This window comes from Venturia canescens, chromosome 1 (assembly GCF_019457755.1).
Source record: "Venturia canescens isolate UGA chromosome 1, ASM1945775v1, whole genome shotgun sequence".
Classification (NCBI taxonomy): Eukaryota; Metazoa; Arthropoda; class Insecta; order Hymenoptera; family Ichneumonidae; genus Venturia; species Venturia canescens.
This window is the reverse complement of record NC_057421.1, coordinates 5308041-5422182: the sequence shown is the minus strand read 5'-3', so window position 1 is coordinate 5422182 and position 114142 is coordinate 5308041. Positions and strand designations below refer to the sequence as shown.

Genomic DNA, 114142 nt, shown 5'->3' with positions numbered 1-114142 from the left:
CTCCCCCTGGAATTTCGATAGAATTTTGACGTTGATGAAATTTCAGGGAAAGAGTGTTTCAGCAAAAACTGTTTTGATGACTTTTCATGCTCGTTTACTCAAATTTCGTTTTTTTTCCAGTGAGCACGAACGTGCTTTTAGCGAAGGTTCGTTTGAAAAGTTGCGTGCCTTTTTTTGACAGCTGACTGTGCTTCCATGGTCAACACCGTGTGGCACCCTTTTTCCATCAGCCTCGAGTCTTTTCCTTGATCCAAAGCACAGCATGCATCCGCACGTGTCACGAGTTTGGATACGAAGGAAAGGGATCCAATCGTGTTTCTTTCGGAGGATCTATCACTGGGGAAAATTCATCCTGGCAATAAATTCGCTTTGGAGCGTCCAGAGTATGTTAACGTCATGGTAGAGAAAGCCGAAAAATAAATGGAAAAAACAAGTGACAAAAATATGGAGTGAGAGTATTTTTATCCACGAATTCAGCCCTTCAATGAATAATCGCGGATTAAGACGGTTCGTTTAATTTTTCTACGAGCCTCAGATATTCGAGGGGTGAACAAAAGCCAAGAAAATTTCGAACCAGAGAAATGAAATCCGAGCGAATCATTTCATCCAAAGTTGAGAGGAGTGAATTAAAAAAGAAGAACAATGCGAAGAATAATGAAAATAAAACTGGTAGAGAAATCAAAATTGAAAAAAAAACGAGAAAAAAGCGATTTTGAAACAGGCTAGACTAGCAAACACGAAAATAAAAAAGACCAGGAAGAGGCGAACGATAAAAAAAAAACAGAGAAAAAGATAGAAAGATAAAAATAAAGATAAAATGAAAGAGAGACGATGATAGAAGCATGAAAATAAAAAAGATAAAGAAAAGAAGAAGCATAAAAGAGGAGGTGAGTAGATGAAACGAGGATGACCGAGAATTCGGGGGTTTCGTCGATGCCGTGCTTTCTCAACTCAGACGAATAGCGGTGATTTTACGAGGTATGAGGGCAAAAAATTTACTCGAGGATTTCGAGGTGAAAAGAGTGATCTTCCTGTGCCGGAGCTGTCAAGAGCGAAAAGGGCGTACGTGAGGCTATCGTGTGCATAAAGCCCCGCGACTCTGTGCCATTTGTTTATTAACGTCTACATATAAATACATAATGTGTATCTCGTACGAATAAGGACACGGAGTAAGGTAAACGCGTACGAGTACAGACGTCGTAACAGGTACGTGCCCCGAATTCCCCCTTTGACCTCATCTCTGGCTTCCTCCTCCATTCTCGGTTGCCGAAATATCGGGAGAATACGACACGGCACGGGGACGACTCGTGTATTCTCACGTGCGTAACCTTTTTAACTTTTGCAACTCCGATTTTTCACTGGTTTTTGTCGAAGGAAAAATTGCGCATAGAAAAAAGTACAGGAAAATAAAAAATTTCGGAATGGAAAAAGTAAAATGGGAAGGGAGAAAAAAGGAGGGAATATGTCCGCCATAGAAAGGAAACAGAGAAAGGACCATTCCTGCAGCAAGGTGACGAGGATTCTGTTGGATCTGCTTTTATCGTGAAACAGTTGGATTGTCTTTGTCGCGTTCAACACACATTGCATGTTTCAAGGTATGCAATCTACTTGAATGCAAAGCAATGTACACAAAACAACATGCAAACCTCAACACACATGTGATAGCTTATGGGAAACATGGAATTGACCAAATAGACAGAGAAGGAGAAAGAGAGAGTAAGAGAGAGAGAGAGAAAGTTATTCGGTAAGCGTAGCACTGACGTGGGCACAGGTCGAGAAGTGTGACAAGAGCCGAAACAGGCTTTCGAGTGGTTATTATACACGTGGCTTAGCACTTACGATTCGGACATATATTCCGACCCCAATAACTTGTATAGCCATCACCCACTTCGCCTAGCCAAAATCCCCTGCCGTTGATATAATGTCGAAATAACAGGACACGAACCGTACGGCATCCGACCAATATGGAAACCCTGATGAATATCAATCTCGCTTCAATTTTCAAATTCAATTTTCAAGAGAACATTTTTTTTTCAAGTTTGAGATTTTGAAGCATGATCTCAGCCGAATAACCAAATTTCGCAGATTTTCAATGAAAAACATGGTTTCATTTTGGGAGGGGGAGGGGGAGGGGGGGGGGGGGTCCGCTTTGCCCGGCTGTTCCACTTTGCTCTACTCTCTCCTATTCAAGAAAAAAGTGCATTTTGTGTTCGCACAACGTTTCATGAATTTTTTAGAATTCTTTTAGAATGATTTTCCTCAAAATAGGAAAAAACATAGAAAAGTCGTTTGAGGTACCGCTAAATATATTTTTTTTTAATCTCAAATTTTGGGAAAGTCACTTTTTTACATGTACTAACAGCCCTCATCGGCCCACGAAAAAAAACGATCGATTTTCTTTTAAGCACCCTAATGAACATATGTACTAATGAATTTTTTCAATAAACACAGTTTTTCAATAAACATTTATTTTCTTGTCGAAAAAAAATCAAGAAAATGACGTTTTTTCGCACGCTGCAAGTGGACAAAGCTTTTGTATATAATTTATATAAGAGCTTTTGAGATTGAGGAGCAGAAGAAAATAAAATCGCAAAAACGTCCAAATCGTTCAATATAATTCTAGATCATGACAAAAAACCAATTTTTTTGATATCTCGTTTTTCTACTTCATTTCCTTTTTTCGCACTTTTTACGATATTTGTAAAAATGCATTTTTCGGAGTGCACAGAAATCTTTGGACGTGTGCTATCACGTACTTGCGATCTATGCATCATCCACTCTACGCCAGATACGACAGTGCCCCACCGCGAGCGCTTGCATTCCCTCTGCTCACGTCAATTTCACGTATTCAAAACGCGTACAGAATATTCCTGCGCAAGACATGCTACGGTTTATTCGAGAGCCCAGAGCCATTCTCTTCTGCAAAAACTGGCCGATTTGATTTTCGATGTGTTTGTTTATCTTTAACAAATGGAACGTCGCTCCGGTGATGTTGCAGTCGCTTTTTTTTCACTGCCAGGGCTTCCCGAGAGTTTCGATCCGCTTTCCAACGTTTTTCCTTTCGGAGCCTGCCTTTTTGATTTTTCTAACTTGCATGGAAATTTGAAAAATTCAACTCACACGATGATGGCGAAATTCCGATATTGGAGCCCACCGAATTAAGTAGGAAAGATAAATGATTAAAAAAAAGATTTGAGAAAGAAAATTCCACGTCGCATAGTGGACAACCGAGGAAAGAATATCACTGCCTCCCCTCGGCCCCTCTGGCTACTTTTTTTCTTCGTTTTGTTAGCGAGATGAGACAAGAGTTTTCTCATTTTTCGGACTGTTCTTGTTTCGAAAGGCGTGAAAGTGGAAAACACGTATACGCTGAGGCTCAATCTCGAAACTCAGGACAACGAAAGCTCACCCCATTCCTCGATAACAGTAGCGCAGAGAAAGTGGTAACATGCGGAGTGGAAGCATAAGAAAGTTTTGGCCGGAGCCATGTGTTGGACAAACACCAACAACATTCCTTATTTCTTTCCGCTTTTTTTCCCTCGCATCCCTTTTTTTTTTTATTTTTCCACACGTTTCCCCGGTATAGTTGCTACGTTTGGACTTCTCAGACGAGCCTGCAGTGATCCAATTACTTCAATGCCTGCGTTTTTGTTCTCAACACAACGCCTCATTTCTATCGTATTAAGAGCGAGTAAAGAAACGCCTCGTCCACGCGAGAATCTCCCGTCAAAATTGTGTTAGAGCTTTCTCTATTCTTCCACAAGACACAAAAGATGCGATAGAAAAATTAATAAAAAGAACAGTGGACGGATAAGTTCGACTTGACTTTTTTCTGGAACCCATTTTCTTTGGACAATGTTCCAAAGTCGTAGAAGTTGTAACGTGTGTGATCTTTGTGTAGCACGTTCCTGAAAATAATAATTTCCTAAGACCAGTTTACGCCCCTCAATGATTTTTTTTCGAAATTCATTGTCTCATTCAATTTTGATAAATATTGGAAGTTTACAAACAGTTGGAAAATCAATAGTCGCATTATCGCGGTTACAAAAACTTCAATTATAATAAATGACAGTTAATGTAATTTACAATTATTTATATCTATAATCATTTCTAATTATATTTAAATATAATTTAAATAATTAAATATAATTATATTTCAATATTTATATTCATTTGTAATTATAATAATCACAACTATAATAAACGACAAATAAATGACATTTCTCTAAAGAATGCCTTATTAGAATGAATTAAAATTTTCTATGATTTTAGACAAGCCCTTGAAAAAGAGCTATAGCGTTGTATCGGTTTGCACGAGTTCGAAGGCTGCCACATTTTCATTCGAAGTATTCGTAGTTCAGTTTTATTGGTAATAAATCGACACGAATTTCTTCTTCTCTTGGACCTCCCTGAAGGATCGGATTTTCAATCATCCCCTGGAAATAGTTAAATAAAACATCGGTAACGTCACTGTATCGGGTTAATTTATCTTCGGAAAGGAAGATATAAGCAACGAAAACGGAGTTTTCATTCCGTAACAGTGTGATTACTTCACCGAGCCGGACTAATGTTGACTTTTACTACTGAAACTCAGATTATTTCAGTGTTTGTGAAGAAGCGGGTGATTTTCAAAGGGATGTAAAAGTTTAATGGTAGGCTCTAAAATCCTCAACATTTCTGGTCTCCATTTCCACTGGTCCACACTGCAAGCAGCCTGGCCATATCAAAGGTTTAACTACTTGGGCTATCTTCGTTCGAGTGCACGGCTCGCGGAATAGGTGAGTTAACCGGACGCGCATTAAGCGAGAAACGCTGAAGCCATCAGTCCGTCACTCAATGAGCCCAGCACACTCGGAGAGCGATCTCCGTAAATGGGATTTTCCAGAGAGGAGTCCGCAACAAACGTAACTGGAGAAATGGGACCGAGTCGTGTCAAAAGCGATGGTGTGTACATGCTTTGCAACTAAATGTCCTTCCTTTCCCCAACCCTTCGTCTCAATTGTTCTGCACTTCAATTATCGCTTAGGCTTCCCCGTCCTCGTAAGCTTCAGGACAAATCCTGCAGATCGTAGCAAACTGGATGGCTTTCCTTTTGTTTTATATAAATCGTTTTCGCTCGCAGTTGAAAGACCAAAGTTCATTCTCGTAGGACGGTAGCACTTTGATCAATGACAAATACAAGTAGCAAACTTTCCTTTCTCTCTTTCATTTTCTCCGCTGTGCAATGAATGACAAAGATTCCTTTGCTCAATTCTTCAAGCTCCCCGTATCATGTGTGCCCCACACGACGACCTTTTCGATCAGAGAAGAGAACCGATATTCGAACCGTTTTCTCACTGTGTATACAGAACTTCACTCCTGTATATACACGTGAAGGGATAAAGAAAGTAGAGAAAAAATAAAAGGTACAGAGTGGTTCTGTTTGCACTGGAGATCTTTTTGAACCACGAGAATAAATGTATTTGCCTTTCTCTTCGTTCGGCTGTCCCTACTCTCCTGCTCTGGTGCTCACTATGAGGCTGTTTTGTTTTGTTTTGTTTTTTGTTTTTTTTGTTTTTTTTTTCATTTTTTTTTGGATATTGATTTTCAGTTGAAATGCTATTTTAATATGGCGATCTTTGAGGTTTTGATTACGCGAACGCGGCTAGTTCTCATTTTTCTTAAAGCATTGTGTACACGCGTGATGGCCGGAAAAATAGAAAGTTTTTTTATTAGATATTCTTGGAGTACAATCTCTAAAGAATATTCTCACTGAATTTCATAAAAATCAGAGCATTAGATTCGTAGCTGTGAGTATTTCGGCTGACCGCCCGGTACGCCCGGTCGTCTAATACTCGAATCTTTAAATGCGATTATCTCAGAATCGTTTTCTTTGAAAAATACCTTTGCGGTGGACGCGATTACTGAAAAACTATTAATCCGGTGCGTAGCAAATTTAGACGACTTGTTTATTGTAATAATAGCTTGGGCCTGGACGAAGGATTTCGTATTTTGTTGGAAACAAAAAATTGTAACGAAAAAAGCGAAAATTTAGCACCACAAAAAGTGAATTTTTTGTTAAAACTGTCGGCATTTTTTGGAAATGAAAATTTTTATATAAATTCGGTATGGATCGGATTAATACAAAAAAGGTGCAACTGGAATACAGCTGGAGTTGCGCCATTTTGAGAAACTTTTTGATGAAAAAAATTGTACGAGTACATGAACATATGTAATAACAAATGTCGTTCACAGTTTTCCAGTAAACATTTAAGCCGCTACCGCGTCTCTTGATTTCTTGTCGAAAAAAATCAAGAAAATGACGTTTTTTGCCCGCTAATAATTTCATTCGGTTCTGCGAAAACGACTAAAACACATAACTTCATTACGAAAGTTTTCGCGTGAAGACATTTTTGCAACAATTTTTTTTGGTCGCCAAAGTACGAAATGGCTCGGCCGAGTAATTCAAATAATTCATAATAAAATTCAAAGTGCAAAGAATTGCGACAGCAGTAAAAATCGAATTTCTACGTTTTCCGCAAGTAATTTCTTTCCACACTTTCATTTTTTCACTATTTTCCGTCTCCGTCCACCTTTTTGTGTGTTAAAAGTTGCATATTTTGGAGCAGAGACAACTTCTCAGTTTTATATAGATCGCAGCGAATTGAGATGGGGATAAAAAGGGAGAAAAATCCGAAGAGTTTCTTGGAGACACTCGAAGAACTTGCTGAACAGGGAAAATTCTTGAGAACTGGTGGTCTTGAGCCTCGAGGTGTATCCATCTATCCCCGGGAGCATTTCAAAATCTCATGGATTTATGAACTCGAGTTATCGAACAGATAGAATCGTCACAACTCTTGTATATATTCATTTTTATTTCGTGTCGTTTCCATCATATAAACAAACTTCTCGAACTCCGTAATATTGTACCAGGAAATACAATTAAAATGCGTTACGCCCCCTCGATTTGTTTTAATCGGGAAGAATCAAGTTTTTGATTTTTTCAAAATAAAAAAAAAAAAAATGAAAATTTATTGAAACAACATTTTTGTTGTTCCGACAAAGGTTGTTACAACAAATTTTGAAAGAAAATGTTGAAACTACGCAAAAATGGGTTTCGAGTTTCGTGCACAGCCGCATCGATTCTGAAAACGTACTTTCATTCGTTATATTTTGATATTTTTATAAAGAGAAAAAAATTGTTCTAATTCATCATAGAAGTAAAATGTCTGTTCATTTATAATACAAATAGACGGTTTTACGTGTAGAATTTCGTGAGTTCAGAAAATCGGCATAATGATTGCACGTTAAAATTCACCAGTTTGTCGCATAGAACGAAAAAGCATGAGCCTCAAAAGGGTTGAAAAATACGTGACGATATTCCAATTGGACAGTGATTATAGAACGAGAAAAAACAATAGGACACGAACGTTGTTTGTAGGCATTTGAAAATTCATTCAGAGATTGGTTCAACATTAATTAATTTGGAAACTACATGTTGCTGGGGGTTTTCTCTCGTTTTTCCGACTGGTGTATTCGTAGAGTGACGGGGTTAATGAGTCTACATTGGGGATGATGAAAAAAGGGAGAAAAAGTATAAAAACTTGACATTCGGATGAACACGTGTTCGGCGACATTTACACGTTGAGAGAACACAAATATCGAGGTGAAGAAAACGAGAGAAAGAGAGAGGGAGAGATTAAAACAACCTCGAAAAATTTGATACATTTCACGAATGTTCTCGTTGAATATGCCACGTCGTTTATTCCGTGTTAATAGGACACGGGATTTTCAACACTTCATCCGCAACTCGAATTTCTCGTGCCATCGTTACGCGGATCATTTGGCATGTACACACATACATAACGTCATGCATGTATATGTGTTTATCGTATTTTACAACCAACACGACACGTTTACTTGCTGTTCGTTTATGTGCGAAATTAAACAACGTTTCTGACGACTTGTTTGCCCTCGTTGACATACATTCATACACTTCGTCGATAAATGGTTTCAGAATTAAAAAAAAAAAAAAAAGCATTTGGGAAATTAAACTGGTGAGAATTGAAAACACCATGAAATTAAATCGAATGATTAAAAAGCGAATTGCGACGATTAAAAATCAATTCGAGCAAGATTTTTTTCGTTCTTTTTCGTTCCCATTGACATGAAATTTGTGACATTTGTTTCCTGTTGGTTGGTCTTTTGTATTAACGAAGATTACGCGAATCTAATGAAAATCGAAAATTCTAAGAGTTGAAATTTGGAAATATTCTGGAAATTTTCAACGTGCATCTGTTCCCGGAATTATTATAGGATCTACCGTCTGGTTATCGAGAAAACAATTAACGAAAATCACACTTTTTGAAGGGTTATACACAGGCTCTTTATGGCAGGCAAACTTCCTGTGCGACGATTTGGATTCAATGAAATAGAATCCCTCCAACTTTAATGAACCAAAAATGTGAATGAGAAAGCACAATGTTTTTCGATATCAATGATGTCTTCAGAAAGCCTTGTTACCAATGAAAATTACTTGGGAATGGAAAAAGAAAAACACTTGTTTGAGGTTAACGAGTAATAATGACACAAAAGGTGGAAGGTTTGACAACACCATGAGCCAGCTGGTTTAAAATATAGATCTGCATGCGCATATAAATAGAAAATGGCTGTTGTCACATTTTGCTTGACGATTTTTTTTTTTTTTTTTTTTTACTACGAAAGTATTTAAACCGGTATCATTATATGAAAAATTAATCAATCTCAACAAATAAGTAACACATAATTTTAATGATTGCGAGAATAAATTTTAATCGTTTCTTTGATCATGAAAAGAGCAAAAAACTTCAGTTGCTTTTTTGAATCACGAGTAACGCATGATTATCTTCAAGGAGCATTTTAAAGAGGAGGTAGACCGAAGCAAGATCTGAATTGGAAAAATATCGACAGAAACAGGCGAACGATAGTTTGACGAAATTCAAATATATTGAGAATAGCACTTAAGCCCCGAAATATAGAAAAACAAATAAAGAAACCAATCGAAGAAAAAGAGCCAAGAAAAAACAGTATGAAAGAACCAATTGCATTAACATGAAAATAAAACATGAACAAGTGAAGAATGATACGTGAAAGAGAGTCAGGAAACTGAAATGGGAGGTGGAAATAAGAGATGCGATAAAGTACAAAAAGGATTAAGGCAAGGCTAAGAAAAGAAAGAGAAAGCAGAGAGTACGCAAGAGAATAAGTAGGATGAGCTTTCTCATTTGTAGCTCTCTGCAATAATGTTGCTGCTGCTGCTGGATGAACTGATTAGAGAAGGTGCTTCTGTTTTAAGCTGGCTAGGCCCAGAACACAATCTGTATGACTGATCGGAAGCTTGCAGTCGTACACGTTGAATACAACGTATAAACCCACAGACTCAATCAGAATCCTACGAACCGTTACTCCATTGCTGGGGCGTGCCAATCCTCGTTTATATCCGAAATCCTGTGTGAGACAATTGCGCTCTTTCGGGCTGTATATCACAACTCCCTCTTTCGCTTTCTCTCCCTCTTTCCCTCTGACCCACCATTGATACGCGGAGTTTCATCATCCCCGAGGAATAATTATCGACTCTAAAATCCCTACAAAGCTCCTTCTGATCACACACGCTCACACATACACACACACACATACATGCACACGTAACTTTACTGCTTGCGCGTCGTTATCGTCCCTTAAACTTCGTTCATCGCGATTATTATTGCTACAAATTATTTATTGTACCAGGAGAAAGGACGATAACAGCCAAAACATAATTAACGTCGAAGATACGTCGTTAAATTAGTTTTACCGACACGCACTTTATTTATGGTCGAAATACTCGTATAGAAACTTCGCAGATTTTCTCGTTCTTTTTTTTCTACATGAAAATGTATATTCTACCAGGATTCTACGTTTTTTGGCCTTCCTCAGCTGTTACATTGACTGTTTCTTTATTCTGGAAGCACGAAACGCATTAGGTATCGAAAAACATAAAAATAAATATTCTAAAAAGATCGCCAGAAAGGAGGTTTTATATCTTCATTATTGTTGGCTTCTGGTAATGTTCTATCATAAAAATTCTACAATAAATAGTTAATAATGAAGAACAAATGGCTAACCCTCTATGAAGATACATTTTTCGAGTGGTGGGAAGCAGTGACAAGAAGCAGGGGGCTTGTTATCGGAGCAGATCGTCAATAATTCACTCTCTTATATATCACTATCGATTATATTGCACATAAATATATACAATACATGGATATAGAGATAAGGGAGACCGGGGCAAAACGGGATACCCGAAAAATGAGAGAAATTTTTTTTCTTTTTTTTTTAATTTTATATCCTAGTCCGAAAAGAACACGAAACATATTTTTTCCAAAATATCTTGTTTTTTTTTGGACTTTCATTTTTTTTTCAAAAAATTAGTTTTTTTCAAATTCTATTTTTTTTTTACATCACTTTTAAAGTGAAAACGTTTTTGCACAGATGTACAAAAAGTATTTGTAAATCTGCGGTTACTGCCTCTCTCACTGCGCTTTCAACGCTTACAGCGGTAAGTCGGAAGCACTCGGTTACGGGTGTAAAATACACCCAAAGTGCATTGAATTAAAATCATAGTAAAAAAAAATCCATGAGTTTTTGAGGGGTACCCCGTTTTGCCTCGGATTTTTTTTTGAAAATTTAAAAGAATTCCAATACATTTATTAGTTTTTGGAAGTAAAAAATAGACAGAGCTTCCGAAACTTCTAAAAAGTTCAATATTTCCTTAGGTATCCCGTTTTGCCCCGGTCTCCCCTATAAACGTATAGAAATATAAAATACAGTTTATATACTGTCTTCACTCTCGAAGCATGTCTCAAAAGAAGAAGCCAGTGACGGGCTGTGTTATAACGAAGTGACATGTCTTCAGATATCGAATTGATGGCTCGTTGCAGAGTGACAGCAGCTAATAAAGTTTGTCCGGTGAGAGGAGCTCGAGTCTCTTTCTCTCTGCTCCTCACTCACACACGAAGAGCTGTCGCTACTGTTTCAGGTTATGTCTGTTCGCGAAACGGCGCATCCATTGGTATGATTCGACTTTCCTCATCCCCTCGTCTTTCTCATCCAAACTACCCCTATATTCCTTATCCCCGAGCAGCGTTTCTTCTACGACGTCGCACTTGTTATGTCTTTCATCGATTCTCGAGCCACGTATTCACCACGAAGCCTCTCGGTCGAAAGAACTTGGAAAAACAAGATCGATTGGTCAAGGAAGTTTAGAATTGACGACTCGAAATGTTTTCTATCTCCTGTGGAGTGTGTGATAGCGGCTTTTTGTGTGCTTTAAGGGTCTTATACACACTTGCGGGGGGCGAAAAAAATGTGATTTTCATGATTTTTTTCGACAGAAAATAAATCATGCTGATTGAAAAACTGTGAACGACACTCATTAGTACATATGTTCGTGTACTCGTACAATTTTTTTAATCAAAAAATTACTCAAAATGACGCAACTCCAGCTGTATTTCAATAGCACCTTCTTTTGAGCATCAGTTGCAGTGGACATGACAACTAAAAAACTATTAATTCGACCCATACCAAATTTGTACCACTTATTTATTATAATAATAGTTTCGGCCTGGACGAAGCATGTGTAAAAATTTTTATTGAAAAAAAATTGCGACAGTTTTAACGAAAAATACATTTTTTGAGGTGCTAAATTTTCGGTTTTTTCGTTACAATTTTCTGTTTCCAACAAAATACGAAATCCTTCGTCCAGGCTTTAGCTATTATTGTAATAAATAATGGTATAAATTTGGTACGGATCGGATTAATGGTTTTTCAGTAATCGTGTCCACCGCATAGGTATTTTTCAAAAAAGACGATTCTGAGATAATCGCGTTTATCGATTCAAGTATTAGACTACGAATCTAATGCTCCGATCTTTATGAAATTTGGTGAGAATATTATTCAGACATTGTACTTGAGGAATATCTAATAAAAACATTTTCGACGCCCATCACAAGGGAGGCCTTAAATCTCGAGTCCTTTTTTCTTCATGTGCAATTTCCGTGTGTATTCTTCACTAGTTTCAATATTTACGGTGATACAAAAAAGTATCGGCTGATATGTCGAAACGTCGAAAAAGAAAGTACGCCGGTGTAATATTTTCCAAGTGTCAATTCGTCCCATCCGTTTACTCAATTTGTGCACTCAGCTATTAAAAAATATATACATATGAAGAATGTTGGAAAAAATAGATTGAAGCTTGTTTGCTTTAGAATCGAAATAACAGCAGATGCTCTCGGAAAACAAGAGTCACTTTCGATTACTGGGGTGAGACGAGCACGAAGGGATGCACATCGGCGTGTGACACGAAATTCTCTCTATTTCTCCCTCTAACTGTGCAACCAGCCGCGATATGCAAATTTCACAATTTCATCCAAAAGCCCGAAAGATAAAACGTCCGGTGTGTATCGACGGACTCGACACGCGGAATGTATTTTTCCCTCTCTCTCTCACACACACACACACACTTTTTGTCGTTCCCTATTTTTCTCCCGATTCTCATACGCATGGGGAAAGATGAAAAATAGGTTGCCAGCTCGAAACGTGAACGGAGAAGTGTCAGTATAAATTCCGATGACTCACCCAACATCCAGGTGATGTACAAAAATATATGTGCGAGACTTTCTCGCCCAAACAGGATGAGCTTTTACCCTGATCTCGGTAATTTTTTTCTTGATTTTCTCAAATCTGAAGTTTTTTTGAAAATTTTCTTTTATACTTTCCTCCTGCAGCGTACGCGGAAGCTTTCTTAATTATTTTTAGTAAAGATTTGAAACTCCAGTTCTTAGCTGCCAGCTTTGCGATTTTATTTTGATGAGGAAAAATTTCGAAAAATTCCCAACAAAATTAACGAGCCAGGCGGATTAGAACTGTTTGAAGAGTGGCTTTTTGAAGAGCCTGCGCAGAGCGGAAAAATTTAAGAAATGACCAACAATCGCATGCGCATTCGTTTTCGAAAAATGTAGTTTCCGAGGTGAATCTAAATCCGATTAATGCTTCGGATGGCGAGGGTTGAGGTCGCGAGGAGCCGAGTTTTCATAGGGGTTTGTGCGGTAAAACTAACCTTGGAGAATGCAGTAGCCAGCGAATATCAGGACAATTATGAACAGGTGCAACCAAGCAAGAGAGTACGGGTGCGCTTAAACTCTGCTTAAATAAGGGTACGAAAGGGGCGAAGGGGGCAGGGGTGCTCTGCGAGATTTTCTAAAGGGTGGGACGCTGGATTCTCCACGTACCTTTTGCTTTTGAAACAGACTTGTTGGAGTTACCCCGAGGGATGTTACATCCCTTGCTTTTCCTCTGAACCTCCCCTTCGAACCTCTTGCTGGCCCCAATTTTACTCAGTCGAAAATTTATGCTAAGGACCACCTGCGCCGAACGCGAAACCTCCGAGAAAGAAGTCTACACTTGGGAATAAGCTCCCACCAATTCTTGCTGCTCTTATTTTTTTTGAGGAAAATAAACTCATGAAAAACCTAAAAATTTTATAGAATTGGAGGATCGTCGTTTCCTCATTGACTTTAAAAATTCTGTCATTGGACACCTCTCCAGTGGGGGACACCGGGGCTAATTGACCAATGGGACAAGTTGACTAATAAACAACAACATTCAAACTACGGAATGTAAATATATGTCCAGTTGATAAAATTATTCATTGCAACTTCTTTCTCATTCGTGTGTCCCAACGCGGTGGAGCGATGCGTCGTTTAGGAACAGTGAAGAATTTTCATAAATTCAGGTACAAGAACAAATTTTTACGTCAATCTTATCTATCTTCTGCTGGCTCGATTTTTTTTTCAATTCGAATAACCCTCGAAACGAATGTTCATATATTGAACTATAACTGTGTATAGTATTTTTTTGAATTATCACTAACTCAATTATGCTCACATTTCTGAAAGGAGTGACTCTACGAATTCTTTTTACAGTACCTGTTTTTTAGAGTAACTATTTTTCTACAAAGTTGGCATTTGAATTTTTCCTGTATAATCAATAGTCCGAGCAATAGAGGCATTTAAATACAAATTTTCATGTAAAATTGATTTTAACCGATGGAATCTGCAAAATTATTGAATTTACGGACTTGGTTCAATGGACTTTTTTGTCGAGCATCTACTTTGTTATTTGAAACAGCCATTTGATATTCTTCGACGTTTTTAGTGTAGTCTCCCCTACACTAAAAAAGTCGAAGCTAAAAAATCACTGTTACAGAAACGAAAACGGGAAACGACCTCGAGTTATTCGAATTTCTCAGTGAATTTTCATGGGAAGAAAACAACATTTGTATCTGCTAAGAGATTTTATTTCACTTTAATGAAGAGAAAACAAGATTTTTCGTATTCGCTAAGAGATTTTATATAATTCTCATGAAGATTTTTGTTTGGCACAGTGCGAATGAGGAACGTTCAAGGCTGAATCCCATTGCTATTGTTGCAGCGATAATTTTTCACGTTTAATTGCATCCGTACATCTGCAAACGTTTGATTATTGTTTCGTTGTTATCAGCGTAGCTCGCAAAGTTATGGAATCTTGTTGAGTTGCTTGCTGTTAATATAGGAACGAATACAAGTGTTTATCAATGTATTCTTAGTGGGATCTTGAAGTTGGACGATGTAATATTCCCTCGCATAGTCTATACACGCATCGAGCAACGAATGCTATTCATGGAAGAGTTATGTCTCAGAGAATTCTCGTTTTCCAACTCCCAGGGCCAATTAAATAGCTACTGAACTTGGGTTATCTGTAAGGACAATAGCTGAACGCATTGTGTGTTATTCTCCATCGTGTGATTCGAACGAGCGGTGTGTAACGAGAAGACTAACGATAATAACACCCCTTAAATATATAGGGTGTACTAGAAATGGGATTCGATGTCGGATAAAAAAATCGAGCATCAAATTTTGAGTGAAAAAGTATTTGGAAATTTTCTCGTTCAATGATTCCTTGAGGAGTTATCGAAGATTGAACCTCAGCCAATAGAAATATCGCGACGCTCAAGTAGCTCGGTGGGCGGAGCGGGACGTTTTGCTTCATTCTGATTGGTCCAACTTTGACGATTAATAACTCATCAAGGAAAGCTTGCATCAAAAATCTCCCAAGGACGTTTTGACTTGGAATTTTATTTCCCATCTTAATACGCGATATTAACGTTCACCTTGGGCACACCTTTTGTACATGGATTGTAACTATGGCTTCATCAGAAGCGACGAAAGCGAAGTACCAACCAACGAAATGGTACGCGTATAATGTTCCCGTGACCATTGTCCGGGAACGAGCAAACACAGCCTTTTCCTGACTCAGTAATCAACGAGAGGTTTTATTTGTCCGGGTCCACCAGTTTCGTACAGGAAACGAGGGACGTTTTTTTTTCTGGAAACTCTCACACTTCGTTTAAAATTATTATCGTTTAGTTAATAAATCAAGTCTCTTATCACAGAGCGATTCGAGAGGCATGCAGAAGTGAATATATTTTTCGGATGCAATTCCATTCTCAGAAGATATTCCAAGCGTGAATAAAGAGCAATATTTTACGTCGGATGGAGTGTCATGCGTGACAGGATTCAAGAAATTGTTTGTTTTAAGGAACAATTAGAAAAAATCGATCTACTACTCCCCAATTCCCCATGAAAGCTCAACGTTCATTAAGGAGGTACTCCCGTCGAGTCGAAAAAAGCTTAAATTAAAATTATCCACAATTACTCTGATTTCTGTTGAACATTTGATTATAATTGCTTATAATCTGCCACATTCTTGATAAATGATTTATTTAGTAGAGATAGAGTGAATAATTCAATTCTCAACAACTTGAAGTGAAACTTTATTGTAATGTAGTAATTAATTAAGGCAGTGGAGTAGCATTTTTCGATTTTTTGCAATATCCCTTACAACTCATCTCCTAAAATTCAATTTTTGAATTACCTCAGTTGGATGCAAGAGTATCGAGAACTGTGATAACTAAACTTCCGCAGATTGCCTGCATAAGGGGACGTGCTTTGTCAACTTAAAATGTTCAACTTTGAAAATTTATTCCCTAATAACGAAACGGCCAATATTGTTTAAATTTTGGAAGCAGCTGGGTAAAGTATTCGTTTGTATCTCATAAAAATTTCAGCTCCAAAAGTTGCATTTCGAGTATTTTGTACCTCCTTACTTTTTGCAACAGTCGAATTCCACTCCTAATCATCATGAAACATCAAACTATACAAGAAGCCAGTAACGATCCCTAAAGTTTTTTCTACGCCCAAATTCTTTGACTGATCATCATGAATTACAGATTTCTTGGGGGAAAAAACTATTAAAGACCAAAATTCCGTGCTGCAATGAGCAAAACATTTAATTAATGAGCCCTAATGAATTCTCGAGCTATATCCAGTAGCAGAATTGTTTTCTCCCACCAATGAAAAAGCAGCATGGCAATTAAGGAGGGCTTTATGACAGCAGAATGTACTTCCAAAATCGTTAGTCCATAGTAGAGCAATTGATGGACGATGGGCCAAGTCAGGGACTAGAATGCACCTCATCCGTGTGACGATGATAAATTGATGAAAGTTTGCTCGAGGCCTAAGATAATACACGATGCAACAATGCACGAGTAGCTCAGCTGGCAGTATCGTCAATGTATTCTCAATGCATAACGCGTCCACGTATATTTATATACGTGTAAACGCTCCAGGTATTCGTAGGAAGGTAGATGTGTGAAATGTAAATATGTACATCCGTAGATCCACGTGTATATTTATATTTATTTACATACGAAACGCAACGTGATATTCGTATACGTATAGGACGCGAGTCGTCGCCGATAACCCAAGTGACATTGACCGATCGGTAAAGCAACGATTAATATGTCACTGCATGCCCAACCTCGTTTCCGACGAATGAAAGCCATGGCTACAGAAATACATTAGCTTCTACTTAATACACGTCGTACCGAATGAAATTTCCGTTCCTTCCAGTCGAGCAAGAATAACTTAATCGTTAAATATGCCGTTGCAATTTCCCGTCCATATCGGACTTTCTGCTTACACCGATTGGACTTTATTGCACGGTTGTACGTACGGGATCCTCCAAAACCATTTTCCATGGATATTCGGCCCTGAACTGTCAAATTCATTCCTTCTGTCGAAACTTTGATGCGATGCCACTTTTTCCAGGGTTTCACGATCCCTTCGTTCATTATCGACGAAGCCAATGTTCGATCCAGCCAATCACGAAAGAAATTTTATTTTCCCGAAACGATTTTTTTTTACTATCAATACATTTATTTTTCATTATTCATTAATTTTTCTTCCTTTTTCATTGGTCTTCTTTTTTATTATTTATTCTATTTTTTATTATTTATTCAATTTTAGTTTTATTAAATATTGAATTTGAATCATTCTGTACAGAAGCACGTAAGAATGCTATTGATAAGTCCGAAATATTTGGGTTCTCGGTTTCTCACGTCGAAGTCACACTGAGGACGTGTTCAACGTCAGTGCGATAATTGTTTTTTTATTATTTTTTTTTTTTTAATTTTTTTCGAGCGTATAGAGGTTGAAGGAAAAAAGTAGTATATTATCGGATATAGTAGGTACGCCGAGAAATCAAGCGGAAGTTGCAAAAATTCTCTTCGAAAAGGTTTGTATATCAAGAAAAATCAACGTTACGATACTTCCGTGTGCGTTTGAGTTTCAGGACTTTTATCAATGGCCTAGTAAATAAAGTTGGTGAGAACGATACGTAGTACATACTCATAGAAACCTTTTTGCGAAAGGGTCGTGCACGTTCGAATGGAAAATCAATCGTCTGAGTACCCGAAAAAGCGACCAATAATATGTACATACATGCACTTGAAACCAGCGGGGTAAAACGGGTCAGAGACAAAACATGCGCGAAACCGTTTCTGATGAACAAAAGTAATATTTTTTTCATCCCTTGAAAAAATGGCTTCAAAATATTTCACTGGTAACATCACACACCGAGTGCGAATAGAAAAGGAAAGCAAAAAAAAAATCAAGAAATGCACTCGAAAGGAGGAGAAAAACTTTTATTTTCATCCTACTTGCCCCGGAGTTTCTTTTCCTTGTTGCCCAGTTTATGTCAGGAACCATAACATCGAACGGAGCTTGAGAAGTCGAAATCGTTTTTCGCCCTTTCTTCTTTTCGAGGTAACAGCGTAAGTCGGTATGCTCAAACTTGCGTTTCGGTGCGTTTTCGTATGCGAAAAGCAAGTACGTGCATTGGTGTCTCGACTCAGAGCTCCAATTTCTTCGCCTCTCGTGTCAAGGAGTTTCGGTACAGGCGATACAATGTTGCCGTGCTAAACCATGCTAAAAACATAAAAAATTTTAAAAAGTTCAGAATTTTATAAAATTTTGTGAACAGTAGAAGAATATTTTGAAAAAATTTGTGTTTCCGCACTTGATGTTGAAGAACATTATGACCAAATTTGATCAATTTCTAATTATTTAAACTTTTGTACCGAAACTCCTTAAGAAAACGTCGTTTGAATGAGACACACGCCTTCGTGAGTATACTGACTGAACTTTTTTTGGGAACGATATATTCAATGAGCCAATTTTTTGCAGAGTGAAAATTGAGCAAAAAGTATTCTGAATTAGCGAATCCACCTCTTGCCGTTACACTCGCAATGAATATTTTGTTTCGTCAGTATATTTCTGCTCGTTGAAGTAAATGAATGTTTTTGTGAGAAGACACAACTCGTTGGGTGAGAAATCATTGAAAATCAACGCGTATAGATTTTATGAAAATTCATATTTAAAATTCATTTTTGCATTGAGCATTCACACATTATTCACGAAACGTTAAAATTTTAAAATATTTAAATATTCATCAATCGATGAAAATCTTCAAATAAATTCATTCGCATTAATAACATTTTCTCCCCAACCATACACCACGAAATATTCTTCATTTCAAAGGGTCTACCCTAATAAGAATTTTTAAAAAATCTATTGTTTTTTATTGCACTTTTCGAAAGTATACATATTAAAAGTATCATAGTAATATTTTATAAAGATCTGAACAGTCCAAGTGTACTTTTGAGCGACGTTTACTTGACTGTCCGAGCGCGCTCATACCTATCGCTCAGTGCGGTACTTCGTACCTGTCTTCGTTTAAACGCGTTTTTCTCAAAATTACTTTTTCGGACGACTCGTTGATCAGATCTCCGAGACTATTCAACCGATGCTTACAAAAATTTTCCCGCATGTTTTTTATGATTATAGCCATAGCGCATATTATACGAATTTTGAAATTTTCAGTGGAACTATTTTTTTTTGCAAAAAACAATTTTAAAAAACGTGATTTTTGGTAGTTTTTGGAAAAACGACCGTCATTTTGTCATTTTTAAAAAAATCAAAAATCGTATGATATGCGTCATAGCCATTTGCCTATCGAATCTAAAACCATTTTTATTTTTTCTCCGATCATCCAATCCAGAGATTTTATCAACAGCGCACACCCATTTTTATTTTGGACCTGTCTTCTCCCCCATTTTTCTGTACGAAAACTGAGTAGAATAAAAATAAACAATTTTTTTTGTGTGTTTTAAGGTTGTAATTTTCAGGCCTAACACTTTTTATATCCATACTAGGGTGCATCCCGCGCGCTGAAGCGTGCGAGCGGTTTTCTGGTAGCGCTGAACCGCTCCTTTTATTGCGACAGCATCTTGAAGCCAACCTATTTCGGAGCAGTTCAATAAGAATAAACACGAGTACAGAGGGATGGCTCCATATTTTTCGATTTCTAGGCATATTCTTCTACTATTTTCGATGCTAGGTCGACAGCTCCACAATTTCCGATATCTACCCAAGTAAAAAATTACACCTTGGCTCCCCTCTGACTCCTAAGTGATCACTGTATGTCGAGTCTTTGGGTCCACGGTGTGGCTGATACTCAGCTACGGTTTGGCAAAAGTCTGGCGTTTCCAGATCACACTATCGATAGGTGTGTTTTTTCGAATTTTTGGAGCTTCCAAACATAGTTTCAGTCCATTGCAGGCTCTTTGAACTCAAAAATCTGAGAGTTTTTTGAAGAAAAAAATATATTGACCTTGAATTTTGTCTTTGTCCTTGGATAATCGTTGACCGAGTCGATTTATCGAAAAGTGATATCGGTCGTCTTTTATAGAGCGTTGAATTCTCTACAAAAATATGCCAAGAACTTTTTGGTATCTTATGGGAAATCGACAAGAGCGATGCGCACTAACTTAATATTAATATTAAGGACTCATGTTTTAGCTGGTCTATTTTGATATTTAAACGAAACTTATGAGCTTGGTCTCGAACGAAAATAAAAATTATTTTTTTTTATCACCCCAATATCTAATATTTTTCTATATGTAAGCTGTCTGTCACTTTTTGTGATTCAAAGAAGAGGAAATTTTTCTATTATAGAATTCTGCCTTTCATTCAATATTACGGATATGTTTAATTACACAGGCACACAAAATAAAAAAGTTGGATGTGCGGCGGATACCGTAATACTTTTCCTACGTATTTTTATCTATCAAACCAATATTCGAGGTTAAAATTCAGATCCTGTGTACCATTTTTTCGATAACTTCAAAAAATGATGTAAATAGCCCATTATTCTCATTAAGCGTCATCTAGATCGCTATTTTAATCTATTTTAATCTTATTGTATTTATTTTTCATTTACATTAACACTTTGAGGGAAGGTACATATATGTACCACGTTCTTTCTCAAGTTTTTTCCTTTTTTCCGTTGTATTTTGCAATACATTTATACTTTTAAGTACTTTATAGATTCTTCAGGGCTCATATATTATGAGATACTTATGAGAAAAAATAATTTAAATATAAAATACATGTTTTTTTTTCAAAACAAATTGGGTTATTCTTAAAAGGAGTCTCCAAGTGCTTAAAATTTGTTTTACCTGTACTTGATATTGAGTACCATCATTTTTTTAAAGTTTTTTCCGCACGCTCGAATTTTCAAAAAAATTCTTCAAATTTTCCAAAATTCAAACTTGATCTAACAGTCTTCATATTACGTCCGCCATCTTAAATTTTTCAATCCTGATACAAGAATCGTAATTAACGATCCCAAAAAGCGTTAGATTGTCTATCAGTTTTGAAAAAATTTCAATAGAAAAGTGTTCCCTTCAAAGAGTTAATGATGTTTGCACTTTTTCAACTTTTATTTGTCATTGGCAGGAATTTCTAGAAATAACGTCTCACGTTCTTCTTTCTTACCGTATTGTCGAAATTTTTTTTTTTTCTCTTCAAAGAGCATCTTTCAATTTCCAGTATCATAAAATACGACGCCTATCCTAATTTCAGCCCTTTAGAATATTTTTTAGAGGTCGCTAATCGCGATTCTCTATTTCCCATTTAAATAATCCGGGGAGCACATCACTGGCGACTTTTAAATTTTGCAACTCGTGGACCGGTCAATGTAAGATAATTCCCACAACAGGTTTTTGTAGAAAATCGAGTGCTCTATAAAAAAGGTCTCTTGCCACTTTTTCAGCGAAACTGTTAGATTTATCACGATACGTTATAGGAACTTTTTTGAAGATCACGTCATTCTTACATAAATTATCTCATAAAAAAATTCAGATTGTCATAAATTAATAATTTACTGTATTCCGAATTCATTGTTTGGAGGGGAATGACTTTTTTCATTGAGTGGGGTCATCTTGACAGCATGCATTATTGAAAATCTGCAAGCGTACATATAGAAATGAATAAACATAACAAACGCCCATATGAAAAAAAGAATGTTCATTTCAGATTTTTTTTTAACAATCTGGGAAACGTTGGCGGTGTTCTTGAACAACCTTCATAAAATGCTGCAATTGTTCCTCATGATTCATTAAACAATGATTATATCGTTCTATTGACGCAATACTACACTCTGCAACACCGTTCACCACCCTCAGATTTGTAAAAAAATTCCACATTCTCTTTATATCTTTGTGGTTAGACCACAGTGAAATATCGACTCCCAGGAAGTCGTGGGGTACATGAAAGTTTTGAAAAATGTCAGCGAATCTTTAGATACAAACTCACTTAAATCCTTCCTTAAACTTTTTTCTAATAAATCAGAACAAAGCAAAGTCAACCGAAGCGAACGCGTAAAGTGAAGTGGAGTGAAGTAAGCAATAAGTCTTTCCGTTCCGCCGATAACATAGGACCTACATTTACGGTGTAGCTCCAGGCGATTTTTTTAATAATAAAAAAAAATTATTTGACAGAGAATTAAAAAAATTCTAACGTCTTTTAGAATCTCCATCCATAGTAAACATTACAAAGTATTTCCAAATAATAAACGCCATTCGCCTTCAAACAATGAGTTCGGAAAGCAGAAAATTATTAATTTCTGACAATCTGAATTTTTTTTGAGATAATTTCGATGAGAATGACGTGATTTTTAAAAAAGTTCTTGCAATGTATTCTGATGAATCTAACAGCTTCGCTGGAAAAGTAGCAAAAGTTAAAAATCTACTATCGGTTCAACTTTGACAGTGAATAACTGTTGAAAGAGAATATTTATTACCAAATGATAAGAGATCTTTTTTATAGAGCGTTCGATTTCCTACAAAAACCTGTTTTGGGAATGATCAGACATGGACCAGTCTGCAGGTTGCAAAATTCCAAAGTCGCCAGCGATGTGCTCCCCGGGTTATTTACATGGGAAACAGAGAGAATCGGGATGAGCGACCTCTAAAAAATATTTTAAAGGGCTGAAATTTGGACAGGCATCATATTTTATGACACTGGAACAATTGAAGGATGTTCTTTGAAGACAAAAAACAATTTTTTTATTGACACACCCTAATGTCTGTAAATCGACAAATATGGGGCCGTCGATCTAGACATCGAAAACCGTACAGAAATATACCTGGACATGAAAAACTATGGGGCTGCCGACCTAGACATTGAAAACCGTAGAGTTTATCTGGACATCAAAAGCTCTGGAGCCGTCAACCTAGATAGCGAAAACTATGAAGAAATATACCTGGACATCGAAAACCATAGAAAAATATACGTACAATGGAGTTGTCGGCCTAGAGATCGAAAACCGTACAGAAATATACCTAGACATCAAAAACTATGGAGCCGTCGACCTAGACGTCGAAAACCATGAAGAAATATACCTAGACATTGAGAACTATCAAGCTGTCGACCTAGACGTCCAGAACCGTAGAGAAATATATCTAGACATCGAGAACTATCAAGCCGTCGACCTATACCAAGAAAACCATGGAGCCATCGACCTAGACATCAAAAACTTTGCAGCCGTCGACCTGGATAACAAAAACTATGGGGAAATATACCTGGTCATCGAAAACTATGAAACCGTCGTCCTGGATAGCAGAAACTATAAACAAATATACCTCGACATCGAAACCTACGGAGCCCTTAACCTAGATAGCAAAAGATATGAAAAAATATACCTAGGCATCGAAAACTATGAAGCTGTCGACCTAGACATCGGAAACTGTAGAGAAATATACCTAGACATCGAAAGTTATGGAGCCGTTAACCTAGATAGCGAAAACTATCGGGAAATATACCTAGACATCAAAAACTATGGAGCCGTCGATCTAGACATCACAAACTATGGAGCCGTCGATCTAGACATCAAAAACTATGGAGCCGTCGACCTAGACCTCGAAAACCATGGAGCCGTCGACCTAGACATCAAAAACTTTGCCGCCGTCGACCTCGATAGCAAAAACTATGAAGAAATATATCTAGACATAAAAAACTATGAAGCCGTCGGCCTAGACATCGAAAACTATGGAAAATTATACCTGGACATCGAAAACTGTGGAGCCATCAATCTAGATAGCGAAAACTATGGGGAAATATACCTAGACATTAAAAACTATGGAGCCGTCGACCTACACTTCGAAAACCATGGAGCCGTCGACCTAGACATCAAAAACTTTGCCGCCGTCGACCTCGATAGCAAAAACTATGAAGAAATATATCTAGACATCAAAAACTATGAAACCGTCGGCCTAGACATCGAAAACTATGGAACCGTCGACCTCCTAGACCTCGAAAACCATGGAGCCGTCGACCTAGATATCAAAAACTTTGCCGCCGTCGACCTAGACATCGAAAACCATGAAGAAATATACCTAGGCATCGAAAACTGTGTGAAAACTTTATGAAAACATACCTAAACATCGAAAACTGTGGAGAAGTATACCTGGACATCTGAAACCATGGAGAAATACACCTAGATATCGGAAACTATGGAGTTGTCGACCTAGACATCGAAAACCTTGGAGGAATATACCTAGGCATCAAATAACATGGAGAAATACACCTGGACATCGAAAACTATGAAGCCGTCGACCTAGACATCGAAAACTGTTGAGAAATATACCTAGACATCAAAAGTTATGGAGCCGTCAACCTCGATAGCGGAAACTATGAAAAAATATACCTAGACATAAAAAACCAAGGAGAAATATACCTAGACATCGAGAACTATGGAGAAATGTACCTAGATATCGAGACCTATCAAACCTAGGCATTGATAACTATGGAGAAATATACGCAGACATTAAAAACTATGGAGCCGTCGACCTAGAGGTCGTAAATCACGTACAAATATACCTAGACATTGAAAACTATGGAGCCGTCGACCTAGACGTCGTAAACCACGTAAAAATATACCTAGACATAAAAAACTATGGAGTCGTCGACCTGGATGTTAAAAACTATGGAGAAATGTACCTAGACATCGAAACCCAAAGAAAAATATACCTAGACATTGAAAACTATGGAGCCATCGACCTAGACTTCAAAAACCTTGGAGAAATATACCTAGACATCGAAAACTATGGAGCCGTTGACCTAGACATCAAAAACCTTGGAGAAATATACCTAGACATCGAAAACTATGGAACCGTCGACCTAGACATCAAAAACCTTGGAGAAATATACCTAGACATCGAAAACTATGGAGCCGTTGACCTAGACATCGAAAACCAAGGAAAAATATACCTAGACATTGAAAACTATGGAGCCGTCGACCTAGATAGTGGAATCTGGAGCCGTCGACGTAGACAGGAAGTAGAAACGTCATCCTGGGCATCGAAAAACATGAAGTCGTCAACCTAGACAACAGAAGCCATGTAGTTGTTGTCGATCTGGGCATAAAAAATCACTATTAAGTCGACCTGGATTTTGACTACCACAAACCGTCGACTTCGTCACTGAAATTTGTAAAATTAACACGAAATTTCGGACCTTGAGAAAATTCGTATATTTTCATAATCATCCTACGATAAATCTATTACCATTCGAAGTACGAAATAAAAAGCAATTCGCATTTCAATTCAATGTAAATATTATTTCCTATTTTCGTGCTGAAAAAAACTGGAGCCTGAAATACATGGGTTATGTTATTTTACACTCGAATACGAATACTTTTTTATTTGAATGTGCTGTTTCTCTGTGGGCCATGTAATTAAACGCTGTTGGTTGATATAATCAACTGCGCATACACGAACTGTCAATCTGACAGTTGAAACTATCAAACTAAGAGCAGGACTTTAAATTCGAGATTTCAAAGCGACCAATCACAGCACGAATAAAGAGGCTTCAAGAATTCGATATTTCGATATAATTCGATACATTTCGAGCTCATGAACTTTTTATTAGAGGATTTATAATTTACACCGGTAAAAAAAATTCATGCAAATAGTCTTTTTTTTGCCCGTCCAATTAAGTTAGACCCCTCAATATGCGGAAGATTTCGATGTAAAGTCACCACCGCAGATTTAATTTTTTCATCAATACTGCAAGTTTCTTGTTTCGATGTACCAATTTATTTTAATCTATTTTTTAATTGCTTCAACAATAAATGATAATCCCAATGGCTAAAAATTGGAAATTGATAAAATCCGATGTGACACGGAAATTTAAGGTGGGAGACGCTCACTGAATTTTATCCTACTAATTATGCAAACGAGAGTATTTCGTGTCGTTATTAGTCTCGCAAACTTAATAATTTTATAAACGCGCAATCGGTGCGTTCAAAGGTCCCACATTTCCGGAATATACATACTGTTACACGTAAATAGGTTTAGTATGGCGAGTATCATGATATATATGGATAATATACTTATTAAATAAATATATCTATACGTGCATTATATATACACATTTATTTACGTATATGGAAAGCTAACGTAGGGTGTAAAGCTTGTCGGTTGCAAACCCGATTAAGGACGCATTACACTGATATTGGCCTGACCCTCCAACGACAATCCTGTGCGCTATGCTTCCGGTTTCCTACTCTCGACTGTACGTACAAGGTGTTGCAAATGTCACGATGTCAAAATCGTCGAACGAGCCACCGAACGACGAAAACGACTGTGCTTGTGATACGAGTAAAAAAATTCATAATTTTTCTTCTGCTTTCCATCCTCATCTTTGGAATCCACATTGTTGATGAAATATTCGAAACTGGTGTGACCTTGAGATTGAATTTTATGAAATTTGTTTCGTGAATTCTCATTATTCAAGAACACAGTATTTCTCCTTTTTCTTTCCGTTTTTTGTGAATTTTTCTCCATACTTTCCTGTGCATAGAATAATAATTTATTATTGTCAATTGGTGGAATTGGTTTTCATACTGGAACGAATTTTTTGGAAGTGAAAAATGAAAGGGTTTCTGGCACCAAACTTTTCGTTGTTCACTAATTACTTCCCGAACCCCTTGACATGTTGGTTTTGCCATTTTTAACCAAGACACCCGGTATAATAACGCGTATATAGATATGGAGAAGAGCGCAGGGGTGTAGCTTGTCGCACGACGCCCCAAGCGAGATTTTCCTTCACGAGGATTTCAGGTAATTTCGGATCGAGGCAATCTCCTTTTAATTGGACTATCAGAGGCTTCTATCAGGCCTTGGAACTCGCGGGCGTGACTTGTTCCGCGTGTTTGTGCTCGACCTCTGGCTTGCGCGTTAAGGGACTTTAACGTCCTTCGTATTAGGAGCCTCACGTCCGTATTTACGGAGCCAAAATCACGATGATGACCATCCGTCTTTCTCTCTCCTTTTCGGCCTCTCTCTCGCTCTCACTTGCGGATTGTGGAACTGCTCCAAATACTCCCTTAATTCACTCGAAGGCTTCGTCCCGTGTTATGACGGCGATTAGCCAGAGGAGTATCAAACGAATTTCGTCAGAGTAACTAAAAGCAACAGGAGCATTAAAATTTATAGCAATTGTTTTTCGTGACATTTTCAATCTAACGAAACAATTCGGTGCAACATTTTTTTCATGATTCGAGCCTTAAAAATTGCGGAGATACCAAATAAAGCGAAATAATCGATTTCACGAAAAAAACTATTAAGGATCATCGGTCATGATTTCTAAGTTAAAAAAGAGCCCAAAATTATTAAACTCGTAGCTGTTCTGATTTACGTTTAGTGCTGTTGAATATTCGTGTTATCGATTTTAAAGTAGTTATTTTCACAATAATATTAATTGTGAAAATATGTACGGTGTTGGAACTTCGGAAAAGTTTCTATCGTGAAGAAAATCCGTCACAAATTCCGTTTCTTTAAAAAAACCTTATCTTACGGGGCTTTTAAGAAAGAAAACATGAAAAAACTTTAGTTTTTGACATGTCCAAAGCGGATGTCAGTCACTACGTTGGATTGCTGGTAACAGCTCATCGAACTTCGGGCAAAGTCGGGAATCGCGGAAATTTAACCAAATTTATTTTTTAGATTTACTTACGCGATTTAATTCATTTAGTAGCTTCGTTTTTTGTAACGAATGGACCATTCTTTTTCTCGGTGCCATTACACCAAGATAAATTTTCTTTCGTACAATAAAATTGTTTCCTCGGTTATGTGTATTTAAAGGGTCGGACTCAATCATTAATTAGTCAAGTTGAAGTATGAACTTTATCTTTTGTGATATTCTTAAAGTATTTATTACATTGTGATCAAAATATTCTCGATGTAAGTGTTCATTAATTTTGTCATTTAGAGTTCAATTTAATCAACGTAAAGTAGTTGCTAACTTGACTAGTCATAGAACGGCCGAACCACTTTGAGAAGCATAATTACCGGTACATAAGTATTTCATAGCACAGTAATTTGTGAAAACTGGAAAAATTTTATCGTCAACGACTCTGCAGTTATTCTCCATATTGGATTAAACATCGTCGACGACGAATCGTCGTCGTTTTCTCCATATAAGAATTGTAAACAAAACTTTGGAACTGTTATTTTATAAAGCACATTTTTGAGTACTACTTCGTCGTTCCTACAATTTTCAACCGGAAATCAAAACTTTTTTGTACGATTATTTTGTTTAAAACCTGGTGAGGTACGATTTTTCTATCTTTTACCAAATTCTTAATGACCCATTTATCCTAAAACAGATTTTTTAATGAGTAATCTTGGATTGTGAGCGAGAAAGACCGTGATCATGGCACTTCCGGTCAATCTTTATCCATATAAAATACTCGACATTGCAATTTAATTACAAAATAACTAGATGGTCAATCCAGCCCAAATTTTGCTAGTCGTCACGTTCAATATTCATCTACATCATATAAAAATTTCATATCACAATCTCAGATTTGACCTGGTGATCGATCATCCTAAGCGCGAAAATATTCCCCCCCCCCTTCCTCCCCTCCCCACCCCCTTCGAAAACTGCGGGTGCGTAATTCCCATAAAAAAAAATCACCCCATCTTTTTCGCAGTTGCACTTTTGACAGGCTTTTCACAAATGGCCCAATGCCTATCGATATAAATAAATATATAATTGAAATGCGATTTTTCGGCGAGGTGAAACGGACGAGAGAGAAGGTATTTTTGGAGGAAGCGAGGCATGAAACTTGGATGGGTAGCACCAAGTATAGCTGCTATATATTTTCGTTGAATTTAATACGTTTGGATACATTTATATGCACAGCAGTATCTCTATACCAGCAGTGTATACAACCCACACATAAATGTGGACATATATACATGTATTAAGGATGCAGGTAGTGTGTTTCGAAATATGCGATCTCCCTTGAATAATCGTGTATACGTATATCCATTCCGGATGCAGAAGCTCCACGCTTTCGCAGGATGTGTCCACCTGACATCGATTTTCGATGAAATTACCATGACTGGCTTCGACCACTGTATACGGCGTGTGTTATGTACCGTACACATACAGTTACTGTAGGAAATCCAGCGGGCCTAAGTAGCGTAGGCACGTGAATGGTCAGACAATCGGTCTCGGCCAGTAAACTGCTATTTCTGCCTCTCCTTACCGCCCTCCTGACGCTGTGGTTTGATCTCGTTAATGCTCTGCGTATTAAAGACTAAGCATTGATAATTTATGTACTTTTCCAACGAGGGCGGAGTTACGATGCATAGACGAGGTCGTATAGGAGAGAAGAATGGGCAAAGAGGATAGGGAGGGGGAGGATAATAGGGAGAGGAATCAACGAATGAGCGAGAATGGAGGATTTAAAAAGGGGGTTTGAAAATCTTCAAGGCGGGGGGGGGGGGGGGGGTGGTGGTGCTGCTTTGGGGAATCAAAAAAATCGATTGTTTTAGGGAATGTTTTTAGATTAGACGGAAATACTAATTTGTACGTGGTTTATCCGCCAAATTTGATCGTCGAAGTTTCTTAGCTGCATACAATGGGGAGATCGTAATTATTGTCTGCAACAGATATTCTAATTATTTTTTCCGTTTTCACATATTTTCCTTCCACATGAACCTGTAAGAACCCAAAAAAATTGCGAAATTCTATATTTACAGTACGTTGAAGTGATATTCTTCTTTAGAAGTATTTTTTTTTCAAACCCGCTAAAGATATAGAATTTCGCAATTTTTTCGGGTTTCCATAGGTTCGTATGGAAGGAAAATATGTGAGAATGGGAAAAAATGGGATTTTTGTTGCAGACGATAATTACGATCTCCACATTGTGCGCAGGTGAGGAACTTCGACAATCAGACTTCGCACATAAACCATGTACCTTAAACAAATCTTATATCTATGGAAGTGGATACGAAAAATTGATGAAGTCGTGAGAGGATTTTTGGGCTCAGAAAAAAGAGGGATGTCGAAAATAAAGAAAATATGGAACCTTAGCAAACGTCAGGCTGGAATACTGAGATTCTCCTAAGGAGCAATTATGCTTTTTTGGAGCCAAAAAAAATTGCTACGCTTTTGAGAACTTCCATCTTAAAATGATAAGATGAGTTGAAATACCATAGACAACCATATAAAAATGGTGTGGAACCATCGTTTTTTTCTAATCTTGCAAGCAATTTTTTTTTTTTTTTAATCCATCAATAATTTAATCAAGAGTTGTCCACAGAATTTCCACGTATTCCATGACTTCCCTAAACAAAAATTGCACAGTACGCACATCGATTTTTCCTCGCTCGATGAACCGACCCCGATGTTGAATCCATGATTCGGACGAACATTTATCACACCTGAAATTCAAGTGCATATAACCCCAAAAGCTTTCTGGATTCGCCCATAATACAGTCAGTCATTCCCTCTCGCGAGGTTCACTTTATCTCCCCCCTTAAAAATAGGAATGTCACCGAAGCTACCTTGAAATCCAGTCTTTTTGCTACCACTTTTATCGTTGACCATGACACAATTTTTTTGCAAGAAGTCTCTCGATGCAGTTTTCGAACGTGCTGCAACGAAATGAAAGAACAATTTTCTCACGGGCACAAAAAATGGCCGACTAAATGAAATATTTGTTAAAAAGCGTTGAATTATTTCGAACTAATTTAATGTAGAAATATTTATAGATTGGAAATTGCAGAACTAGTCGATGCTGCAGTCGAATCACGAGGTAGCCGTCGTTATTAAGTAATATCGGAGAGATTTCGCATCACGGTCGGTTCGATGCATCGATAAAATTTTCATTTCGCGCTCCGCCGGTCATCGCTACCCTTCCTCAACGCCCATATCCACTCTCCCTCGCTTCTCTCGTCCTTTTTTCTCCCTCTCGCTCCTTCGCTTTATCCTGAAACTCCACATGAACTCCAAACGTTTATAACTACCAGCGAACCTCAAGAGGACTCGGCTCTCATTTTCCCTCCGTGCAAACACCCCTGACATACGTCTTTTTCACTGTCAGACATTTTACAGTTCAATTCTCCAGGGAATATTTCCTCCTCGTGGCAAACCCGACATGAAAAAACGACTCATATCGCACCTCTTTTTCGACTTATGTCTTCCATTCCCCTTAAAATACCAATTTTCTTTCTCGAGTATATAAAATCTCGTAATTTCACGAAACACATTTTTCTCGCAGTTTCAAGTTTATGGTTTTTGAATGGACAATCTTATTTTTCATTGTCCTAAGGAACATTATCGATGTTCATTATTCATTGAGCATTATTAACTGAATAAAAAAAATTTATTATTTTTTTATCGAATATTTGAGGCAACTTAAAAAAAAATGAATATCAAGATTAAAAATTGCTTTATTTGCAAATTCGGAATCCTCCTGCTGTAATTAGAGGAGACTGGATACGGTTGTGACGATTTTTCTTTCATCACCCATAGTTTTGTCAATATGCTAGTAAGCTTAACGAAAAGTATTGTTTATTGTAATGTGTACATTGTTATACTCACACAAATTACGATTATTTTTTCCCTAAATACAATGGATAGCTCACACGAACGAGTTAGAAAAAAAGAGAAATTGTCACAACCGACCACATCCCAAGGACGGTATAGTAACGCGCTTGAAAAATACTTGAATATGGTTTGCAATCATTTCATTTGCAAGTCACATGTAACGTAATGCAACAAAACGCACTGAAACTTTTTTTAGAAACTAATTAGAACTTTGCAGCAACAGAAGTAAAATCTGAGAACGTTTCAACCAGAAATTCTCAATCTGGGGCTTGAATTCTGTTTCAGTACGCCCAAAAACATTATGGATTCTACTTTTCATCCAACTGCAGCTTTGTTAGATTCCAAACATTTACCTTCAAACATATGCTACAAAATGAGTGGTCTGCTGGGTCATTGATAGCTTACGTCACAACCGTAGCCAGGGAAAATGTCACAACCTTGCCCGATGCACTTTTTGCAAACGAACAAACGCCATGTCAATAAAAAACAATCTACCAATAACGAAAGCACTGCTGTTTGACTACTGATGTTTCATTTATTTCGAGAAAAAACTCTCATTTTTCTATCGGTATATTTGTGTCAGAAACTACCAAAAGGAATTGAACAAATTCGAACGTGAAAGCAGCTCCTTTGCCCCCTCACAGTTCCCCGCCATATACTTGCACTTATATGACAACTGTCACAAGCGTAACGTGGCGCAACCGTGCCCAGTGAGAGACTGAGGGTAAAGAGAAGAAAATTAGATCCAATTTCCGTAATTTCGTATTTTGGAAGAGCAGATAGGAAAAAACCAAGTCGATTCAACTTTCGTGTGGTTTACCGAGCGCTGTCCCTATTTTTTTTATCGATTTTCTCAAAACCATTAAAAAAAAAAAAAAAAACAAACAAACCCAAACGAGTTTGTAATTCGAGAGAAAAATTGGATGAATGAATTGAAATTTAATGAATTAATCGACGAAAATGTGGTTAATAAAATGTTTTTTTCAAGTGCACGAAACAGTTGAAATAAATTTGTAAAATGATTGAACGTCGAGGTTTTAGAGCCAGCGAGCAAATGGAATAAAGATGTTATATCGATGACGGGCTTCGAGGAAATAGAGTACAGTGGATGCCGCGAATGGGATCGGAACGCATTCTGCGTGGGGATTATTCGTGCTCTGGGTTTTATATACACGAGATCGTTTGACGAGTAGCTGAGGAGTGAAGGGGAAATAAAAGCATGCAATGCCGACCGGATGTGCGGGTATGAGACGGGAGACGAAACGAGACCTAATAAATTGGCCGGTATACGGGCGGGTTTTGACGGGGTTTCGAGGGGGTTGCAAAGAGAGGGGCAGGGAGTTTGTCCCCGATGCTTTGCCCTCTTCGCCCCTTCATCACTCACAAACCGCCCCTATAGATATGCAATGTGCGAGTATAACGTTAATTAAATCGCCAATTTGGCGTTTTGGTTAAACCACCGAGGATTGTTCATCCTCGCATCTCGCCTCAAACTCCATGTACAGGAAAATTTACCGGGTGTCCGAAAAGTCAAGCTCAAAACTTCTGGGGGGAGGGGAGGATGGAAAATGGAATTTTAGGCAGGAAAGTTCTGAGGGAATTTTAACTGGAAGATAGCGTTGATCAAATATTCAATGATTTGGGACAGCTGGCCCCATTCACTGTGTTAAGGGGTTACCCCCACTTGTAGCGCAAAAAAAGGCCTCTTTCATGAATTTTTTTAAAGAAAACTACAAAAGTTTTTTAATCGATCGATATATCATGTTAAAGAACACATCTTGAAGAACTTTCAGTAATTTTTTTATTGAAAAATATTACATTTTTTAGTGGCAAATAGCCGTCAATGAAATAATGTTTTTATGTGTACGGTTTGCGGTGACCAACATTGCGGCGAAGTGGATCATCTGAAACAAAAAATGTAGATGGATTTAGTCGAATATAAGTGTAAACTAGTCGTTAATCGAAGGATTTAAAAAAATATTCATTTTTCACAAAATGGCGGACAGTCAAAGTTAATGGTTCGATTTTAACGAAAAAATCGAACGATTGAAGACTACATTTTTTTTAGGTATTAAATAAGCCTGCAAAATTTTAAGAAAATCGGTTCATTAGTATTCGAGTAATCTTGGTCACCCATTTCAGAAATACTATTTCGAGAAAAACCCGTTTAATGTTTCAATTTCAATTTACATGAAGAATACTACATTGTTTATCAAGGAGGCAAAGTGGATCTTAAGGAGGGTGGCTACACTCGTCTAAATGATAAAAAATTGATCAAATTTGGTGATAATGTTCTTCAACATCAAGTGCGAAGACACCATTTTTTTCAAAATTTTCTTCTGCTTAGTTATCGAGTAATTACGCATTAAAGCAGATTTCTTATGCCCGGAATGTATACCTATATGTATTGAAACGCTATGCTTATACACTTGAACTTTAGTGATCAATTACTCGATAACTCTACAGAAGAAAAATCTTAAGGAAGTTGAGGCTGTACAGTCATTTTTTTACCCAAAAGTGATGACCTGTACCTTTCAAAAGTTAGGCCAGTTTACAGTTTGGCAATGTTGCATACACTTTAAAGAAAAGTTGGGGAAAAAAAGACGAAAAACTGGTGAAAGCTCAGTCGAAAACACGAACAGTGACGATCCTAGCCTCAAAAAACTGCACGGAAAACAGATTATTATTAATATAATCTCAGCAAATCTCCTAATAAATCTGTAAAAAATTGACATTATTCGGCAAGCCTTGCTCATGTTGCCCAAAAAATTTCATATTTTTAGCATCATTTTTAACGGAGATATCACTGAATGTGTCTTGACTTCCATAAGATTACATGTTATTTGGCCCAAATTGTTATTGATTTTTCTCACCAGCGACGCTCCTAAACTGTCTGAAAATTTAACTGATTTTTTTTTTACACTTCACTTTATAAGATGCAATCGGTTTAAAAGCGGTGACATCATTTTCATTCTAATGCCTCAACTTCCTTAAAAAATGTGTATTGTCAAATTTGACCCTAAATAATATGTTCACCAAATTTTATTAAATTCTTATCATTTTGAAATTTTTAATGTATTTAACATGGTTTAGCATGGCAACATTGTATCGTCGGTAGCCACCCTCCTTAACGCCGAGCGCGCTCGGCTACGACTCGTACTGAAAACATCGCGCTCGGCGTTAGAAGAGCCTGCCTCCGAGATGCACACGATACTTTTTTTGTAAACTCACATAGAGTCATCTATTCCGGGTCCATACAGAAGTTCTTCCACCGACGATGCCGCTTGCAAAACGGAAATTTGGTGTTGCCTTCGTAACATTCTTCCTTCACGAGTGCTCTCGGCCGTACGCCTCTCTGCCAGTGCAATCCGTGCTTCGTCCATTTTATCAGCGTATTCGTGCGCGTTGTGTCCTCAGCTCACTCCGATTGAGTTCAAATAAAATAATAATGATTTTGAGCCTTCGTTGAATAGTCCAACGGCAATATAAGCTGCTAAATTTACAACGATTGCCTCACTCGAGACGATTTTTGGGCTGATTTTCCAAATAAGTTGGTTGAAGCTTCCGTTGTTATTTTGATTGAAGCCACCGACGCATCTTTCGAGTAAAGTTTCCTTACCCAGATCGTTGTATATGGGTCTGATGGCATCCAATACATTTGATGCAAGTGGTCTGTAATTGTGTTGGAAAGCCTCGTTTCTCGCCTGAGCTCGTTGATATGAACACCACGATTCTTCACCGGTCGAACATCTCTCATGATGTGGATTTGCATCGGTTGAACTATAATGATCGAAGGTCGCCCATATTGCCTCATGCATATCGTGAACAGAAGCAGAATGGCGTCGAATAGCAAGTCCATAGTACACAGTGAGCTTGTCAATAAATTCTCCTGTCAGCTGTCCTTTGCCACCAAGCTTTTTGTTTTTTTTTTTTACTAAATTACGTAGGCGGGATCCCACACGCTTTTGAACGTGTCCGATGCATTCTTTTTTTATAACTTCTACGTCGTCATAAAGATGAGAATTTACTAGCCCAGTGTACGTTTTCGAATCTCCGTCTCCAATATAGTAACGGTACAGGACATTATATTTTTCTATTGAACGCTTGAAGATTTCGATAATAGAGTCCACCTCCATTTTTCCCGAGGAGCCTTCGTGATTTGCACTGCAGTTATCTTCGTGTGTTTCGTACCATTCTTCGTATTCCGCATCATTTAGTTTATGTTTCCACGATTCACACATTTTACAATACGCACTTTTTACCACAAGATCAAGTACTCTTCCACTGTAGTAGCCTATGACTGATGTGACTCCGAACAACGACGTATATCCTCGCTTCCTCCAGGATATCCATCTCCGGAAACTGCTGTATTAGGAGTTGCGTCGCCTGCTGCATTAGGTGTATTTTCAATTTCTTCTCGTACGGCTTTTTAAATATTACATCTGCACATGTTTTCACAGACTCATAAATACTTTTCAAAATTATTGAATATGTAGTCTCGGTAAGAAACCTTGGCATGTCCATAAGTCCGCAAAATTTTTTTGCTCCAGCCAATCCTATGCCGAGAACTCGCATAGTGAATATAAATCGACGATTTATTTCATACGAATGTGCCACTAAAGGAGAAGATGGTATCAAATTACCTGCACATGAGTCACATTTCACAACGACTTCGAAGCCTAGTCCTCTTTTATTTCCATTAAATTTGCACTTCACTAAACGTGAAATAGCAGCAAACACAACCCAAAAGTTCAAAATGTGATATTCAATATTAGGACTTTGATTCACAGTCATATCAATCAGTTTCTTCGCAGACGTGCTGAAACTTTCAGTTTCTGATTCGGCCAGATTCGGGTTAAAAACACCCTTCCTTTTTTTTGGTCGAGATTTTCGTAAATTATCACTGCTTCTTGTTTCTCGCGAACCTTTTTTTCGATCCGTTTTTAAATTTAAAATGAATAAAAACTGCGCTTATAATATTGTGAACGGCGGAATATAAGTCTTACATAGTCGAACTCTCGAGCTACACTGACGAGTTTAGACCATAACAGGATACGAAAATACGTTTCTACAAATTCCAGTCTATTATATGTTTCTTAGTCTTATTATATATTTTTTTATAATATGTTTAATCTAACAATAGATTGAAACCGGAGAGAGGATCGAGCGCGCAGACTAGCCGGTTGTTTACACAACAGATTCTTCTCTTTCAACGCTCATATCTCAGTCAATTTTGTTCGGATCGACTTGAAATTTTCAGGAGATATTCTCAGATACTTATACTTCAAAAAAATGCAATAAAAAAAATCAATTTTTTCAAAACCGCAAGTGGGGGTAACCCCTTAAATATGGGGATAGATTCGAATATTCATTTATCTTCATTGATGAAGATTATTCATGGTTCTTTCATCTGAAACGATTTAAATTCAGGTTAATTATTAAGAAATTAAAAATTAAGAATAAAACCAGAAGTCACAATAAATAATTGTTTATTTCGAATAAATCATAGATCCATGACAACGAGTACACGTCAGAATTATACATCCCAGAAGGTCTTACAAAATCGACATATGAACAACTCCAACTAGAATTTTGTGAGACGACTAACATCGGCGAACGTTATAATCGTGGTTTGATATTTTTACATGGGTATTGTGACGTATAACGTTTTTCCAAACGATCCGAATCGACTCGAAAGCGACCCTAACCCCGAAAAACATCGCGATCCGACGCGATGTTTTGACCGAGCGCGTACAACGACCGGTGAGACGCGTCACTGCAACTAAGTAATTAAATCAGACACGATTACCTTAAGCATGATCAAACTTAATAAGTGAAATTGTTTTATCATGAAATAACGATTTTCAGTCAATTCAGTGATAAACAAATTGATCTTAAGGTAGTTCTGTACTTTCGTTGAAATCTTAAGAATCGGCTGAAATTTAAATCTGGTTAAAAGATAGCCATCACGGACTGACTGAAAAAATTTCAAATCGATTCGCCATCTAGTTTTCGAAATATTCGCGATTGCTTAACACGTCACTGGATAGCACTTTGTTTACATTTTTTATTAGCGACGCTAAACGGATCTTACGACATGAAAATAAAACCAGTCGTGTATTTAATACTATTGTGGGATTGATATAAAAGAAAATGGGAATTTTTGACCATCTCGTTTCGGAGATATCGACTGATGTACTGCGTTAATTTTACGCGACGCGGAACGAGCGCATGACTAGCTGTGACGACGTGGCAACAGTGTATAGTGCGGCGAACTGATAAGCGCAATACAAAACAATGTGAAAGCTTTTTTCTCGAATGTTCGACCACCTTTCTCGATTTAATTGCCATTTGAACACTTTTTAACGTCGCAGCTGAAACTTTTGGTTCGTACGTGTACGTACAGAGCTACCTTAAAATCAACGGTTAAATAGGGGTAAAGGTATACAAAGTAACCCCACCTTCACAGAGGGGAGGGAAGTGGGGGAACGGTGGGGGAAGGTCCCCCCACTACAACCCCGATGAAAAATAGCGGCGGTCACCCCCCCTTCTTTGATTTTTTATGTCAAAGTTCAAACAGCTATTTTCCAAATTATCTACTTATGCATACATCCAAATGAGACGAAACACACAGACACACACACACACACAATGGCGAACACACACATTCAATTTCGTGTATACAGTCACGGATGTTTTGATATTATGATTACAAAGAGAGGAACGACGATATATTCAGATTGTTGGCGTGCGTATTCCGCGCTCAACAAACAAGGATTCAAACATCTTACAGTGAACCATAGAATAAACTTCGTGGATCCTGATACTCGCGCTCATACGCAAAACATTGAGAGAGTGTGGAGAGACCTGCGAGGTGCTGTGCCGAAATACGGTCGTGTTTCAAAAAATTGGTCTTTTTATATTTCTGAATTTTTATTCAAAAGAGAATTCGAGTATTCAGAGCGAATCCCAGCTTTTTTCCGAATTATGCGCGAGATGTTTCCCATCGCAGATCTTTCAGTTCCTGAGATGCAAGCCTGAGTCATGCCCCCGTAAGTTAAAATTATTAAAATTACTAAAATTTCAATTTTGCGTGTGTATGAACACACAACCACTGAATACTCCCTGAAAACAAATTTAAAAATCCTTATACCACTGTTTGAACTTTGACATAAAAAATCAAAGGAGGGGGGGGTGACCGCCGCCATTTTTCTTCGGGGTTGTAGTGGGGGGACCTTCCCCCACCATTTCCCCCCACTCCCCCCTCCCCCAAGTTGTGGGGTTACTTTGTATACCTTTACCGATAATAAAGGTTGACTATATAATAAATCGCGTGAACATTTAAACATCTGAACACACTGGTAAACAACGGTTCGAGTGGGCTAAGTGGGAATGCACCAAAAAGCCAAGTCCCAAGGACACTTCTCGACGGTTAAGGAGGGTGGATCGCGACGATACAATGTTGCCATGCTAAACCATGTTAAAAATATTAAGAATTTCAAAATGATAAGAATTTAATAAAATTTGGTAAATGTATTCTTAAAAAATATATAAGTCAATATAATTTTTTTTAGATTTTTCTGCCACATAGATCTCGAGTAATTGAACACTAAAGTTCACGTGTATAAGCATAGAGTTTACACATACACAGTTAAACATCTTGTGCATAAGAACTTCGATTTAACGCTCAATTATGCGATAACCATGCGGTAAAAAAATTATAAAAAAATTGTATTTGTACATAAGATGCCAAAGAATGTTATCACCAAATTTTATCAAATTCTGTTTACTTTGATTTCGTGATCCACCCTCCTTAATCCCTCCGCCTTTTGTTTTTACGCCTTCACTGTGGCTGCGACAAATGAATTGGAAACTCGTCAACGACGCATCATAAAAGGGAATGGCTGAGAACTTCAACGTCGAGAATTTCGGCTTGACTTTTGAGACGGGCTGTAGAGACGACAAATAAATTTGCGTACGTGTATGCTCGCTCGGTGTCTCGCTCCCTCTTCTGGTCAGCGTGCGCGTTCCCGCGTGGGTTTAGAGTTCACTCTTCTCTTTTATCCCACCAGCCTCACCCTTTCCTCCCGCTAGATTCTCGTCGAGCACAAAATTCTGCGGTTTTACGCACCCCCTCGTGTCATAAATGCGACTGCGAGCTCGACGCTTTATCAACGTCCGGTCTCTGACGTCGTGCTCGGAAAATTCAGCTCGTTACGATTCCAGGTATTTTGGATGTTGCACAAAAAAACTGCTCGGCTTAGGTTCCCACTCTGCGGGACTTTTTTCTCCCCGCTTTTTCCACTCACCCCAGCTCAAAGTCCACGATTTTTTATTCACTTTCGTCACCAAGCCAGAACCCGTGCTCTCGCGGCGATCGGATGCCATGCGCGAGGAATGGGAGACGACAAATAAAACTCGTTTTTACACCCTCCGCACCGGGACTTGGCTGATTTTCTGTTTTCGTAACCAATACCCTTCGGAGAGATGGTTTTTGTTTTCAAACCGTCAGTGTCAAGGGACGTTTGCCAGAATTTCTACGAATTTTATTCACGCCCTCTTTTTTTACTGTTTCGCCACTCCCTCGTTGGGTTTCATGCCCCAAGTTGTGGGATACTTCAAAATGAATGGAGCGTTCAGAATGTTTCTCATTCATCGGCAGCTCGAAGCGCCACGATTCGAGGATCCCTAAAAATGAACCCAAAAAACCCGAAGAAAAATCTTGTGAATAACTCTACAAACAGGCGCATAAGCTCATGGAATTAAGGAAGAAAAAACGCTGCAGGATACACACATATTTAAGGAATAAAAAAGTTCTCCCAAAAGTGCAGCACACTCGTGCTCAGTTTCTACGTTTTCAGTCCATCTCTTAGTCCATAATTTTCTCTTCCATTTTCCATGTTATCTTTGGATGTGTTTCTCGTGCATTATGCATGCATATATAAGTATAAAAGTCTCTCGTATCCTCGACTACTTGGTTTGGCCCACTCTCGAGCCTTCAGGACACTTGCTCGTACAGTTGAAGAGGAAAAAAGAGATAACAATGTATATGCACAGGTGAATATATACGTATGTATATAATATTTAAAGCAAAGGAGAGATAAGACAGGAACAAAAGAGACGAGAAAACTGCAATGGCCTCGAGTCTCGAGAGAGAAAGCCGCAGAGAAAGAAAGAAAGAAGGAAGGAGTTCTTTTTACTTTTACCCCTTTTTCCATCTCACCCTTAAACGGCTCTATTGCTCTCAGCGTTCACTCACGAAAATGCACTCAGTGCTGCACTCTTTTCAACCGGCTGCAGCGTCTTACTTTCACCGGGGTACAAGACTACCAAGACTTTCAGTGTGCCGAAGAAATTCATGCGATTCATATATTTTTTTACCACGATACATAAATAATACATTTGTTTTGAACATTTGCAGGGTGCGTCGAAGAAATACTGATGTGAAGTAGTAAAAGTGGGCGGTGAAATAATTTATCTTTTCGTATCGAATAGGGGATGGATCCACGTTTATGTTTAAATGCTCATTAACGAAGTGAATTCGGAAGTGTCTTTGCTGCTCGGATATTCAATTTTTCCAAGATTTTTTCAGTTTTAACTGTTAATGTTTCCTCCGAAGATTGATCGACCTTACTTTTTTATAATTGATTCAGAATTCTTGGAGTTTCATTTATAAATTGAGCTTTCAGTAGGCGCTTCAGCTGGTCAGTATTCTTGATATCACTAAAAAGGGAAACTCCTTGAAGATGAACGAATAATTTAAAGGCCTTATTTACACTTGCAGCGATCGAAAAAACGTGATTTTCTTGATTTTTATCAACAATAAAATAAATGTTTGGAAAACTGTGAACGACATTCGTTAGTACATATATTCGTGTACTTGTACAATTTTTTTCATCAAAAAATGTCTCAAAATGGCACAACTCCAGCTGTATTCCAGTAGCACCTTTTTTGAGCATCACCTACTATGGACATGATAACTAAAAAACTATTAATCCGATCCATGCCAAATCTATACCACGTATTTATTGCAGTAATAGCTTGGGCCTGGACGGAGGATCTGTAAGAATTTTGATTTAAAAAAAAATGACAGTTTTAACAAAAAATGCATTTTTTGAAGTTCTAAATTTTCGGTTTTTTCGTTTCAATTTTTTTTTTAAACAAAATACAAAATCCTTTGTCCAGACCCTAACTATTGTTATAATAAATAAGTGGTATAAAATTGGCACGGATCGGATTATTAGTTTTTTAGTATTCGTGTCACCCGCGATAGTTTTTTTTTTCAAAAAAAATGATTCTGAGACAATCGCGTTTAAAGATTCGAGTATTAGCCGACCGCGCACGAATCTAATGCTCCGATCTTTACGAAATTTAGTGAGGATATTCTTCAGAGATTGTACTTGAAGAAAATCGAATAAAAAAATTTTCGTTTTTTCCGCCCATGACAAGCGTACATAAGCCCTTAATTGATGAATTTTAAACGCGTGTGCTTTATACGAAAAAAAATAATACAAAAGTCTCGAACGAGTGCTTCCTGGTTGCACTTTCAGTTTTTTCGCAATCTAAAAAAGGAAGCTTTAACTTTCCCTCTTATGCTGAGCAGTTACGATGATTTACTTTTTTTTTTTTTTTTACCAAGAGTAAACATTGCTTTATCAGGCTTTCCGGTAATCGTGAAACGATAAGATTATATTTATTTGAGTATAAACGTCCTTCTATTTGCTCGGAATGATAAGAAGCTCGTAAGTACGGGCATATAAGAAGAGACAGCGACTAATGAAAAATCGATACACACCGAGTTTCGAATGCTTCGAAAGCTCTTCGGATAAACCGGAAGTAGAGCTTGTTATCGCCTGAACAATAAAGAAAAAAGTTGAGCTTCCTTCCGTGAATAAATCAATGCATCAGCACTTCGCTTCCTCATATAAAATTCACATTTTCATTCGTCGAGAACGCCTCATTTCATTATCAACAATAAATTCCATCCAAATGAGTTAACAATTGTGTCAAAATCAATCCAGCTACCGATTCACCAAGGAAAATACTCCAATTTCGTTGTTTAGCTCCAGTAGCGAAACTGTTGCAAATAGAGCAGCTCCGGGTGATTAATCAACTGTTAAATCGCACGAGTATCTCAACGATGACGGAAAAATACAAGATTCCTGAGGGAACTGCAATCCACTTTTACATACACTCAAAATTACATACACAGATTCACATGCCCATATATACTTTCGTACATATATAAATGTACGTGAATATATTCAGGTATGTGTACAGAGGAGTTTGCACGTAAACGATAGTTTACGGTTCCATGGGAAATAGAAGCTCTCATGCATCGATGCGATGATTGGAAACCCGTATACCCGTGTTAATTACCGGTCGCTTGCATTAATGATCAATTATCTCAACGACTCCTAGATATATCGAACTTCTCCGAGTCTCTTTTTTCTCCCTCGAATCTCTGAGCTCACTTTTAAAAGAATAATGAATGAAAGAATGTGGAATCGGAGCATGGAATGAAGAAGGATAAAAAACCTAATGAATTCTGTAATTTTTAGACGTTTGTTGACGATTTTTTTTTTCGATATACACTGCATTTTGTTGTGCTTTATCAAGGTGATATTGAGGTAGATCATGTCCGTAGGATCGTATTTTATGGGTGTCTAAATTCGCTCGATTTTTATTTCTTAATTAAATATATTATCACTCTAAATTAACGCCAGAATTATTAATACAAAATTGCTAATAAATTTTTTCAACTTCACTGACCGAACCCGAAATTTTATTCGTCCCTGGTTAAAATACTATAGTTTTTTGTGTAAAAAATCGCTCTAGAGAACGCAAAGGGAAATCACGAAGGGAAATGGATCGAGAAGAAATTGTTAATTAAAAGACAGAAGAGTGTGACAGGAATGGGCCAAGCCAAGAAGAAACAAAAAGCCGAAACAAGAAAATATAAATTTTAATTAAAAATTATAAGAATTATATTTTTAATTTATGAATTAAAAATATAATTCATAAACTTCGTAAAAAGCGTTCATTCGTTATATGGAAAAATAAATGATTTTTTACTCACAGTCGCCTGTGTATTTTTCTTCGCATTTAAACACGTTTATCTCAATAACGAATAAGACGAACCCTTTAAAATTTGATATGCGTGTCAGTCGACTATCAATTGAAACTCTGTGTAAATTTCCGGACTTTCTTAAAAAAATCATTTCGTGCATGACTACCTTAAATTCTAGAAATTCGAAAATTTCGATGAATAATATTCCGATAAATAAACGTCGAGAAAGCACGATGCAGTCGGGTGGAATTTTTCAAAATCATTTTTCTTAACAATGACATCTCGGAAGGAAGCCAATTGAAATTGGACGAAAGTATTAATTGTCGTTTTTTTAACTTACTTAAATTAATACCAGAATCCCATCGCATAATTATTTGCTTGGAAAGTATTTTATATAATTGGATAAAGTTGAAAGTCGTTCTCTCAGCTTCGACTGGTTCAGATCCCCCTCCATCTCTCCTACTATCCAAAAAGATCTTCTCGCCCTTTAACTCACCGGTAATTCGTATTATGGAAGAATCGAGAGACAATAGCAGCACGTGAGACGATTAATGAGTGTCCCTCGACGGATTTTACGGACGATAAAATCAGATATCTCGGTAATTAGTTCAAGGGAAACTCAACCCCCGTACATGTCGCCCTCTGGCGACTCGATACTTCCTAACTGAGAGGGTGTTGAACAATGAGAGATCTTGGAACAAAGAGACACTCCATATATCAACTTTCACTCCTGAGGTAACGTTGTTACCCGGGCGTTGCGACAGGGAAAATACTTTTTTTCTTCATCATTCAACGTGCCAACAGATAATTTAGGGGGAAAATTGATAAATTAATTTTAAATAGGGGGAAATACAATTCAAACGATATTCATTTATAGTTACGATAATTTAAAAAATTTCATAGTATAAAAGAGCAAAAAGACTCAAAATTGAAATCGGGAGTTCGGGACACTCGCAACTCCGAACGGAATCTACAAAATTCTCGGTATTGACTTCTTTGGAAATTGAAAAACTCCCATTAAAAACATAGTCGAGTGAGAAATTTGCAATTAAAGAGTAAACAAAAGTTTCGTATTCAGAAAGTTGTTGGAGCGTGCCGGACCAGTAGCCGCAAAAAGGTCAAAAATCGAGGTCATCTTTCCGGTCTTTTGGTAAAAGAAATTTATGGATCTCGGAGCTATCGCAAACACCCACGCAGGGGGCACGTATGACCTCCGGAGAGGGCAGGGGGACGAAAACTGCAGTACGAGGGATGCACTTTCCCCTGGAAAAAAAATGAAATATTTCGTCAGTCGCATGCACAAAAACACACTCACACACAAACCGAGTTTCGTATTATAAAAAGGGATGTAGCGAGTGTTGCACAAGAAACTGTGGGATCAGCAAAACGAAAAGTGCCAAGAAGTTTCGCTGATTTATTTGTTTACCGATTTCACGAGGCGAGATACTTGCGAGTTTCGAGAGAAGACCACTCCGGAGACTCTACACGTACATTGGAAATGCGATCTTCTTTTCATTTTATGTAATCATAAGTATATATCGCTCGCTGGAATGCATTAAGTCGTATCTGACAAAATCTCGTCTTCGAACGATGCTTTTCACGTCGTTTTTACTTTTCTGTCATGCGCGTGTAAATTACAAGACTTATGAATAAAAAACATACGTTATGAACTTTCACTTTTTATGGGGGAATCAAAAACACAAATGGAAGTGTTTTCGACTAGAGACTGCCTCGGATCGATCAATGCTGGAGACATGGACAATGAAAATCTGTCCCATTTTACTATCCGAGCAGCTGCAAGTGTGAGCGACTGTGAAAAGTATTTTTTAGGGGAACTGAAAAAGTTCTAATTAATTGATTCGTTCAAAGTGTGCATCAAATAAATTTATCTGACTTTGATTAGTCATGAATTGTTATAAAAATTACTAATTCGGTGAAGATTTTACCAACAGTACAATTATTTTGTTTATGGAATCGAAATGAAAAGATTTATTGAAATCGGTCAAAATATCTGGAGAAAACATTTTTTAAAATCGCTTATTTCATGATATTTATAAAAATGAATGGGAAAGAATGTTGTGTAATTTTGACACTGCAAAAAAACGTAAAAGAATCATGACGAACGAAAAGCTTGGGAGTGTAAGGTCCTTAAAAAGGATTTCAAGTTTTGAGAATTCCGTTTCAGAGACTCAGAGTTATATTTGTGCATCCAGCAAAGATAATTTATTTGTACATTTAATAGGAGAAAGTTTCAGTTAAAAGCTTTCGCTCAGAAACGGAAAAGAGCGAGAGGAGTTCACGTAACGTCGCGCATAAATTAATCTCCGAGCAAATTATTCGGGCGCGAATTATAATATCAAGATTGATACTGCAAGCATTTTCATACGGGAAAACACGAGGTGAGAGACTTCATTTTCTCTGTTTTCTTTATCCACTTTTCTGCCACCGGTGCCTGGTAGTTCGTGTTCGGACCATAAATGAAATTAAATTTCGGTATTCGCTTGCAGCTTGGATGGAAAAAATTCCAAATAATATATTCTCCGATTTATTCCTGTTGAATTAAAACTCGACCGTAAAAACATGCTTAATCTTCTAAAAACAATTCGAAATCCCTCGTTTTGATTCCACCTGGAAATTTTTGATAATCCAAAATAAATATCGCTACATGCGTCTACTTGAATCTCGAGGATGAAAAATTATCGAGATAACTTTGAAACTTTGAAAAGATTCTCGTTTGTCGAATCGTTAACTTGTGATGGGTGGAAAAATGGAAAATTTTTTTATTAGATATTCTTCAATTACAATGTCTGAAGAATATTATCACCGAATTTCATAAAGATCGGAACGGTAGATTCGTAGCTATGAGTATTTCAACCGACCGTCCGGTGCGCGCGGTCGCCTAACACTTGAATCTTTAAACGCGATTATCTCAGATCGTCTATTAATCCGATCCATACCAAATTTATACCACTCATTCATTATAATAATAGTTAGGGCCTGGACGAAGAATTTCGTATTTTGTTGGAAAAAAAATTGTAACAAAAAACCGAAAATTTAGAACTTCAAAAAATGAATTTTTTGTTAAAACTGTCGCCGTTTTTTTTTAATCAAAATTTTTACAAATCCTTCGCTCAGGCCCAAGCTATTTTTATAATAAATAAGTGGTATAAATTTGGTACAGATCGGATTAGTAGTTTTTTAGTTATCATGTTCATCGTAAGTAATGCTTAAAAAAGGTGCTACTGGAATACAGCTAGAGTTGCGCTATTTTTAGAAATTTTTTGATGAAAAAAATTGTACAAGTACATGAACATATGTATTAATGAATGTAGTTTACAGTTTTTCACTAAACATTTATTTTCTCGTCGAAAAAAACCAAGAAAAGCACGTTTTTTCGCCCGCTGCAAGTGTATGTAAGGCCTTAAAAGAATATTTCGATTTAGAAAAAACACTTTCAAGGTTGGTGACTTCAGTGCCTGGTTCTGTAAAAATGTTTCTAAACTCGAAGAGGTTTGACTTGTTCTTGAATTTACAAAATTTTAAATTCAACTGTACGAGCAGTTAAAATTTTCTCGACAGAAACGAGCTTTTCAAATGCGAGGGAACGAGTTAATAAACTGAATGAGAAATAGCCGAGAATAGTAATTATAGCGAGTGTTGGGAAAAAAGACGTCAAGCTCACTTCGATTCGGCGTTTAAAAAGGAATGTAAATTCGTACTCTCTGCGATCGTTGTTCGGTGAGTGTACGACGTTTTGAATGAAAGCTTGGGCCACTGAGGGGCGTAAACTCCTCTGAAAAATACGTGATAACCGAGTAAGCACAACATAGTTGGATACACGAAAGAGGGAAGAAAAAGAGAGAGAGAAACAGATGGAGAGAAAGAGGCGGAGTAAGGGCGTAGAGAAAATAACATTTTCGCGATAAATTTATATCGATATAAATTTATCGCTTGGCGTGCAGCACGCGCCCGTTTTATAGGAGCTCGAGGTTCGGCCACTTTTTTATATCAGGGCGTGCACTATAATAAATCCGGCGTCATCGTAGAGAATCGTCGAGCGCGGAGAATTCCAATTATCGTTGTACACGTAAGCACACATACACTTATATTTATGTATATAAGGACTTTCCAAGTTATCCATAAGTATTAAAAAATGAACACAATGCCTTATCAAATACCGAGTGTCCTGAAAATTCTCGCTGACGATTCTGAGGGTCGAAGGATCGTGAAATTTTCAAAAACAAAGGTTTTTAGTACTTTCTCTGGTTCTTTGTTCACGAGATAATAGTGATTGAGTGACAACCAATTCGGTGGACGGAAGAAAAAAATGGGCGTGGTTTGGGCTTCTCCCACTCCAAGCTCGCTCGTGAGCGGGCCTCGGATTGGCTGTCGCAAAATGACCAAATATCTGAGGAACGCGTAATCGAAGAGAAAAAATTCTGAAGACTTTTCTCTTCTGAATTGTTTTATCTGTCCGCTGGAGTCGTGGTACGATTTTTCGGACACTCGGTAGATGCTAAAAGGGAGTTTGAAAAGGGTTGTCGATGGCTGTCGTTTTCTTTTTCGTTGTTGGCTAATTTCCCACTGAGATATAAATATAAATTAAGGCTGGTTGAAAAAGTCGAGTGAAAAAATTGAAGATGCTGTTGGTACGTTGTAAGCTCTCCGTTGTAGGAACTATCTACGTATATTTATCTATCTATACTTTCATGTGGATGGGCAGACGCTATTATACTTGGCCGATTTTATTGGTTCGTAAATGAAAATGCTCCGGGTGTGCAGCGAAATATAATAAGATATTTCCTTTAATCCGAAATGAAGACTAATTATAATTTATGTGGTCGTTTAGAGATAATACAATGGATCTCATCATTGTAGTATCATTTCAATACTTCTATTAAGGGGGTCACCCCCTGTGGCGGCCGAATTTTTTTGGGTTTTTTCGCGATTTATTTAATGGTATTTCAGCTCTACGATAGAATTTTTTAACTCCGATATCTTCGAGATATCTCGGTTTAATTCCGTGTTAAACTACTCCTCAGGAACCCATAAGTTTCTCCATGGTCTTCATGATTCCAGGGGATTGGTTAATCTGAGATAAAAATATCAAAGAATGTTTTGATTTGTAAAGTAGTGGCTATCGCGTGAACTAAAATCGTAAAGTAATTTTAAAAATTGAAGGATTTTCAGGCTATGAAAGACAAGATTTTAATTTTCAAAAACGTTTCATAGCGCAATCCGGCTTCCACATGGGGTGACCCCCTTAATTTAATGAATTTCATCATTTCTGACTCAATTATAACATGCAAACGGATGCCCCGGAATGAAGGTCATGACCCGAGCAACGTACGAACGTCCGCATGTCCGTTTTGCAGTGTAAGCTTTCCGAATATATATCTCCAAATTTGTACCGGGAAGAGGATGACATGAGAGGGAGAGCGATAGAATACCCCGGGGGGTATCACGAACAATTGCATCGCCCTTGCGGTTTCTCAGGCCCGTATCGAAATTGGAATTCCTCGGTGCTTGCTCGGGAGAAACGCCGTTTTCGTAGTCGAGTGAAGGGTACTTTAGCCCAGTGCTTGCAAGGAACCTTAACACGAAACGACTTCGAATCACATGAAGTTGGTTTCAGGTGAAACGAAATTTGAATTTAAAAATTAATGAGCATTTCGGAAGTGTCGATATTAAAAATGAATATCATGTTTCCTATTCAGGAAAAAGGTAATTATGCAGAAGTGGGGCTCCACTTTCATCAAGAACGTAAAAATAACAAAATCAGCCCGGTTATAGGTGGAGCTCCACTTCTGCATAATTACCAAATTTATAAATACAAGTCAACTATATTGAAAAAAGTTAAGTTAGGAAAAAAAGTTATCCAAACATTTTTAATAATATTCACTGTGCCTCATGAGTAAATGTCGAAGACCAGAACAGGAAGAGTAGAAGAGGAGGAGAGAAAAATCTATCGATCGTTAATTAATCCGTGTTTTGTAAATGAATTTTCAGGCAAGTTACGGTGTTACGTGACAACACAAGGAGTTGAGATCGTACATTTTGCTTCCCACTCTGATTTCTAGGGAAGTAAATTTCCGAATGAAACAAATTCAATGATCAAAGCATACTGAACACACTAAAAACCGATTTAATATGCTAACCAATTATTAGTGAAACTTATAAAGCAATATCGTAGTGTATTCATTGAGGTAACAGTATTCATCGAAATTGGATTTAGTGAACAATTTCATCAACTTCCTTCCAGGATTCTAGGGACTGATTGCTCAGTAATGATGAGTTAATTTAAAATCAATTGGATGAGAGAGAATCAGAATTTATTTGTAAATTATCAGATTGAAGTAAGATTATTATCAATTTGGAGCAGAACAGAGAAGAGCATAAGTGTGGGAAAGGAACATGAAAATATTCGTATTCGAAATGTGGGATGTTCACATTGCAAAAAACAATCATAAAATAAACAACTTTTTCTTAAAAAATAATTGAAAGTGAAGAAAAAGAAAATACCAAGAGATTCGACAGTTTTATTCGTGTACCTCTAAAAACGAAGTCGTTTACGAAAATATTGTAATTCGTTTGAAATTGAATTTGAAAATAAAGAATTTCGAATTTATTATATCCGATCTAACATAAGAAAGGAGGAGCAATGAGTGTTCCCTGAGTGCAGTGTAACTCTATTGGGAAACTTTTTACTAGTCGTAGTATTCTGAACTCTTGCGACGCCATAGTAAAATTTCACGAAGCTTCCGCTTACATTGGTTCTCCATTTTGCGTGTACACGTACAATAGAACATTTATGAAGCAGGCTTTGGACCAAGGGAAGGACGTGTATGAGCTTATTTTCAGCATATCGTACACTTATCACAGAGCTTCGTAACACTAACGAAATGCAAAACTTTATTATTACATACAGGTCTTCCTGTTTGTGATCCGAGACAAACTAAATTCGACGTTCCATCTTACGTTATCATCACTTATATCTCCGGAAAGTCCAAATTGTACTTTACGTGCGAATTTATATACGAGATGTCTGAAAAATAACAACTCGAAAGTCATCGCACAGACAAAACAGGCAATTATGAACAGAAAAGTTTTTTGCCATTTTTCTCTGCGAAGCAGCGTTGACGAGATATTGAGTGAAACAGGAAATACCCAATCACCGGAGTGCTCAGAGAAAGAGTGGGGAGTCCGCTCCGCCCACTCGATCCCCCACCTCGCCACACCACCTCGCTATTGGTTCATAGCTTATAAGCGAATATCTCAAGAACGAAGCATCGTAGCGCAAAATGACTGAAGACTTTTCGTTTCAGAATTGAACGATTTACGCAACCGCCATAAATGCGAAGCGACTTTTGGCACATCCTGTAAATTCTGTATAACATTTTACGAGAGTAAATTGAACACATGTGTGTGCGTGCACATACTCCGCTACTTCTTGCTGTATTCACAGTGCGTTACGTTGTTGCTCGTGAAAATCGGATTTTCCAACTTGGCAAAAGGAAATTCTGATGGTGCATGCTCCGCTGGGAGAATAAGGCAAAGAGGAACGATTCTCACCCCGAGCACACTTGGAACTACACTCTCTCCCAGAAGGGGATAGAAATTGTACAGGAAGTGAAGAACTTGCATGTTTATAGGATAAGGCTGCTTTGTAGATAGCTATGATATGTGGGTCCGATGCATGTGCTTGAAAGCCTGCATGTGCATATTAATGGATTACTGTGTAGGTAGCACATTGCACATATTTTAAGGCTACCAACAAATTATCCGATGCATGTTGCCACACCAGTTTTATACCTCCCGCGTCGTATTTTTTCTTCTCCTCTAAATATCGCAAACACCCTTAAGGGGGCTCCGCTTTAAAAAGTCAAAAAATCGATTGTTTTCGGGAATGTTTTTGGATATGCGGAAATACTGACTATAGCGAACTTTTCGGTATAGTTTCAAGGATATTTTGAGAGTAGAAAAACTTTTTTTTATGGGGGAAATACTAATTTGTACGTGGTTTATGCGCAAAGTCTGATCGTCGCAGTTTCTCAGCTGCGTACAATGTGGAGATCGTAATTATTATCTGCACCAGAAATTCCAATTTTTTTTCCATTTTCACAAGTTTTCCTTCCATATGAATCTATTAAAACTTGAAAAAATTGCGAAATTCTATATTTTTAACGAGTTTGAAAAAAAAACGCTTCTAAAAAGATAAATATTACTTGAACGTACTGTAAATATAGAATTTCGCAAATTTTTCGGGTTCTTGTAGGTTCGTATGGAAGAAAAATATGTGAAAATGGAAAAAAAATTGGAATTTAGGTGCAGACAATAATTACGACCTCCACATTGTATGCAACTAAGAAACTTTGACGATCAGACCCGAGGCATGATCCACGTACAAATCAGTATTTCCCCCACTAAAAAAATGTTTTTCAACTCTCAAAATATCCTTGAAACTATACCGAAAAGCTCGCTGTCATGAGTATTTCCGTCTATGAAAAAATATTCCCGAAAACAATCGATTTTTTTAACTTTCTAAAGCAGGACCCCTTTAATAAATTTCAGGCGCTTGCGAACAAAAATTAACGAATCGAACGATACGTTAATTCAGATTTTCTACTTGGATATTACCAAAAATCGAAGAATTATAAAAACCCAAAAAGTTTGAAAGTATTTTTTTATTCCCATTTATTTCGAACGGCTTGTTTTCACTGCTATCCTCCCATGGATTTTAGTATAACCTTCTATTATCATTATCCACCTACTAAATTATCCATACAACCGAAATCCACGCACCTATGAACAACCCCACTAACCATCACGCTTAGAGAGACAGCTGTGAATATTCCTGAGGCTTTAACAGTGCTGCATCTCTTACACCAATGAAAAATATGTAAATTTCCTACGTAAGGTTGTAACATGTACATACTTTCAGGAATATGTGTTCGTGCGTAATTTCCAGGCGTCCCAATCCCAAATACTCCAGTTCGAAAATGACTCTTGATCGTCACAAAAGAAGTCAGCTTTCCAAAAGCGTTTCTATCCTATAGAAACCATTCCAGAATCAAGATTCAAAGTCTCAGATTATCAGATATTTTGTAACATAAACAATCGAATTCTCGATTTAACAAAGACTTTCAACTCATCGTTAAATCGCGAGAATTACAATTTGTTTTTCGCGCCTCGCAATATTGAAAAACGAGCTGAAATGTTCCTTTCTCCAAAACAGCTCGGAGGTTGAGGTTCGAAGTTCCTGTGCTCTTCACTCAGGCAGCGTACGAAATAATATATACGCTTTGATGGGAGGAATAGGCGAGAGTCCGGCGAGGAAGATCGCACGGACGTAGCAGGAGTGAATACGTCGTGTTAACGTTTCTGGTATCGGTCTCGTCGTTTTGTGGATCCATGTGTTTCTGTATACGCGCGCGCGCGTGTGTGTGTGTGTGTGTGTGTGTGTGTGTGTGTGTGTGCATAATACTATTTGTGGTTGAGAGAGAGAAGGACGCAGTCTAGGAATCCCGACGAAATACGGGGCGCAGAAGGGAGGAGAGAGAGAGAAGGCTGAGAGATGCATACCGACTTCGGAATCCGGCATTGCAATTTATGCTGATTTATATGCGTCGCACGCGAGCAAAGCTCGAGATGTTCGAACACACGTGTTCTCCCTTTATCTCTCTTCCTCTCGCTTCTCTCATCTCTGTCTTCCTTCTTCAGCAGAACTCAAACGTTCGCCTCTGCCTTCGATGCTGCATGAGAGATTGCCAATGCTCTGACCAAAGCGTTGTCTGCCTGGCTGCATCAGCATGGACGTAACGATCGGGGATGCTTTTTCCATAACGGGGATAACACCGCACAGAGAATAAATGTCTCCTCTCTTCGGATTTATTTTCGTAACTTTTGATCGTGTTGCTTCGATTATAGCTGGCCTTCGAAATCACCTTTTTGTGTGTTTTTGACATTTTTCACATTTTTTTCTCCCCATTATTAAGGAGGGTGGCTACCGACGATACAATGTTGCCATGCTAAACCATGTTAAATACATGAAAAATTTAAAAATGATAAGAATTGAATAAAAATTGGTGAACATATTCTTTAGGGCCAAATTTGACAATACAAATTTTTTAAGATTTTTCTTCTGTACAGTTATCGAGTAATTGATCACTAAAGTTCAAGTGTATAAGCACAGCGTTTCCATACATATAGGTATACATTCCGGGCATAAGAAATCTGCTTTAATGCGTAATTACTCGATAACTAAGCAGAAGAAAATTTTGAAAAAAATGGTGTCTTCGCACTTGATGTTGAAGAACATTATCACTAAATTTGATCGATTTCTTATCATTTTGACGAGTGTAGCCACCCTCCTTAACGCTTAATTTCGTTCATCTCATTTGTGATTTGTGGATTGAAGTTTTTTTAGGACCCTTATTTCCATGTCACGATCAATTCCATTACTCATTCATTGTGGCTGAACCCCCAATGTTTTTCACAAATATCAGAGCAGAGCCAGGTGGACAGAACGAACGAACGATCCCACGACCAATGTTGAATGCATATCGAATACTAACCAAACGAAAACATGAGCGCATGCCTCTGATTCTCATGGGAAATTTCAAGAAATCATTACGATTCGGATGTCGGCTATTTTAGTAGGATCGCTCATTGTTTGGTCCGTCGAAACTGGAAACAGTTGATGAAAATAGAGAGAATTTTGCGTCATGGGAATGAACGAGTTGTCGGGGAAATGAATTTCGAGGATTTTGTGGGACTGCGGGAAAACGCGTGTAGAATGAAAGACGACAATGTTGCATGTCTTATCAATATATACGATTTTATTTTCTGCTTTTTTTACTCGTCACAGGCACATCATTTTCGGTTAAAAATTGTAATATAACGTAATTCTTCGTCGTAGTCTCACTCTTAGAAGCTTTGCAAGGTTTCTGCAATTTTGATTTTCCGGTGTTCATAACTAATGAATTTATCCACTTATGTCAGTTTTCGATCCACGTGCAAAATACGCAAAAATATGATATTTTTAAGTTTCGGTATTGATGGAAATGAATTTCAATTTTTATGTCTGAATTTAATCATTGGATTTCAAGGATTCAGCTCCTTACATAAGTCTTAATATTACTTCGGATATTTAGCTCAAATTTTCAATTCATTTTTCTTGTATTTCATTGATATTGTTGTATTTTTGTTGTATACTAAATTAGAACTTTAGCCACCTCTCATTTTTGTCGTTTTCGAATCCTCTGTGCAGATATTTCTCATAGAAATGGTCTACGAGATTTCTATTCCCTTTTCTGAAGGCATTCGGAATTTTTATACTTTCCAATTACTGATAAGGTATTCCCAAATTCAAATATTCAACAAAATATTTATGCTTTATTTTACATTTTTGTTGAAAGCGAAATATAGAAATAGCGGGAAAGCAACGACGTAGTTTGAATCACGCAATCTCCTCTTTTAGAAAAGATTCATCGAAATCGATTCAGTGATTTTTCGTTGAAAGCCAGCCAAACTTTTAAGCGAAGAGATTTCCCATAAAGGTCAATACGTAGTTTTCAGTCTAAGCGGAGCTAATGTTGGATGAAAATGTGCAAATTATTTTGTACACCAAATGAGCTGCCTCTTTTATAGATGGAAAAAATACGATTTTCAAGGCGTCACATGTTTTATTTTTATTCTAAAAAAATTGTGGTTCGTTCCACTAAAAAAAGTCTCATTTCAAAAATTCTAAAATACTTGCGTACGTATTGTCATTGTGATAAAGCACCGCTGGTATGCAATGTATATAATGGTATCGATGCAAACGATGTTCGTAAGCTTTTTCAATGCATTTATCATAAAACGTTACCTGAAAGATTGTCCCAATGAAAAATCATGTAATTTCCATTTTTATAGTCGACAATATGATTCTCGAGTCGACATAAATCATGTATTTTTTCAAGTACTCGGCCTTGGAAAAAATTCCGTTTTAATTTTCGAATAAAAAGTACAAAGGTTCACATATTTTGATTGCATAAATTCCCATAAATTTTTAATGGTCAATATTCGACTATATTTTTATCATTCTATCGAACTCGATGAAGCGTTGATTTCGTGGATTTTAGATTAATCATTGAAAGTACGTATATTCTTTATCGTATTGATTGACCGTTTTCAATTGATCAATTGAGGCACATTTCATGTCCATAAGTGTGTGTGGATTTTTCTCTATCAACGAATGAGGAACTTGATCCTCGATGACTCCAGGACATTGTGCCAGTATTTTTATCAAATGGCATGTATACGATCATTCGTAATATCGATCTTCCTATTTTCCTCTGCACTTTTTCTAGACTCAGGATTTTGAGTGTCCTGAGAAGCATTTTCATGCCATCGCATATTTCAACCGGATGGAAAATCCGTGAGAAAAATGATTCGTTCCTACGATCCGTGTTGATAAACATCTTGAGCTCTCTGACTAACACTTCAGTAGTTCACTTTATTGGTTACTCGAAGGCGGAAACGAGGAAAGGTTTTGGAACGAAAATAAATAAAAATGGATATTCAAATGTGTGTGTTTTTCTTCATTTTCGTCATACGCCGAGGCTCACACGTGGGTATTGACAATTGAACAATACTCGCACTCGCACACGTCCACGCACACGCCGTTATTCGTGTCGATTGTTTTATTTTGAATAATCCGCTAAGGCTACACGTACAAACTATAAGAATATATTCTATATAAAAATAAGACGAACGATATTAATAAAATAATCATAATGTAGTAATAATAAAATAATAATCATGATAATTGTAATAACGGTACAATGATTACAATGAAATACCAGCTCGATTGGATTTGAGGGGGACACTGAAACCTATGATTGATGAGATACGTCCGTTTTTGTGCGTTTTTTTCAGTTATTTCTATTTCAAGATTCATCGATCGAAGAAAAATGATCTAAAAGTGAATTCGTCCAAGGGTGGGGAGAAAAAATCATAAAGTACTGTAGTATACGAATCGTCATGAACAAAAAAGAGAGACAGAAAGACAAACTGGCAGAGACAGGAAAGAACGATGAAAACAAATCAATCGTGAAGGATTAAACTGCACAAAACAGTAGTTGAAAATAATTTAAACGATCTTGAAAGAATATTTCAATTTTTTTCCAAATTGTGAGAAGCGCACTTTCGGTTTTTCCCTTATTATTTGAATTTCGTTCGAACTTGAAGCCTTAATTTTTCTTGTTATTCTCATGAAAGTTGAAAGTGTAAATTGATATTGAAACTGACGAGTAAAATAGTTGTTTTTTTGTTTTCTTTCGGTCCTTCCGTGCTCCAAAGTTTCAAGGAGTCTGGGAAAGGCCAACGGTGGATTGGTGATTTAATGGGCGAGGAAAATTACTCCATCGCGGCTTCTTGCAGTGCGTGCAAATGAGCGTAGAGACCGTCAGCCGCGATGAGGTCATCGTGAGTTCCCATTTCCGCGACCGTGCCCTTCTCCAGCACGCATATCACGTCCGCGTTTCTTATCGTTGCCAGACGATGGGCTATCGTGATGCAGGTTCTGCCCTCCTTCGCCTTGTCCAGAGCTGCTTGCACGACCTGTTTCCCGGAGAAGAGGCAAAAATGAGAAAAAACATAAATAAATAAACAAACCAACGGCTAAATGAAAAAGTCAAAGGCTTCCGCTCCATTTGCGCATGTGTGGTGGCATTGAATTTCAATTCTCTTTCAGTTTTTATCATACCGGAAATAGTCACGTACAAAATTCAAGCTTTTCGACACTTTCTTCAATATCTGGTAGATTCCTCACGTGCGAACAACTATTCGATACTTTATAGAAGAAAACGTTGAAAATCGACCCCTCTCGGGAGCGGAATCTCAAACAAGTTTCCAAAAGGAGGAAAAAAACGTTTTTTTTTCAAAATCTGCTTCAGAAAACGAAATTTTTCACTATAATTTATCGAAGTTTTTATAATTTGCAAATAAATTTATTCACGAAATGTGTATTTTTATTTATAATTTGTTCGTTCGCTCATAGAAATACTTTTTTTTAAACTCATACGAAGCTCACGACCCGGAAGAGCAGCTGGTTTTATCGTTTCCAATACGGAATATTTTGCAGAAAATCAAAGCCTCAATTCGCGTTTTCCTTTGATCCCGAATCGTTACATTTATTTGTCCGATTTTCGATGCTAGAACGATGGAATTTTTTTCACATATGATATTGCAAGCAGTTCACAGTTTGAGCAGCATACATGTGTACGAAGAGAAACAGCAGGGAATATGAGAATTCAAATCATAGCGTTTACTGCACTTCCGCACACCGGAGATGATTGGGCTATCGAGTATTTCCTATTGTCGTTAAATTTCACCGCATCGGATTTCCGGTACAACTGCATACGCGTGACACCTATCAGGCGCAAATATACGATAATGGCCTTCCATGCGTTTTTGTGTTCATTGGAAATTTTATGACCACAGCGTTCGGTTTTCTAATCATAAAAACTTCTCGATGTTCGCTTCAATTTTTTCGACTGCATTCTGACAGGAGAAACTTCCATTTTCTCTTTTACACCAAAAAAATGAGCAAATCTATCAGGAATTGAGAATTATTTGAGATTCAAGTTTTTTCTTACGGTTCGAGTGCCGAGCTACAAACATAACTTCGACCCCATTTTTTTAAGGGCTCAAATCGGACTTTTGCAGAGTTAAAGATTCAATGTTTTCAGTAGAAACTGTTTTCGAATTAGTGAGCTCGTGTTTCTGGACAACGGGAGACGAATCTCGGTGATAAAATGGAGAAAAAAATGAAGAAAAGCTTTAGTGGAATGAAGACGAAAATAGGAAACAATGAAAATACTTGGTATTCGAGTATTGTCCTTTTCATATTTTACTCTTCGTCACTTTGCCTTTTGTGCCCCTTTTCTTAGACGAATTGAAGTAAGAAAAGGCTCTGGCGAGTGCTTTTTTTCTTTTTATTCAACGGAGAATGTTTTGAGTTAGTTTCTTTATTTTCTGTTTGTCCACAATAATGTCACGACTCCGTGGACGAGGCTAGGAGGAAGAGAGAATTCCCGAAAAAATGTCTCACCTTCTCGCTCTGAGTGTCGAGAGCCGACGTCGCCTCGTCGAGCAACAAAATTCGTGGGTTCCTCACGAGAGCACGCGCTATAGCGATTCGCTGCTTCTGGCCACCCGACAATTGTGTTCCCTTGCTACCGAGTCTCGTCTCGTAACCCTGGAAACAATTCAAAATATTTCGCATGGATTTTCACGGGTGGGCACCGAAGAAAAATACGGAATTCGTGTCTCATTTGATTGGCACGAAATAGTGAAGCAGCCGGAAAGGCTGTTCGACCGGTAGCTCGAAATTTCCAAAAAACAACCCAAACAACGGAATCGAATGAGAAAATTGGATGAATAAAATGCAAAAGATACCGAGATTTAATAGAAATGAGTAAATAAGCCGTAAATGCCGTAAAAAATGGATTTTCTCGGACGATAAAAGGGCAAAGAACTTACGAGAGGAAGTGAGCTGACGAAGCTATGGATGTTGGATTTCTTGGCAGCCTCGATGATTTCTTCCATGGTGACGTGTCGATTGTTGTCGCCATAAGCGATATTTTCAGCGATGGTGCGATCGAAGAGAACGGGTTCTTGTCCAACAACGCCGAGTTGTGCCCTGAGAGCGGAGAGAGCGACGGAGTTGATATCGCGTCGATCCATAGTGACGTTACCGGTGAGAGGATCGTAGAGTCGTTGCAGCAGTTGAATACACGTGGATTTTCCACAGCCGCTCTGTCCGACGAGCGCGACCATTTGTCCAGGTTTGACGATGAGATTGAGGCCTCTTAAGATTTGTGACTCCGGTCTGGTCGGGTAGTGGAACTCGACCTTGGAGAATTGGATGAGACCATCGGCCTTCCAGTCGCGATCTTTCCCTTCGAATTCCGGGGGGGTTATGATCTCGGGGACGCGGTCGAGGAGCCGGAAAATTCTGCCGGCGGATATTTTGGCGGTGTTGAAATTGGGAGCGAAGGCAAGAGCCTGGCCGAGCATCCAGGAGCCGAAGATCAAGGCCTCGGAGACTTTGATGACGTCCTCGTAGGGCAGGTTGTGGCGAGCGACGAGATAACCGCCGTAGTAAAGACTGAGAGCGTAGCCGAAGTAAGGAGTCGTTTGTCCGCAGGAGAAAACGAGACCGCGGAGTCGGTTCCTCGTCCTGGTGGCTTGGGCAACGTGCGCCAATTCGACGCAGTACCGGTCGAGGAACGCGGCCTCCTTGCCCAAGCTGGCGACTGTCCGGATGTTGGAAATCGCCTCGATGGCGATCCTCGTGGCACACTCCATTTTCTTTTTTTCCTGCATTCCTTGGCCACTCATGATCCTCGCTTCGAAAAATACCGCTCCGAGCACCAATGGGATCGAAATAATCGATACCAGGGTCATCTGCCAGCTGTAATACATCGATAAACCAATGCCAAGGACCAAAGTCGACAACGCCTGCAATATCGCTCCTATTCGACTTCCCGTCGCTCCCTGCACCGCTGCCGCGTCCGACGAAAGCCTCGCGCAGAGCGCGCCGACGCTGTTCGCATCCTCGTCGTACCAACCCATCTCTTGCTTCAACATCGCAGCGAACGTCGTGCTCCTCAAACGCGTCGTCATTCTTACACCGGCCAAACCAAATGTGTACATTTGCAAAAACGTTCCTAGGCCGGTGACCACGCCAACGATTATAAACAGTATCGAAAAGTTAACCGTCTCGCGACGCACCTCGTCCGGATCCACCAAACCCAGTACACGATACACCTCACCGAACAGCACCGCGAATGCTGGGAACGATGCTCCCACGACCGCAGCCGCCAAACAGCCTGGAAATAGACGTTTTTTCCTCGATTTTCACCATTTTTTTTCGTCCATTTTCCTTGCTTTGTTTCTCCGTTATTTCGGTATGATTTTGATGATTCTTTTTTACTTTTTCAAAAGTATTGGACAAGTAAAGAGGAGAGAAAAGTCGAAGTGACTTACCAACGATGTTGTAGGGCCACTCGGGCTTGTTCAGCCCGAATATCCTCATCATCGGAGCGTCGTAGGGCTTCTCATGCTCCTCGAGTTCTTCTTCGGAAGTTGTGGAACCTCCGGCGAGCGACAAGCGATGAGAGTGCATCGACAACGTTGAAAACTGTTTTTTCAGTGGTGGTTTCGGCTTCGGTTTCGCTGCTGTTACCGTTTTTGCAGCTGACGCTGTCGCTTTGGCTGATTAAAAAATGTGAAAGAAAACACGAGAGTTGAAAAAACATTGAAATTGTGATTTAATTTGGACGAATGAAATGAATCAACGACGAGGATTCGATAGAAAATTGAACTATTATATTTTACCTTTGGCTGCGGCACTCGCGTCCGCGGACACCAAACCGTGATAATGTTGTCCAAGGGCCAAAAGTTCCTCGTGAGTTCCCATTTCCACGACCTGTCCTTCTTTGATAAAAACAATTCTGTCGGCATTGGTGATGGTAGACAAACGATGAGTGACGACGACGGTGGTGCGTCCTTTGGCAGCGGCATCGAGTGCCCTTTGTACTGTCGCCTCGCTGTGAAGGTCGAGGGCAGAGGTCGCCTCGTCGAGCAATAAAATCGCTGGTCTGCGAACAAGGGCACGAGCGATGGCAATTCTTTGCTTTTGTCCACCGGACAATTGCGAACCCCGCTCACCCACGGGACTGTCGTAACCCTGCAAATTGACGGAATTCAAAATGTTTCGATTAAAGGAATCGAACGTAAAATTCCAGGGAGTGAAATCGAATTGGTGGATATTAAGGTGGAACGGTACCGTATATTCAAAAAGAGGGATTTTTATCCAAATTGGCAGAGACCTTTGAAAGTGTGTGAACTGTTTGCTCGCGAAATTTTTTATTCTGAGAATATTGAATCTGTTTTTTACATTGGATCTTATGGAAAAGCGTTGAAAACGGAAAAAAACATTGAAAAACAATGGTTAAAAATGCCATTTTTTGATGAAACGAACACTGGTATATGAACCAACGGTCAAGATAACTCTCGCGAAATTTGCAGTGATTTCACCGTGCCGTTTATATCTGCAATGTGCAAAATAAAATTAATAAACGAAATTTGTCTCTCTCTTCTGGCGGACACAGCTTCAAACGCGGCAACGTCGCATCGAGCAACGCACATAAACAGTGCGACTTGCAACTTGCCCTCGAGCTTGAGCAGAGCAGCCAAGACTGAAAAACTGAAACCATAACCCTGCGTTGCTGCTGTCAAAGCAAATGTTTGGTGTTTTGAAATATAAAACAAGAAGCTTTTTTCGCCAAAATTAGGAAGATTATGGTTGGAATAGTTATTTTTTCATCTAAAAGTACACAATTATCATTTTTTCGTGTAAATTGAAAGGCAGAAATTAAATTCACGTGCAGTTGGTAAGACGAGAGGCTTTCCATGTTAAAGCATAGGAGTCCCCTCTCACCTTCTGCCCCGCAAAAGAGGTACCGTTCTACCTTAACGTTGATGGAATTTTTCAACGCCCTTTCGTAATAAGAATTGCTTCAATAAATGGAACGAAAGATTATCCAAAACGAATGCAAATAATTTTTCAATCACTTTTCACAAAACAGTTATTCCGAAATCAGATTCAATTTAAACAAGATTCATTAATTTTTTATAAGTTCTGGAATGAGGCTATAACAGCACTACGAAATTACACGAAAATTCATTGAAATAGAACTTTAATGAGTGTAATTCCATGCTGAAACGCATTTGTATGCATATAGGATGCCGTGTGCCTTTTGTTGAAGGAATAATCCAAGCGTGTGCGGTTTGGGGCTGCTCCTCGGATTACGAGGACGATTCAGCTGGTTCGTCGAGATAATTTGGGGTGTAAAAATTTACACAATTTGGGGAAGAGGGTCAGATTTGGGTGGGAAGTTCGTCGAGTCGTAATGAGAATGTGAAGCGTGCTAATATCCTTCCGGTTGGAGGAACAACTATGAAAGAGAGAAAGAGAGAGAGAGAGAGAGACTGGAAGTAGAGGGAAGAACGAAGAGAAGGGCTTGATTAAGGGTGAGAGCTGAAGCTAAAAGTAAAAAAGGGAGCAAAAGCGTAGGTCAAAAAAAGTAGAGTAAGTAAATCAAAAAAGTAGAGAAAAAGGGAACAAGTGACCAATGAGAGATGAATAAAAAGATAAGTTGACGGGGGGGAAAAAAAAAAAGAAAAAAGTCGATGAAAGTATAGAAAAAAGAAAACCGCAGAGACCAAAATCAAGGAGCAGAAATTGAGGAGAAAAAAGAAAATAATAAAAAAGTATTGTAACAAAATAGTGAAGAAAATAGAAAAAGAGCAAAAATATATTGGAAGAGCAGAATGAAAGATGAAAAAAATGAATAGACGAACGAGATGAGCAGAGTTGAGCTGTTGGCTCATGAATGAGATAACCAGGATTCGTCTCAATAATCTTTCGCCTTTCACCATTTATACAATTTCGTCATTCAAAATCGCAATAGTGGTATACATTTGACGTGGCGTACAGAATGAACATCGCGTCATGTCGAAGCTTATCGGTCCAGCAATTTTACCCACCGTATAATGCCATTGAGACCTCGAGGCTTTACGAGTCAAATTCGTTCTAACGGAGATACGAATAATCGATCATTTCTATTGACCCGGCTAATATATAATCTTGGATTGACGTTAACAATACTCGATTCTATAGCGACGGCGTATCTCGTTTTCTATTCTCATGCTCGCTCCGTATCGAATGGCCTTTTTCTGCAGATTTTCTATTTGCCTCTAAAAACAAATCCAAAGACGATGAAAACGTTTGATACTTTCCAAGGCTTTCAGTTTCGACAAGATTTTTTATCGAATTGGTCGACACCATGAATTCTCGATGGTAAAAAACAATGAAAACGTTTACGCTGAAAAATTGAGACGCCAAGAAGTATACAAACTTTACGATCACACGAAAACATTGGTAAATCGGTAAAATTTGGCAACAACTTGCAAATGAGCTCTTCAGGGATTACTAGAGTAAACGATAATGATCAGATCAACAGTTTCGTACGAAAACACCGAAATTTGAATTGGAGAATGGAAGGAAAGTGGGATCGTCGCTGATAATACTGTCATAAATTGTGGCAAAAATAATCGGAGCTTCGGGGCCTGTCCAGTCATTACAATGTGATCGACGTGATCGTCTGTTATTAGAGCGGAGGAAGGGAGAGAATTGTTCTCGAGAGAGAAAACATAAACAGAATGGTGCACTGCAGAGCCTCGTGTTTTTGTTTTCTCGGTCACATCAGCACGTTCCAATAACGGAAAATCTACACCAAGCCCCCAAGGTATATCCGAGGACGATGTATAATCCTGCTGGATAATACATTATCACGTCGTTCAGCAGCATTTACTGGGTGTCCCATGACGAATGTCACAATTTTGCAAACTCGAGTCCAGAATCCAATTTCCTTGGAATTAATCGTTGATAGCGTCAAAGGGGTTGCTGATAGAGTCAAAATCATAAGGACTAAAAATGTAGGGCATAAAATTCTCTAAAAAAAAGGTCTCATGGATTTTTCTCCATCATCGGTGGTTCAGTAATGGGAGCCATGGGAAGAACAGATGAAAATGTCCACCTTACTCGTGACTCTGAAAACCAGATATTTTTTCGAGTGCTCTGACGTTTAAGGTACTGGAGATAAATCAATAGGTGCGAGGACTTTTTTGTAGGAAACTTGATGCTCCAGGAACTTTGCCGAATGACATTTTGGTTTAGAATGATTATTGACTCGCCAGGAGAGGATACAATCGAAAAACATCCAAAAGCACTTCCAGCTTCGAATTTCACTGGTAAAATCAAACTCTCGGAGATTACCAATTGGAGTGGGACACCCTGTGCATGCACATTTGTATTCCACGTATAGATATATTCATTGCAAAATGCTCTTGGCAGGTGTTTTATCGTATTACTGGAAACACGTTCGTCACAACGCGATTTTCGATGGATGGAAAATCCACCTGGGGATAGCTTCCGAGATCCCGATCCAATATTCTCTGTATTGGACCCAAACATTGAATCTATAACTGCGACGTTTACGTATTTATATGTGTGCATTATGTTTTTCGATCCCTTTTCAATATTCTTCGTGTGCAGTGTCATTTTTCGTCTCGGTGGAAAAGAACGTCCGTAATTCTGTAGGATTTTTTAGTCTTTGGTTCACGATTGGGTATATTCGTGTGCATATTTATAAAGCATGAAAATCATTTGTTATGTTTTCCCTAAGATTTCCACTTCACATCGATCGAATTGAAAAACGAGCTTTGAAGTATCTTCGAATAATTCAACTTCATTGGAGCAATCGAAACCAGCAATCACCTCTGTCTGCTCGTCTTTGAACCGAATGCTGATAAAGTGGATGATTTACATTTGTGCTTGGATTGGAATTCGAAAGATTTTTATGAGAAACAAAAAATGACGTTTTCGTTTTTTTTTTTCATCGAAAAAACTCCACTCCGTATTAATTGTCGATATTTATGTATGTTTTATTATCGAGAACTGCGTATACACGCCAGCACGGTATATTACCTCCGGCAGTTTGCTGATGAAATCGTGAGCGTTAGCTTCTTTCGCTGCTTTGATCATCTCCTCCTCCGTGACGCTGTCATTTCCGTATCGTATATTCTCTCGGATGGTAGTATCAAAGAGAACGGGCTCTTGGCCTACGACACCGATGTGGGACCTCATCCAACCGACGTTCAGCTTCGATATATCAACTCCATCCAAATGTACCTGCGAGAGTTTTAGATCCATGCGGAAAAAAGAAACAGAAAAAAGGAAACTCGTAAACATGCCACTCGTTCGAAGAGTTTTGGAACGTTCAGGGCTCGAGGACTCGAACTACTGGGCATACGAATTTCGAGTCGCTCTATTTGAGGACGAAATAAAATGCGGACGAAGGGAGCACCCGCCATCGGGCAGAGACGTCACTCAGACTCCATCGGCCTTTTACTTTGTCAGGTTGCACACGAAAATCTAGCAATCTGAAGGGATTCCAATTTAAGGAGGTCTCCCCGGGTGGCAGCCGGACTTTTATGATACATCTCGAGGCGTAAAAATTATGTAAAAATTCTATCATAGAGCTGAAATAGCAATAAATGAACACTTCAAATTTCAAAAGTCTGCGTTCTTTTCCCTCGCTACAAAAAAATCGTGAAAAGACCCCAAAAATCCGGCTGCCATGCGGGGTGACCCCCTTAAATTAGTGGCTTTTCACAGTCTCGTTTGCAGGAATCTGGAGTTTCCTTAATTGCACACTGGGCAACATTCAATAAAGAACTGATTTTCTGTTGACTATTTCTACACATTATTGAATCCTTTGTTATTCAATGGCTTTTTTCTACACGTTAATTCATTCGTTGCTAGAAGTATTGAGACTGAAAAAAGGACGAAAGCGCGATAAAAGTAAGAAAAGTAGCTTTCTCAAAATAAAATGTCAAGTAAAATTGTCTGAAAAGCCCATTTGAAATAAAAAATGAGGGATATTTTATTTCAAATGGGAGTGCAACTAACGAGAGCACAGCAAGAGGAGTGACAGGGACAAAAAAATGATAAAAAAAAAATGAGAGTGCTCACCGTTCCCTGAAGTGGATCGTAAAGTCTCTGAATGAGTTGTAGGCAAGTCGACTTGCCGCAACCGGATCCTCCAACGAGTGCCACGGTTTCGCCATGATTGATTTTGAGATTGAGTCCTTGAAGGACCTTGACATCCTTTCTGGCAGGGTACCGGAAGTGTACGTCTTTGAATTCGATATCACCGATGACGGTCTTGAGTTTTTGTCCATCTTTACTGAGGCTGTCAATCGTGGGCACTCGATCGAGGACCTGGAATATGGCAGCGGCTGAGCCTTTCGCAACGGCGAAGGCTTCGAGGTGCGGTGAAGTCAGGCCCATGTTTTGAGCTCCGGCGAGAACCCCGAAGAAAACGATCACGAGGACTGCGGGCGTGTATTCCTTATCATCTTTTGGACGATCCTCCAGAATCAATTGAACTCCGTACCAAAAGGCGAGGGCGTAACTCAGATAAATGATGAACCACATCAGACCGCCCCCCACCCCGGACCACAAACCCCTTTTGATTCCCGTTGACTCTGCTGGTATGAGCTTCTTCGAGTAACGATCGACCTCCACCTTCTCACCACCGAACGCCACCACGGTTCTTATCGCTCCCAACACCTCCTCTGCCACGCTGCCCGCTTGACCGTAAGCTGCCAATTCCAACGCTGTCAACGAACTCTGCACCTTTGCGACTATCGCGGTCGCTATGACGATTATCGGCGCGCAACTCAACACCACCAATGTCAGCTTCCAACCGTACACGAACGATATTATTATCGATGAAATGAACGACACCATCAGGTATGTAAAGATACCCAACTTCTCTCCTATTCCATCCTTCATCTTGTCCAGATCTCTGGTTTATCGAAAACACACCAAAAAATCAATGTTAAACTCACTTTTTAAAATTCGACTCTTGGCTGGATGGGTTTTTAGTTCTTTCTTATTTTTACGCACGTTTGCTGATAAAAATTATCATTTTTCTCGGGATTAGCAACGTTCCGGTAAACTGGATGTTGATGTGGGATAAAAGGCACTTCGGAAAGCAATGCTTCTGGGCAAGTTGCAATGGGGGAGACCGGGGCTGGTTCAAAGTATTGTTTGTAAACAAGGAACTAAAGACGATTTCAAAAACCAAATGTTTCTTCCGAGTAGAAGCAACCTCTTTATCCCAGATGAAAATTTGAATTTTTTCATTTAAAACGAAATGAGTTATCGAATCGCTTTTTTGACGAATTATGTTACTATTTTTACCTGATAATCAACCACGTATTAGTAAAATTAATAAAAACGGATAGTTATCAATATTATTCATTTGATGATTCGAACAATGAACACAAAATGTTGACATGAGTCAATGAAAGGATCATTTTTGTCCATAAGTGTGGGAAAAAGGAATATTTGATCATTACAGTTTTTACACAATTATATTTTTACTGACACACCTTGGGTGGGCCCACTTAAAGCACACACGTTGGCCTACTTACCCCACACTGCTTTTTTTAGCAACAAAACGTTCTACCAGCAAATTATAGGGATAATTGAGAAAAATACTATGCACAATTATAGTTCGATATAATCTGAAAATTCATGTGGAGGATTATTCTAATAATTGGGAAAATATTCGCGGCAGCAGGAGATAAATAAGATTGACGTAAAAATGTGGTTTTGTACCTGGATTTATGAAAATTCTTCACCGTTCCTAAACGACGTGTCGCTCCGACGCGTTGGGACATACGAATGAGAAAGTTTATAACGAACGATCCTGTCAACCGGACGTATGTTTACATTAAGTAGTTTGGATGTTAGTGTTTATTAGTCAACTTGCCCCGGTCTCGGCGCTACTTTCCGTCTCTTTTAACTCTTAGCAAAAATTTTCAAGAATAATCATTTTTCAAATTCCTGTATTTTTCTTCTTAAATAAATGCATTTTATGATACTTCATGTTCGATAAAGAGACACTTGATGAAGGGAGAAAAAATTCCGAGGAAAATTAGCTCTGGATAATGGAAATATCGCTGACGTTTAGGGGAAAAAGTGGGAGAAATCATTGACATATTCACTGAAGGCTGTTGGGGAGGAAGAGAAACGACGGACGTGAACATTTTCGGGCGGGTTGGAGCGCTCGACGCTGGGCCACCTGTTGATTCGAGGGCTTTTCCAATTTTCCTGCCTCACCCTAAAATTCCTTCGGACCTTTAGGGCACCGACGGCTTTGTCGCGTGCAATTATTAAAGTGTAAAAAAAGTTCGGTTGACAAGTTCGTCGCGTTGGGATGGAATAGATTTTGTTCAGAAGGACTGGAGTTTCCAAACTTTTTATTTCACCTTCCAAATTATCCTTCATTCGTGAAATCGTGCTTCAGGGCTCGCGTATAATTTTTTTCGTCTCTCATTTCGTATTATTCGAGTGTCCCAAGGAAGAAAAAACATTTTGCTGATCTTTGTATTCGAATTTTCTTAATACTACTGTTCATTTTCTAAACTTTCACAACTGTTAAAATTACAACTGAAAAGTGAGACTTTTTACTGCATAATCGAGGATTTTAGACGCGAAAAAACTTCATGATGAATTTACTTACTCAGTGATTCGGCTCGCAAAGTTCGTCGACGTATTAGTGTCGTACCAAGCCATGTCCTGCCTCAAAACAGCTTGTAAAAACATCCTACGGACCCTGGCTATTTGACGGAAAGCCGCAACGTTAAGTAAATCGACCGTAAGAATAGCGAAAAAGAATTGTATTGTTGAGAGAGCAGCGCAAGATACGCCAAAAGCCACAGAATCGTCGTAAAGAGCGTCCATTCGCTCCAGTTTTGTAGCATTTGGTCCTCTGTTGAAAAAAAAAACAAAATTTTTATCATTTTACTCGTACGATCACTTCAATATCAATTTTTATCTCGAATTTTGAATTTTTATCTCGATATTCTTCAAGCAGTATTTTCTTCGTAAATACTTTTTTCTTCAATTCGCTTGTTTCGCTGAACGAAAAATATAAATTGTTTTTTCATTAGAAAATAACTTACAGGACCTTTCCACCACCAAACCATTTCATAATGAGGGTGGGATTGCTCGTTTGATTCTCCATGTTACGATCAACGAGCAGCGTCGTAAATTCACCGTACTGTATGGTCGATACAGGAATACAGGAACCTGTCAGTGTCCCCATTATCAGACCACCGAACACGTACATCAACTCGGAGAACGTAGCGAATCGAAACTGTCGATGAAACAAACAAATTATTGGAGTGGACGAAATTTCACGTTGGTCAGATCCAGTGCTGCGGCGATTCTTTAGTAAATTCTTCATAACTTTCATAATGTTTAGTGCAAAATCTACGAGGTGTGATGATGAGAATGTCTTGGCAAAAAATGCATTTTTTTACATTCTTTAGTTTGATGGCTTTTTCGATAAATTCGTTGATGAAAAATTTCAAATTCTCGCACTGATTATCATAGTTTGTACCCTAATGAATGAAATGATAGCAAAAACGAAGTTTTACACATTTTACAAGTCACTAAAACTATTTAAAAATACCACTTTTTCGGTGATGTCAGATTTTAATCGAAAATCAGCAATAAAAAAGTCTCGATAATTAAAAAAGTGTAGTTTCGTTTTTTTTTTTCAAATTCTGTACATTTTCCCAGTTTTTATATAAAGCCCAACATTAAACAAAATAAATGTTGAGGTCAATGTAAAAGCTTTGACGAGAAGTTGAAAAAAAGTGAGATCCTTTAATGAAACGCTTTCTTACGAGCACAAGGGTCTCGTTGTCTGTCAGATGAATAAGACGAGAGACAAGATAATTACACGGAACATAGAGCAGAGTTAAAGTGTCGACGATAAGCAATTACGGCAATTAGGGGGGATGACGAGAAGCTACGTAGATGTCGTGACGAGAGTCATGGAGAGGGAGTGAAAATTCACTCTGAGGCAACTTTGCGGAGGAATAGTACGAGCAAAATAGTGATAAGCGAGGAGAGAATAAAGTGGATCAACATTTTCAGGGCTTGGTTTTTGCCCTTTGTAAGTTTGCCTCACTTCGATCGAGATAGAAACGGCTTTTTTTTATTCCTCGAGTGACAAGCCCTCAGTGAATGGATAAAAGTTTTTGACAACAATTTTTAACCAATGACAACTCGGTTGTCAATTAACGAAACTTTTAGCAAAAGTCATTCAAACATTGTTCCTCCGCACGAATCTGGTTGGCCAACGAAAACTTTCAGAGGCCGTTTCTCTTTTATTTGAGACCTTAAGATGAGATCTTAAGGTAGTTAGACGCTAAGTGCCTTATAAAAAGTAGAGTACAGCCCCCTTCCTGTTCGAACATTATTCGTTGTGAAACATGTTCCAAAAATCATTCAAATGATCAGTAAAAAAATATATGGTTACGATGTTTTACTAAAATTTTGTAATTGCTCGTCATTTTGGAATTTTTATATTTTTTCTTTTGCGTACGCACATATACAAACATACAAATGAACGCTCAGAAGCCCGTGAATTGTGGCGACACTGTACACAGGCAGCTGTCTGAGAGGAGCGCGGCGTTCTAAAGTGTAGTGATATTCATGGCTTATCTAACGCGACAGCGTTGCCACGTCGCGAACCTTGAAATTCTCCCACTCAAATCCTCACACGATTTTTATTACAATAATTTTTTTTTCAAAAACTAGACGTTAGATCGGGTTTTTTTCAATTTTTTCTTCAGAAGATACTCTAACACTGTGTCTTGTTAAATCAAAATCGTGTAAGAACCGTTTTCGAGTTATTTCGATACACATTTTTTGTTCGACGGTTACCATGTGTTTAGATGCAGAAATCATAGAAATCATAGAAATCATTAACCTTGCAATGTCTCAAAAACTCGAATTACTTTTAAATCGATTCGTTAAATTTATCTACGCGACGTTTTTTTTTCAAAATTTCCGTAAGATATCGGGCTATCGAACAACTTTAAAAGCAAATTGATGGAAGTTTTTAGAGAATTAAAAAATGTCTGACTCACTAATCTCCAGTAAGGCACTGGGGGGAGCTGAGGCGTCTGAGGTGGTGGGGCCTCCTCCTCCTTAGTCTGCGGTGGTACAAATTCACTGTGGACAGAGAAACAAAATTCTGTTTTAATATCCAGTTCGATTTCAGCCCCGGAGCGACTGAAAACCTGCTATTTTATTTCGATGCAAATTAACATTTCGCAGACAAATCTTTTGTTCTTTTAAATAAAATGTCTGCTTTTCTTTGAACCGAAATGGGCTCAAGACCATCTTTGCTCCACTCGTTCAACCTTCTCTTTCCACGCTTTCTTGCTTCGAGCTTTTTTGGCCATTCGTATATCTTGTTATGTGCATCATTATCGTAACTGTAATAAATGTTCTTTCTTATATTTCGTGTTTCATGCTTCGTACATTATTGGCTCGCCATCATCCTGCAGCATATATTCGACCTCATCATTATCCTTTTCCTTGTCTTGTTTCGTGTCTGTAAACGAAATGCACAAACGTGCCGGTACACAAGACACAAAGGAACGTTATACAATTAAGGGATTTATGATACAGCTTCGTACACCGAGGAAAATGCCTTCAATCCAATCAGTAAAAATCTTTCGAGATTATCTCCGTTCCATCGAATGTGTATGTTCGCATCAATTCGATCAGAAATACTTTCAAATATTCGATCTCCATCAAAGCAGAATAGCACCAATCCGTTGATCGCTCAACTCACTATTTTTTCCGAAATTATTTGAATAAAATTGCATTTTCATTTAGATCGTGAAAAGCCTTTTTTCGAAGCCTCGGATTGGGCTTTGCAAATAATTTTCATTGAAACTTGAATTCCATTGAATCCCGTAAATTTCATTAGAAAAGAATCGAATTTCCTGTGTGTACGGAAGCACGTTCGAGACATTAGTCGATAATAATTGACGTAATCGATGCTCATAACGATCGTTAATTTCTGTTAGGGGGATGAAAAGCGATTATCGAGTCGGTAGCCTTCGGAGAGGAAAGAATCTCTTCTTCGAGAGCAAAGGAAGAAATTAAAAAGAATGAGAAGGACGCTGAGGGTGAAAGAAGCGTAAGTGAGACGAGAAGAGAGATCCTAATTCGGTCAGCGTGTCGCCGGAGCAAAACACAGCAGGAAAGAGGGTGGAAAATCGAGCCTTTTGAGAGGGCAGGTTCGGTGGCCTTAAAGGGGTCGCTTTTGTATTTATCTCGGCATCTTAAAGCGATAGACCACTTGAAAAAGCCAAAATATTTCCTTCATTTCGTTCGTTCCAGAAAATAATAATTCTTTAAAATTAAAAATCGTTTTTCAGGCAGCTCCAGCGAAAAATCAGTGTGTAAAAAAAATGTACATTTTTTTAAAAGAAGCTCGATGCTATCATAGTCGAATCATTTGGTAGTTTTACCTGTGAAAAGTTTTCTGGGAGCTTTGGAATATTCTCCCGTTAATGTACGAAAAACGTGCGTTAGTGTACAAGTACCTTGGTTTACGGCTCTCGTACGCCGAAACTATTGACTTTACGAAAAAAATGGTTACAACATAAATTGTAGGAAATTTCCCCTAGTTTAATTTACTACATAACTATTTTTATCGTAAAATGAGTCTGAAAGGAGATATTGCAAAAAAACTGATTTCGGGCGCCATTTTTTCAAAATGGTGGCGCGAGCGGCGAATGTACAAGACGGAAAAGTGAAAATTTGAACAGAGGACTTCAAAATCTATAAAGTCATGAATTTTCAAAACTCCCGGAAAACTTTCCAGGTTTTTTGAGCCCTGAATGGCTGGATTATTACAAATCACTATGAAATTGACTTCGTTTTTGAAAAATAGTGGCAAAATTCACAGAAAGAGGAAAACCCGGATTTTCTTTCTTGAAATTGAAGCACAACTCGGAGCAACGAATCGTTCTTCGTCTTTGGAAAGTACGAGCTTGAACTAAAACCTTCCACGTACGAAAGTACGTCGAAATTTCCGAAAGGGGCTCCATTAGCCAACGTAATTGCTGTTACGAAACTTTCTCGACAAATCTACGATCGGCACATCGGATAGCAAAGTGTCGTGTGTATATATATGAAAATATGGGAAGTCGGGAATGAAGAGACTCGCCGAGGAACATCGGGACGTTATCGATATCGTTTCAGATCTCATTAACCGAAGAAGCATACGTTGAAACGAGTTTTCAAATCAATTTAAATGAAAGAAGGCAGACTATAAGTAAATGGAGGAAAATGAATTTCTCTTGAAATCAATGGAAATATTTTTTTACCTTTTCAATTCAACAAAGACTTTAGAGGTTAGTAGAAGAGGTGGAAACCAGGATGATGAAAAGATCAACCGTATTAAATTTTTTAAAAAATCATGTCAAAAAATTCGTTGAGAAATAATTTCACTTTGGGATACTTACACCTCGAGAGGATTTTTCCCTGCTGGCGTAAATTTGATTTGGGGGGCTCCATTTGAATATCCTGGGCTGCCTCGCGAGGACTCGTGGACCACTGGTAAATTCGCTGCGTCATCGCGCATTCTCAGTTAACAACTCTGCAACGAGAAATTTTGGGAAAATCAATTATTGGAATTCGATTGCTTCAGGCGTTGAGAAATAAATGAAAAAAGAAGCTTCGTCGATCAGCCGACATTGGTTCGAGAAATTAAATAAATTTCATTATTCAATTACCGTGACAGTACACAAAGACAACAATTTGGAAAATGACGTTTTGTCCATTACCATTACAATTTTTCTAACTAAAAAACGGAATTGCAAATTCTCTAGGACATTGGAGAACTTTAGCACGTGTTTTTTCATCTCTCAACCGCAAAGATTCACTCGGAAAGATTTCAAGCGCTTCGTTGATCTTATTCAGGAGAAAAACCGTACGAGAAAAATTTTATCCGCGTCGAGGACTTCGATAAAAGCTCTTCAGACCCAACTTTGTTAAACCAAAGAAAAACGAACGAAGAATAGAGGAAAAAATTTCAATGGAACTAAAAAGTATGACGAGAGGAGAGTCAATATAGGCTAGAAATAACTACAAAAAATGAAGTTATTGAGTATTTTTCTTTTTTTTTCAATTTTAAGAAAAATATATGATTTCTTATTGATATGGCACCTAAGAAGAGTCCTGAAACGATTTTTGATGATGAAGCTAAATTTGGAGCAACTGAAATGACGCTCGAATTTTTTTCGCCACATAATTTTGCGGATGATGGGAAAATCTCGGGTAATTGAATTGACATTTGACAGTTGAAAGGATTAATGTTTTTGCACGAAAAATTATTCGTAGAAATTTTTTTCCAGAGGATTTACGACCGTTTTTTTAAATTGAAGGTGTGGTTTTATTAGGAAAATTGTGTTTTCCGGATGGACGAAAAAGGGGCGGAAGTATGTACTCGGTAAATTAATCTGAGGTTGACAAAGCCGCGAAAAACGTTTTTCACTTTGGTCGGAAGTTTCGGTGCGTTGGCCACGCCCCGGGACTTCATCTCGCTCTGTCACCCCGACAAATTTATTTTTAGTCCACTTTTCTGGGTCGCTTATGTATGTAAAATCGTGCCACTTAGCATTTGCCAATTTAACACGTGTTATGGGACAATAAATGTAAACAAATAAAGGGAAAAACACTCATAACTTAAACAATCGTTTTGTTCGACGATTTCCCATTTATTTTTACTATTCTTTTGAACATTATTAGAAGCCTAAATTTTTCATCATCCTTTCAAGATGACAATCATTGTCAAATATTCTGTCAGAAATTTTCATCCTCGGATCGTTTTTATTCATTTCTTTCGAGATACAAATTATGCAAAAAAATAAATTCGCATTGAAGCCACAATAGAAATAAACAAATAAAATTGCAGACATTCAACCATCAATTTTCATTACACAGAAAATTCTCAAGAGTTGGCTCTCCCATTGGAGAGGAAATTCAAAAAAAGCCTCATGAAATAGTTGATTACAGGATAGCGAGAATTGAATCCGAGGTAAATTGTATAGGTCTCGTTACGAGAAAGACTCGACAATATTTTTTTTCTGCATCCTGTATTTTACCCTCGATTTTATCGTGTCTTTCATTACAGAAAGGGGTGTTCATCAAAATATCGACAATGCCTATGATTGAAGCCAAAATTTTTTGTAATCTTCTGATCTAATGAGAAGCGAGTTCGAGTGTAAGCCACTGCAAATTCTATCGTAACCACGAATTTTCCAGATTTTTACCGTTACGAATATTCGTCGAAAAAACAATGAAATTAATAAATTGTTATAAAAATTCAACGAGAACGAAGCTGCATATGGAAAGACATTATTTTTTATGCCTATCGCTGCAGCATAAACGATGCATTTTGTGTAAACATATTAAATGAAAACAGTAAAAAAGTTACAAAATGTGCCAAGCGAGAAGAAGAAAGAGAGAGGAAGAAAGAGAGGGAAGTATGTTTCGGTGCCAGATTTATTTCGAGACAAGGCCTTGCTGAAAGAAACTTTGACGTACGAACTTACTATCTACATGTGTCATCTGCATGTGGACATCAATTTCCTAGGATCAAAAAATCCTACAATTTTTAACAAAAATTACAAGTCAAGATTTGGAATTTTCAATTAAAATCACTAAAATCCACATTTATCACGATAAGAAGAAAAAAAGCGATTGAATAAACAAATTTTGTTTCTTTCTTAATAAATGCAATATCGTAAATTTGCAAAGAGTTCAAAAGAAACTGACTTGCTCAACGAGAAATAAAATGAAAAAAGGATCACAATTGCTATTCTCACATAAAAGTAATGAAGATAAAAATACAATACGCGAGTAAAGATCTATTGAGTTTTAAGCGACGAATTTATCGTCGAATTGAACCATTTGACAGGCATAATTAAGGCTTGGTTAAAATGGTGATGACTCAACAAAATGTTTAACAGAATGAGGTTCTATTGTTCGAACGAATGCATATGAATGGTGTTTGATCGTATGCTCGAAAGCCTCTTCCACAAGAGAGCGTTCTAAGTCTATTTTAATTAAGGATTCAATTTGAATTAGCGTCCAACCAACATCGCCAGAGACTACTCAGGAAAATGAGGCGAGGGGAGGGAGGAAGTCGGAGAGAAAAAAGAGTTTGCAGGTCGACCATCGTGCGGTGTGTGCCAGGGTCGTGTCCAACGGATTTGGGTAATTAATGGCTCCACTCTGAACCGCCTGAGAGCAGAGATAAGCAGAGAATCAAATCGAGAAACTTCAACCAGAAACTCTCCTCTCTCTCCTGCTTCGTACCTCGTCCAGGAAACTTTTTTATGAGTGAGCGTGCAGGTCTCGCTCTGAATAACTTTTCGATAATGGTTTAAATGAGGCTGCTCCGGATGATTGGAAAAAAATGTTGCGCTATTGTGGAAAACTCAATTCAAAGTAACTTCAAGGCATTTTCACAAATATTTTCAAATGAATTCAGTTGCCGAAAGGTATTTAAAAAATAACCGACGAAGATGTCTTCAAATTTTTTATATTATTTTTCGATTATTTACTTTTGAATTTTCAAAATTTTCCATTGGAAATTTCATCGTCAGGAGAATACATCCTGTGAAATTATAAAAATTCACCATCTAATTATCTTATGAAATGTTAATTATTCAGATGGAAGTAGTTTATGAAGTGAGATCAGAGAATTTTCTTCGAATCTCAAGACTCCCGATGATTTCACCGAGGCTTTTCTTCTCTATTTGCGTCTCGGAGGAACAATGTATAAAATAAAGTGTGAAAGGAAAGAAAGAGGAAGGAAATCGATGAGAAACAAAGAAGAATTCCAAAAAAAAAGAATCGTGAATGATTATCGCGGCAATAGAGCGCAGAGCATTGTTTTGCCGCGAATTCATTGAAGTAATACATCCTCGAGGCTGGTGCATAAACTACAGAAGCATCGTTTTCGATTTTCTCGAGAGTAATTTCGGAGGCAACCACACCGGTATAAATCCTCGTACGGTATTGCGCACTCGGGAGAGATCATTCAAGGGAGTAGGGAAATGAAACGAAACGTCGAATCCTCGGAGCTTCGCTAAACATGGGAAATTCCGCGTGAAAATCAACTTCACAAAAATATTTTTTTTAAATGATAAATTTTTCATTGTCACGAGAAAAAATTAATTGCAAATGTATTCGAAGGAGGAAAACGATTAGAAATTCTTATCGAAATTTTGTAAAAACAAGCAATTCAACGTGAGAACGTATGAGCAAAAGATATAAAATGAATAAAAATTTTATTCATATTATATCTTTTAAAATAATTAAAATATCGAATTTCATAAAATGAATAAAATTTTTTATTTATTTTATATTTTTTTCTCATACAATAAAATATTTAATATTATATTTAGTTTTATTTATAGTTTTATATTATATTTAGAATAAAATTTTGTATTCATTTATTTTCAGTTATTACTACGAATAAATGCGTGAGGGACGTCATGACTTCATATTTACTTCACTATTTCTCGATAAAAATGATTAAAGGAATAAACTGAAGAGAGCGAACTTCAAAATTTGATCGAATAGAGACGGACTTTCCTATACGTGTGAAGCAACGTGTAGCACGACACAAAAAGCTGCAAGCGCACAGATGCGGTACAGACGGAAGCGTTTCTATTCCGCCACTTGAAACGGGAGACGGACTACAAAGTGGCCCAAAACTGCTTTCCCAAATCGCCAGGATTGAAAGGTTTCGAAATTCTGAAGAGAAAAGTCTTTAGCCATTTTTTTGTAGGGTGCATCATTGATGAGATATCCATTAAACAGTGTCAGCCAATCCGCTGCGCTGGAGATAAGAACCGGCGTATCGAGCCTATGCGCTGCTGCAGCTCAAAGAGTGGGGGAGCTTCCCCCACTCCACGTTTGCTCTCCGCACGAATTTTTTGGCGGTCAGCGATTATTTAATATCTCGTCAACGGGGCATCGAAGAGAGAAATGGCCAAAGACTTTTCTCTTCAGGATTCTCCAAGCTTTCTGTTTCGTACAGTTTCAGAGGAATATTTGTGAGAGACTGTACAGGAAGGAGGAAAGCAAGGCTTCGGAGAAAGCAGTCCGACTCTCTCGAGAGTAGCAGTGTGGCAATAGCAGCTTGAAAACACTACGAGAAACTGGCAAAAGTCTCGATCCATGCTGAGATTCGGAGGAGTATTTTCCCTCGACGATTTCACGATAATACGCTGAAGATAGATGTATATATAAACAAACGTAGGACTCTTGTATATTTTCAATTTCAAGCTCTTTTCAACCCCTTCAACCCTCCCCCCCCCCCCTTTGACTCCATATCACGATCGCTGCTCCCTCACTAAGAATCTCGACTCTTTGTCACTTCTTTTCCAACCACTGATACGCCCTACTTGCAACTTTTTTATTTATCGATGATGAAAATGTTGTTTTGCACGGAGAAAATTAAACGGTAATATTAAGCATGAAATTCACTGTTTAATTTACCGGATACATTTGACTACGGGAACGAGTTAACGAAAAATATTTATTCCAGTAACTCACTGTTAAATTTTCAATATTTTACGGAATTTTCGGTTTCATAATAGCAAATATTGCAGATAGTGAAATTCACGGTACGTATACTAAAATTTACAAAACGTTTAGTGAATTTTACGTCGCATCACAGCAAAATGTCCTTGCCCTAACGCAGATATCGATCACTCGTTTCCGAATTTCGTAGCACACTGAAACGGTCATTTACACACTTCAAAAAAGGGCTGAGCATATAAAAAAAATGGGAAAATCGGCCGATATAACGACAAGATAGTTTTAGCATGTCCCCAGCCGCATCTTAGCATAAACATTCGTACGGAAATTTGTACAGTGCAGCGTAGTAAAATTCATGGTGACGTCAAAATTTACTAAATACTCTGGTAAGATTTCCTACTGTGAACAATGAATATTATTTTTTTTATAGAAAAATTAAATTTCTTTCCGATAATAACATCAATGAATTGCAGCTCGTCACTGCAGAGTCGTTACTGAACAGCGATTTTTTAAATTGCATCCTTTCCATGTGCAATTCATTAAAAATTTACAATGAAGAATCCTCGATGTGCCATAGGATTATTATTCAAATTAATATAAAATGAGGATTTTGAACATTTGGATATAGGAAAAGGCTTTGCAATGCTTTCACATTCTTTTTCATCATCATCATAATTAGCATCGAATCAATTGTTCATATCGATCAACTAAATTATTCAATTATTTAGATGCACCATCGAGCAGTCGATTAATGAATCATTGGTTCTTGAATTATTGAAAAATAAAAAATAGTTGAAAAATGAAACTGAAATTATTGTGAAATGATGAAACCAATTGAATTTTAATTGGAGTGCAGGGGACTCATGGGGAAAAAAAATGAAAGAAAATGTAGAATTCTCTTCTTCGAAGTTTGATGACGTCAGTGTCTATATTGATTCCATTGATGCGATTTAGATCAAGAGTGAATGAAGATTCAAGCGTTATCAGGACAGAGGGTAAACCGCAAGTCATTGTGCGGCATAGGGGGTCTCGTAAATAATCGTTATCTGAACGGTAGCTTTCCTGTTGATTGATAAGAAAAAATGAAGCAACAAATATTTCACGCACTTTAGAAAGATTAGGCCCGTGAGTCTGTGAGTTCACAGAATTTAGTTGTTTGCAAATAAAACAATGACGAAAATTTTATAGCGATCATTTTTTTCCGTGTACTATTGTCGCGATAAACTAGAAACAGTAGATTAAAAAATTTTTATTAGATAATTAATAATAACAACTTAGTAAAACAAACAAAATTATTTGAAAAAATCCGATAACGCCGACGAGATTGAATTTATTGATTGTAGTAATAAAAATTTGGTTTTTTAATTCATTTATTTTTCATCAACCGTGTGGAATACTGTAAAACCTCGAAGCATTGAAAAGTTCAAGATCATCTTTCACCTTGAATTAAGCCAAGAAAAAATGGAAAAATTATCATTTCTCGTCTCTTCACGAGTCAAAGAGAATCAGTGATAAAAAAACATTCAAACAATTTCGAAGACCTTGGAAAAAAACCGGGTGCCAATAAGACTGCTAAAGTGGCTCGAAATTTTCCAGAAGTTCATCGAAATTCGTAAAAACATTCCAACCTCCATATCGAACGATACATTCAGTTTTTTCGGTAAGTTTAGAAACGAATGGGGTCATGCATTCATGAATCTCCGCGAAATCAGATAATCACTGACTGAGTCGCCACTCTCGAATCATCGTTAAAAAATGTCTTGATTACATTACTTTATTAATTATTATTATTCATTATATTATTTATGCAATAATAATTATTATTATTATTATAAATTAATTAATAACAAATATAAATAATAAATAAATTAATTCAATTAATATAGATAAATTTAAATTTAAATTAATTAATAATTATTCTATTAATTCTAATAAATTACATTAATTAACTCTCGAAAATATTTCAAATGAGAGAAAAACTTTGACACATTGAACTTTGAAAAAATTGAATTTCAATCTAATTTCAATCATTCGTACCTCTATTTTTTCGACATTTGTATCGGAAATTCCAAACTTTTGATTCTCAATCTGAATGGACTTAACAATTGTATTTCCGTATTTCGAACTAATGCTCACTCGATTTCATTGTTTTACAAACATATCTTTGTACGAAGTGATGTCGAGAACTTGGGAGGGGGGGGGGGGGAGGGATCGAGGAATTGATGGGAATATCAAAGTAAAACGTGATCAGTGTGACGATAAGACAAGAGTTCGAAACGCATGCAATTCTGGCCTTCACGTTATTTATTTACGTTTTTCCGGAGCACGTGAACAGTAGTATTCTTGAACTTGAACGTTGAAGAAAATCCAGCATGTTTGCAAACGTGTTTTTTATTGGAAAATTGATGGAAAAAATTAAATTTTATCAATTCAACTTGCCTTCGACTGAAACCGATTATAATCTGTAGATCGAGAACGAAAGATTTTGGATTAATGACCGATTTTTTTCTTATCGCTCTTCAGACAAGTTGATCGATCACTCGTGATAAGATTGCACTTTCTCCAAATCAAGTTCAGACATCGATGAATGGACAGTTGTTGACCGCTCCGGTTCGGTGCAGTTTGTTTGTTTTGTTTGAAGAGTTCTTGCAAAAGAGTGAAATTTGGAAAAAGAACGTGTTGGGAAGAACGAAATTAGGGAATTCACTGGAAAGAAAATTTTGTTGAAACCTCAAACTATTTTGTTCGACATATTCAACAAAATTTTTTGGTCCAAGCCGCAGTTTATTTTTACACTAAAACTCAGATAAAATGATAGAAATTTTGTTGCGTCCGCCAAACAATTTTCTTGAATTCATTCCATCAAAATATTTCAATAAAATCCACAAGAAAAAAAAACAAATAATTAGCAATAATGCTTAAACGGACTTGGAATTTTCGCTTATTATCGTGATAATAATTTCGAATGTGGGAAAAGGAACCTGAAAAGTAACTGATTGGCTTATTCGGTTGAACCCTTTTTTACCTTATGTCGGTTACTGTTTCCAATCAATATCCCAGATGTGTCTGATCAAGTCGACGATGGATTTCGTTTCGTCGGCTGACCCCTTCATAAGTGTCCCCTCGGACTACTCGTAATTTCACCACGATTATCAACCACGTGAAACAATAGTTAATGCACTTTGACAATTTGCTTTATCTCGTTGGTCGAGAAGAGGGTGTTAAACGACGATTGGTTTTATGAGGTGTAAATATTTCGATCGCACAGTCACTCAGGGAGGTTCACTTTAGGGATTTCCGTAGCACCAATAAAAGTGGGTCGATTTTTTGGGCTCGTTGATGGATCGAAGAAATCGTTTCTGTTTTTTTAACCGACACAGTTTTTGGGCGCGAGTTTCCAATTCGCGAAATTCACCCTTTTTTTCCAATGAATATTCACACCGACAGCTTAGGAACCACCGATGATAAATATTGTCCCAGAGTTTATTAAAACGACACCACGAGCGCGTCGCAATACGAGCGATATTAAGGAGGGATCTCGAGGGTTAAGCTCTCTCCGAGTATTTCGCAATAAATTCGAGCTGTTTCTCCTCTCGGGGTAGTGATCGCGACGCCACGAAGCTTCTGTCTGTTGCGGTAGGCAAAAGTGAGATTCTCAAAGAATTTATCGAATGAAAAAATGTGAAAAGGACGAAACGTTTTCAGCTGGATTGACGAATGAAAGTTTGTGTGAGGGTGCTGGGATTTTTTCGTGATTCTCTGGCACTCGAAATTTTTCGAATAGTTGAGAATTCGATGAAAAAAGATCGTAAAGAATATCAATTGATTTTCACTGAATTGATGAAATTTTGGACTTTCACATTAACCCGATTAATCGATAGGATTTTGGTCATTTTTCTCTTCGACGAATTTTGCTTATTGACATTGATTGAGGAACTGAAAATTTAGCCTCGTCTCGATTACGTATCGAAGAGAATTCACAGATTACTGACGCCAGAATATCATCGTTCGTTACCTTTTATATCTCTCATGCAAGCATTCAGACTTACACGTACAAAAGTATTCTTATGACTAGATAAGCCCACGATCGTACGTCGAGTACACACTCAATTTGCTATCCACACCTCACCAACAAATCTCCTCTCACTGTCTTCGTAATTGTGATTGTTGACCGACAATATATCACGCAAACGCGGAATGTTTTCCGGACAAATGAGCTTACGATTTATCGAAGAGTATTTATAAAGCGTTGTGTCAAGAGAATTTCGAAAATTGTTGAAACTACAATGAGTTTTCAGCAAGATTACAGATTTTTTTAAATATTTCGGTCAATCAATGTACCAGGAGAATCTCAAACGATTTAAAAAAAAAAAAAAAAATCAAGAGGATCAAGAGAATTTCGAAAATTGTTGAAACTACAATGAATTTTCAGCAAGAGTCCAAATTTTTTGAATATTTCAGTGAATTAATGTACCAGAAGAATCTCGAACGATTTTTAAAAAAAATGTCCAATCGATTCGATAAATGTTTTTGAAATACTAAAGCATTTGAAGGGTTCGTCAGAAAGGAATGAAGTTGCGATCTTTAAAATTGCAAAGTGTCGGAATGTGAAAAAAATGATGAAATGAAAAAAGGCTTTTTTCTTTGCATTTTAATCGTTACAGAAATGCCCTATATTTTTCGTCGTACTAAGAGGCGTTGATTCATACCGAAAGATCTCGAACGAAGACGTCGTCGAGACGATCATGTGATTTCTAAATTTACTCAACATGAGACAAATCTAGGTGTGCACTTGATTTTTCTTCAGTTTATAGGTGTGTGTTTGGACACATATATAATTTGGGTAGTACGTATGGAGTTAATTTCGATTGAATTTCATCTCGGACTCGGTAAAATTTATTTGGCCAAGTGTCAAAGTGGGCAGCTGCGAGTGTAATAAATTTTCCTGTCGCTCGAACAAATTTTATGTGATTAAAACGAAATTCATTGAAAATATCAATCGACCGAGACGCTAAAAATAGAATGAATTTTTCTCTTCTTAGTAATGAATTTATTTTGGCTGACGTCAAACACGATTGATGCTCGAATGACCTCGGAATCTCCGACTATGGAAAATCCTAGTGTAATTTAAATCCGTTGGAAATCCGATAATTTTGCATGAAGCACCTCTTCCAGTGGCAGGAAAAATCAACGGTTTGGTCGATTGAATATTCCTAGAAATCTCTACAGGAAAAACTGCAATTCAATGTAAAAAATGCAGCCTCGGCTATCCACGATTATACAAATTCGTTTTGGATCATAAAAAATGAACGAAACGATTTCGAAATTCAACTTGCAACACAAATTATAAAAGATATTCAAATTAATATTTTCATCAGCAGTTTTTATCCTCTTTCCAGCCATATATCAAGACAGAATCAAAAAAAAAGATTGTCACTTGAAAAAATGTGGTGTGGCACGTGTCTGGTCGACACAGTCTCGCACTACTAGAGCAAAAATGACGCAGGCGCTCTCTCGAGCAATGTGCTCATGGTCCACGTTGTTCGAAGCTACTCCGGTGTCATTGACACTGAGGGAGGAAAGAGGGTCGTTCAGGGTCGCCTACTAAAGTGGTAATTGCGTTCAAGCACCCTCTTTTTCTCTCCCCTTTCGTCTCGTCATTAAAAATTATCACGCTCCCCTAAAACATGAAATTCCTTATCTATCCTAGCGGGAACGGTGCTAGCTTCGTCGCCGAGTAATTGCATTTAATTTGGGTGGTTCACTTTCAATGAATAACAGAACAATAATGACACTCAAAAGATTATGTGAACGAATCATTCTCTTTTCTTCATTACCCATTACAGTTTTTCCGCGCATTAAGAGAGAGAGAGAGAGAGAAATAAAGGAAAATAATTTTTCCACCTTTCGTAAGAAAAGTATGCAGAAAAATGAAATTCTCTTTCTTTTGAAGGGAAGAAATAAAAAATGAATTCTTTCCGGTTTTATTAAAAATTAGTGAAAAATAATGGAATTTCCGCCCCTTTGCCAACAGCACGAAGAACAAAAGGAATTTGTTTCACTTTCATAAAAAAAATGAAAAATATGGAATTTTTCCCCGTCGAATTATTTGAAAGCTTTCATTTTGTCGGATAGTTCATTCCTACACCGTCAACGATCAGGTGATTTGTTGACGGAATGGAAAATGCTAACGAACAAAAGTCAACAAGATCTCAACTTTCAATGTTTGGGGTTTTTGTCGCCAAGTGGATACAGACAGCGTATTTACGAGACAGCTTCCTCACGTGCCAGCGAAAAGACGAGAGGAGGGAAGTGGGTTAGCAGTCTAAAGATGGACCAGGTCAAGGCCACCGACAAATTTTTTCCTAACGAATCCGTCGCGTTAACTCTAAGGGAAAAAGTCAGTGAGGAGCAGACGTTTAGGAAATTTGTCGAAGGATAATTTGTTCTATTTGAGCAGGCAATGTGTACGGAAGGTGTGCTGAGGCGATCGATGGCAATAACTGTTGGTATCAAACGTCGTTAATCACGATGAAAACAAATTTCCAAAGTCCAGGAATTTCCAAAGGTGGCCACGTTCACTCGAGTCGCAGAAACGATTCGAAAAATGACATCGTCAAGGTTCGAAAACTATTGACCAATCTGACGTTTGTCCTCGCTTACTTCCGTGTCAAAATGAAGTATTTATTTAGAAATAAATGAATAAAATTGCATTTGGAATTTGTTTTGATGGAAATAGTGTAAAATAAGATTTGTTTTTCTTTGTAATTCGTATGAAAATGAATTTTGACAAATTGGATAAAAGATTTTCCCAGCAAGACGAATTTGATCGTGATGAAAAAGAAGGCAATTAAAATGAATGAAAAAAAAGTGATTGACGAGTGTGTTGATCGATCGAATGGGCGTTTTGAATCGTCAGCCTTTGGCTGGTCTGTATTCATTGTTCTCGTACCATCGACTCGTGGGTAGTTTTCACACGTGACCTTGAATCTTCGAGCCCTTCGGGCTACAGCGAGGCGACCTTGAAACGGTCGAGAGTTCGGTCGAATTTGGCGCAAGCGCCTTCGTTCACAAGTTTAATTACGATTGCGATAATGATTATTATTGTTGTTATTATTCGGGGAGTTTCCTAATGAATTGGAGATTTATCTCGCGGAGCTTTGACAGCATTAATGAGGCAAGGAACGCACCCGGAAGTCGATTTATTCTTTTATCTTTATAATTCCGTGGTCGCTTCTTTCCGGATTATTTTTTGCCGTTTACTTTGTTAAATTATTCTTATTTTCGGAGCCTCGGAAGTGCAGGAATTATTATTCGCGGATCCGCAGAGGTTTGCGGCGCTCGACCGACTGACGCCGCGACCAGCCGACGTCCAAGACTCTCTTACGCAACGTGTATAACAGCCCCGTGTGCCAGCAAGCACACACCAAACCCCGACAAATACAGCCCCAACGAGACGACGACAAAACCGTCCACGTCGGATGCTGCATACCGCTCTTTCGATCTCCTTCACCTCGACAGCCCTGTGCACACCTTCTACTTTTTTCTCGCTACTCTTTTTTCTTTTACACCCGCCTAGATCTTCCACTTTTTTCCATTCTTTCATTCAGGGTTCATTCTTATTTACGTTTTTTCATTGACAATTTACTTCTGTTCGTTTATCTAGCCAATTAGTTTTCATTCATCTAAAAGTAAGTTAAAAAAATTGCTCAATTACTAAAATTAATTTGTTCTTATCCGTCGATCCGAAAATCTTTTCATTTAAGGTAGAACGGTCCCTCTTTCGCGGGGCAGAAGGTGAGAGGGGACTCCTATGCTTTAACATGGAAAGCCTCTCGTCTTACCAACTGCACGTGAATTTAATTTCTGCCTTTCAATTTACACGAAAAAATGATAATTGTGTACTTTTAGATGAAAAAATAACTAGTCCAACCATAATCTTCCTAATTTTGGCGGAAAAAGCTTCTTGTTTTATATTTCAAAACATCAAACATTTGCTTTGGCAGCAGCAACGCAGGGTTATGGTTTCAGTTTTTCAGTCTTGACTGCTCTGCTCAAGCTCGAGGGCAAGCTCCAAGTCGCACTGTTTATATACAGCTATACGAGAGTGCGTTGCTCGATACGACGTTGCCGCGTTTGAAGCTGTGTCCGCCAGAAGAGAGAGACAAATTTTGTTTATTAATTTTCTTTTGCACATTGCAGATAAACGGCACGGTGAAATCACTGCAAACTTCGCGAGAGTTATCTTGACAGTTGGTTCATATATCAGTGTTCGTTTCATCAAAAAATGGCTTTTTTAACCGTAGTTTTTCAATGTTTTTTTCCGTTTTTACACGCTTTTCCATAAGATCCAATGTAAAAAACTAATTCAATATTCTCAGAAACGGTATGATCGAACCCGTTAAAATTTCACGAGCAAATAGTTCACACACTTTCGAACGTATCTATCAATTTGCATAAAAACCCCTCTTTTTTGATATACGGTACGACCTTAAACGAGAAATATTAATTTGAGTCCACAAATGAAGTGTTTGAATTAACCAAATTTTCTTCAAAGTTGAAAAACTTCCTTTTTGTTCGCCACAAGTCGTTGAAACATCGAAGTTCTTGTTCAGTCAGAAAAATTTGTTTTTTCAGTAACGAGAATGTGGAAATAGTTCACAACCCTAAATAACTATGTAAAAAATAACTCATTTCATTCGAAATGGGAACACGAAAATGTGCCCAGGAAATTGCGACATTTATGTTTGCAAACAAAAGAAGATAGGCGGCCAAATTTCACGATATTTTTCATTATCGAATCTATTAATACCAGATAAATTCGTCGAAAGATATACACCGATCGCGATAATGATTATCAAGTTTTTTGGGACGAAAAATACCCGATGCGTCAGACAGAGAAATTTTAGAATTTATTAATATTTAATCAGTCAATGAGTTTGTTGACGATTTCGAGGACCATTTCTATGTCCAATTCCCTCCTGTTAACGGATCATCGAAACCGTCGAGCAAATCAGTGGTTCAGAAAATGAAGTGTGTACATAAATTCCGGGCCGCAGATTACCGTTTGTCCTGCGCCCAGTGGTCGGAATCGTGAACCGAAGCTCAGAAGATTGGAGTCCAAATCGAACATTTGTTTATCGTGTATTTCACAAAAGCGGTTGGGAATAGAGCAAAAGTACACAGAACGAATTTTTTAGTGCGTCGAATTCTCTACAAAAAAGTCCTAAACGAAATTTTTGTATCTCGAAATTCTGAGCCATGGGAAATAAAAAATTACTGCGGGGGACTTTTTTCTAGAAAATTTGGTGCGCTGTGAACGCACGGTGAAGGGAGGTTTATTTTTTTGGGTTGAAAGCCCATCAAAATTCAACTTTGATGGGGCTTTTCGACTTGGAGTTGTGCTTGGATTTTCATTTGAGAATTTTGCTCGTGGCATTTTTGTTTTTGAATTTTCGACTAATATTACAAGTACGAAATACGAATGTCTGGTCATATGGCTCACTTGTGTGTGTGGCATATTTCCTGTTTGAAATTTCGAAGATGCAAGTGCGCAGGCTTGGCACAGACGTCTATTCGGTCACGGCCTTCGGGAGTTTTCTATCCCACGTTTCCTTCCTCCCCCCTCTCGCTCTCTTTCTCTTTCTATTTGCGGTTGAATCTGCTCGAAATGCGGCATCTGATCTCGCGAATTTCCACGTTTGCTAATTTCATTTAATCCATTTTTAATTGGAGCGTGAAATTAAATTTTTCGTTCTTCAAAATTAACGAAAAAACTTCAAAAACAACGACGAATTTCGTGTGATCGTCGAGAGACTGAAATTTTTCAATTTTTCGATGCACTAATTAGATCTGCAATAAAATTCCTGAAATTTTACCGAACCAGTGGATTTGGCATTCTCTAATTAATTGCATAACCAATCAACTCGTTTTAAACGGATTATTGTTTTCCCGGAGTCCCCCGAATATCCTTTGTCATAACGAATTATCCGGATGATAAAGAAGATTCAAACACAAACGGAAGGAAAAATTTATCGATTTTTCGAATTGTTTTGTATGCAAAAAAATAATCATTTGTTAGTATAAACGTATGACGTAAACGGCGGTTGATTTTATAATAAATTAAAACATAAATTGATGGATTATTACTCCCGCCATTTAATTAGCATCGTTACACTTTTTGCATGCTCGAAGGACTCATTATCGAAATTAATGAAGAGTATGAATAACGATGCGGATCCCAATTATTCGTTCTTGACTCTTTGACGTACTCATTATGGGAATTAATTAACGATGTAATTAATAATATTTGCGTAATTGTGGTGAACGTTAACAAAGCTTTGACAAGTTTGCCTTCGTACGTTTTCACGTGGAAAGATAAGAGCTGGAAAGACACAATAGAGCTGTCGAGATGTACCAGTGAGAATATCATCAACCGAGGGAAAGAGAAGTGAAAAGGGAGAGAAGACAGAATTATGTGAAGCGAGAAAAACGAATCGATTATTTCATGAAACGGGGGGGGGGGGGGGGGATGAAGTACTTGCAAACCATCGTAAACCGGTGGCAAGAATCTTATTAAGGTAGTTTGGCCGTTCTATGACTAGTCAAGTTTGCAACTACTTTATGTGGATTAATTTTAAGTCTAAATTATAAATAAAATTAATAAACACTTACATTGAGAATGTTTTTGTCATGAGAATGTAATGAAATGCTTTAAAAATATCAAATTTATCCTTCAACTTGACTAGTTAATGATTGAGTCGGTTCCGACGACACTTTAAATACACATAACCTAGGGAATATTTTTATTGTGCGAAAGAAAGTTCATGTCGGTGTAATGCCACCGAGAAAAAGGAATGGTCAATTCATTAAAAAAAGCGAAGCTACTAGACGAACGAAAGCACGTGAGTCAGTCTCAAAAATAAATTTGAAGAAATTCCCGCGATTTCCGAATTTACCCGAGGTTCAATCAGCTGTTACCAGCAGTCCAACGTAATGACTGACATCCGCTTTTTCATGTTTTCTTTCTTAAAAGCCACGTAAGGTAATGTTTTTTCTTTTTTTTTTTAAGAAACGGAACCTGCTTACAATCTAAATACAATTTTTTCACAATTAATATTATTGTGAGTTATCCCATAGGGTACCGTGTTAAAAACTCAAAATTGTAAATGAAATAATTCAAACCTTTGCCCCGTAAAAGGCCCTGGAACTGGGCTTATCGTTATCAGGGGACCTTAAATTATCATTTACCGCAAAAAAAGTAGAGCTTCAACCGTACTTTATCTTACGGTCGAACTACTTTAATCATACTCTGTCCTCTTTTGTCTTTTCGTTCTATATTTATGTGCTCCCATCAGCTACGTAATGTGTATACCAAGTGATTCATTAGTTGAACGAAAAAAAAAAATAAATTTTTCTTTTTTATCGTTTTTTAATGCATTTTTTATTTTCGAAAAATTGTTATAAACTATTGAGATTTGAATGCGTCACGATATTTTTTGTTCACTGAATAATGATTTTTGGGTTCATGAAACTCTTCGATTCGGTGCTCCAGATTAATTGGAGTCACTGGTAACAAAAGTGTAAGTAACTTTCGTAAAATGGGCAATTTCCACGATCAAGGAGTGACAAATTTATCAAGAAGATTTACAACTACAACATTAGCGTTTTACGAGCAGCTTCATCGTGATGAGATTCCGGTAAACAAACATGCACAATTGTAGCAATGACGCCGTTTGGTATACAAACATAAAAACGCACGCGCAATCAGGAGTATTAATAGAAATTGTCGTACAAAGTGCATTATCTGTAAAGCAGAAAAAAAAGATTTCATTTAATTTTAGTAACCTGTTTTAAGAGGAAGAACGACTGTGAAAATTGTTATCTTTGTGAGAATGATTTATTTATCGGTTCTCACAATTGTCGATCCATTTAAAGGCTATGAGCAGTGTAAACGTTAAAATTTTAGGCCTTTCTCGTTTCTTTAATAAATAAAAATTAGTTGGATGGATTTACATAAAAGCTTGTACTTTTCTTTCACACACACTCAGAGGCACTGGAAAAATTATTATTTTTTTTTTCATTTTTTTAATGGTGCATTTTTGTACAATGGTGCGTTGAAAATGGCACCCCTTAAATCGGCGTTGACAGCAAAAAAGAGAGCTTTTGTCCCAGCGGCTTGATGCGAATTGCATTTTCTAGGGAAAACGTATGTTCAGCATGACGAAGCAATTTTTTGTTAACTTTTTTTTGTTCTTTTATAAACAATTTTCTACTAAATAATTCATAAAAATTGTGATTTTTTTTTCTTCAAATGGTCGCCACTTGTTTTCTCAACAATATTTCGAAAATCCCCTGCGTCATGCTATAGCTAATAGCACTTTTTAAGAATCATTTTGGTTTTTCGTCCTCAGATGTTTCATTTTTGAGATTTGCTGACAAAACCGATTCAAGGGCCATTTTCAAGGCACCAAAATATACGATGAAAAAAATGTTGCTCAACATTTTTTCCCAGTACTTCTGAGTGCGTACGTACAAGTTTTTATTTAAACCCATGCAACCAATTTTTATTTATAAAATAAACAAAAAACACGTAAAATTTCAACGTTTACACTGTTCATAGCCCTTAATTTCTGTCCTCTTCGTTTCTTCCATTCCTTCATTCAACAGATTTGACTACGAAAGCCTCTAAATTGCAAAGTTTTTCAAAGATCAGCGAACTTTCAGTGAAAAAATAAGTCGACCTGATATCGACGAGGAACAGCAGAAAAGTCCGGAGACCCCGACATATCCCGGCTTCCATGGCCCCCAGAAGCGATTAATTAATCCAGATAAAGCGATTGAAAAGTACGCTCGCCTTTTTGAAGCTTTAGCCACCTATATAGACGGAAATATATAGGAAGATTTTACAAAGTGAATTTAAGAAGAAAAAAAAGCATCTTTCCGACGAAAAATGAACGAGAAGAACTTTCGTCTATCTTTTTAATTGGCTTTGCGATTGACTCTCGCCCTTCTTGTCTCTACATCTCTCTTCGGTCTTTCGCTTCCCGGAGGCTTACGAACGATCGAATGCGACCTGTAAACCGTGCATAGATGTAATTGACTTTCCGCTCCCTCGCACCGAGCATATTCTAATGAATAACTGCATCCACATGTTCAATCGAAAGTTAACACCTTACGGAGACTCCTAAAACTCTGGCATCTAAAATCGATTATCCATGTCGATGATTAATACGCGATCCAGCATTTCTCAGCCCATCTAGATGCGCCAATACTCGTGGCGTCATCTTTCGAGAGTTTGAGAAACTAACAGCGAACGTATCTAGAAGTGGAAGTAGGGGAGACTGGGGCTGGTTGGCCAACGTTTCAAAGTATTGCTTGTACACAAGGAACTTAAGACGATTTCAAAAACCAAATGTTTGTTTCGAATAGAAGCAACCTTGCTCTATCTCAGATGAAAATTTGAATTTTTTCATGAAAAACGAAATGAGTTATGAATGGCTTTTTTGACGAACCATTTTCGTGTCAACCGACCCCACGGTCGGGGCAACTCGACACAAGCATTGGGACAAGTTGACTATGGTACTATTTTTACCTGATGATCAACTACGTATTAGTGAAATTAATAAAAACGGATAGTTAACGCAATATTATTCATTAGATGATTCGAACAATGAACACAAAATGTTGACATAAGTCAATGGAAAGATCATTTTTGTCCATAAGTGTGGGAAAAAGGAATATTTTTTGATCCTCATCCTCGTCATCAAAATCAGAATTACAGTTTTTACACAATTATATTTTTACTGACACACCTTGGGTGGGCCCACTTAAGGAAGTTGAAGCGATATATATATAAGACATCGTACGAAAAAAACATTAGATTTTATTATTCCAAATTAATGAATTGAAAATTTACGTGAATCTTCTTGAACAGCGCTTAATTATGTGTGGAAAAATTGGAGAGGTTTCACCGCCTGGTAATCGAGATATTCATTGTTGAAAATGACAAGGTTAAACATGGGCTCTTATGGAAGCTTTCAAAAAATTGCTAACTTCAACAATAAATATCTTAATTTCACGACGGTGAATCATCGGCATATCCCGCCAGAAGTTTAATACTGTCTTAAGGTTTCTGTTTAAAAAATTTTAATGTGCAAAGTTGGAAAATAGTTTTAACATAAGATACGCTTCAACCTCCTTAAAGCACACACTTTGGCCTACTTACCCCACACTGCTTTTTTTAGCAACAAAACGTTCCACCAGCAAATTATAGCGATAATTGAGAAAAATACTGGGCACAATTATAGTTCAATATATGAAAATTCATGTAGAGGATTATTCTAATAATTGGAAAAAAAAATTCGAGGCAGCAGGAAATAGATAAGATTGACGTAAAAATTTGGTTTTGTACCTGGACTTAAGGAGATCCTTCACCGTTCCTAAACGACGTGTCGCTCCGACTCGTTGGGACACACGAATGAGAAAGAGGTTACAATGAACGATTATATCAACCGGGCGTATGTTTACATATTCCGTAATTTGGGTGTTATTGTTTATTATCAACTTGCCCTGTTGGCCAGCTAGCCCCGACCTCCCCTACGCTTCAAAATATTCTTCAAAATATCTCGCATTCCGAAATCCACAGTGGATCGCGTTTTTCCAGAATCTTGCGAGTACATAAAATCAGTCAAGTTACAACAAGATACAACGAACAAAAATTGTTTAGCTGCTTTGCGAATTACAAAATTGTTCCTTTGAATTTAAGAGGGTTACCCTTAAAAAAGAATTCAAAATGATGGATCACTGAAATTCTTTGAGCAGGTGATACGTTGAAAAATTCATTCAAATCCGTTCAGTCGATTTTGTGTATTAAGTCTCGCGACGAACGTACAGAAGCGAATTGTTCCGCCTCAAAGATTTACACCACTAGAGAGAGAGGTGAACGCGCGAGTTGATTATTGATTCGACGAATTCGAACAGCGATAGGATGTCAAAATGGTTAAAAGTTCATTCTTAGAACAATAGACCAGGGGATGAGATTGATTAAAAACTGTCGATGATTCCACAGCAATTTTTGTACAGGGAGAAGAACGAAGTGTTCCTGTCACAAGGAGTGAAGCGATAACGAAAAATATCCGAGATTATATCCGTAGCGAACGCCCTTTGGTTCCAGTGAAAAAACTAAACAAACCGGAGAAGTGAACCGTCGCATTTTTCGGAGTCAAAAAAAAAGCAGCTGAACGAAAAATGAGAGTAGAATGGAATGTTTACTGGAATGTACTTCCTGATGAGACAAAGGACACGTACGCTCGAAACGACGCATATTCGGGATTGAGGACACAAAAAAATGCAGCCATGCAAAGTTGTTACAGTCCAAACAGCCTGTATACACGAAAGTCGATCAATGTATACTCGAATCTATCGAGTGTCTCAAAATCTCGGTTCTATTCTCAAGAAACAGTTACATCACGACGTTCTGAAGAGAAAAGTCCTTGGCCGTTTTTTTCTGCGAGGCAGCGTTCGAGAGATATTCGATGATCGATGACAGCCAATGGAGAAAGCTGTTGAGGCAAAAGGGGCGGGGACTGAGCTCGCCAGCTGGGTCGCAAGCCATCGCGCAGAAGGGCGGGGGGGGGGGGGAGGTGCCGAGGCGCGTTTGGCCATCGCTCTCACTACTGGCGCACGTCATTGGCTGTTTGCAAATGAAGCATTATCTCGTAAACGTTACGTCGTACGGGAAAAATTCAAAGGACTTTTCTTTAGAGAATTTGATGGGCGATCGAAGAGTTCAACAATCTTTGCATTTTTTGTAACACACTGTATGTGAAAATGTATGTGAGGTAGGTTTAGTAGAAAAAAAGGATTGAAAAATTTCCGGAAAGCCATGAGAATGTGTTCGAGGGTGGATTGTCCTTTGTTTTATCATGTGTGGGAGAAGTTCGCAAGCGCGTCGCATAATACAGGTTTATATGGATTCGCATATATTCGATGTATGCGAAACTCGCATCGTTGCATTTCGATAGACAGCCCGTAGCAATTTCGCGATACGTCGAACAATGTTCGCAATGGCAAAGGAGAAAGAGAAAAAGGGAAGAGAAAAGTTTTTTAAATGGGGGAGAATGAGAGAGAGAGAGAGAGAGAGAGAGAGAGAGAGAGAGAGAGAGAGAGAGAGAGAGAGAGAGAATCAAAGGAAGGGGGAAAGAGACCGAGCGAAATTCATCTTCTGGCAGCATCCCTAGGGCACATGCTAAATTGTTGCACGAAAATATTTCGAGGCTAAAACACAAGTAGTGATAAAAGGCATGAAGAACAAAGCAGTACCGATGAACGTCCGTACTTTTGGGTAAAAAATTAATTGAAGAGCCAGCAGAATATTAATGTGCACATGCCACCGCGTTTCGCTCCTCATTTTCGAATATTCCAGTTCTTTTTCACCTTTCACAAGTAACTTCATTGTTCCCCGAGTCTTTTTCGTCACGATTGTTTTCCGAGCTGGATACTCGTCGCTCTGATTTTTTAATGGAAAATAACATTTTCAATCACGTTCTCTACTTTCGTTATTTTCAATTTGTATATAAAATGTTTAATGGAACAACGAATCGTGGTCATTCCCTGATAGGGGAATTACATTTCCTGTAATTGTTATTTGTTCTTGTAATTTTATTGAACAATAAATTCTCATACAATGACGTTTATACGTGCACGTGTGCAAGCCGGGAAGAAGTCCGCAGGCGCTCCAGCCGCGAGAGGCGCCACCTGCACTCTCCATAAACTACATCGAGACGAAAAACAAGAGCGAGAGAAAGAGAGAAGGGAAATAAGGAGAGGGAGTGGGGGAAGGGACAAAGCGCAGAGATAACAGTGCGAAAGTCTCGGCGTTGGTATAACGCGCTCGCCTAAATGTGTGTTTTGCAAAGTGCTGAGACTTCCTCGTCTGCATTCGAATTCACAGACGCCCTATATACTCCTATCTCATACGTAATGCATCACGTAATACAGCGATGAGACTTTTTCTCTTTCTTTCTTTATTTTTTGTTTCACCAACGAGAGAGAAAGTTACGAAATGTATACAATATATGCTTGTCGATAGGAGAATATAAAACGCACCGATGATTATTTATAGCTCGAGGAAGAGAAGCATTCATGACGAGATTCACGAGCCATATTGCATAAGCTCTTCGTCTCAATAGCTTTTCCATTGTCGATTACTCACGACGACTTGCCTCTAATGTTTACACAATCAATACGCCGTCAAATTCTTAAGGGATCAGCTTTTTTTTAGATGAGAATTACGCAGCTTACGATCATTTTCATATTTTGTTACTTATTTTACTCTCACACCGGTTTAAGAAAGTTCACGAGACAATAGAAACCGAAAATTCCAACTTTGAGAGTCGAAACTTGGAAATTTGCTAGAAATATACAGCGTGCATCTATCCCCGGAATTATTGTAGGATCCACCGTCTATTTGTCGAGAAAACAATTAAGGAAAATCACATCTTTTGAAGGGTTATACACAGGCTCTTGTGACAGGCACACTTCCTGTGAGACGATTTGGATTTAAAAACGAGAATAAGAAAATAGAATGTTTTTGGATGTCAATGGTGTCTTGAGAAAGCCTTGTTACCGGTGAAAATCATTTGGGGATGGAAAAAGAAAAACACTTGTTTGAGGTTAACGAGTAATGACGACACAAACGGTGGAAGGTTTGACAAGAGCATGAGCCAGCTGGTTCAAAATATGGATATGCATACGCACATAAATAGAAAATGGCTGTTGTCCCATTTTGCTTGACGATTTTACTACGAAAGTATTTCAACCGCTATCATAATATTAAAAATTCACCAATCTCAACATTACAGTTACACATTATTTTACTTTAATAATAACGAGAATAAATTTTAATCGTTTCTTTGATCATGAAAAGAGCTAAAAAGTTCAGTTGCTTTTTTGAATCACAAGTAACGCATGACCTCCCTTAAGAGTATCTCGGTCGCAGCTTATCGAAGGAAATAATAACCGAGGGCTTCTCGGAAATCCACGATTTTTCTATTCCTGAACGTGTCAAACGTCACTTTTTGGATAATGCGCCATTTTTTTTTCATTGATAACGAGAACGCGCGTTTCTATTGTATTACCAAGATACATTGAGTTTAAAATTTCTTTTTTTTTGTAATTTTTTCCCCTTACGAATGGCAGTAAAGCTTTCTTGATCGATGGAATCATCATGAATCCACAGGCTGCGAAAGCATAAGCCTAATTTGAAATGTTTGTTTGGAAATGAACAATTGGCGTCGTTACTGGCTCCGAGTTCGGTCGGTTCTAGAAGCTTTTATAAAATCATAACACCATCGCGATTGGAATATCATGCATGCACTCCAACACCGATCGATTGACTCCGATTGACCGTTCACCAACTTTATTAACTGCAAACTCTCGAGTGATTTATTAAACGTTATACCGTTCGTGTCACTTTTCCAAGAGTGCTATAATTGCGAGCTTGATTTCGCTTGACTCCACTTTATACGAGATCGTAACGGGACCTATGAAATTTGCATCGAAACGTCAATCTCATTGTTTACTCGAATCGTCAATTTTAGCTTTTGTCGCGATCAGTTTTATTGGTGAATTATTTTTGTTCAAAATTCTGACGAGCGAACGAGTTTCGTCGAAATCGAGGGAAGCTTTCAAATTCGTCTCGAATTTAATAATTTTTTATTTTCTTATGGCCCAAATTTGAAGCACAAATAATTTTAAACCCCAAAGAATTGTAACTATTTATAGAGAAACCTGTCAAAATGGAATATCGAATTTCACGAGGAAAAAGTGAAGAAAAATTTTTGATACTTTTACCGATAAACGCAGATCGAATCTTTCCCAACTCCCTTTATCGTTTTATCGACGTTTCAATAATTCCGGACGTTTGAAAAATTCCTCCCCGGACACTCCGTATATGCGCATGAAATAACGAGCATATTTTACGCGCTCACTGGATTATTCATGATTAAATATATACCCGAAATCCGAGAGATATTCGCCATTTCGGAACGTTGATATTGAACGAACGCATAAATTTGTGTGACTCCAAACATACGTTTCCTGTCACACCCTTTTGATTTCAGCACCGCTTTTCTCCTTGCACATGAAAAAATGTGCCAGGATCACGTTCGACGGTCGAGCAAACTCAAATCTCGACGAACAGTCGATTAAATCAATAAAAATGTCGAAACAAAAGTGTCCATAGGGGAGAAAAAAATGTAAAAATTAACAATAAATAAAAAAACATATCTAACGAGCAACGATAAACAATAAAACGCGAATGATCGTCGTTGCAAAAGTGGATTTCGGCACATTTTTTGTACCCCCAGAAACAGAAGAATCAGCATTTTTTTTCTCGCGCCAAGCAGACGCCATAAATTTTTTAATTCACCACGATTGAGCCCGCGCGTACATTTATAACAGGCGCGTACCCCAACGCTCTGCGTGTGCACGTTCGTAAATTTTTTTCGCATCCATTTTTGTAATACTCGTTGTTTTTCTACGTTTTGTAGTTTTATTTGTCAGGCTAAAAAAGTAACGTGAAAATTTCAGGTCTACAGGAGGGATGACTGAGGACGTATACACCTGGAAAATTTATTGCTAATTACTCCGCTGCCCCTCGGACTCGTTCCTCTATTTCCATGCATAGATATTCTCTCACGCACCCACCCATGTGTGTGTGTGGCCGAGTCCCGGCTCCATTATTTGTGCTATTATTATTTGGTCTTCCGCAGTCCAGTTTCACCACGAAAGCACGGGAGCTTTCGGCCGGAGGAGATACTTTTGTCCTCAATTTTATTAACGAACCAAAGCGTTGTCACAGAAACAGAAAGAAACGTAATAAAAAACCGGAATGAAGAGAAATTACGATAATTGGAAATAATGAGGAATTTAAGGTCTTTCTCCGTGTTAAAATCTCCTCGAATCGTCGAGACCATGAAATAGAAGCGAATAAGGAATCCGAAGCCCTTCAGTCCCGTCGCGGCTTAACATCTTGAAGGTGAAATAGAGCTTTGAAAAAGTGGAAAATAGTAGCTCAAAAGATGCACGGAACAGGGGATAAATGTGGAGGAAAATCGTCGTTTTGGGACTGCAGGAAAATATGAAAAATTCGAGTATCCATCATTGTCTCTCTCCGGCCTGAACAACCCGTATATCCGGTTACATACGTAAACTCTATGTACACCGACACGTATATACAGCTATAAAATTTGTTCGTATATTTACGTGTACACATATCAAAAGTCAGTTTGTCTCTTTGCCACGTGAGTTTCCATTATTTTTAGTGTACAAATCCGTCGGGATAGCAGTACGAGATTAATCGGCCGGCCAAAACTTCGTTACGCCGCGTCTAACTAACGTTTCTCGTTATTAATGAGCTCTCACTGTGGCTACCGATGCGGAGTTCGGTGCTCTCCCTCGCTTTATCTTCCTTTCTTTGTCTCTGTATATAATATCGTCCAGTCTATCTCTCGTCAAAATTCGTTGAGAAGGGAACTTTTGAAATTGAAAATATATTCGCTCGACAAACTTCTCCTGCACCGGGTCAGTCCACGGATTCGTATATAGATATGCAGACTTGTGAGCGCTATCGCGTTTATTTATTGACGCTCCCGGAGATGGAAATGTGCGTGAATCTCTTGTTGCTTTTATTTTATTATTTTATAACATTGAACTGAGGCACAACTCTCGTTGAGTGGGGAAGCACAACTCAGGATTGAGCGAGTGTGATGATGAAGAGGGGCATGAAAATAATGAGGCAAAATTACTGAGTACACTTCCCTCCAATATTTTGAGACGAAAAGTTCAACGCTGCTGCTCTCTCTCTCTGATTCACTCGTTTTTCACCTTTTGGTGGTACCAGAAGTTAACTCAATAGTGAGACCAATTCGCTCCAATATTTTGAAACGAAAAGTTTGAAGGACCAGGCTACTGTCGAGTTTACTTGTTTTTTGTACGGCTTTAAGGTAGTTCGTGCACGAAACGATTTTCTTAAGAAAGCCTTGAAATTCACACGGAGTTTCAATCGGTCGTGGACTCGCACACATATCAAATTTTAAGAAAAATACACAGGATCATTGGGACTATGCGTAAAAAATCGTTTATCTTTCCATATAGCGAATGCAACGCTTCTGATGAAATTTCTATGAAAAAGTGTACAATAATGAAGTATGTAACGAAGGTTTGGGAAAAAATTTGAAACTATTGTCTTACTGGTGATAAAGATATATTACGTTAAAGATTGAGCGAAATTGGTAATGAGCACTCGTAGCCTCACATTTGCTTATTTCGACATTTTGTTTCTTCTTGGCTTGGCCCATTCCTGTCACAGCCTTCTGTCTTTTCATTAACAATTTCCCTGTGTGTTTTTAGCCAGGGACGAATGAAATTTTGGGTTCAGCCAGTGATGGATCCTCGTACAATTAATGGCTTGTAATTTCATTGGTCAAAAGATAAGTTGAAAAAGTTTATTTACAATTTGGAATTAATGACTCTGACATTAATTTAGTGTGATAATATCTTTAATAATTAGGAAGTAAAAATCGAGCCAACTTAGACACCCATAAAATACGATCCTACGGGCATGATCTACCTTAATGGTAAAATAACTTTGAGTGATGATATCGAGACTCATCTTTCGACTGGCTCGAAATACTTTGGTTTTTTATTAGCACGATTTTTTCTCGTTTTTATTCGAACCCTCCAGTTTATTTTTCCTCCAGAAAATCACGAAATTTAAATTTCAATGTGAAAAGATGAAGAAACGAGTGCTTCGCATAGGTATGGAGAAGAAAATGAAACTCTTTTGGGACAGAATTAGCCAGTGAGTCAGACACTGACCCTCTGCGTGCACTTAACATACGGCCTTTTCGTTCTCGTCATACAGGGGGCAACCGGCGTGCCCTGACGCACTCGAAGATTCTCTCCTTCTCTCTTTTTCCTTCCAACTCGAACGTATTCCCAATGCTTAAAAGCGAGCAAGGTCGCTATGAAATCGTCCACGAGAGTACAAATAGAATTGACCAAACAAACGTTTGAAAAATCTCCCACGAGTGTATAAATTCATTCTCATTTCACTCGAGCGAATCGTCCATCGGAATTAGGCGGATCCGATGTACGAGCAGAGTCGAAGCGATAAACGTCTCGACGAATATTTCATTTCTGTTAATTCTTCACTCAACATTCGGTCAACGAATTGACCGAAATTCTCCAATGAGCTACGGGAAAGTTTTCGAAAAAGTATTGGAGTTGAAAAAATTTCCACCGAATTTCGTACAATCGACAAAACAAATTGAACAATTATTACGATTTTTTTTTTCGTCTGCCCAAAATATCACTCTCGCTTTCATGAAACTGATTTTTTATTTCACATTTTTTCAAATCTCAACACAAAAGTATCAGAATTCATCGATTCCTGCCTTTTAATCATAACTCGCAATGCTTCGTAAAAATAATGAGAAAATCAAATAAAGCGTGAAAGTTTTTCTCCTGGCCGAGCCATTCCGGTGTACACGGAAAAGGCACTTTAACCAAATATACTCTTCTGTCTCGATCCGATACCAAAAATAATATAACAGTGTGGCTCTTCAATGTCCATTTTACGAGCTTCGACGTTACGAGAACGTGCTAGGGTTTGGTCAGCAGACTGCGCGACTCGATTCCTATATGTGTGTATAGGTGCACATAGGTATACCGAGACGTATGTATAAAACAATTGGTGCGAATTTGGCCGAAATATTCGAAGGATTTTACATTTTTAGAGAATTTTAATCAATTTTACCATTCACTTGATTCCATTTTAAATAAATGTTCATGTTCATTTTAATTTTATAAATTTTCGTTCATTTCAATAAATGAATAAATTTGATTAAATTTTCATTTTATAAAGCTCGTACTTATTTCGATCAATTTCAGCTTTTTCCAATTACAGCAATTACAGTTTTAAGCAAAATGATGATTCGAAATTCGTTTTAATTTGAAATGCCACGAATACGTAGAATAAATAATGAAATAAACGAAATAATCAATCAAATCGAATATCTCATCGGTAGAAATGATCGAAAATCATTTACCAAAAAGCAGTTGGCCTCGATGTTTTATAATATTGCGTTAAAAAGATATTTGACGAATATTTTCACTCGAATGCTCGCTACAATCCTCGAAAGATTCAACGAGTTTGATGAATTTCCATTGTTCTTGGATTGGAAATGACAAGAGAATGAAATTTCGTATGGGCATCGAAATGGATGGAATCCAGCAGTTTATTCGATCACTTTTCCTCCTCGGAGGAGCACTTTTGTTCCACCAAAAAGTGAGTAAAGCTCCAGAGCGTGGGGTTCGTTTGAACAATCGATTAACATTCGCATGCCATTTTCTCAGGGCGCTGGTAAACAAAATGGTGGAAAGAGGGGAGATCTAAAATGGTGGTCCAATTTACAACGAAATGGTTAGAAAATGCGAGAGACAGGGAAGAGAGAGACGAAAGAGGCGGTCAGCGACAGGCTACAGGCTGGCAAAGGCAGAACAGTGAGGCAGAGTTGGACATGTGCACGTTTCACGCGGATATATACGTGCGCTGCGTGGGGCAACGGAAATTTCCACTGGGCACCCGCGCCCGTTGAAATTCTCTCTTGCCTTCGTATTTATACGAAAGAACTGCTGCGTGTATGAGTAGAAGAGAAGAGAGGCAGACGGAAAAAAGATAGAGCCGAAGAAAAAAAGGGGGAAAGAGGAAGAGGGCCGGATAGAGAAAAAGAGAGAAGATTAAGCAGCGGGAGGGAGAGAGTGGAGGGAACAAAAAAACTGTGAGAGTTCTAAGCAAACGTTTAAACCACGAGACTCCGATTGAAGCGTTTACCCCGCTTTTCATTCGCGTTTCCATTTCTTTCTTCTTCTCTTTACGAGAATTCGTACGTTAAATTCGACCGCTAACGTTTTCTTTGGCCTGCACGATTCGATGCATTTTTAGGTCCAATTGACGGCGAGGTCACTGACTCGATTTTCGCATCGTCGAGTAATTTAGAAAATTCATCAAAACGCTTCGATTTCAGGAATGCTAAATTCTAGAATGTTCAATAAGCCCTCTTTGGAAATCCCAACGCGTGGCTTGCTCCGACTCCAAAGTCGCTCGAAACAAGAATGAAAAAAAAAACTTAAACACCTGTTTCGAAACCTTTTTGAATTCTCGAGCAACAATCCTCAAGCAACAAATTAATCGGATGGTAAAGATTCAATAAAAAAAAAGCTGCACTCACCATAATGGAGAAACACTGCCTCTACGGCAAACGGGTCGAAACGATGAGAGAAAAATGAGCTCTAAAAGTATTCCTTCAGTCTTATTTCGAGCACCATCCACTTTGCTCTTTGACAAAAACGAGTATCGATGAATAAGCGAGCACGAGAATATAATAATCGACGAAAATCCTCAGCTCCTTCGTCCCTTCTTCTACGATTATATATGTATCAATACATATCACATCGACTCCTCAATAAAAACAATACTGGAAACTTGTATATTTGTATATTTATCACTGATATTCCTTTGGCTTTTTTATATTTCCTTTTCACGTACACCTAAAATCTGAAAAAAGAGTGAAACGTCAGTAAAATAATTGTTGAAAAAAGCTATCATCTTCGTGGCTAAACTGAGAAAAAAAAATGTCGATTCAATGGCAATTTTTTTATGGAAGAGTTTGCTTCAACTGCAATGTTTTTGGAGAGAATGCAGTTTGAGAGAATGCAGAAACTATTTTATTCGTTCAATCATGTCGAATGATGATCATATATTTTATTGACATCTCGTAATGACACATTTGGGTGCTCGATTTTTTTTTCTCAGTGTATGATAAGAGATCTTTTACCTCTGTAAGAAAAATAAAAGCTCGTCAATCCACATATTCTGTCTGATCACACGTAATCACTCATGGCACGATGAAAATTCGTCCACTTTTCTCCTTTTTCATACGAATCTCCAAAGGTCTCGTTCCCTTGAGGCGTCTCACTGAAAAATCGATTTTTCACCACTTTCTCAAATTCAATGGTGTATTTCGGTATCGCGAATGCCTTCGCGTCTCTTTAAGCACCCAGGATCAAGTCTAGAGGAGATAAACTCAGGTTTTTCACTTTGAAGGAAAAATTGACCTGCCGATCTTTTCTGTTTTGGTAAAAGCTTTCAGGATGGAGTCAAAAATCGATTTGAGATAACTCGGTTACAGTATTTTTTCAATGAATTTTCACTCGATTGTTGAAGCTCCGAAACTTCGATCAGACTTTTTCATTTTGTCGAATGGGTTTCGAATGATTCTCTTGTTTTCGGTTTTTTTTACTGTTTCGACGATCTGGACACCTTTTATATCGATTTTTCCAACTAACGTAAGTTGGCTTTCGCAACGCGATAGCCAAGTTCCAAGGAGATCTCACCTTTCTGCTTGCGGTATGCAGGGATCGAGTGTTCGGATGCAAGAAACACCAATAAATACGAGAGCCCGAGACTCGCTACTTTGTATTTATCACAGTGGGCAGTAGAAAAGATTTTTATTTCACGCCAGTGAAATAAAAACAAAGATCGAGAAATAGTGTAATTGAAAGACAATTTCTTCACTGTTTTCAAGTGCACACTTGTTAACGAGCCTATAAATGTTCCCGTATATTGATCATCTTGTTGTTCGTATTTCCAATGAACCTCCTCTGCTTCACCATATGACCCCCTGTCAATCTAACCTGTTGGCAGAACAATTGAAGAAAAATTGGCACACTGACTAGAATTTTCATAGAGAATTTATTCAGTACTGGTCGATCCAAAATTCATTGTATTATTTTTATTATTCTGTTGTGTCCGCGAAGACCGTCGCGAAGGGACGAGTTATCAAGGACGAGTATTTAAGGGATTTAGGCCAAAAGAGCTGAACTCCAACTCGATACTTTTACAACAAATTAACAATAAGTTTATTTAAGAAGTTACAAATTCGAGGTTTTATTGCCTCGAGACCAATCGTTACAATTCTCGTCAAAGACTGTCAAATTTGGGTTAGTCGATAATTTTATAGATTTGGGGGTTTTCCCCTTCTCGTGCGAATATAACCTAGATTTCCTTCTGGAAGTTTCGATGTTGACATCGAGGGTCGATGCGCTCGTTCGGGAGCATCGATATTTCACCATTCCTGCGTTTGCGCTAAGGGTGCTTAATTTGTTTTAATGAGTGCGATGTACGGGCACAACAATTCTATGGCGACACAAGAAATTCATCAGTCGTTGAATAGTGTGAACTTGCAATTTTTTTTTTTCATTCGTAATACGGCGAATGATTATTTATTCGATTGAATAATTTGGGATCGATGGATTTTTGAGAATCGGTCAGATATTAAGGAGGAACATCAGCTTGAGAAAAATGGTGATGGCTCAAAGAAACTTTTAGAATATATTTTTCGATATACTTTCTATAGCCTCTCCAATTTTTGATCCATTTCATTCAGCTATTTTTTAATAAATAATTTCCAAACTTTTGATATTTAATATCTACGCATAGGAAATAACTCCACAGGCCCATCTTTCCATACTCAAAAACAATTGAAAATAAGTTAGAAAAAAAAGTATTATTCCACAGTTTGAACTCTAAAGAACATGTGTGCTAAATTGGAAGTCGCTTCATCCTCACATTTTTTTATATTTCACACAAATTCCACCCAAAAATGGCGCATTTTTGGGGGTTAAGGGGGCTACTCCGTGTGAGAGACGGATTTTTTGGGGATTTTTCAAGATTATTTTGCAGAAAGGTAAAATTACGAAGATTTTTGAAATTTGAAGGGTTCATTCATTGGTATTTCAACTCTATGAAAGAATTTTTTAACTCTGATATCTAAGGTAGATTCGGTGTAAAACTACTCCACAGAAATCCATATTTTTCATTGAAAATTGAAGGATTTTCGCGCTTTGAATCACAAAATTTGAATTTTCACAAATGTTTCAAAGCTTTACAAATCAAAACACTTTTTGCCTTTTCGATCCCATATAAACTGATCCCCCGGAATCGCGGAGACCATGAAGATACATGAGGATTCCTGTGCAGTAGTTTTACACCGAATTAACCCGAAATGTCAGAGTAAATAATCCTCTCATAGAGTTGAAATACCAATAAATAAACCTTGCAAATTTCACAAGTCTACGTTCTTTCCTCGCCGCAAAAAAAATCGTGAAAAAGCCCCAAAAAATCCGGCTGCCACACGGGATGACTACCTTAATCCCGCACAAAAAAGCAAACTAAAAAAAAAGCATAATAACTCAGATAAAAACCATCAAATTCGCATTTACATGAGCTCACTTTGCGTGAATCTGACGTTCCTCCTTACCCAATATAAAACAAATGTATTTGTCAAGAAATACAAAAAATAGTATTATGACAAAAGGAGGTCGAGATCCAAGGTTTTTAAACTCAGTTTTGTAATTCTATATTTCGGAACTCATAAACAAAAAGTAATTGAGCCACCATGATAATATTGGTGTTGTCTCGAATGTTGAATCTCTGTTACGAGAGAGGAAAATACGAGAATTAAGATAACGAAAGAGTGGAGTAAACGCAATTGAATAAAAGATATTAATGGACGAAAAGGGGGACTGAAGAGGGGAGGAAGGGAGGCCGCGCGTGGACAAGTCTCCGTGGGTAATGTGTGACCGCAACGAGATAGTCGCTCGCTTCATTGAACTTAATTCGCCGGTTGGATATCGCTAAACTGGATCGCGTGTCGAGTACACGAGCCGAAGATCTATGGACCAACACACAATTAAATATATCTCTGTATACGTTTAAGGACGTGCGATGAAATGGCGTTATTTGTACCATTGAACGAGTAGAAAGTCACGTCACTTAAGCCCTTTTCGTCCGTCACCGATCAATACGCCTATAAATAGCTCGATTTATTCCTCCTTATACAGGGTGTCGGGAAAGTGAGCTCTGCAACCTTGCCAGTCGATTCTGACGGTCATTCGGAGAGTGAAAAGTCCCATGAACGTGCAAGCGTTTCGGCTCAGTTCTCGAGTTGTGAGGGAATTTGAAATTTGGAAAAAATTCAACGAGGTTTGACGAAAATTCTTGATACGCGTTCGTTGATCAAATAATTGTTTGAAAGTTTATTAAATTTTGACGGATGACCGAAAAATGGGAAAGCTAACATTCGAGGATTTCTAAATAAACGGTTTTTCGAACGAGAAATAGAAATTTTTTATTTTTTTCCCACTTGAAATTATATTCGTTTTCGACAGTCCTTAAGTGAGCATAGACAAAACGAAAGATCATTGAACTCCCTAAAGTGTCGAAAATGGGACACGAGTTTTCCCCATTTTTATTCTCTTTGATGAAAATCGACTTTGTCGACAAATTCATCGTCCCAACAATTCGGACACCCTGCATGAATATTCAGAACTCCCACAAGACGATTGCGCGTGCCAACGGTCTAACTACTCTACTTGATTAGGGAGCTTTGAACTAGCCCGGGCTCGACTCATCTCCGGGGAGGAAATTATCCTCAACTGATAGAAAGTACGTGTAGAAACCGAGGCCCCGAAACACAGAAAGAATTTTCAGAATAGTATTGGATTTCGTCGACGTGAAAAATTAAAAATAAAAATGTTGAGTTCGAGTTGAGAATCTGACAAATTCATTAATTCGAGTTTTTTTTTCGGTTCGTTTTCAATCGAAACTAAAATTTAAAAAAATCTTTGGATTCATCCGAGTATCGATTTATGAATGGGCAAAAAAAATGTATAAATTTTATGAAAGTCCGTGAAAATTTGAGAACGAGAATGTCGATGGGAAGAATAAAAAAAATTCTTTCGACATTGAATCTGCAGGCGGATTCCAGCGTTTATTTTTTTGACATTAATGATTTTTTTCAATTTCAATACCACACGGGGAATGGCTGCGAAAAAAGGTACGAAATGAATGAAAAATCTTCAAAGAGTGACCTAATTGCTTTTTCCATCTTTTCGTTAGCAGAAAAATTAAATCCGACAATAAAAATGTCGTGAATTAACAAAAGCGTAACTGAATCGAGGAAAATTTATGTCCAACATCTTCGGATAGAAATTTTTATATTTATATGTGTGCTTGATAAATGAAAGCCGCTGAGCTTTTAATTAATGTAATGAATAGATGAAAAAAATTGTACGTTAATTGAACTGACACTCATCGGGTACGGGCTGGTAGGTTGCGCCGTCGAGCTTTCGTAAAATTCACTCTCAATTGCCCTCCTAGCCGAGGATAAGCTTGCAAGCCATTCACGTGCTACGTCACTCACGAAATCTGAAACACACACAATTCGCATATTTCATTAAAAGAAGCTCAGAATTAAACGGGAAAATAATGAATAATATACCAATTAGTAAACACACTTGATTGTTAAAATTTTTAAAAAACCGATCATTTACTGTCCTTAAATATTTTTTTCATCCATTTTTTTGACGTCCCACGGACAAATTTTTCACAATTTATTCATTGAGTGAGTCCATTTCCATTTTCCTGAGGCTTTAGGAAATTGAATTGCTACTGAAAATTTGTTTGCATTTTAATCAGTGCATCGATACGTTTTTCGAAACGAAAATTACTGAACCAGCGAAAAAGTAATGCATAAAAAAATTATAAAATAAATATTCATTGGATGAGTCGTTTATAATTTCAAAATTTTTTCGAATATTTTGCCATACGAGTAGAAAAGGTTTCACCACTTGCAGAAGTGTGAATGATGCATTATAAATAAAACGATACCAAAGCTCCATTACAGAGCACAGTGCTTCTGAAGATCGATGGAAAAAAAGTGTCGGTATTGGTATGGAGCAGATATGACGAGAATGTGCGCTATATATTTGCATCTCAATCGAGGCAACTCTCGGTTCACATCCGCATGTATTTTTCGGGAGGAAAGGCACTCGTCATATATTTTTCTCGAGCTGTTTGCGACCTGTATATCTGTAGGCGATTGCTTTCGAGACTCGACAAAACCATGAATTTTTATTCGCCAGCTACCGAACCCATATTTCCCGCTCTATTGTCAACCCGCTTGTCCGTGTGGTTGCTTTCAAGCGAACGTTTAGCGTCATACATACAGGATGAGCCGGAACTGAAATTCCAAATTTGGAGAGAAGTTAGATCCCGAAATTTCGAAGAGAAAAGTCCTGAGCGACTTTTCGATCGGGTGCACGCTTCGATGGGTACGGATCGATGAAGATCGACGAATCTGAGGCGCTGCCGCGAGCGAGTGGGCGCGGCCTGGTGCGCCACGCCCACTGTCCCCACTACCGGTACGCCGGTCGGCGTTGCGTGCTCGGTCCGCCCAGCTCGCTTCGCGAGATTGGTTCACACGAATCGATCAATATCTCGATAACGATGCGTCGGAGGGAAAAATTTTTAAGGACTTTTCTCTTCAAAATATCACGATTAATCTGCATCGTTAGTTTGAGATTTCACTTTCGGGTCATCTTGTGTATAAACAGTGAAATATATATATATAAATCATCTCATAGGAGACTTTTCGTGTGGAATAAAAGAAATATCTCAAGGCTTTGACATAGCGAACCCAAATAACTCTCCGTGAGTGTCATCTCTCTTTATGGACCCTAAACTTCGACATGAAAGAAACAAAATTTCTCACTCCTTCGTGACGTCATCTCGAAATAACATTCGCGTAGCATGCACACGTATATAACTTGTTTATATAAACTTTGAAGCAAGTCTCTGCGGCACGATCGTCTCTTGCTGCAACGTACACAACAAAACCCATCCCCAGTCAACGTCACTGCCAACACGATCGTAAAATTCTATTCGTTGAGATTCAACTGACGAGTTTTCCACCCGATAAAAATCGAAAGTGTGCACCGTAAATGGCAGTAAAGATTTTTTCATTGTTACAAAAAAATTCGAGCGTTGTGTACAATTTTTCATTGGATCGGAGGGCGGAAAAAAAATTCGGTCACTTTTGCATTAAAGTTTTCACTCAATTGAAAACAAAGCGAGTCTTTTAAGTCGAAAAATCGGGTTAAAATTCAGTCAAAACTCGAATCGAACCAAGCTTTTTTTCGTTCAGGAAACCACTCCCGGTTCAGTCTAAATATTTCGTCCAATTGTAACCGGCTCGTTATTCGAAGGTCATTTTTTTCGACCGTATTTCCTGCTTCATTGTCGATCCGCATTTTCAAAGGTTGTTCAACGCCAACGGAACTCAATTGGAAAGTGAATTTTTTTTTTTGCCTCAACCAAAGTTTCACGCACTTTTTATACTATTCCTTGCGAAGGTCGTTCGATCTTGAAACTATCGGAGTTGCGATGGCACACCTTCTGAAGCAAAACGTGCACGCCAACACCAAAAACCCTCCCCATTGCTCTCTAGCAACGAGTTGAAAACGCGCTTCATCGATGTTTCGTAACAACTGCATTATTCAGCCGTTCTCAGGACCGTTTTTCACCACCCCGCAGCCGATGACATCGAGAAACAGTTTGAAAAGTCATAGAACTCGAAATAAAAATTTTGTTCGAACAACCGTTTTGATTTCTTCAGCCAATAATAATCGTAAAGTCGTTTTTAAATTTTTTGATCGATGGACAAACTCCGAAAATTAAAAAAAATTGGGTAATCAAACAAAATGGATGGGAAAAAAAGTGGCTCGAGGAAAAAAACGATTCGATCGAAGTTTTCGCCAAAATGATAATCACGAAGGTGCGAGAAGCGTAAAAATCGCAGGGATGAGTCTCCACCGCGACCTAAGTCAGAGGTTTCGCGGATCGATATTCACTTTCGCAGAATACTGTAATGCAAGTCTCGGAAGTCTTGGATAAGGTTTTCAATGGTAAAACGGTCTACGGTTAAATCTCGTAATAGTTTGTTTGTTTTATAACTCAAACAGTTGTGCAAAAAATTTTTTTTATCGTCGCGTTGAGATTCATCGCAAATCTACTTTTCACGATGACCGTTTTCGGGGGGCACTCAGGCATTTATTTACGCAACGGGATTTATTTTTGCTTGCCTCAAAATCGTTTTCGAAATCGCAAAGCAAATGCACACTCAGCAATAAAAAGGATTTCGAAACTTCCATCGGAATCTCTGCGAAATCGAACTCCTCGAAAAACGGCTACGAGTTTTCGAGTCCAGGGTCGAACCGCTATGGCAATTATCGCAAGAAAAAATACTCGCGTCGGCAAAGAGCCTTCGAGCGTTATCTAAAACGCAAACATATGCACGAAGCGCATGAACCAAGAAAGCGAGAGAGAAACGAAATGACTCGAGCGTCTATTTTTGTTTATTTTAAACAGAATTATAATTACTCGCACGGATAATTGTTCAATTGACTTTCGGATTCCGGTTCAACCTTGAAAATCTTTTTTTCCATATTTAAATGGTTTGTATAACAAAAAGACGAAAAAAAAAAGTATTCGCAAAGCGACACGATCGAATTTGCATTTACGTCGTTTTTTCATCCGCTCCGAATTTATTACTCTAGTGAAAAAACAATTCGAAAGCAAAAAGTAAGCAATGATTCGTACGTTTTTGAGGAGATTTAACAACCGCAAACGTCGAGGAGGATCCTCTATATTTTTTGGCAGAAAGTTTTTCAATTGCACGTCAAAAATTTCAAGGTCTGCGTCGTCTCAGTTCTGGTCTCTTCGAAGATGGTTTTTTGTCAATAATTTGTTGTGCTCCCTAGAATTCCTGCTTCGCATAAAATATCTAGCGAAGAGTGTAGGCATCGTTAGAGGTTTTAGCGTTTGAAAATGTTCGTTTCCGTAAGTCGATGAAATCTTCCTCCATTCAACTTTCCATATCGCGACAAAAAAACCGAGAATCGTGTTAATAGTGTCGAAAAATAAGACACGTAGAGGAAATACACTCGAGCGAATGCTCGAGTTTTCGGGTGTGAATGAAAACGAGAGAAAACGGAAGAATTTCAACTTCGAGGGAGGCAAATGAGCCTCTGAAAATAGAACTGACGTAGAGCGTTTCGTTAGTGCCCACGAAAAGACTATTTTCATAGTCCACATGCGTTACGCAGCAAGCACATGGTAAAATCCTCTCGACGCATTGAAATACTGAACACAAAATATCACCGAGACACGAAGATCGAGCTCTGATTTTATTTCGGGCTTCCCAAACAGATTTTAAATCAAGCAAGCTCGACTGGATTTTTACTTTGATCAATTCGTTTCATTCCAACGTACGAATAAACAAATTTTTAGTGTCGATGAATTCGATTTCGCCACATTTTCATCTGGAAATTCTAACGATCGTAACAACTCGCGTAATTCATTGAGAAATGGAAATGTTGCAGGAATGCAAATATCCTTGGTTGAGTGATAAATACACGTGCATCGTATAGATTTTCATTGATGAAACTCAAACTGCAGAAATAAATGAGTGGGATTGAAATGTCCGTCGGTCGAATAGGAGTGAGAGTGAGACAGCAGCTCCTCGGTTAATGCAGACGTCGAAGACTGATAAGAAAACACTTTTTTGTCGGGTTGAGAGGATAAAATGATTATCAAATTTGCACAATATTTTTTCCCGTTTTTTTGTTTCTTTTTCGTTCTATTTTTTCACCTTAAATCGACATTATCAACATATTTTTGCATAATAAAAAGACAACGAAAACGATGTAACGAGCGAGACAAATGTGACGTCGAAGCTTACGCGAAAAATAACTTTTAAATCCGAAAGAAATAAATTTCGGTTTAAGCAACTCGTCGTTGATGTTTCAGCCAAGGAAAACGGATTCGAGCAAACGAAATTCGTAATTAATTACTACGAAAATAGTTCGTGAACGTGAACGATATCGATGAGCATTAAAATCGTCGCTCATCCAATCGCAGGAACGAAAAGAATTTTCTATGAAATTTATTGAAACGTCAAAAAACGGAGGAAGATTGAAAAACTAAAAAAAATTAGGACACGGCGATAAAATATATTAAAATGCACCCTTGGCTGAAGCAATCTTGGAAGTGTGTTTACAGACAGCACGTGTGAAACGGTTTGGCCGAGTGAAAATCGCGTGAGCGCTTGCGCGACCAGGAGCGTAGCAATTTTTTTTGTCTCTTTGTCCCTTTCCCTCTCCTATTCGAGACACAAAAATATCGATAAATATAAAGAAAGAGAGCGACGTACTGAGTGTGTTGGGTCGATATTTTTCGTCTTCTTCAATTGCCAGCTACAGATTTACAAAAATTTACAAAAAAAAAAAAAAAAACAAAAACTGAAAGAAAAATTGAAAACTGAACGAATCCGCAGGAGAACTCGAGGTCGGCACGTGGCTCGGGGCCAAAGTGCCAAAAAGGACACGAAATCGGGAAAGTTCCTTCTCGATAAATCCTCGATTTTTTTTCCTCTATCTCCTTTATCGACGGAGAAAAACCTTCTTTTCTCTCTCAGGAACGTACTTCGTCCAACTTATCCTCACACTTTTCCTTCCCCCCTCCCCTCCTTGTCCCTCGCCGCCGATACTTCGCACTAAAATAAGTCGAAAAAAATCGTATCGAGCCCTTGAATTCGCTTTTACTGATTTCCCATCGATTATGACTTCTCGATACTTCGAATCGTAACTCTCGTGCCTCGGGCCACCAGAGAGAGGACCGTGTCAGTGGCAGAAGGCCGTTTTACACTGATCCCCTTCTGCCGCTGGAACCACTATGTATACCGACCAGAAACGACCGTTGTGAAGAAACGACGCGTACCAACACAAACCCCCGCACACACACTCGCGCACGCACACACGGACCGAGCACACTTGGACACAAAAACGAACGAACTCTGGGTATGGAACGTTTCCGAGGGACGAGACACTCGCGGCTCCTTCACTCCAGTTTTCTCCGTTTATCGCGTCGAGTGTAATCATACTTTTTTACTTATTTGTTAATTTGAGCTAATTTTCAAAAAGGTGAATCAGTGCTTTGAAGTTCAATGAAAAACAATTGTTTGTTAGACCACCCATCGCGGCTTGTTGAAGGATCTTGAAAGAGAAAATTTTCCAAAACTTTTGTCAGCAGAAACGAAGCAGACGAAGTCGGTCTGATCCGATGGTAGATTTTGTTTACACTTCATTCGTCACGGAACTCTGTTATTGAGAAAAACTTGTCGACTAGAAATACTGTAATAAGTCAGAGGTAAAATTGAAAGATGGAAAAACGTCGCCGGTCACAAATCACAATTGATTCGGTTGCTAATCGAAAGGAATCTCAAATTCAAAGTACTCTCGTCG

General features: G+C 38.0%; 2 protein-coding genes across 8 annotated transcripts; both read right to left on the bottom strand.

Moving 5' to 3' along the window:
• Window positions 1-33466: 33466 nt before the first annotated feature.
• Window positions 33467-36697, bottom strand: LOC122408477 (uncharacterized). The gene is made up of 2 exons (XM_043415273.1): window positions 34914-36697; window positions 33467-33586 (listed from the first exon to the last, which is right to left on the bottom strand). The coding sequence occupies exon 1, from the start codon at window positions 35921-35923 to the stop codon at window positions 35096-35098; it is 828 nt and encodes a 275-aa protein (XP_043271208.1). The 5' UTR covers window positions 35924-36697; the 3' UTR covers window positions 33467-33586; window positions 34914-35095.
• A 19615-nt stretch (window positions 36698-56312) lies between these two features.
• Mdr49 (Multi drug resistance 49) lies at window positions 56313-113491 on the bottom strand. 7 transcript variants are annotated; one of them, XM_043434152.1, is made up of 17 exons: window positions 113053-113491; window positions 108091-108209; window positions 104336-104635; window positions 103777-104010; window positions 103171-103496; window positions 73783-73916; window positions 71783-71855; window positions 71386-71470; window positions 69406-69599; window positions 68964-69212; window positions 66401-67238; window positions 65354-65557; window positions 61138-61489; window positions 60787-61014; window positions 59278-60629; window positions 58847-58993; window positions 56313-57354 (listed from the first exon to the last, which is right to left on the bottom strand). In XM_043434152.1, the coding sequence occupies exons 6-17, from the start codon at window positions 73892-73894 to the stop codon at window positions 57151-57153; spliced, it is 4038 nt and encodes a 1345-aa protein (XP_043290087.1). In that variant the 5' UTR covers window positions 73895-73916; window positions 103171-103496; window positions 103777-104010; window positions 104336-104635; window positions 108091-108209; window positions 113053-113491; the 3' UTR covers window positions 56313-57150. The 7 variants fall into 7 exon arrangements, with proteins under 7 accessions (XP_043290087.1, XP_043290088.1, XP_043290091.1 ...); XM_043434153.1 differs by having other exon boundaries at window positions 103777-103916; XM_043434156.1 differs by lacking the exon at window positions 71783-71855.
• Window positions 113492-114142: the final 651 nt, after the last annotated feature.

Bases quoted from the DNA above. Each gene is read 5' to 3' on its own strand.
- LOC122408477 (XM_043415273.1), bottom strand. From the start codon at position 35,923: ATGTGTGAATCGTGGAAACATAAACTAAATGATGCGGAATACGAAGAA.
- Mdr49 (XM_043434152.1), bottom strand. From the start codon at position 73,894: ATGACGCAGCGAATTTACCAGTGGTCCACGAGTCCTCGCGAGGCAGCC. The intron at 69,213-69,405 runs GTAAGTTATTTT...TTTTTTCAACAG, and splicing joins TTTGGTGGTGGAAAGGTCCT to AGGACCAAATGCTACAAAAC. The intron at 57,355-58,846 runs GTGAGACATTTT...TCCGGGAAACAG, and splicing joins TCGACACTCAGAGCGAGAAG to GTCGTGCAAGCAGCTCTGGA.